Source organism: Cyprinus carpio, chromosome B3 (assembly GCF_018340385.1).
Source record: "Cyprinus carpio isolate SPL01 chromosome B3, ASM1834038v1, whole genome shotgun sequence".
NCBI lineage: Eukaryota > Metazoa > Chordata > Actinopteri > Cypriniformes > Cyprinidae > Cyprinus > Cyprinus carpio.
In genome coordinates, this window is record NC_056599.1 from 19195796 (window position 1) to 19339974 (window position 144179).

General features: G+C 37.3%; 5 protein-coding genes across 9 annotated transcripts; 2 read left to right on the plus strand and 3 right to left on the minus strand.

Annotated features, from left to right (window-relative positions):
- Positions 1 to 27583: 27583 nt before the first annotated feature.
- On the minus strand, positions 27584 to 33056 carry mrm2 (mitochondrial rRNA methyltransferase 2). Its single transcript, XM_042720106.1, has 2 exons — positions 32473 to 33056; positions 27584 to 31063 (listed from the first exon to the last, which is right to left on the minus strand). The coding sequence occupies exons 1-2, from the start codon at positions 32768 to 32770 to the stop codon at positions 30639 to 30641; spliced, it is 723 nt and encodes a 240-aa protein (XP_042576040.1). The 5' UTR covers positions 32771 to 33056; the 3' UTR covers positions 27584 to 30638.
- Positions 32459 to 35963, plus strand: nudt1 (nudix (nucleoside diphosphate linked moiety X)-type motif 1). Of its 3 annotated transcripts, none has more exons than XM_042720105.1 (4): positions 32459 to 32556; positions 33976 to 34131; positions 35155 to 35300; positions 35402 to 35963. In XM_042720105.1, exons 2-4 carry the CDS (start codon positions 33980 to 33982, stop codon positions 35572 to 35574), a joined length of 471 nt encoding a protein of 156 aa, XP_042576039.1. In that variant the 5' UTR covers positions 32459 to 32556; positions 33976 to 33979; the 3' UTR covers positions 35575 to 35963. The 3 variants fall into 3 exon arrangements, with proteins under 3 accessions (XP_042576039.1, XP_042576038.1, XP_042576037.1); XM_042720104.1 differs by lacking the exon at positions 32459 to 32556 and adding an exon at positions 33337 to 33575; XM_042720103.1 differs by lacking the exon at positions 32459 to 32556 and adding an exon at positions 33338 to 33617.
- Positions 35964 to 36187: 224 nt separating this feature from the next.
- Positions 36188 to 46352, minus strand: snx8a (sorting nexin 8a). Of its 2 annotated transcripts, XM_019079920.2 has the most exons (13): positions 46197 to 46352; positions 45159 to 45286; positions 44839 to 44968; positions 43688 to 43878; positions 42146 to 42266; positions 41681 to 41817; positions 41411 to 41491; positions 41122 to 41282; positions 40619 to 40748; positions 40473 to 40541; positions 38776 to 38925; positions 37468 to 37617; positions 36188 to 37347 (listed from the first exon to the last, which is right to left on the minus strand). In XM_019079920.2, exons 1-13 carry the CDS (start codon positions 46216 to 46218, stop codon positions 37258 to 37260), a joined length of 1560 nt encoding a protein of 519 aa, XP_018935465.2. In that variant the 5' UTR covers positions 46219 to 46352; the 3' UTR covers positions 36188 to 37257. The 2 variants fall into 2 exon arrangements, with proteins under 2 accessions (XP_018935465.2, XP_042576034.1); XM_042720100.1 differs by lacking the exon at positions 45159 to 45286 and having other exon boundaries at positions 46197 to 46290.
- Positions 46353 to 48604: 2252 nt separating this feature from the next.
- ttyh3a (tweety family member 3a) lies at positions 48605 to 103093 on the plus strand. Of its 2 annotated transcripts, XM_042720107.1 has the most exons (15): positions 48605 to 49511; positions 61283 to 61452; positions 74136 to 74247; positions 74404 to 74624; positions 77022 to 77117; positions 79750 to 79822; positions 81033 to 81108; positions 86543 to 86598; positions 89197 to 89289; positions 90776 to 90868; positions 91777 to 91913; positions 95287 to 95460; positions 96217 to 96292; positions 98057 to 98157; positions 100079 to 100187. In XM_042720107.1, the coding sequence occupies exons 1-14, from the start codon at positions 49386 to 49388 to the stop codon at positions 98135 to 98137; spliced, it is 1584 nt and encodes a 527-aa protein (XP_042576041.1). In that variant the 5' UTR covers positions 48605 to 49385; the 3' UTR covers positions 98138 to 98157; positions 100079 to 100187. The 2 variants fall into 2 exon arrangements, with proteins under 2 accessions (XP_042576041.1, XP_018935446.1); XM_019079901.2 differs by lacking the exon at positions 98057 to 98157 and having other exon boundaries at positions 48606 to 49511; positions 100079 to 103093.
- Positions 103094 to 111840: 8747 nt separating this feature from the next.
- lfng (LFNG O-fucosylpeptide 3-beta-N-acetylglucosaminyltransferase) lies at positions 111841 to 119900 on the minus strand. Its single transcript, XM_042720108.1, has 8 exons — positions 119340 to 119900; positions 114842 to 114890; positions 114489 to 114591; positions 114242 to 114392; positions 114032 to 114117; positions 113764 to 113929; positions 113593 to 113678; positions 111841 to 113491 (listed from the first exon to the last, which is right to left on the minus strand). The coding sequence occupies exons 1-8, from the start codon at positions 119757 to 119759 to the stop codon at positions 113425 to 113427; spliced, it is 1128 nt and encodes a 375-aa protein (XP_042576042.1). The 5' UTR covers positions 119760 to 119900; the 3' UTR covers positions 111841 to 113424.
- Between the last annotated feature and the right edge of the window lie 24279 nt (positions 119901 to 144179).

The window sequence follows — 144179 nt, forward strand, 5'->3', positions numbered from 1 at the left end:
TATGCCCTTAGGAGACATTAAACTGAAAGTGGATGGCACATATAATTTCTACAATCACTCAAAAACATTTGATGTCTTTTATGACCAACATGAACACCAATATGCAATTAACACCCAGACAGGCCTCACTCAGATAGAGCACATATTGGCAGAAGTTCATTGAATGTTTGTCTCATCACGTTATTTCCTTTTTTTTTTCTACTCCGTTTCGGCTTTCATCTAAATCCGAATGGAACCTAATAATGGGGTTTTACGGCAGGAATGTTAAATCAGCTGCCGTCAGGAGCTGCAGTCTGAAATATGATAACATTTAAGCGGTGAAATTGGTTGACTACTAAAGTAAACAAAAACCTATTTTTTTTTCTTTTGCCCTCTAATGTGAAAAGGGCAATTCAAGGGATGGAAATATATTCAAAACATCTCAAAATCTTCCCTGAAAACAAAACATTGTTATGAAAATGACAGCCTGCACTAATTGGCCGAAGCAGCGTCTCAGGAAAGAGCCAAAGGAAATAAACGAACACGACTCAAGGGCTCTGTCTGAAACCTGACACATGTGACCTTCGCAGCCAGTATGCAAGGCATCAAGGAGACTAGACAGCTCTGTCATTACCAGGACAGGACCTCCTCAACAGGACCTCCTTTTCCTTTACAAAGCTCAAGGGGCCACAAGGCTGGATATTTGGGCCATACTTCTAATACATATAAAAAATACTAATAAGGACAGTAGTGTGTCTGATAATGCATACTTACCTACTATAAAATTGGAATTCAGTATTTGGTAAAACAGTATTTCAAAAGAGTCACACATCTATGGCAATATGTAAAACTAGGATTACATTCATACCACACACTTTGATACTACATAGAACATTTATTTAACAGTCACAAAGCAACTACTTATTCAAAATAATAACTTACTCAAAGAGGATGCAATTTTTGTTGCAGATACGTGTAGTATGCAGAATGAGCAAAGTTTTTATTAAAAAAAAATTAAATGCTCAAGGGCAACCAGTTAACAGTGCAAATAATTATGAGTAGTTCAGCCATGAAACTCTATCAGCGCTCTAATTGGTTCATTCAAAATTACTTTCTCAGCCAATCAGCTTCTAATTACAATTACCGTGTGCCTATAAACCGGTCACATTTCATGCTCGCCACACCTGCGCGCAATGCGTATCCTCTTGCTAGCCCACCGCCTCCCCAGCACCACCTGCCTAGATCTGCTACAGGGGATCTTCTTCTCTCTCTAGCAGCAGCAGCAGCATGTTTCCTTTTATTTTATGATCTGTGCATTTAGCCAAAGCAAGTCTAATTGCTCCGCAGCAGCATAACAGATCTAGTCCGCCAAGGCCAAACCTATGCTTTTATAATTTTATCAATAAAGCTTTTTACAATCCTTTCCGAGAGTTGTCATAACTGAAATACATATAGGCTACATGTGTGCATTTCTTATCACTGTGTGGTGGTTAAACATCAACAAGAAAAAAAAAACAGACAAAAGAAGTGTATAGGCAATCAGGGGTGGTATACACAAGTTAAGTGTCTACAACACTAATAATACTTTTTCAAAGAATGAAAAACTTAATCCTCATCTGTTAAAGCATGCAATGTCATGTTGGAGCGCTCTCCTCCTCCACCTGCTCTCAGCATTAGTATGTAAATAGAAAGTGGATCCATGGATATGACAAGTAGGAACATCTCTTTAATTAACTCTAATCCGCTTTAGTCCGCTTGGCAATCTGTTCCCAGAGTCTGCTACAAGCCGCTTCATTCATAACTCAAAGACACCTGCATATTTCCATCGTGCTAGATTAATTCAAACAGAAAGATTTAAGTGGCATATGTGTGGAGTTCTGTCAAGATTTTATTATGAGTGTGTTTTCTTTCTTTTCATTGGGCAAAGACTGCCTCTGCAAATGTGAAACATTCTCTGAATGCTGCTTAATTAAGTGACATATCGACTGTGTTTACTGCATTTTATATATATATATATATATATATATATATATATATATATATATATATATATATATATATATATATATATATATATATATAACAATATGTACTAAGTCTTATGATTTAAACAAGAAAAAATATACAAATAAATAAAACAAGATACTGTATGTATAGATGTATAGATATATAGATTTACTCGAAAGCAAGACTTAAAAACATGATCAGATTTGCGACACATGATTAGGCTTAAAGTCTTTACTTCTTCTCCCACTCAATTATACATTTAAAAGTGACCCTAAGTTTAATCTTTGCTGTTGTTGATTTCTAAAAGCTCATTTAAAATTCTGAACCTCAAGTGAACATGCATAAACTGGGCTCTTGACTTCAAAGCAACAGGGATACAGCTTTTCCCTAATTAACACCTCATTTTAGAGCCAAAAGATATCAGACAGTTATGGGTTGACCACATTTTCACATCCAGGTTCTGTGGTTTTGCTATGCGTTTATATAATCACAGGGTTAAGTCAGAGGTGAGGCAATTCATAAATGCCTTTCTCTTAATTATATCCTTTGACAACTCATGGCACCTTGCTGACATTGGGTTATTTAACTGTGAGTAATAATTAGAATATAGCCGTTGCAATCAAGACCGCTGCTGAGGTCTGCCAATGTGCAATTTGCTAAGAGAATTCATAAATTGATTCCCAAGTCAAACATGAGATATAGCAGGCTATCTTTAGTGAGCAAAATTAGTCTAGACTCATATCATCAGCATAATGTGCTGTTTAAAAAATCACCAGCAAAACAAGCTACTTGCAAATTTAAAACCTCATCACATTAAGGCAAAAGGCTGTACAAACTGGCCAGCTAAAGTCACAGAATCAAACCAATTAAATCTAATGAGATTCAGAATAAAACATTTCGGTGACCCGAATTCCTGAAAGCATCCATGATAAGATGGATAAACAACACAGGCTAAAAGCACTTTATTTGTGGCATGAGTGTTGGGCACAATCAACTGAATAGATATCGACTTCGAACAAACATACCTTGATTGAGCTAAGAAAGTGAAAATGAAACACCATGGCTCATGCTCAATTTGATCAAATCAAACCTGAAGACAGATAAAGCTTTTCAATGTTCAGACACATCCTTCTTGGCATGGCTATAAATAGGGAAGTCGGTAGCTAGTATGTGACAGACAATAAAGCCTCAGTTGGAAATATTTTCAAGTTGTTATATCTCATAAACAGCTGTTAGGGTAAAGGTAGCTGATATTAACCCTGTGGAGCAACAACTACCCTACCAGTTGGCAGAAGTAAGACTAGACTAGAAAACTAATAGCTATGAGCTTCAACAGAACTTATTCTGAATTATGAGTTTCCAAGTCAGAAATTGGAGATGAATGGCCTCTAAAGTCATATTTACAACAGGGAAACTCTGAGATAATTTTGATAAACGAGTTTCTGAGTTGGGCGGGCCATACACTTGAAACATGGTGGTGAGGTGAAACATAGCTGTAGTATTGTAAAGTTTCTCCCACAAGTTTTATATTGCTTTGTCTTTCCATTACAGTCATGTATAATAACGTAAATATAAATAACCATCTGATGTATGAATGAGATGCTAGACCTACATTTTATTCAAAACCATGTTTGATATTGACTCAGTATCTTCTAAACCTTTTGGCTTCAATAAGATTTCTGAAAGAAATAGGCAAGAATGAGCTCATGAATGGGCTGTACTCCATGATTCCTGTTCTTTCCAATAACAAAGCACTTGAATGTGATAAACTCGTAATTACAACTTCCAAAGTGGGAAGTAGGAAATTTCTGATGGACCCTTTTCACAAGACTGTGATGACATGTTTGACGGTCATCAGCATCATAAATCCTCGAAAGTTTTTCATATTTGTAACGTTAAAAAATTTTTTTATGTACATTTATGACACTATTCTTTGTATTATATCACCTTTGCATCAAATTACAAAAAAAAAAAAAAAAAAAACTGTTAACGCTAATACGAGGGTGTTTCTAATGCAGCATCTGTGGGAGGGATGGTAAATTTGACATCGTTCTCTCATCTGACTGCCGTTATCAGTCTTTCTCAATTTTTTTCCTTTTAATTGAAAGTCATGAAAACTCTATCGTAAAGTTTTTCTTTTCTATTTGAGCAAATGGGAATGCAAATATATATATTTGTGGTACTCTCCTATTCACTGCTCTTCAAGTTAATCCAACTATGACAACTTCCGCTGCTGAGAAACCCGGAAATGTGAAAAGGGTCCATAGCATGTGAAGGTAGTCTTTACAATGGCACACACTGTAAAAAGGTCCTAAATGGCATAATTTTCGCAACTCACAACTTTTAAAACTGTTATGTTGCCTAGTTTCTATCTACCAAGTATTTTCATTAGCTGAACAATCGGTATGCTGTTAAGCAACAGTACTATCCATTGAACACCCTGTACTTCTATGCCTCACAGCCTCCTTTTCAAGTCAAAAATTAAATATGGTGCTGCCCTGTAAGGTCTATGGCCGTAAACAGACTAAGCTTTGAAACATAATTTTGAGAATCCTTCTGGGGAAAAAAATAGCTTCAGCTAAATAATATATCTCAAACTATATCAGGTCATTGTCTTTTTGACACAGTGTTTATCATGTTACTAGGCACTTTACAAAGAACGCTTTTAATACAGGAGACCATGAAATGGAAAAAGCAGGGTCTCATGACTCGTTTGTACTTCTTTTAACGTTACTTGTGAATGAAACGCTAAAAAAAAGCAACGAGGCAAAACAGTCAAGACATCCATTGGGTGCTTGTTTACATTAAGGAAAAAAATTCCAAAAGCTATTTCAAAAGCCATTGTGCCTGTGAATGGTTAACTGCACGCTTCAGGTGGAATGAACAAACCAACTATTACTGTAGCCTACTTACGTGCAATAATCTCATGTTGACAATGCCAGAGCTGCAGCGCTGAGACAACATAAGATTACAGTCTGGAAGGAACTCCATATGTACAGAAATAGATGGTAATGAATGACTTATTTATTTTCCCTGCTAATTTGCAAATTTATGTTACATCCAGGACAAAGCTTAAAATCAATTAACATATGCAAATGTATTCATTAATTGTTGGATGTAATAAATAAATAAGTCAGTTGCCAAAAAAAAAAAAAAAAAACAATTCTTAAACTAAAATCCAAATTAAAAATGAAAATATTACATATTAATAACAACAACAACATATTACTAAGTATAGTACCTCAATGATATAGCACAGGTCTTAAGAACAATGATGTGTCAAAATATTGGAATTGTGCATTCAGCATTGCAGTGTGATAAACCTTGCTGTTTGTGATTAATATTAATTAAATAATATTGACCAAAACAAAAACAAAAGTCCAGTCACTATTCTTAATGTATTGCTTTGTTCTGTAGTATTACCTACAGGTTATGAATTAATTACTTGGAAGAACAATAACAATGTTTACTTGATTAAGAAAAATTGCACTATTCTACATACAATTGTCTTAATTTAATGTGTATATTGAAATGAAAAATTACATTCAAAAACATTTTAGTTTTTTGTCATTGTATCAGTTTTTGTGACAGTGGCAACCCAGGGCTTTAGGAACTTACAGTATATTTTTCTATCTCATCCTTTTCTCTTGTAATTTGCTCGATGAGGAGAACTTTCTTGATGAGTTCCACTCTGCTGAGAATGCATAGTATAAAGCGATATTGCAGTTAGTGTAGCCGAGTTAATTTTTTTAATGATGTCTGTGTGTACCTGGCCCACAGTGATCACTACTGTGTCTGCTGACGTCTAAAAGTAAATTAGCTGCTATAATAAACACTTCTCTTGCTGACACCTTGAAACAAAGAAAGCTACATGTGCAGTCCAATAAAGCAAAACTGTTATGCCATGGTCACACAAGACTTTTCATTCCACTGATTTCCATTAATTTCAAAAACATTTTGCTGTGTTCCAAAGTTCAAGCTTGGTGAACTCTGGCCTGCGAATTCGCATCACGTGATACCATGTGACCAATGGCATATCGATACATCACAGCATTATATGCTGTGACGTATCGATATGCCATTGGTCACATGGTATCAGCATTATACCCAGCTGAGTTTACTAATCCAGTTCTGTCACAGGCTGTTCCATAGCCAGTTTAAGCTAGCTACAGCTAATGAGGAACAAAAACTGTAACACCTATACAGCTATAACATCTCAAAGTTAGTGTTTTTGAAGCAGCTGGCATCACTTTATCTTCCCACTTACAACAAGCTGTTGACCCCTCTCTTGTCAGTTTGTGTGTAGGTGTATAATATGTCCTCCTAGCTAGCTTGCTAAAGTCGTTTGAGAAGCAGCACTGTGCAAATAGGTTAGCAGTGCGATGTGCTTGTGTGGCAGTGAGGTTCTGCAACAGTAGGTGCATCATGTTCATTTTAGACATTATACTTTATTGCCATGGCAATGTGAAAAGTATCCAAAATAATGTTATACAACATGTCTCAGTCTAATGGCTGTCCATAGTAGGCTATTCTTATTATGGCTGCGTTCCGGTTCATTTTTTTTTTTATGCCCATCACATGCAAACTTGTTTACTCGGATGTACGTCATTGATTATGTTGCATGAGTGCCTACTACTGGCGGAGCCCTTGCAATGGGCTGATTTAGAACGTCCTAATAACTTCATCACTTAGAATCCGCTATGGAGTTGGTTTATTGTTCACATTTTTCCACTTATTAATTTGTTTGGTGCAGCATTATATATGTATATAGGTATGCTTGGGCTGTTATAAATGTTAAAAACAATCATCTATATATTACAGAGTTGTTTGGGGTGGGGATAAACGTGATCTGTGAAGATGTTACAATTGTGTTGCATTGTGGTCTGTGGAGTGGTCTGAAGTGTGCATATGAAGCATATGACTCGCTCCCTTTGTCAAAATCAAGTGGTTGAGGATCTGTCCATATAAACTTCCCTCGTCCACTTCACGAAGTGGAATGCACTTCAAAATGTCAGTGGGGATTCCCCCGAGGGGAAGTGATTAGGGAAGTTTGCGAGTGTGAGCCTAAATGTGGTGTGGAATACAGCCTATATCTAAAACGCTAATTTTAAATAGTTCACCCAAGATGCATTGTGGTACTGTTGTGAACGCGTGTCGAAGACTGACATGGAAGAGAAGAAATTGTAGAAGAAGTCTTCATTTTTGTTTTCTTTGTGCACAAAAAGTATTCTTGTAGCTTCATAAAACTAAGGTTGAATCACTGATGTCACATGGATTATTTTAAAAATGTCTTTATTACCTTTCTGGGCCTTGAACGTGTCAGATGCATTGCTGTCTATGCAGGGTCAGAAAGCTCTTAATTTGTGTTCTGAAGATGAACAAAGTTCTTACGAATTTGGAACAACACGAGGGTCAGTAATTAATGACAGAATTTTCATTTTTTGTTGAACTATCCCTTTAAGGGATAAAAAGTGTTGAGTTTGTTGTGTACTAATATGCACCCTTTATGGGTAAATAAGGTAGAAAGATGTACCTTTTAAAACCCGAGTGACAGCTTTTTTTTTTTTTTTTTTTCCTTCTAAAAGAATGTAACATAGAGACTGTTACATTTGTTTATTTTTTATCATTTGGACTTTACAAATTGTACATGGTGCATTAATTTTTAAAAACCTTCAAAAAGTAAGTATGCCCCACATGAATCTCAAACCCATGATGATTTCAAACAGCCTACAAACACCACTGTAATGTTTTATGTCCTCTGCTAACAGCAAGCACAGATGGTGCTTTCTAAGACACAATGAGAGACATGCAGTTCGAGTGATAGGACTAAATGACTTCTCCATCTTTAAATTTTCAATCACATCATGGTTGAGATAAGCCTCCAAAAACACAGCGAACATATTTGTGCAGCCTAGTTTCCACCAGAATCCTAATGATTTGCTCTTTATCAATTTTGCAGTGGGATTGCACATTCTGTGCTGTGATGTAAGCTGAGCTCATTTCAATTTTGTCACGGATAATGCTGCTTCATTTTCTGCTGTAAAATTCCAAACAAAACATCCATCAAACTCCCCCCTTCGATATTGTACTTGACAAGGCATTTAAAAACAAAAACACTTTACAATCTGAAGAGGGGGACCACTGGCACAGTGGTGGAGCTCTTGTGGCTGCGTTGGCCAACGGGCTGCAAAACCACTTTCTGCATGTGTTGTTCTCCATTTCTATCATAATCCAAGAACATGCTGATCACTGTTGACATTTAATTCCGTTTTCTAGATGACTATCAATTCGCAGTGTTGCAGCTGAAATAAGCAACCTTGCAAAGTACACAAACAATGAGCACCTATTTTTGGCATGCCCACCACATTACATGCCTAAGTCATAAGATAATATTTACTCAACAGCTTCTCTACCAGAGAGACTGTGATTTATATTATCCGTACAGCAACAAGCATTTCATATTGACATGCATGTGCTTGATGGGGGAGATTTTCAGAGAGATTTTATCAATGCATGTGCAAATGCAAAAGTTTGAGTGGATTGTCGGTACTCCAAGTTTGAATGAATTAGACCCAGTAATCCATTCACCACAGACTGGAGCGGTAATGGAATGGAAGGAGGGCACCGCTGAGCATGTTTTGTGAACTGACACTAATGGATTCTGTGCTTGCATTTAACGAACGCTGCTCGAAATATGAATTAACCCTATTCCAAACATTGCGCAGTATTAAACAAGACAAATAATTACAAGCTATGGTTTTCTAAAACACAATAACAGGTGTACAATTCTGATAAGGCATGCTAAGCAAGTCGACAACTTCAGCATATTGTCATGTTATTTGTCTTTAATTTGTTGACAAGCGGTGAAAAATGAATTTGTAAGTACACAGTGAGGCCTAATCTAGATAGACATGGATTGGCTGTGACTTCTCACAATGAGATAAAGCGTTCAATAGTTATCGTTGTAAGAAAGCTGTTAGCCGGTTTTGACTGAGCCCAGTTTTCTCGGCCTGGCAAATGAACTTCCTCTGGTTCTTGCTCTCCATCAATGATTGAAAATCACAAACTCTCTAAAACAGGCAATAACACTTTAGACAGATCTTAGGTCTAAAGCTTTCCACAGCAGTTGTTTAGGACTATCACAAAAACACAGTGAAAATCTCATCAGCTCCTAACCAACTAAAAAGAAGGGAGATTTTAATGTCAGATGCGTGCTGCAGCAAAAGAAACCTGTAGATTTGAAAACAAACAGTTTAAAACAAAGGTTCAATGGAATACATTTTCAAAAATGAAAATCAGTTGAAATTCATTCACCCTCAGGCCCTCAGGCCATCGTATTTGTTTCTTTATCGAAACATGATTTGGATAAATTTAGCATTACATCACTTTCTCACCAATGGATCGTCTGCAGTGAATGAGTGCCATGAGAATAAGAGTCCAAACAGCTGATAAAAAAGTAATCCTCATGACTCCAGTCCATCAATTAATGTCTCGTGAAACAAAAAACTATGTGTTTGTAAGAAACAAATTCATCAATCATCAATATATTTTTAGCTTCAAACTATGAAATACTAGTCCTCTATCCATAATATTGATTTTCTGAATCAGGAGAGAAATATGTACAGATCATGCACTGTTTACAAATGAAAAAAAATGGTCGAAAACAGTTCTAAACAAATATTTCTGTGGTTTTTGATGTGAGAAGACAACAGGAGATGGACTTTTTCACTGGACGAAGCATTATTATGGATTATGGTATTTTGGCCAGAAGTGGATACATCATACAAACATGCAGCTTTTCACTTCACAAGATGTTAATTGATGGACTGGAGTATTGTGGATTACTTGTGGATTATTGTGATGGTTTTATCAGCTGTTTGGACTCTCTTTCTGACGGCACCCATTCACTGCAGAGGAACGACTGGTGAGCAAGTGTTGTAATGCTGCATTTCTCCAAATCTGCTCTGATGAAGAAACAAACTCATCTACATCTTCGATGCCCTCAGGGTGAGTACATTTCCAACAAATTTTTGGCTGAACTATTCCTTTTAGGTCAAGGCATGGAAAGACATGTTAAACTTTGGACTTTATTTAAGTATTATTATTATGATATAGTTTTGTTTTAATATTTTTATTTCTTTAAAGTTCAAAGGCCAGTGTATTCACAACGGTGAAGTGACTCGCTGTAATTAAAAATATTCAGCTTATGATTTATGGCACATCAATAATATGGACGATGTGTCTGTGCCCTGTGATAAACTCACTTCATTTCACTCTGTTTCTCATGGGTTTACTCTCCAGGGTGGACTTAAAAATGAGGCTTTACTGTGGCATCACCAGACATTACAATCTGAAGAGTTTTATGCCTAATTTTTCTTGTTTGATGTTTTTTATTGGTGAACTGCTCCTTGGAGAATAACAACAATTGTGAAATATTAGAAATGCGTTTTCTTCTTCAAGAAAGAAAGGACCTTTTAAGTCCCATACAGTTTAAAAAAGTGTTTAGAGCTGATTGTTTAATCTGGTGGTTCTCTAGACTGCTGTACCCTGGTGGGTAACTAACAAAATGAGAGAAGAGAGCTAGCATCCCACTGAAGCTAGAGCATTCTTTAGAAACTGAACTCCAAATACAGTCTATTTCTGGACTCCAATCCTGACGCATCAAGGTTGTTACAAATGTCCTGGTATGAACCAGTGTAACAAAGCTGAAGACACAGTATTTATATCCAGATGATTATTTGGATGAAATGAGAAGGCAGGAGTAGGTACGCAGTCCAATCCAGTTAGATAAAATAAACCAGTGAAACAACAGCACTATGGACTAACAGACTATGAGAAATCCATAAAATATGAATATGAAAGCTCAGAATTGCAGACAGGGCTGAAAAGTGTGTGTGGATAAACCATAGCATACAATAAAAGGGGAAATGGAAACCAGGTGTATGCAATGAACAGTTCAGTGAATCTCATCAGTGACTAATTCTACTGAGAGCTCCTTGTGTTGGGCCGGTGGGTGGGCCGCAGGCTCATATGTTACAGTCAAGAGGTCACAGTTTGGCAGGTTAGCAAGCCCCTGTTAGTCCCTGGTGGTAGCTGCCATAGCTACACCATCTGGACACATTGATAGCCAGTCAAAAACATTTCCAAAATCAGCATAAATCAATAATATAATAGCTTATACTATTATAGTGAAGGTTGTGCCAGTACCAGATTCTGTTTTGAAGGGCTTTTAAAACATAAGACTTGTCTTTCTTAATATAAGGTCCCTTTTATTTTATGTTGACAGAAAATATGAATCAAAATATAACCGAGAGGCCATGGCTGAGAGGACTTTAAAATAATCTGATTATGTTTATTTTTTCTGTCTGTCTGTTTGTTTGTTTGTTTTTTGCTACTTACACCGTGTTCAAATGTTTGGAGTCTGTAACACTATTGTGAAATATTACTTCAGTTTAAAATAATTATTTTGTATTGTGATTTAATTCTGTGATGGAAAGCTGAATTTTCAGCAGTCGTTACTCTTGTCTTCAGTGTCACATGATCCTTCAGAAATCATTCAGATATGCTGATTATATTATATTATATTATATTATATTATATTATATTATATTATATTATATTATATTTTATTATATTATTTTGTTATTATCTTATTTTATTTTTTTTATATTTTATTTTTTTTATATTTTATTTTTTTTTTTTTGTATTATGTTATATTTTTTTATTTGTGGAAACAGTTCTACATTTTCAGGATTCCTTGATGAAATTATTAATTTCTTGAAAGTATAAATAAATGAATTAATTAATGAATAATCAACCAATCTTATTGAGCCCAAGCTTTTGAATTGTAGTGTATTTTTATATAAATGCATGTATTAACATTTCTTTATACATATAGGGTGTTTTAAATAAGGACATTAAGAACTGATTGCAAAAGAAGCATGTACATAAATTATGAATGGTTTACTCCCCGGAAAAAAAAGAAGAAATGTTCCTCTTGACAGAGTAGATTATTAATATTTCACTGCCCTGATAATGGCATGATGTCTTGAGCAAATCATTCATTATATCGAATATATTATACCATCTTTATATATATATATATATATATATTTAATATTTCATTTATATTTTTTTATATATTTTTAGTTATTTTTTTTTTTATATATATATATATACTCCAACAAAATATTTTTTTCCCCAAATCTGTTTGAGAAGAGAATTGGGGTGGGGGGTGGGGGTTAATCACAACACGTTTCCTATCAACAAAAACCAAAGACTAGGTTTGCTTTATGTCTTGTTTTAATGTTCTACAAAGAAATCCTATTTCCTTTTGTGGCCCCGAAATGAGTTACTGATGCATTGTATTCAGAGAGGGTTGCCCCTGTCGATAAAAGGTCAGGTCTTTTAACGCAAGATAGGCTAATTACTTCAAAACATTCTCATCGTTAACAGGCCTGCCTGAGACAAATGAGCGCCCACTTTATTGATTTCCTTCAGACAGCTGTTCATTTTGCAGTCTGAGCATGGAAAAGCAGAAAGCAGTGTCAATATTGTTTCATGCAGAATACTTTCTTACTTCTTTCTAAGTGTTTGCCCATTTCTTGTTTAACTTTATCACGTTTATTCCAGACACTGGCACTAATTATCTTTTACTTTCATGCTTCAACAGGGAGAGAGCCTTTGAATTTCTTGCTCAACTCTTGTCTGGCTTGGCCTATCAAGAGGCAACAGCATACATAATTCATTTGCACAGATTTCCCTGCGACGTCTCTGAGCCATCATCAACCGTTCCCCAGTAACTGCAAAAAAATTACAGACAGAACTGTGTGGCGGCTTCGAACACTGATCTAAAATACATCACAGTTGAAAATCCATAACCTAGATGATTATCCGCCACCGTCAGTGTCATCAACCTCTATATCAAAAGGGAAGTAATAATCTTTCCTGCTTTAATATATACAGATTAATTAGAAAATGAAAACTAGGTCCTTGAATGCATAAAAAGAATATTCAAGAAATCGTTCATGCTATAACAAAACAGAAATTCTATTCAGTTCTGTGGATCAATAACATGACCCTGCATTTAAGGGATAGTTTAACCAGAAATGAACATTTTGTCATCATTTATCCACCCTCATGTCTATCTTTCTTATGAGTTCCTTTCTTACATTGAACATAAAAAAGATTGTGAAGAATGCTGGTAATCAAATAGATGATGGTCCCCATTGAATTCAATAGAATTTCTTTCCCTACTATGGGGACCAACAACTGTTTGGTTCTTCAAAATGCTTCAAAATATCTTCTTTTGTGTTCAGCATAAGAAAGAAACTCATACAGGTTTGGAATGACATGAGGGTGAGCAAATGATGTCAAAATTTCCATTTTTTGGTGAACTATTACTTTAAGGCCCATTCACAGCAAGGATAATAACTATAATGACAACTACAAAGTTTTTATATTTATTGTAGTTCTATGAAAATAGCGAAGTCCACACCACAACTACAGCAATAGCGACACAGTAGAACAATGTTTTCCAGATGATGATCAATGCTAAAAACATAGACAGCCAATCAGAATCAACCTGACTTTAAAGCGCTTGAGAATTTTGCACATTTGCACAAAGAATTTGAGCCTGTGAGAGATAGAAGTACTGCGTATGGCATCAAACCAAATTCTTAATTGTAGCTTTCTGCGAACAATCCCAGCTTGCACTGGGAATGCCACTCCCAAGGACTGCTCTTTGAGAATAGGAAATAACTTAATTGATTTTTGTGGAGAAATAAAAAAAATAAAAAAAATAATTAATGTTAGTACTGTGTGTAAAAGTTACTCAGTATAAATAGTTTTATTGAACTGTTGGATAAAAGCAATCACGCTCTCATTCGTGATGTAGATTTGAATGTCAGTTTTAGAAACAACAGCACCCTTGTGGCCGTGATATTGCTTAATGAATCAATTTGTTAATTTATTTGTTTGTTTAAAATTAGAGTGTCTTGTGCTATTTTCAATAATGCATGGCAATTCCGAGGGTTTGTATCTTCTCAGGCTCTGCCTCTGCCTTGTTTGTGCAAAGTGTTGTTTTTCTATTATATATTTCTGGGTCTGGAAATCCAGAAATGAAACCATGTTGCTAAAACTTTTTAAATCAGTCAGGCCAAATAAAGATAACTCAGGTTGCTGAGATTTGATGTAACATCTGTACCAAAGGCTCTGTCCTATGAGGAATAATGAATTTCAGATGTATTTCCTTCTTATTTCTGCACTCAATTAAGGCTAATTACCAAACTGCATATTCATGAAGACATACACAGAATCACCAAGGGACAGCAATCTGGAGACCATCACAGATCTGTATGTAGTATCGGGAAGAACTCATTTTCCCGGATCAATGCATTGTTGAGGAAATAAGGCCATGATACCACTGGTGACTTGACTTAGATAATAGCTTGCCCAGACCAAATAAAATCTATGGTAATTGGATTTAATTATTTAGCTTATGTGAAACTGATTAACATAGCCTACTGGATGTACAAAACAAGACGTATGATTGGCTCACAATGTATTCTTAGTACCAGACTGTCTGTCTTTTGTGGTTTTGCTCAAGGTAATCACCTGTAGATTTCTAATGTTTTGTAACAAATACAACAGAATAGTAATTCTGAGGATGAGGTATCTATCAATTTTGGGACATCATCTCTTACATTTTGGAAAAGGAAATTGCATTTAGTTATCTACACCTTTCTTTCATTCTCTTATTGCACAAGGCACAAATCTCATTTTCAAATCACCAAACGCAGACACATTTAGAACAGACGTCAACACTAATATCTTTTTTCTCTTCATAGTAATAACATGTATTTGTCCATTTTACATTTTTCTTAAAATGTTTGTTACAATCTTCCTTCTCGGATATCCACGGGGAACTGCCTTTTCAGAAATATATAGTTTGATGCTTTACCTTTGCCTTTCTTTTAATAAATAGTTAGTTTCTTTTCTTAGCTTTGCATTTTAAATGTATGCGTTGGTTGGCAAATAATGTGTGGGAGAAAAGTTTGTTTATTATTAGTCACTATACACTTTAAATTCCTGGTTCAATTGCAACAAACTAAAAAAAAAAACAAAAAAACGTGTTGGTTCAGAAAGCAGCTGTCTTTGTGCTACAATTTCTCAAAGGTCTAATTGGTGTACTAAACCCAAACCTGCCTTGATCACTCATCCAGATATATTGTGCCAAACACGGTCTCTAAACAGTGTCAGTCAAGCTAGACCCTCACTTACTCAGAGGATCTCGTAAATTACATCCCTACCGGTGAATCTAAAGCTGCTTGGCAAGAGAATATAGATAGTAATTGTGCCCCCTGGGCTTCAAGAAACCCTGAATCTATATATAGCATACTGCACTGAATTATGAAAGGCTTCAAACACAGTATCACTCCCACAGAAAGACAGGAGCAAGGCTTGAGGATAGAAAATGAGTGCTTTATGTCATTGGACATAGATTATTGATATTGTAAATGAGACTATTTGTTTTTAAGCACAAATCTTAGACTTCCTATAAGGTTTCAGGTCATTTGTATTGACATATTGATGACACATGACATCTGACCTTTCCATCTTAACTAGCTGAAATGCCAGTATGCGGCCACATGGGCACGATTTGTCAATAACTACAGAAAACATCTCAGCACTAAATTCCCTGTACTCTGTTGCAGCACATTGATTGACAGGCTTTCAATATCAGAGTTAACAGCTGTTTTAGTGGGTTGCCTGCGGGGAAACACTGTAGGCCCCACATCCTAAAGTGTAGTGACTCCATCCAAGCACTCGTTCATTTCTATTCAACCAAGATAATACTTTTTGACTGCTGAATATGAAGCCCGACTCATGGGGGATTTCTGAAAGATTTAGGGTGACGATTTCATCCAAATCCGTTGCCCACACACAACAAAATGTGTTTCAGTTCTAGTTCCTAGGGTCTTAGTATGATAGATGACTGTATATGAAATATTATTCAGAAAGAAAGTAGGAATACTACTAAGTATGGAAATGAGCAAAGGTGCAAAAAATGTATTGAGAAATTGTAACACATACTATATAAAAAGTATACTTGATATAAGTGCTTATCCATTAAAATACTTGTCAAAGTATTTAATTGTAAATTACTATTTTTCAGTTGATTTTTGAAGAGAAGAGAGATTTTAGAGATTTTCTCATTTGAGTATTTTTGATACCAACAAACATTCTAAAGAATCCTGTTAAGAATGTATTTTTAAATGACTATTTTCTCATTGTTCTGTCTATAGCATGCACATATCAAATTGAAAGCTATGTCCTGAAATCGTTTACCTGAATATTTTCAGCTAAAATTAGCAGCAGATGATTTTACAGGGTTTTGACATCATAGTGATTTTCATAATGCAGTCATTTTTAGACTAATAATCAGAACTGATCATGAACTCAGGTTCATTCAGCTACTGTGATGGTTATTATGCAAATGCAAACAAGTGAATAGGAATAGAACATCAGTTTCACTTTGTTCAAAATATAAAGCCTTATTTGGCCTTGGTATATAAAGAATACATTTCATGACTTGTATGGACTACTGTTATGATGCTTTTTTTTAATGTAAGCATGATTGATTGGTTTGTTAGATGCATTAGAGTAAAGAAAAGTATGCTTTTTATTTTCAGATCATTTAGGAAAGATGACATATGGCATGTTTGTACTTTTAAGTGTTTATTAAAATCGAAATAAAGTAAAATGTTCAAGTATTTGGTTTTAACAGAACTCAAAGAAAGTATAGTAGTTAAGTATTGTTACTCAAATACTGGAACAAGAACTCCTAACCTATGCTTTGTGTAAATATAAAACCATAACACACTGTGCATTGCCTATGATTTTATACATACTGTGTCAGTTTATTTCTGAGCCTCATGCTTGCTGTCTGAGATAATCTGTGTCTGTTCTCCCAAAGACAGACATTCTCAGTACTGACATGTTCAATAGTTCAACCTAATCCTAATTGAAAAATGAACCATTATAGAAAACATATCTCAACTTGATAAATGTCAGGCAATCTGATGAAAAGCATGTCAGCAGTCTTCTCATGTTAGCCCATCTAGAGAGCATAGCAATAATCTTTCATTCATTTGATTTTTTCTTTCTTTTTGGCAGCTACCCAGAACCAAAGTAATAGAATGCCTTGTCTATTATACAAAATGTTTGATAACAGCAGATAACCACTGGTTAAGACTCCCATCAGCTTTTGAAATAAAATGATTGCTTTAAGCTCACAGGTATCAGAGTTCCACTGAATAAATGAATCATGATTCTAGAGTTATGGCGTTATTTTTTATATCTTAATTTAATGGCTGTTCCTGTTGGGCAAAAACCTTTCATCCTTGAAAAAAAGTAATGTTCCTATTTTGTAAATACAAGTTCATTACATGATCTGATAGATATTTGTATGTAGCTATATTAAATATTGAACAATAAAAAACCTTCTTTTTTTTTTTTCTTTTTTTTTAATTCCTGTGATGTCAAAGCTACATTTTCAGCATCACTGCTCCAGTCTTCAGTGTCAAATGATCCTTCAGAAATCATTCTAATATGCTGATTTGCTGCTTAAGAAACTTTTTTTATTATCAATTGTGAAAACAGTTGTGCTGCTAAATGTTTTTGTGAATTTTTTTTTTTTCAGGATTTTTTGAGGAATAGAATGTTCAAAAGAACATAATTTGTATGGAACAGAAATATTTTGTAATATTATAAATGTCTTTATTGTCACATTTGATCAATTTAATGTATATTTGCTGAAAAGAAGTATTAATTACTATAAAAAATAAATAAATAATCTTACTCACCCCAAACTTTCGAACGGTAGTGTAGATGAAGTATAAAATGTCTATTAAATATTGCATATATGGCAATACTGCATGCATATGGTAATCAGGCACCTGTGAAATTGTGTAAAACCTCAGATAAATTCATGGAATAATTTCTTTGGTTTTCAGATACTCCCACAGTGAAAGTCATTATCAGTTAGTGGTTTGTTCAAGTCAAAATATACACTGTGAAACAGCAACAATGTTATGACAAGAATCATACCAAGTCACTCTGATTAAGATGTCTTGGCGTTCAGGATCAGAGAATCCTGGGATTCCTCGATTATATTTCAAAAGCCACTGTGTCACGAAAGATAACTGATAAATATCCAATCGAAACGTTTCATGAATTTAAATCTAAACCTTTAACTGAAAGCAATGTTTCAGAAGCTAGATCAGTCGTGCTCCTTTTGTGTGTCTTTCCCGCTGTTATCCATCATGAAGGATGCGTTAGACACTTTGCCAAAAGTCTTGTCTTTGGCCTCCTGCTGGCAGCTGAACACTCACTCCTTAGGTGAGACTGCACTTGTCATGAGAATGGCAGCAGCCGAGAGATTACTTTCCCAGAGATGTTAGAAGGCCTGCCAGGCCCTGTGAATGGCAAGCAGGGGGTATCATGGCTTCAATGTGTGACAAACCCAGCTCTCCCCTCTCTAGGACCCCCGTGGACCTGACTACAGCGATGTGTCAAACCATGCCTTCAGCATCTTTAGAAAGATTAATGACCATGTGCTCTAAAAAGACTCCCCAGCCTCCATCTGGACTCCTTAAGCAACCCGGAGGGATATTCAGCCAGAACTAGAAATGCTAAGTGGATGTGCTGGACTCTGTGGGGTTTGAATTCATCATTTATTGAAATCAAAAGCCAGTGTGAAGGTGATGAACTCTGATCTGCTTTAGTGAGATGTTTAAGAAAAGCCTTAAAATTTAATAATAATTGTTCATCTTAACCTCTAGTCATCCAAGAATGACACACCACGCTGTGCTGCTGAGAGATGCAGCTGTTCTGCTTTGACTGAAACTATTTTCATTAGCGGAATAGAACAAAATCAGTCCAAACCGACAATGTTGTGTCACATGTGGAATATATTGTGCTAACATATTGTGCTAATATTCAGGAAAATAGCACTCTTCCTTATCTATATTATCTTAACACAAAAACAAGAACTAATAAAAGGGCAATCCATATTTTGAATTTTAGGGGCATTTTTTATATTTGAGGTGGCATTTCTGACATTGCATGATATTTTATGCCATAATGAAAATCTTACTAACCCAAACATTTGAATGTATACGTGCATCATATAACATACATAGCCTATATATACATGTACAGAAACAGAACTAGAATTTGTCATTGACATTACAATAATATTGCAAACATGATTTGAAACAAATGAAAGGTGCACAATTTAAACCATCCTTGTTTTTACAGAACTCTTTGACTTGTAGATTTGTAAAATCTACAGTAAATATAAGAATATTATATCAAAGTTTAAGAAGCAGAGCACATAAAAAAAAACAGTTGCAGATGTTGAAACATAAACAATTAAACTAAATCAGATCTCCCTTAAAAATAACATTTGCACTGTGGTGTAATCTGTGAAAACAACAGATAAACCATATAGGCAACTTTTTGATTGTTTGGTTACTAAAACATTTTGTTCTTGTCTTTACCAAGAGTCTACATGAATTCCTCTTGTTTGACAGGTTATAGGTTAAATAAAGACATCCCAGAATTACTTTGTGTACCATCTGTCAGTCTCCTGCTATTGTGTCCTCATTTCTAACTTCTAATTTAGCTGTTGTCCACCTAGAGACCATATTTGCTGATCCCATGCACCAATCCACACCTGTCCCCACACAGGTTAATTAAAGGATAGGAGTAATTGGTCCACTGTGGAGGATCCCAAATTTCGTGAACTGTCAAACAACCAACATATTAAAAGGGAGCATCTACTGAGCATCTGAAACTGAAGCTCATCTAATATCCAATATAATTAGGTCTGATGCTACAACTGGCCTAGAATGAGAAACATATATTGTGTTGATATGTCATGATAAAGTGTAATGATCTTGAAATGAATTATAATCAAGCTTTATATTTAATGGTGCTTAATTCAAGGAGGTCTATAATACCTTGAGCTATTCATCCTTATGGTATAGTTAGTTACAGCATCCCACCCGCAGGGACTAACTAGATCATGCTAACCAGTTAACCCCTCGTCCTTTAGTGCTATCAGGGTTAATGTGATTTACCCAAGGACATGTTACTGGATCAACATGCTTGTTGGCCTTAGAACAACATTCCTGTGAACTGATCAGATTATACAATAGGTTTAGGTTTAGATTTTGTCTGAGACATTCTTATAAACCACCCACTGATTTTAAAGGCGGGTTATGGAAAAAGGATAGAAATTATTTGTATTATATTCTCACTTCTCCCTTTTTCTCCTTTAAAAATGATTAGTTGTTTTTTTTTTTCATTGAGTATGTTGCATTTATATCTTTTGTTTTCTCCTCGTTTGTCCCTGCGATGAAGTTAACTGAAATTGATTGTACAACAAAAAACAACAACAACAACAACAATAATAATAATAATAAAGCATTTTGAAAAAAAAAATAGTACAGCAAACAAAGAAACAAAATGCATTTTGGAGTATTTTTGATCTGTCTAAATGTTAGAAGCCGTAGTTGTTTCTCAGATAAAAAGGATTGATGGATTGTTTCACATAGTATTAATTTTAGGTTTTTGCACAAGTTCACATAAAGCCACTAAACTGTGATAGAGTCTTTGGTATCACATATGTTCGGAAGGAAATTAGATCCAGACAAATATTTGATTATTTTGGACATGTGCAGCTGTAAGAATAAGCATTAATGCCTGCTGCGCATTTGCAATCTTGGTAGGCAGGAGCTTCATCAGAAAAACCTCTTCGCAATTTAGAGGCTCTTCACGGGCAGAAACCTATCAGAACGCAACTCTAGCAACCTAATGTCTGTGAAGCAATGAATATTCAGGCTCATGCTCGACTTCCCTTCCTTTCTGGCAGGGGAAGGCCTTATAGCTCTGAGATTGCAAAGCCACTCATTACTAGTGTTGTCTAGCCAGACTTATGGCCAAGCACTTAGACAGGAAGAGACCATCTATACAACATATAAAGCAAACAACTACAGTTTGTTTAGATTTTTTATGGAGCTCAGTGGGCAGCATGAAAGGGGGTGTCTAATGCTATTTCATGCATTCTGACTTATTTACACTGTTAAAAGAGTTGGATTCTCATGCAAAATATGACCAAAGTCTCAAAAAAAAGTTGGATGTATGACAGTGTTTCTTTGTCAAAGACACTCCTTCAGGGTTTGTATAAGTTTTGGAGTTTTTTTTTTTTTTTTTTCTCTCTCTCTCTCTCAAGCATGGCCTTCATGACATCATAAAGGGCAAAATTCTTGTATTGGGCACTTCTAACGGAAGTTCGTCTGGAAACACAGGCACACATCAACCAGAGTAAGAGCGAGAGCCCACCCATCAACGTGCTTCATTCGTTAATTCGTTAGCCATAGTTAATTTGAATCAATTAAGTTTTTGTTTATTTTAATTATGCCGATGTCACAGCTTGCAGACAATCGCAACACAAAAGCTTTGTGTGCTTGTGACTCTTTTATTTTGGCTCTTTCAAAAATCTAGTGAACGGCCTACACAGCATTTTTGGGCATAATAGGTACAATCCAGACACAAAAGATAAACTTTTATTTACTCTTTGGAAGGATGAAGGATGCAAGTTATGAAGTTATGAAGGATCCAATACTTCTCTATAGCTACTCAAGATTGCATGTGATTGATAGAAACCGTGTGTCCAATTATTATATTATTTTATTTTATTTTATTATATATTATATTATATTATTTATTATTATATTATATTATATTATATTATATTATATTATATTATTAATAATAGAAGAGCATTGTGGAATAGAGAAAAAAAAATTGATTTTGTTTTGATTATGAATATTTAAGAAGTGATTTTAATTACAAAAAACAAATCAAATATAATATAATATAATATAATATAATATAATATAATATAATATAATATAATATAATAGAATAGAATATAATATATTAATATTAAGTGAATGATTCAATGACTCCCTCATAAAGAAAAGGTCTCTTGTTTCATACCTGAATGATAGTGTTTTTGAAGAAATAATTCAATGACTCACTTATAAAGACAGTCCCTTGTCACCACCTACAAGAGTAACAATTTAACCTGTAGAAAGTGTCACAAAAAACAGTGACTAATACACAGAAAGCTTGTCTGATTTTAGTAAACACTGCTGATGAGAAGGTCAGCCGAGCCACCTGTTGACTGAAGAATAATAGTCTTTGTCTATTATTTTTGCCCAAGTAACTGAGTCACAGTGAACTCTATCATACATCCAAAACATCAATTTAAATTTGAAAACTTATCTACAGAGAGAGGGGGATGCATCAAAGCAAAGCGTAGAGTGACCGAGTGGCAGAGTGGAACCCCTCCGAAGAAAGCACTTAGCTCTAGTTCACAACAAAAAGGGATAAAATAGAAAGATCTCGCCTTGCATGCCACCATCTTTGAACATCAAGACAAAAGTGGTGCACACAGTGGCAACCTCTTGAAATCACAGCTGGTGAATCTGAAGTCTAATATGACTGTCCATAGATCTATGAATGCCTGTTGGGGTATCCAGATATAGATAAATGCAGTGAAACATCTTAATTAATTTCCTTCAGGCTTCAAGCATCAAATCAAACACATCTGAGTAAACAGCAAGCGCACAGTTACATGCTATGTGTCAAAATGTGCTTAACCCAACATTTACTGCAAATAGAGGATTTTAACCAGGCTTAAACATCATTAGCGCTTAAGCACTATTAGTATAATTTCTAATCCAATTAGAGAGAACATAACTCCAAAATAGATAAATATAAATGGAAAAATTATATCTATATTGTACATACTGCAGCCTAATTGCTCCTTGTTATGCTACTTGTACTCATTAGTTTGGGATTGGGTTTTAGGATCCAAAATATTTTTAATGGCTTTGAAAGAAGTATCTTATGCTCACCAAGACTGCATTTACTTAATAAAAAAATACAGTAAAAAAAAAAGAAGAAAGAAATAAAAAAGAAAAAAGGTAATTATTGTAAAATATATATATAGTGTCACATGGTCCTTCTTAAATCATTCTAATATGCTGATTTGCTGCTCAAGAAACATTTGTGCTGCTTAATATTTTTGTGGAAACCATCAAAAGAAATGTTCGAAAGAACAGCATTTATTTGTAATTGAAACATTTTGTCTTTACTGTCACATTTGATTAATTTAATGCAGCCTTGTTGAATAAAAGTACTTCAAAAAAATCATACTGACTGTTGTACTCTAGTGTATGTACTGTTGTATAAAAGCAATATCATGCTGTTGTACTTACTACTTAATATCAACACAGCTGTAACTACCTGCAGATAACCCATGCCGATATTCAGTATAACGATGCTCATGCCCATGAGATATTGCTTAATTGTGTCCCGAAAGCTCCCTCAGCCATTTGAAACTTGTCATTCAATCATTCCAAATCCTGTCAGAATAATCTCTGTTTGATTCATTTTCTCATTCAACAGGCCTTTATGACAGACCTGTGAGAAGAAAACTCTCTGAGAAAACATTCTAATCTCTTTCCTCCAGACCCACAGAAAACAGATTTGTGTTCATTCAGCACTGGAAGGTGCAAGTATCTGTTCATATCAGAGGGGTTCGTTGTCAGCCTCTGCAGCTTTAAACTCCATACAGAGCATTGCAGAGCTGCTCAAGATATCTAAGCCGGCACTCCATCAAATGTTTTTAAGCATATCTTTATTTGTATATCACCGAACAAATCAAGTTTTCAGCAAGTAACTTTATTTCTGCTGGGTTTCTTTGCATTCTTTACCAGAAGCCAGAAGATTAAAAAGCATGTCGTAGTCTCATAATTAAATTTTAGGAAGTATACATAGTCTCTGCATATAATTTATCATCCTTAATTGACTGATATTTACATACAAGCCACCAGCTGTCCTAACAAAAGTAAATTAACCTGACAGTGCACCATCCCCCTGGAACGCTCTTGGAACAGATTCATTTAATATCGAAGTGTGCAAATTCTCACCTGTGTGAAACAGCACAGCAACTGCCAGGGAATTGCCTGATTAAATACAAATATATTTTAGCTTCTATAGCCATGGGAGTAGTATCAAATGTGATCAAAACACTAAAGAAGGGAATTAGTGGAGGGAAAACAGCCTTTAACTCTGTTTATGGTTATTACAATCATCCCAACATGAGAGACAAGCTGTGTTGTATTGGGTCACTCTCAAATTTGCTTGAAACAACAATAGCCTGTTTCTCTAAGTTCATAAATGCATGCAAATACTGATATAAGGTTTACAAATTACATTGCATAGCTTAATCAGACTTCAACTCCCCCCACCCACTTTTTTAGGTCTAATCTGATCGCAACAAGGCTATTTACTATGTTAATTCAAAGGCCATTTATTCATACAAAATATGTTACCCGGGGCAATGCGTTAATTGAATAAAAATAGACGCATTAGGAATTTTTGTTACCATTAAGGAAGAGCAATGCACAGTTTCACAGTGAAGAAGGTACCTTGACGAATGCTGGTAATTAATGAGTTTTGCTTCCATTGGCTCCCATTGTACAACAAATTACAATGTAAGTCATTGGGTACTGAAACTGTTATCAAATTGTTATCTTGTTATTGTTATCTTGACTGTTCAGCAGAAGACAGAAAGTCTTACAGGTTTGGAACGACATAAAGGTTAGTAAATGATGACAGAATTTTCAGTTTTTTGGGTGGACTATCTCTTTAATAATCTAATTTCTGAGTGTGAATTTAAATTGTGGATATTGATGACAGGATAAGGAATTTACACAACAGCAATTCACTATATCACACAACAGAGGAACATCATTTATAAAGTTATCAATTTAAATAATGAATGCATATTTATCCTTTTATTCAGAGAATACATTTTTCTCAAATAATTAAACACGTTTCACTAAATTATATTCATTACTGTCAAAATAATTAAAATTGTCTTTTTTTTGTCCTCCAGCAACACCAAAATGCCCACCACATTATTTTAAAACATTTTACCAAAATAAACATTTATTTCCAAATTTTAATTTGTTGACTTCAGTATAACAAGCTTGAGAATTTAAAGTGTCAGACGAGCGTGCACTTAGAATAAACAAATGATATTGTCAGCTAATGTGTACGCTAAAATATGTATCTTTGTAGTTATCGTTCTTGGTGTAACGGGCCTTAAAGGATGTCATGGAAGTGTACATGATGTATACTGCAAAAACAAATATCAACTTAAAGGGTTAGTTCACCTAAAAATGAAAATTGTGTCATTTGTCGTTCCAAACCCGTAAGACCTTCGTTCATTTCAGAACACAAATTAAGATATTTTTGATGAAATCCAAGAGCTTTCTGACCCTGCATAGACAGCAACGCATCTGCAATGTTCCCAGGTCCAGAAACATCACAAGGAGGACATCGGTAAAACAGTCCATGTGACATCAGTGGCTCAACTTTAATTTAGCACAGGTACAAGAAACTTTCTGTGCACAAAGAAAACAAAAATAACAATTTATTCAACAATTCTTCTCCCAGAGTTACTGTCTACTGCCATTTTGGAGAGCGTCACGGGACATGTGATCAGTGTCGTTTACATTCAGGAGAAAATGTGCGCATGCTGAGCGTTAAACAATGCTGATTACGTTGATTGCATGGGAACATTACAGTTATCTTAATTTGTGTTCTGAAGATGAACAAAGGTCTTATAGGTTTGGAACAACATGAGTGTAAGCAATGTCAGAATTTTCATTTTGGGGTGAACTAACCCTTTTAAAAAAAAAGCCCACAAACATGTTTCTGTAACTCACTATACATATTTATTAAATCTACATCACACGTTTTTCAGATGCATAAGCATAAAACGGTGTGAATGTTGAATCTTAGCACCCATATTGGCTACAGTATCTCTGCAGGCCTCTTCTTCAAGAAGAATTACTTTGACAATAGGTTTGCACATCACAGATAGTGATGTTTGGTCATTCTTGACATTGAATGACCAGTGACATTGCCCTCTCTTCCCCCCTTTGTTTTTGTTTTTTTGAAGTCACAGTATCTGTTGACATTGAGCTAAACCTTCTATCCAACCATAATTCATAAAATGGTCCCTTAAAGTGACTCTCATCACATTTGAGACTCTTCTCTGCTCCCTGCTTTGCTCTTCCCTCCATCTATTCTGTGTTACACAACCACCTTCTTGTTTCTCCAGTGTACTCCCTTTGTTTTTTGCTCTGGGGTTTCACTTTTATGGACAGAAAAGGTATGATTGAACAATTTAGTAAATTGCATTTCCTGTGCTGTGTGTATTACAGCAGAAATCAATACAACCACATTTGACAACATGATGTGCACTTGAGAATATGGCTTTGCTTTAGTTTTCTGTGTTAACTTTTGGCCAGCATGAGCCTCGAGTTGAAAACTGATGTGTAGTGTGCCAAGAAAAGTCATTTGTAAAAAATGAATAATAATTTACTGCATGTTTAAGATAATTATGAACAGGTTAGATGACTGTTTTGATCTTATTTTGGAGAAGTATGTAAAATTGGTTGAGAAAAACCTGCTCTAATAAGCATTCTATCAAAAGTCCATAAATTTTTTAATTAATGTTTGAAGTTTTTTATACTGGTAAGCAATCCTAAATATCAGCTCTGGAATGTAAATGAGTAAGCTAAATTAATAACACATATGGAAAACCATATTTTGTATTCCAAGAAATTTATACTTTTCACTGAGAAAGGATGCATTAAATTGATCAAAAGTAAAATTTACAATGTTACAAAAAAAAATTATAATAATTGTTGTTCTTTTGAACTTTGAATTCATCTAAGGATCCTTAAAAAATGTGGTTTCCACAAAAGTATTAAGCAGAAGAACTGTTTTCAACATTAATAATAAGAAGAAATGATTCTTAACTGAGCACAAAATCACCGTAATTAGAATGATTTCTGAAGGATCAAGTTTATTGTAAATTGTAATTATATTGCAATCAATATTACATTTGATTAGCCTTGGTGAGCATAAAAACACATACATTTTATCAACCCCAAACTTTTAAACAGTTGTGTATATTAATATTTTAACTTACTTTCCTACAGAGAGTAACAGCACTGGGAACAGTTCATTTTTGATCGGGCAAAACATTTCAGGTTCCTTTATGTTCTTCAGTGCATTATTTGTAGTAGCCTACTCTTCAATTGAGACCTCAGGTTTTCAATTTTAGTGTTTAACTCCTGAGGCTCAAATGGGCATAGCTGAGATGATTTATTCTGGGAAATCAAGTGTTCTTCTACCATGCTCCATAAAATGAAAATCATTGGTTAAATATAATGAAATATAAATGGAAATTTCAGTTCCTGGAAGTACCACTTATGCAGTGCATTTAATAACATGTTTATGGGCAATTCATTTTCAACAAAAGTTACATGAATTCATTTGAATTTTATTTATTTAGAACTTTAATTGTACTTCTTTAAACTCAAATTTGAAGAACAAATGCTGCCTAAATACAAATTCAATTCAAAATCGACAAATGTAGAAGGCATGGATTCTTTATTGGGCACAACCTCAGAAATGCAAATAAAAAGTTTTGCCAAAGGTTTTTGCTATATCCAACTCTAAATTCAAGTCTGTTGAAATGTTAGACGGCACATTATTACAGTGCACTGGACAGCCTGAACTCTGACCTTTAAGAGAATTTGAGACGTTCCAGGGAACCAGAAGGACGTGAGTTACCAGCAATGAACCTTATAGAAAGAATAAAAATCAAGACGATAACTTCAGGGGCCAAAAAAGCTATTATAAATTTAGCACAACCCCTTGTACTATTTTCATATCACTCAGTGTGGCTGAACCCCTGCAGACACTAGTTTCCACTCTTACAACCGTTAACAGGCGTATAAAACTAAGCTCCCAAATAAATTCCTTAATCTTCCATAATGAATTCTCCAGGCTCTTTTGACATGTCACTGACGCAGGAGTGGATTGTCCCTCAAGTGCACGCGTTTGATACGTCAGAGCGATGATCAAAAACCACAGCATTCAAATTGACCGAAGCGGCATGCACATTAAACATGTTGCTGACACAGGCGCTCAGATTAAACAGTGAGGTTGCAAGAATTTCCATATTGTATGGAACACACTGCAGCTCAGTCGAATATGAAAGTGCCAGAGCTGCCGGCAGAATTCATTTAGGTATGTTTGAGTCTCTCAGTTGAAGATTCCCTGAGTTTGAGATTAGAGCAATCCAGAGCCAAACCTGACATTCTTTTTCTAATGCTTTCAAATCAAACCTACAGCATACACTTTGAGCTATTAAAGTTTGAGGAGTTCTCCTTGTAACTATAACCATAAAACTCCACGAGGCTTTAGTGATGAATAAACTCCGATCTAACCTCTATGAATCATTAAACCCCATTTTATTATCTCTAATGTTTCTGTTCTGCGTACTACCAATGGTTAGGTCTAAACTCTCCATGCAGCACAAGCTGGATGTCATTCACAGCTGGACTGTAGAAAGCCAGTGTCTGAGATAATATAATGTGTCAGGCTAATATCTGTGAGACTGCATTGCTACAGGGACAAAGGATTCTCATTAGTCATACTGTCTATAAGACACTTATCCATCCTCTCTGCAGCTCCTCGGCTTATAATGAGAGAATGATTGCATTTTCTACACGGCTGGAAAAACTGATTTTCGGTATTGCGCAAACAATTTAGCTTTCCGGTTAGGGAAACACAAAATTAAAGTGTTGTCAAATAAGCCACACTTCAGGAGTTTGCTAAAATGCAAATGACAATGCTGGATTTTTAACTCTTGAGCACTCGACTCTCAAACGGTCGGGAAAAACAGTGCTCCCAATAACAGCCGGTCCACGCCGGGGTGTGAGAGTCTGGGTACAAAAGTCAGTCTGCTGCTTTCACGTTGGCAACTCAAGAGCACCATCTTCTGGCAAGCTGAATGTCTTCCGGTCCAGTGTTTCTTACACTTTTTTTAGGTGGTGGAACAAAGAGTAAAAGCAAAATGACAGACCACCTAACATCCCAGTCTCATTAGGATAGTGAACCAGAGGGCCAAGGCCCATTAAGCAGCCTTAATGACTAAAAATAATTGAAAATAGGACAAATCAAGCTTTAAAATAAATTAGCTTATTTCTTACCTGCATGCACTTCTATTTTCTGCTGAACACAAGTGAAGGTATTTTGAAGAATGTTGATAACCAAACAGTTTCTGTTCCCAGTGACTTCCATTGTATTTTTTTTTTCTTTTTCAGTCAATAGGAACCAAAAACTGCTTGAGTACCAACGTTCTTCTAAATATGTTCTTTTGTGTTTTACAGAAGAAAGAAAGTCATGCAAGTTTGGATGAAATGACATGAGGATGAGTAAATTATGGCAGAACTATCCCTTTAATTTAATTCACCCCCAAACAGTTTAATTATTTTAATCTATTGTGTGGACACTTTCTGTAAATTAACTCCATAAATTTGGCAGACTGCCATTTTGCTGTTATTATCAACTATAACTAGACAGTTACTAATGAACATAAATATTTAGAATTTTTCTTCAAAGGAAGTCAGACCGAACACTTACATACATTATAAATGTACATACATTATTCACATAAATGTGACTATTTATAACAACAGAAACACTTTGCAAAGTCTTTAAGAAAACCGGCTTCCTCAAAACAATTGCTTTTATGTTAAGTTGTGTACAATATTCGTAGCCTAAGGATGAATCATGAAATAACTTTTGCTGATCCATAAACATGTTCTTTCATGTTCATTTAATTGGAATTAAATACATTGCTACTTTAAGCAAATGAGCATTAACTAGTAAAGCCTAAATGAGCCTCCTGTTTGTTAGGTAAGGGGTTGGATTGAACACAGTGCATGACTGTCACTGAAATGAAATTGTGAGGGACAGACTTACAGTTTTACTGCAAACTTAAACTTAACTTTAATGTAAATTATTAATATTACAATCTGTTCATTTATTGTCATGAGTTGGTGTTTTTTGTCAGTTATAATTATTTTAATTATCTATTTAGCTTATTATTTTTAATTAGTTAAAAAAAATCAATTCGAATCCTTCACAAACCACTGTTTGAGAACCACTGTTTTAATCCAGCAAATAAAATATAAGCAAATATTTCTCCTTTTTTAATATTCTCTCTGTGCTTTTGTTTTATGTGCTTAAGGAAACAAAAAAACAACAACAAAAAAACACTATAAATATGGAATCACTCACTAAAAAGCAGTTTAGATGCACGCCAATCATTTCTTTATAAAATTATTTGAAACTAACACTCCTAGGCCTCCCTAATAAACTGAAAATGCAAATCTGACTTAACATAATGTTATATTCAACACCTGAATCTAATTATTCTGCTGCACCATTTATATCCAGGATCTGTATTGAGTTTCTGGTTTTTATTGCACAGAATCTGGTTGCAGGCAAGTGTTTTTATATATATATAAGTAATAGGAACAAAACTATATATATATTTTTTTTTTACATTTACATTTACAATACATTTATTTAAACTGCATATATTAAAAATGTATTTGCATGAAAAAGGCTTCATCCTATCTTATTCTGAACATCCTCGCCAGAAAGAAAAGCTCTGGGGACTCCTTCCTGCTTGCTCTTGGTTTTACTGTTTTTACATCTTGAAACATTGAGGAAAGCCTCTGCTGGAGCTTATGGGCCAAAGCTCCATCCCAGTATTTACAAATCAAAGAGCCCCCGGGGCGCAAAACTTTGTCAGCTAAGACCAGCACTGATAGACACATGGTGACCAGTCTTTCATGATCCAGCTCCCTGAGCCCACTGGCATTGGGCGCCATGTCACTGAGGATGACATCTGCTCGAGCTTCAGGGAGGAGCCTCTCCAGCGCCATGTGAGTCGAGGGCTCAGTGATGTCATGATGGGACAGCAGCTGAGCTCCATCCAAGGGGGAAAAGCGTAATATATCTATTCCTATTACGCTTCCTTTAGGAAGATCCACACCTGGAATGAACAAAGGTATAGTGTTTATATCCTCATCAGCTAAAATAAATGACACAAAAACCAAAATGTGATAGTCTAATAGATTATAAATATGTTTATTTATATCTGTCTATCTCTCTATCTATCCAAAAACTCATCACCAACCACCAATGACTGGTTAATATGGGTACAGTCATTTTAGACACTTGCAAAACTGTTGTAACAGAGATGGAAATACAGTTTTTAAATACATGATTCATGTTTCCATCTTTGTTGCCACAGTTGTGGAAGTGCTTTCAATTCTAAAGAAGGGGGTGTCCCGACTCCCGATACTTTTGTCAACATAGTGTATGTACAAAATCATTGATGTTTGGAAATGAGTTTTTGGCTCAAGGTCTGCATTTAAAGTCACACCAGAGGTGTTGAGCTGGGATTAGGACTTGACTTTATGCAGACCAGTCAAGTTCTTCCAATCCACACTGACTGAATCAATCATTTCTTTTTGAACCTTGCCTTATACACAGGGGCATTGTCATGTTAGAATAGAAAAGGATCCTGTCCAAACTGTTGCTTTAAAATTAGAAGCACACAATTCCCTAGGATATCATTATATGCTTAAACATTAATATTTGTGCTCATGGAAATGACTAAAGTAGTCAAACCTATTCATCGGAAGGGGGTGTTCCAATAATTTTGGCAATATAGTGTTTGTTTAAAATTAGTTCTGTAGACATTTAAAAATTTTACTTATATATATATATATATATATATATATATATATATATATATATATATATACACACACACACACATTTATTTGTTTCATAATGCAATTCATGGTAATGAATTCACTATTATTCTAAATTAAAATTTGTAAATAATACAGACAGAATATAATGAAAAAGTAGGTGTATCCAAAAGTTTTGACTGGTAACGTGTCTAAACTATACCATTCAAAAGTTTGGGTTAGTAAGTTTTCTTTTTTTTATGTTTTGAAAGGAGTAAGTGCTTTATAAAACAAAATGCTGAAAAAGGCTGTATGTATTTGATCAAAAAATAGAATAAAAACAATAATATTGTGAAATATTATTACAATTTAAAATAATTGTTTTCAATTAGATTATATTCTTAAATGAAGTTTATTTATGTGAATTTTTTTGCATCATCACTCCAGTCTTAAGTGCACACGATTCTTCAATAATCATTCTAATATGATTATTTGCTGCTCAAGAAACATTTCTTCGTATTATTAATCTTGAAAACAATTGTGCTCCTTCATATTTTTGTGGAAACCGTGAAACGTGATTTTCAGGATTCTTTGATTAATAAAAACGTCCAAAAGAACAGCATTTATTTGTACAAATATACGTGATTTTGTATGATATATAGATATTATATGATGTTACATTGGTGATTCAGAATTCACTTACTTTCTCCTGCTGAGTTGACTCTCTGGACTGCAACCTGACTCCATGCACCAGGCGCAGCACCGCAATCTACGACACTCAAGCCAGGTTTGAGAAGTCTGTATTTGTCATCTATCTCGATCAGTTTGAAGGCACTTCTACAGCGGTAATTCTGCGCGTGAGCAGCTTTGACGAAAGGGTCATTGATCTGCCGCACCAGCCATCTCTGATCGGCAGCACTCTTCCCCTTCATATGCAGAGGCGTCTTCTTTAGAGAGACCGCTGACACGTGAATGAACGACCTGTGGATCCGTTTCCACATCGTTTACAAACAAGGGATCTGGAAAGATACTACTAGAACTTAAATTCATGAAAACAAGGAGACGCATGTGCGTCTATGGTGTCCTCATACTGTCAAAGATGCGCTCATTTTGCGCAGACTCCTAAAGTTAGGCGTTATCGTGCTTCATATGTCTCTAGGATATTATTAATTATTTAGATGAAATTCATTTATCAGTTAGTGATCATTTCACTGTTATACACGGTCATCTTTGAGTTTTTGTGTCTAATGATTGCTTTTTCGGTATCAGTCGAGAATATTTGACTGTTGCACACTCCGAGTCACGATTCGAGGACTCGTTCTTTTGAGTCGGATCTTTTCAGTGATTAGTTGTGGCGAAATGAGAAATAATAGCCTTTAGTAGTCGTTTAGCATAAATGTCACAATGTACTTGAAATATATTTACGGTTTGGCCAAAACATACAATTTTAGTCAATTTCTGTAACTGAAATCTAGGTTTAATTCGTTTAGTTCTGTTCGAAAGAACCGATTCACAGAAACGAGTCGCTTTTCCCATCGAGAACATTTCACTGTTGCACAAACCGTAGGTAGGTGGAGTCAACCATCGCTGGTGGGGTAATATGTTTTCGCAGATCTGTAAATCATGTTGCATTCAGATAAGTCACAATCTGAATAAGATGTCAATCACTACTTTAAATAAATTCACTGTTGTCAGTCTGAAGCCTCCATGTGATCCTCTGACCGCGAGCAACACGCGGGAACAAGACCGATTCATTCAACTGAGACGCACATATCTGCAGTTTGAGCGATCAGATTTTTATACTGTGTATGTGATTACATTTTTTCTCTGGTTATTACTTTGGACAAAGTAAGTAAATTATTTGGATAGAAGTATCTGTGAAGTGAACAGTTTAATCCTTGATTATCCGATCTCTTAATTGTATGTATCTGTGAAGTGAACAGTTTAATCCTTGATTATCCGATCTCTTAATGTGCATAGCTGTATGTTTTGAATGCTGATAGTGTAAATATAATATATATATATATATATATATATATATATATATATATATATATATATATATATATATATATATATATATATATATATATATATGTATATAAATTATACTCTCTGTAGTCTGTATAATGGAGATGAGCATAATTTTAAAGGAAGTGTAACGAATAGTGTACTATTCATTGAAGACACTGTATTTTATGTATAGGGAGATGTTGACTAATAAACTGCTGACCCTGGTGCTGGTGGTGCAGCCCGGCCGGGTGTTGTTGGGCATGAAGAAAAGAGGCTTTGGAGCTGGCAAATGGAATGGGTTTGGAGGGAAAGTCCAGCCAGGAGAGACTATAGAGCAGGCGGCCAGACGGTGAGCCTGAAACATGTCATGTTATTATAGCAATACCACACAAGGGTGTTACTGTTGCCCAAAAAATAAATAAAAGTGTTATTATTTTAGTTTCAGTTATAGTTTTGGTTAATATTTTGAATCAGATTTGAATTTAATTTGAGTTAATCATTTTATTGAGTGTTTTGTCACTTTGTTAGTTTATTAAATTATGTCTATAAGTTTTATTTAGTTTTAGTCATTTTAGTTCTTCAGTTAAAAATAAAAACGCGTTGAACTAGCTTTAATTTTGTAATATTTAATTTTAATTATTTTTTATTGTTTTTATTTTAGTTAACAATAATAAGCGGTTAATGTACAGAGGCCATTTCTGAAATGGGAAAAGGGGACATTTCTAATTTAGTGGTCAAAACACAATTTACATCTCACCTTTTTTTCTTTCTTTTTTTGTGAGCATATAATCAATAATTAATAATTATTAGGAAGTGTGCAGGTCAAACTGAGTGTAACTGGTTTTACTACAGTGTTACAACAGTAAAATAAATCTGATAAATGAGAACATCTGATAAATAAAACTGTGTTTAGTTATTTTATATTTGTGCTCTTGGAGGCTATGTTTTACGGGGTGTTTTGAACATGCTGTAAAACATTTCCAGGGACAAGAAAATTGGACATTGGACACCTTTTAGTTAATATAATTGTCTTCCAGTTCAAACGCTGAATCATAGCAGTTGTTTTCAGGTATAAAAGCTTCAAGAATGGTCTTCTTTCTGGTGCCAAGAGCCAAGATTTAGATTTAATATTTCTTACACATATTGACAGTGCTATGTTTCCCTTTAAAAAAGCATTTTCTTCCAGTGTCTTTTTCCACTTCCTTTCAGCTACAGATCAAAGTTAAACAGTTTGAACCTTGTAATGCTGAGGATGTTTTATATTATTTACTTGTCTGTAGAACTTAACAATGGTGTCAGCGTTTGGCCCTGTTCAATCTTCCCCGCTTTTATTGGTTTCCCAGCTAAAACAAAATGCCATTTTATTTGACAGGGAGCTGCTAGAGGAAAGTGGCCTCACCGTTGACACCCTCCACAAGATTGGAAATATCAAATTTGAGTTTATTGGGGAAACAGAACTGCTGGATGTCCACATTTTTAGAGCTGACACCTATAAAGGAGAGCCAACCGAATCAGACGGTAACACAGCGCCCCATCACTTAATGATCCAGTTTGTGAGACACATACTGAGACAGAAGGTCTAATAACGTGCCACTGAAGCGGTTTGTTTTCTCTTTCAGAGATGAGGCCACAGTGGTTTGACACAGATAAAATACCTTTCAGCCAGATGTGGGCAGATGATGTCCAGTGGTTCCCACTGATGCTTCAGAAAAAGAAGTTCTTGGGATATTTTAAATTCCACGGTCATGATGTGATAGTGGAGCATAAACTGGAGGAAGTGGAGGATGTGTGATTGGGGTTTGAGTACCACTGATGAACTTTGCCACTGTATCAGTGGAAATTATACAACTACATGCTCTCTTGGATACTGTTTGAAATCATGAGATATAAAAATGTTGTAGTTTGATGTTATAAATGTACAACATTTTGTAGAAGCACACTTTTTTTTGCATGGGAAAATAGCGTTATCAGTTAGTTGGGTGTTCCGTTTATATTTAGGTTAAATTCACACATCTTCTGTATTCTGATGTTTTGTTTTTACTACCTTCTATGTTCATCATTCCTACAACGGTTGTTCAGTAGAGTACACCAAAAATCATACGTTACTTACCAAGATCTTTACTGTTCATCTCCTAAATGAAACGATGGAAAGTGCAGAATAAAACAAAGTATCCATCCATCCATCTAATGTCTGTCTGTCTGTTATAGTGGAAATAAACAACTGCAAGTACACAGACTGAATGTAATACAGGTGAAACCTAGTTCTCAAACCATTTGCCCTCTGTGCCAGCAGGTGGCAGGATTGGATACATACTGGAGTACAACGACTCTTTCCATTTCTTTAATGCTTTACCCGGATTAAACATATCAAACATGTACAACTGATAATAATAAGCGCTGGTAAATTCAGTTCAATACAAGTTTATTTGCATAGCGCTTTTTCCTAAAGGGTTTTATAGGATGTTAAACAATTAAGACAATAATATGCATGATGCATGCGTTATCAATCAACAGCATCTATACAACTTCATGATAAATTGAAAGCAAATCTTTTTTTTATTATAATTATTCTTTCAGACAGTAGTATAGTTTACATAATAGCTTACTAGCAGTGAGAATTTTAGACCTTCGAGATTCAATGAATGAAAACAGGCCTTTAGCGGATAGAGCAGCTAATAAGAACTATTTCATGCTCATTGTAACTACTACTTAAGACTCTCTGAATCCAGGCTCAGGCTTAGCAACAACAAACAAAAAAACTTTCATGATTTACAGAACTGTTAAATTCATCGTGCTCATGCTGAATAGAAGTATTCATTGTTTCAAAAAATAAACTCTGACTAACTCCAGACTTACAAATAAAGATGAAATGTGAAAAATCTGCAAGCACAAGAAGTACAAGTCTTAAGAATCAAAAATAGACAACCAGACAGAAAAATCTGTCAGTTGAAACCACGAACAAGGAAGAATGTGAAGCCTTTGCAACTAATAACATCATTTCTGCACATTTCCTGTGTTTGCTAAGTATATTCATCTGACCACTGCTCTGGCTTGCCGGCTATTAGCTTCTCAGTTTAGTTCTCTATATTGCACTAAAATAGTAGGTATAGGTTATCTTTCATGAGTTACATGGTTTTGTACAATGTAAAAAGTCTCTTTCTGCTTAGCTTACATTTTAAAACAACAACATCAGCTTTGCATACATGTAGATTAAACATTAATACAGTGTTGTAGCATCTCGTTGTATTTCCTCAACTTATTCTCAACATCATTAGCCGTTTATTTTAGGCGTCAGTTTGTTCAAACTAGGAAATTAAGGGCTCTTTTCGACAGACAGATTTTAGGAACTGCCGCATAACACATTCACACATAAGTAGTTCCCCATAACTCCTGAATAGTAGTTCCTGAATGGATCCTGCTATTCAAAACAGGCTGGAGTTCATTTTCTTTCGATTCTGAAAGCACAGAAGGGAAGCTATTTTGGGCTGAGAGGCGGAGACTGTCCGTTACCGTCCCCAAAAAGACTTTTAAGCTTGGAATGAAGATCCTGCCACACCTCACCCATCTAGATCAGAGCAAAATAAGGCACAACAGCAAATATTAGAAGGCCTTGTTAGGATCAAAGTAGTAAAACTAACTTTGGCGCACATTAAAATTAATAGCTTTAACAAAAAGGTAAGCTTACCTCTTTATGTCCCTGCACCTGTGAGTTCACAAATGCCCCCAGGATGTGCGATGTAATGGGCAGGTATGTGAATATGAGCTGGCTCTCCTGGTGCAGGCAGAACAGGGAGAAGTAGTTGCGCAGCTCCATGGCCTGGATGGCATTTTCTTGCTGCCGTGAGTCAGAGATCATAGCGAGGTTACAGTGCGGTCACATCTTCCCGACCTAACCTTCATCATCATTATCATGATCACAATGAGCCACCCAGCAGTTAAAAACCACTGGATCATGACATGCTAGCTGAAATTGGACAGAAATTGTATGTGCCTCACATGATTTGGCATTGCATCAATATCACTTAAGAATGAGGGAGTGTTTCTCTTGTCCTCCAGCTGACCAGGGCCTTAACAAAATGAAACTGATAAATCAAATTTTTAAATGAGAAAATAAAATGAACATGCAAAATGGCTGCTCAACTGATCAATTAAATGATTGAATGAAAGTTTGGTCAGTGTATAAAGTTTATAGACTTAAAATGAAATGGGTTGCTAGGAATTTTTTTGGTGGCTTATAAAATATCCTCAGTGTGTGAGATGCAATGATTGTACATTAGTGGTATTAATTACTATTTTTCAATCTTTTTGAAAGACATCTCTTATACTCACCTAGGTTGAATCAAAAATGTAGTAAAAAAAAGTAATAATGTGGAATATTATTACATTTTAAAATAACAATGTTTTTAATCTAATTTCCTTCCTGTGATGGCAAAGCTGAATTTTCAGCAGTTATTACTCCAGTCGTCAGTGTCACATGATCCTTCCTTAATATTTTTGTGGGAAAGTTTAAAAGAACAGCCTTTATTTGAAATGGAAAGCTTTTTAACATTATAAATGTCTTTACTGTCACTTTTGATCAATGTACTGCATCCTTGCTGAATAAGACAAATTTACTAAACAGGGCAAATTAGCGTGAGAGCGCAATTCCATAAAAGCACTGATAAGAGGGAAAATTCTGCGGCTGATTTACTAATAATGTGCACATTAAAGAACACAGACACAACATCTCATTTCTATAATGACCAGTGCAATCTACCTAGAGCAACGCAGAATACCGTCTGCTTTAAGACATGCTTTTTAAAATAATGCTGCAAATACCAGTAAATTTGGTTTCAAGCCCTTCAGATCAATTTCACCAACTAAATTAAAAGGATGTATCAGCGCCCCTCAAGCAACTGGTCCCCACATTTCCCCTCTGGTAATGCTGCCAGACAATCTGCTGTAGCTCTTTGTGTGTGTTTGTGTGTGTGTGTGAGTGTGTGTGTGGGCTGACCTGGACGATGCGGGACTCCAGCTGTTCGACAGAAACCTGTTCTTTTGGCTGCACCGTGGCACTCAGCATTTGTCTTTTCATGACACCGTACTTCTGCAGCGCACGCTGGTGTTCGTGCAAGACCCCTTTCTCATGTCGTTCACACAAGTCCTGTATGACACCACACATACACACACATAAAAATGCCATGGCTTAGTGGTAACGTATATGTACTTTGAGCTTTGGTGCTCGTGTGGGTAACACAGGTTTGAATTAAGCTTGCAACACAAGTCTCTCTTGTCCTCTCTAGATAAACAGTGGATGAAAACAGCTAAATTACAACTTGTTTGCTATATTCCAAGACTTCTGAAGCAATGTCAAAATGATATAAAAAATACCAGTCAAAGAGTTCGTAGTAATTACTATTTTTTTTTTTTTTTATGTTTTTAAAATAAGTATCTCATGGTAATGTTTTTTAAAGTCTCTTATTAAGGCTGTATTTATTTGATCAAAAGTACAATAAAAACATAAATACTGTGGAATATTATTGCAAATTAAAATAACTGTTTTCTATTTGAATATCTGTTAAAATGTCATTTATTCCTGTAATAGTAAAGCTGATTTTTCAGCATCATTACTCCAGTCTTCAGTGTCACATGATTCTTCAGAAATCATTCTAATATGCTGATTTGCTTCTTAAAAACATTTATTATTATCAATAACAATTCTTTCGACTTGGAACTGTATTTACTGCATAATCTTTTAACAGCCCTCAAAGTCATATCTCAATTTATTTCCTCTAAATGGGCAAAAATACAAAGAATATTTTAGCTGTGGCCAAATGTTAAAGGGGTCATATGATGCTGCTAAAAAGAACATTATTTAGTTTATTTGGTGTAATGAAATGTGTTTGTGGTTTAAGGTTCAAAAAACACATTATTTTCCACATACTGACATTATTGTTTCTCCTCTATGCCCCGCCTTCTGAAACGCATCGATTTTCACAAAGCTCATCGTTCTGAAAAGCGAGGTGTGCTCTGATTGGCCAGCTATCCAGTGCGTTGTGATTGGCTGAATACCTCAAGCGTGTGACGGAAATGTTACGCCCTTTGCCGTACTGTGATGCCATGTGTCCCGGCGCGATGAGACAAAAACCATTATAAATGAGGCATTTGTTGCATCCAGTGGGGACATAATTACTGACTATAATGACTTTTACTGTGTTTTTACGCATTGCATATCATGCTGCGTAACCATAAAACCATGTCTGCATTTGTGATCGGAGAAATGACACAACAAGCGCTACTGTGCACTGCTCAAAATCTTTGTGTGAATCATCAGTGGCAAATCATTTAAACTGACTTACAGATTGTGAGTCAGAAATGCCAGACTGTACTTGCAAAGATGGAACTGCCCCACTTTATAGAAACAGACACCGGCATTGTAGGCTACTCTCACAGGAAACAGTCCTCCGCAAAATGTGCTGCACACATCTGAATATTTGGGTTGAACTGTTCTGGAACAGTGTTGAAACACAACTTAACCACTGATTTCTAGTTGTGTCCTCTTTTGGAAGGCCAAACTAAGTAGTTCTCTTTTAAGGAAACACACAGCGACTCCACAACATGGCAGCGGCGGCAACAGCGAGAATAAAAGTTTAATAAAAATAAAAGATGAAATTGCATCATATGACCCCTTTAAAGCACATAAATACTCACCCTGTATGACTGCAGCAAGTCCAGGAACAGATTCAGTTTTTCCACCACATCATCCTCCTCTCTTCTGCCCTGTATTAAATAAACTAATTAAATTCCTCTGTAGCAGTGCGCAGCCAGTTCACGTGGTATGTATGACAGCACAGTACCTGCTGGGCAGCTTTTTCAGACAGAAGTGAGAACTCAACAGAAAGCCCTTTGACCGAGCGTCTGAGAGCAGCCCAAGGACTCTTGCAGGATGCCAGGATAGGCACAGGTGACTCATCTGATCCCAAAGAACTGGAGCGGAGAGAGACCAAAGCTGAAATCTATGGCAAGTAGTCATAAACCACTGAAAAAATCTGGTATTTTCCACCTACTCAAACAGTGAATGTTACTGTACTGTACCATTGTTCATAAGAGATAATGTACAGTCAAATAGTCACCATCAAAAAATACTTTGAAGGTTTATTCATTTATATATTTTGCTGCAAGGGGTGATGTGGGTAGTTGAGGGGGGAGGGGGAATCAAAGGAGTATTGAAATAAATATGTATGTATAAATAATTAATGTAAATAATATCAATAAGTCACAGTGCTGGTGGTGGGTAGATAAAATTATGTGTTAAAAAAGTTAAAAAAAAAAAATAATAATAATTATATATATATGATACCTGAGCTCCTTCCCAAACATCAGCAGATCTGTGGCGTTCTCCTTCGAGCGCTCGGCCATCCTCTCTGCCCTGTCCCGTAACTTCTGAAGACTGCTATGGATATTTTTGATGAGCTCTCTGCTGGATGAAAACTGACTCTGGATATCTGCTGGGAGGTAATCCTGCATGAAAAATCACAATACAGACAAGCAATATTAATTACCAAATACTGCAATAAAAGAGAATATTAAGACATTCGAACATAAACATACATTTTAACATGTAAAGTAAATATAAAACTGAATCAAACCTTGGCGTGCGTTGCATATTTGCATGTCATGAACTCATCACCCAATTTTTTGCAAGCATCTCTAAGCTTAGTTTGGACATCCTGTGGGATATAAATATTGAAATCTGGAATGTCCATCAAGAATATAAAACAATTTATACATTTCTTTTTTTTAAGCCGGAACTGGCATATCGTAGCCTGCTTTTTCTTGCAGAATAAAAAAATCATAAAAATGCAATCCCATTTATCAAGAAATTCAAATCAAGTTCAGGGTTAGCATAAAATCCACACCGAGCCACTGAAGGTGAGGAATGTTTTCACAAGCTCATCCTCGGAAAAGACAGGGTGACGTGCCACAAGATTCAGAAACCTGTCCAGAGCTCTTCTCCGCCCTTCAATGAACTCTCGCTCTGACATGGAGGTCAGGACTGCAGCGGGGCCAAAGAACAGAGAAAAGATTAAACTTTTCCAGAAACAACAAAACACAGTCCTTCCGTTAATAAAACACAGTAAGGTACTTTCTGGTACTCAGTTACTATGGAAGTACAAGTTGCTGATGTCTGCACAAAAACAGAAGTAGTTTACTTTTTTTAACCTTGTCAGAGTTATGATTGCTTGTTTGGTGCATTCCCAGAAACATTGAATGTCACAGCACAGTCTAAGTGGGAAATGCACAAGACTATAATCTACAGGTTTGATTACAAATCTTTCACATGCTGAGATTTTACAGTGAATAAATGATAAATGATGCCTTACCTCCTTTCAGCGCCCTTTTGGGAGGAAGCGCCGGCACGACTCTGTAAGCGTATCTCTGAAGCAGGAGCTCATGGAAGACGTCAAAATCATTATATCGCCGATAAACTGATACTGCAAAACGCTGCAAAAGGGCACATAGTAGATAATATTATATATTATATAGATAATATTATATAATATTACAACTGTAACTGTTGCATGACTCAGCAGCAACTCGACAATGTCTTTTTGTCCAATTTTGCACTGAAGAGGTCTTTTTTTTTTTTAATTCATTAAATTTATATTTTTGTGCCAAATACAGTTTTTAACCCTCTAAACCTTTGCAAAGTCAAGCTATTTTAACCCAACTGATCAAGAAAACCGATTCCTCATAATATGAAACAGACTCACTGGTCCTTTTTTATCACACATTTATCATGGGCTGTCCACATGTGATTGGATCATTTGAGACTACAGCTAAAGTGAGCCATTTTTCAGCTACATATGGAGAGAAGCAATTTTTGTTTGTGCACCATGACACAGCAACAATGACTCAACTAATGGTTTAGGGTATAGTGGTTGGGGGGCAGCTGTGGCCTAATGGTTAGAGAGTTGGACTTGTAACCCAAAGGTCGCAGGTTCGAGTCTCGGTGCTGGCAGGAGTTGTAGGTGGGAGGGAGTGAATGAACAGTGCTCTCTTCCACCCTTGAGCAAGGCACTGAACCCCCAGTTGCTCCCTGGGTGCTGGATATATAGCTGCCCACTGCTCAGGGTGTGTGTTCACGGTGTGTTCACTTCTCACTGCTGTGTGTGTGCACTTGGATGGGTTAAATTCAGAGCACCAATTCAGAGTATGGGTTACCATACTTGGCAAATGTCACGACTTTCATAGAGTTGGAATATTTTTTTTTCTGACCAAAGACAGAAAAACTCTAAACTTGTAAACCAGGTCTTTTAAAAGAATAGTTTACTCAAAAATGAAAATTTACTAAAAAAGTACTCACCCCTCAGGCCATCCAAGGTGTAGTTGAGGTAGGTTCTTCATCAGAAAAGATTTGGAGAAATTTAACATTACATCACTTGCTCAGCAATGGATCCTCTGCAGTGAATGGGTGCCGTCAGAATTAAAGTTAAAGTCCACAAGCAATGACTCCAGTCCATCATTTAATGTCTTGTCAAGTGGACTGTTTTTGCTTGTGAAAGTGCATGATCTGTGCATATTTCTATCCTGATTCAAACAAGATGAGTTTTTCACTGGAAAAAGCAGTATTATGGATATGGGACTTATATTTTAGCCAGAAGCAGTAGTTTGAAGTTAAAAAGGTCTTGATGGATTACTTGTGGGTTATTGTCATGTCTTTATCAGCTGTTTGGACTCTCATTCTGATGGCATCCATTCACTGCAGAGGTCCCATTAGTGACCAAGTTATGAAATGCTAAATTTCTCCAAATATGTTCTGTGAAGAAACAAACTCATCTTCATCTTGAATAACTTGAGGGTGGGTGAATTAGCAAATTATTACTTTTGGGATGAAGTTTAATGCCACCTCTAAAGTCACTCACCTTAGTGGTGACCTGATACTCCACGTGTTTAAGAAACAGCCCCTTCTTCTCAGGAATGAGCTCAACTTTGATGGTGTCCTTCTTCAACAGCTCTCCCAGAGTCAAAGACAAGTTCAAAGGACTCTCCTGAACCGTCTGCATCTTCAGACTCTGAAGCTCCTTCGGCTCTCCCAGCTGCGGCTTCGGGAACTCTTAAAACATGACATATAACAGTGACTGTACTGTATTTAAAGAGGTGTGACAGCCAGATGTGACTGACTAAACATTAAATGTGGGTGATCACAGTATCATACTTAATCATTTTAAATTAGATAAAGAAGACGATTGCTTTTTTCTTTCCATCTGTGTTCCACAAGAGTCTCGTGACAGCAAATAAATAACACCGCATTACAGAGAAGTCACAAGGAATGACAAAGACCAAGAGAAAAACAATAAAATATGTTGAGCTGTGTGGCACACAACATTTTTTCTGTAAATTTCTGTGGTTGTGTTTCCAATTTAGAACTGAAAATGGGAAAAAACAACTTGACCCAGCAAAACATTGCCTCAGCAGATTCAACCCAGGACCTTTGCTTTTGTTTGGTGGAATGAAGAAGAAAAAAAATTCTTGGTCATTCCAAAGAGAGATATGCACTTGGCATGCAGTCTGCGGGAAACTTGGTCTTGCTTAGAGAAAAAAAAACAGGAAACGTCACATTTAAAGTACACAGTCAACAGTCATACTGGCAACACCTGAAATAACACAAGAGGCCTGTACTGAAGAAAAACTTTAACTCTTCAGAGCTTTTTTATGAATCATTTGTGATGAGAAACACTCAAACACACCATGTTTGGAATGTAAATAATACATGCATAACAGGGTGAGAACACTTTAGGATTCAAAAGTGCTAATTTTTCTCTTAGAAATGTTTAAAAAAAAATCTTCACATATTAAGTTCTGCTCTTGCACAAATCACTGCAAACAGATGGTGACACTGAAATGCAGCTGGAATGTAATTCACTTGTTGGGACAGCATGTAGAGGCAATTTAATATCACATGACGTGAACAAAAGACAGTTTTTATGGAGACTTAACTGGGGTTACTGACTTAAAATGACATTTGATCATGCTACACATTTACCACAGTCAGCTGAGGAACAGATATGCTTACCTTGTATGAAATTCTCCAGCAGTTTGGGACTAGGTGGTTTTCCTTGTTGAGCAAGGGCAATTAGAGCCAAGCCTTTATACAACGAGACTTTACTTATGAATCCATCACCACTGTTTACGTGTTCGGCTATCTAAAATGCAGATTAGATACCTTTCAGCCTATGCAGAATAAGTTCCACAAGAAAACCCAACAAAACCATAACATTTCCATTTGCAGCCATACATAATGTCATTAAACAAAGCTTGGAGATGTAATTCAGCTAACTATCAGCTACAGTCTTTCTAACCAATAATAACAGGTAATCTTAGTGCAAGTCTCACCTGGTTTTGAACGGTGATGGAGAGAGATGTTCTGCTGAGAACTCTCTGGAATACACTGATAGGCACTCGTTCATCAGTTCTGGAGCAGATGGCTTGATGTACTTCACGATAGTATGAAGGGACAGATCCTAAAAGACCATAACAAAGGAATTGACTTTGAATGGGTGAATGGGAGCATTTCAGTTTTGTTACAAGTGAACACACTGAAATCATCATTTTTTTCAAACAAGCTGATTGCTCCAGCACTGACAGAATATTGTAGTCGTACAATACAACTGTATTTTTTTATTGAAGAGTTCAGTAAGTTCTTGTTAGACACAAACAATGCAAGTCTAATACAAATGGAAACACATGAGAACTTCATAAAAATAACATTAAATACAAATCCCATCGCAAGCATATAGTACATTAAATTAATTTAATAGAAACACAGCTGAAATGTATTTTATTCAACATTTCCAGAGCTATTTGGAAATTAATTATGTTTTGAAATCCCATTCGAATCCAATGGCGTCGGACAAAATGGAAATATTCGCAGATAAAAATTATGTGAAAATGACAACATTCAGCCTATAAGGATTGGTGCAATTGACAGCATCCATAATCAATATAATTAACCATTCGGCTTTTCGCCAACTCCTTCACAAATCGTTAAAATGTGGTCAAAGATCTAAAATATGTAGGATATGTATAGGATATATATATTTTATGGACATATCAGCTTTCAATTATTAACCATCTTTGAGGTGTCAGTCTGGAAAACTTGAATTAACAGGTAATGTAGTCACTAAACAGGTGAAACCAGTGAAGCAACAAATATAAATAAACATTTACGCAAAAATGTAAAGCGCATAACTCGCGTAGCGACTCGTGTTGTCACTCGAGATTTTAAAACACCTTCAGAGACATTTTAAAAGTCAAGAAAAGAAATTCGCAGACAAACGTCAGTTCAAAAGTTACATAAATAAACCGCACGGCAAAACATAATCTAAAACTGTGAGATATTTCGCTTAAATGCCTGTAATCTCTATTCCTTACCTTCATTGATGTCAGCTGCCATAGTTTAGATGTCATGTGAGTGCGAGGGTACTTCCATGTGATTTCCTGCAGAAAAGAGCAGGAATGTCCCTCTCCTGAAAGTTGTAGTGATGTGGAAACACGTGTGACAGTGGGTGGAGCCTCAGGTTCAACAACAGGCTCTTTGAGGACAAGCACATCTTTATACGACACTGTAGACTGGTTTTATATGGTTAGAGTGTTTTCTAGAAGGTGATTCACTCAGAGATGTAATCTGTTAGCTAATTTAGTTTACAAGACATGGCAAAACAAAACAAATAACCACACTAAACTCACGTGTTGTATTGTAGCCTATAGATTTACCTTTCCAATAAATAAACCAGAAACAAAATAAGTAAATAGACATTGCATTGCCTTATACCTTTTGACACTTGTGTAGTTTATTGTTTATGATATGTTTTGCCTACTATATGAACTAATCCAGACAATAATGACTATGCATGAGGGGAAGAAAAATGTTACGCCATTGCAATGTGAAGGTCTGTGAAATCACTTTCCACTGTTCCTCTTTTAGCCAAAATATTTTTTCTGTTGAAGTCAAAACAAGATACCCTGGACTAAATCCAAATTAAGTTTGGGGAACTGAAAACAATAGTCATGAAGTGTTTATTAGTTATAAATTATTGAGATTAAATTATATGTACTTTTTTTTCTGACCAAGAAAAGTTTTAAGATATTTGAATGCATCAGTGAATACATGATAAAAATAATAATAATAATTAATTAATTATAATATAAATAATATATATATATATATATATATTATATATATATATTTATATATTATATATATATATTTCCAGTAAGGTGTGACTGCTCAGCATTTTGTTGACTAATTACCATATTGGCTCTGTGAAGCTTAAATGCCAAAGATCAAAATGACTTGCACATCTTAGCTCATGCAAATGCATTAATGCCAGTGCCAGTGGAATGAAACTGAAAAGGCATGCTGTTTATTACCAAATCTACTAATCTAGACAGGTACCAGTTTTTGGTTATGGCACTAAAATGATGCTAATGTGTAAGTTCTTTCACAAAGTAAGTTAAGCAGTCTATTTATCTTGACAGATTTAAGAGATGTATATAAAAGAGTTTATATATTCTCAATCTGTACATTCTAAGTTTGATATATATCTAGAATCACTGGATGCTGTTTGTGTTTGTGTGTGTGTGTGTGTGTGTTTGTGTGTGTGTGTGTGTGAGAGAGAGAGAGAGTATATCTGAAGGGCCAAACATTAATCATTACTTTGATGATGATGTACATTGCCATTAACCATCTAAAATTTAACCCACTCCAATTGGACTTTTGTTTCTCCATTCTGGCATATATCTTTATGTATTTTTTATTCTTTGGTGTATAAAAAATGCATGTTCTATTCAGCATAATAGCAGAAACCATCACCCAGTTTTAGGTTTCATTTAGACTTGTTTTGAGAGTGTGTTGACTATCTTGCAGGCGTAAAGACAGAATTCAGATATTTATAGTGCTGGGTAACAAACCAGCAAACCCAAACTTGCTTAGGTTTGAATTCCTTAAGCTTTTGATCAAAGTTCATTTTTGTGGTAGTTTCTACCTGACCACATGCATTGAGGGGGTCAGGTTCAATCTGATAAAAGTACACTATATCAGGTCTTTCTTTCAGACAGTTGCAGTTTTGTGAAAAATTTTGGCTTGGCTGAAAAAAAAAGTGCATTCATTTTTAATTCCCCAAAATGCTTTCAACATAATGTTGTATCAGCATAATATTTTCCATCAGCTTAATTTGTTGTAGCCTAGTAAATTGTGTTTTTAAAGTCTCAATTCAATCTTCTTCATTAGAAATTAAATTCAAAGTCCTTAAAAAAGTGTAAGGAACTTTTTTAATAAAAATAAATTAAAAAAAGTGTAGTTACAGTGTAGTTTTTTCACTGTGAAAAAAACCGGTACATTTAATTTGATTTTGTTTTTTAATACATTTTATAAATGGATTTTTGTTACCCCAAAAAAATTGTCTATGAAAAACCATCACATTTTTGCCTATAAAATTAATACAACTCATTTGATTGCATTTTTATTCAATTTTATAAATAATTTAATTCTTATACATTACATGTATATTTTATTAAATGATACATTTTCCAGTAATCCGCATTCATTTTATATTTTTTATCATGTTACCTTTAATAAAACTCAAAGGAATATGTGTAAAAAAAAAAATCAACCAGCTGGTAAGCGATATAAAAGTATAACCAGCCTCCCTTTTCAAAAAGACAATTTTTCAAAATGAAAAAAAAAAATATTTAATAGGTGTGAAGTATGTGTAGTATTGTGTCTGAGCACTAGATGTCAGCATTCTCAACAGTTGTCTCGTGCCCTGATAAGACTTCACAATCTCAACGTGAGTTTGTTTCGCTGGCATCGGGCTCGTTGCTTGATTGCTGTTCACTCACTCACATTGGATTAGAGTTCATCTCACCGAGTTTTGTCGACGGGGAGGAGTCGCGTGGCGCCCAATAACCCACACACGGACATCTCGACTTCACAAACACCTTCCCCGGTCATTTAGGACTAATAAGGACAAAAGGACGGAGGAGTTTCACCGTGGGAATGACGGAGCCGCAGACAAACGCTTGGCACTAATCTCGGCCAATGACTGACACATAAAGCAATCTTATAACTGGCTGGCGTTGAGAGCAGCCCGAGGACCGAGGCTTGCGTCTCGAAAGGATTCAGCTCTGAATGCTTGCATATCTCAGGGTATATTGTGTGCATGCGTGTAGTTTTAATGTAACGTTAGCTATCCAAACAATAGGCAGTTTGAAGAGGGGAAGTAGAAGCTTGTAATACACGCTTATCTTGTAGGCATAGGAAAGCTGAACTCCTGTTTTATACAGCTGGACGATTCTGAAGCGTTTTAAATAATTAGCTCTTTACCGAGCCACCTTGAATGATTAAACCCCTCGTTTTACTTAACAAGTAGCTTTCGGTTTCTCTCCAGGGACTGCAGGCGCTTGTTAGTCGTTTTTAGCTCCATATCTCTACGGATTTTCCCGGGAAGAGCAGCTTTCTGTGTGACTTTTTAGTCTAATGATATTGTTTAAGCACTGGCAGAAGTTTTAAAGCTCCTGCTTTAGTTTCTCTCGGCTCGGAGTGTTATTGTCATAAAGATTATGGCAGCCGTTGTGAATTACTCTCCTCCGTGGTGGGTTAACCTTCTCCACAGACTGCCTCACTTTAATCTGCAATTTGAACAAACCAGCAGTGATTTTCGACCGGAGGACTCGTCATACCAGCAGGTAAGCCCATGCATTACAGTAACACTGCTACTGTTTGATACAGCAACATGTGTAGATGAAATGCTGTTGTGTAATATGAAATGGTTAGTGTTGAAAACCATTCTAGGCAATATCACACACAGTGCTGTTATTCTGCATATAGGCACAGCTGTAGGCTGGTAGTAGCAGTCATGCTGATATTCAGTATATAACAAGACTAAGGTTTGTTTGAATTAAGTGATTTATTTTGTTTAACCTTTGTTTGAGACATATATTGACCCAGTTAGATCACGTATTTCTTCTCAGCCAACTAAATTAGTTACAAAAGTAGCCAAAGCATCAAGGGTTGCTTGTCAGTTGTCGCCTTGCAAAGCTGGACTGGAGTAGCCTATATGACTGGAACAAAGCAATATTCCTCCTTTTGGTCAAAGAGTTCTATAATCATTCCAGATTTTCCATTTTATTTCCAGAACAGTAGTGAACATTGCGTTCAAGTCATGTTGAAAAAGTTGTATTTATGGGGACATTCTAAAATGCTTATTGTGGCTTAAAGGGATAGTTCACCCAAAAATGAAAATTCTGTCATTAATTACATTAGCTTCATGTTGTTCCAAAACGCAAGACCTGCATCCATCTTCAGAACACAAATTAAGAAATTTTTGACTAAATCCAAGCGCTTGCTGACCCATTCATAGACAGCAACATAACTTCTACAGTCAAGGCCCAGAAAGGTAGTATGGACATCAAGCTACGAGAATACTTCTTGTGCGCAAAGAAAACAATAATAATGACTTTATACAACAATTTCTTCTCTTACATGTCAGTCTTCAATGCGTGTTCATAAAAGTACCACAATGTGCAAAAACTAGTCCTGTAGCTTCATAAAATTGCTGTTGAACTACTGTCACAGAGTTCCAAATACTATACTGTCGGTATATCGCGACACCCCTAATCAGTATACATACATTAGTAATAAAGCATACTCTGTGCAACGTACAAGCATCCATTTGTAAATACGAACTGCCCTGGAGGACTGAAACACACTAATAAACACATACATACCTCTTTGTCTAATGAGTTAGAGCACTAGAACAAACTGTTAATTTTAGTTCAATAGTTAGTAAGAGCATATCTCTTAAAGGGGTCATATGATGCAATTTCCATTTTTTCCTTTCTCTTTGGAGGGTTACAAGCTCTTGGTGCATAAAGAAGATCTGTAAAGTTGCAAAGACTAAAGTCTCAAATCCAAAGAGATATTCTTTATAAAAGTTGAGACTCGTCCACGCCCTCCTGAAACGGCTCGTTTAAACATGCCCCCACATGTCTACGTCACAATGTGGGAAGATTTGCATCGCCCAAATTTTCACGCAAAGAAAGAAGGTGTAACTTTTATTCTCGCTGTAGTATTGTTGTTGCCACCATTTCGTGGAGACGCTGTGTTTCGTTGTGAAAGTGAAACTACTTTGTTTGGCCTCCCAAAAGAGGATGATATCTTCTTCGTCATGCCTAGAGCTGATCTGTGCTGGTCGCTGAGGAAGTCTGGTGCTTCTGACTTACAGCCTGTAAGTACATTTTTTTATATTTAAAGAATTTGCCACTGATGATTCAAACGCGAGTTTTGAGCAGTGTGTAGAGTAGCGCTTTTTTGTTGTTACTCCGATCATAAATGCAGACATGGTTTTATGTTTACGCAGCGCGATACACAACACATAAAAATACAGTATAAGTCATTATAATCAGTAACTATGTCCCCACTGGATGCAACAAATCCCTCGTCGTACCGGGACACATGGAAATACAGTATGGTAAGGGGTGTAACATTTCCGTCACACGCTTGAGGTATTCAGGCAATCACAACGCACTGGATAGCTGGTCAATCAGCGTATATCTCGCTTTTCAGAACGATGAGCTTTGTAAAAAACGACGCGTTTCAGGAGGCGGGGCATAGAGGAGCAACAATAATGTACAGTATGTGGAAAATGTTTTTTTGACCCTAAAATCAAATAAACACATTGCATTGCACCAAATTCACACCAAATATGACCCCTTTAAAGAGATTATGCAGATCATTTTTTTTCTTTTTTTTTTTTTATGTGCACATTTGTGTGTGCCATTAAATGGCAATAACTATAATTCAATCATTACTATGAATTCATTATTGTTATTAAGCCTTGCATCTCTCTAATGCTGAACCCACCCAGGCGTGGCTGGTAAAGGTAAAGTAGGCTTCTGAGCACCCTTTCAACTACTTGGCTGTAGCCTTTCATCATAGAGACAACAGATGGCCTAAAGACAAGCCAGGAGTGCCATAAGCCTGGTGACAATACCTCTAATCAAAGCTCCTCAAATCAAGTTCGGCCTTCACTGTTGTTCGCTTTATGGAGTGTTGGGTGAAACCAGCTGGTAATTTGGAATTCACACGTAAAGAACTCGTAATTGTGCTTGACCATCACCATAAACCCGAGAAAATGGCAAGTTTTAAATGACAAATTTGGTAATTTTAATAAAATTGAGAAGTCCGATGGTACAGGATGGTTCCAGAACTGTAGGAACATAATCATAATGATTTGTTGCACCTATAGGGTTATTCAAGGTTGTCTGTGCACATATAATGATTTGATTGTCTTGTAGATGGTCCGTGTATTGGATCAAGGTGCTTCCTTAGACAGTTTTACCTTTGTGCATCCACTAAATATCACCTCACCACTATTTAATGAATTGCAACAAAATGTAAGTCTAAATGTTTTTAGCTGCTGTATATGTTCACATGATGATGAGAATCACTTCTCTTTCAGCAAGAAGTGTAGAGGAAATAGTTCAAGGCAAGAATGAGTGGATTAATTTACAAACAGCAGTTGCAACCTGGCAGCCTTATAGTTGCTGGAAATCATGCAAGCACATGCTCGAGATGTAAAAGAGATGTAGAAGTTGCTCGAGAAAGCAGCTGAGATGGAGAGCAGAGGTGAAGGCAGAGAATTCAGTGCTTCTGGGTCATAAAGCCCAGGATAGACTGTCAGCTGTTTGAAAAACGTTTTTCTGGGGATTTTTCGAAGCATCAGCAATGGAAGAATGTCTTAAAACAGCGTGGCAGAAACAAGCTAAAGCACATGAGAAAGCAATTTTCTGTTTTTACAGTTGTGTTTAGGGATCTAACCTCTTCTTGTCAGATGCCATTGACATCAGGTGCATATAGAATTACAGACAGCTGTACTTAATGTCTAGAAGCTCCTCTGCATGGCTGAAGAGGAAGGCCTAAGTCCTAAACAACAGTTTTTACTATATCATTTTTAAAGTAAAGAGTACACTTTCCAGCATCAAGTAGTCACGAATTCTTTAGTAAATAATTAAATAATGAATTAGTAAATAATTAAAATGTGACATTTTTGTATTTTTAATATAGAGGAAAATCAAAATTATTAGTTAAAGAACATTATCAGATTTCTCAGATATAGTACCGACACTGATTATATTACAGTTTATGGCTAAAATTTTGAAGAAAAAAATATTTTGATTTTCTACATTTATCATACAAAAATAAAATAAAATGCACAGGATGCTTGAGCAGATTGTATTAGCAGCCTGATCTGTGTAGCATTTGTCTTTGAGTCAAAGTGCACATATAGTGAATGATAACAGACTGCACAGCTGAGGATGGGGGGTGGGGGGTAAGAGAGAAAGAGGGGGAGAGAGGACACCTGCTGTCCATTGAATGGCGCTTGTTCACAGGATTGGAATTAACTAGAGATGTCATCTCACTTGGCCACTAGTTAGAGGTTAAGCTCACTCCTGATGTCTCAGCTGGGGTTTTCTTGATGCGCTTATCTGTGAACTTTGTCCTACTTTTAATTTTAGCTTAATATTTTAATTTTGATGGTCTGTTTCCATAAAAAAAAAGAACAAAGGCAGCCTTGCTTTAGCACAGAATCATTATTTATTGATGCCGCTGCCTAAATATTCAGTTGTTGGGGACTGCTTGTAGCGTGGAGTGAGATGACAGGTTATTAATGTTGCTCAGCACAGTAGAAATGTGCAGTCAAGAAATGTGAAGTTGCCCAGCTAATGCATGTACTAAAGAAAGTTTTTGGGTAATGAGTTTACCTTTAGCACAGGAGTTACTGCCCTTAAAGTGGTGTGTGTCAGTGAAATTTCATTGTTTATAATATTTTAACCAAACATATTTGTTTATCCTACAGATAAGGAATGATACCATTCAGAAGTTTATGGTCTGTAAGATGATTATTATTATTATTATTATTATTTATTAAATGTGAAGGGTCACCAATGCAGCTTCTGTTTGAATAAAACTATCTACAGCAAAAACAGTAATATAATGAAATATTATTACAATTTAAAATAATTATCTATATTTTAATTTAATTTAAATTATAATTTACTCCTGTGATAATAAAACTGATTTTTTTTAGCATCATCAAGGGGGTGGGGGGGGGGGATTCCTTGATAAATAATGTTCAAAAGAATAGAAATAGATTTTTTCTTATTGACCCTAAATTTTGATTGGTGTTGTACATCAAATTATTTTAAAACTCCATAATATTTAGAGATTAAAACAATCAATAACATTGATGATAGAAGTGATTTTAAGCATCACAACATTAATGTGTACAGTATGAAAAATGGATATTAGTTCTGAGATTTGCTAAAGATTGCATTTGACAGTGTTATTAAAGTAGAAGAATTAATTAAGCTAAATTTATAGTATTGATAAAATGGCTAAATAGGCATTATAGGCACAATTAAATATCCAGCATATCAAATAATAATGATAAATTAAAAATATCTTTCATATTTGCTGATAACTCATAGGGCCAGCATTCCATCTGTGAACTCAAGTGGATTGTACCAATGTCTAATATTGAACTTCACCCTTTCCCATCCCTAAACACTTCTCATTGGCTATCACTGAGTATTGCATTGAGAAAAGCATGTCTCATGTGTAAAAAAGGCCAGGACTGTGGGAATTTGGGCAGTGCTTCTCACGAATCGCCGTGGATGAAAGCCAAGCTGTGAAGGGGAGGTCCAGTCAACAGGATGATGGATGAGACTGGAGCTCTGAGTTTGTTTGGGTGAGGACAGACCTGCCAGCGGATGAGGAAGGCACACAAGACTAACCTGAGCGTGTCACCACTGGGTTGTCTACCATGAGTTGATTAACCTGAATGATGTTGTTTGGGAAATCTCTTATAGTTTTATTAGGAATGGATATGAAATTTGCAAACCTTACTTGGAGTAATTTGATACTGACTTCTGAAAAGAGGTGGTATTTTCATATTTAGTCTTTATCAAACCATGCTAAACCATGTGTTTCCTTTAGCTTTCTAAGCGGATTTTGCTGAAGTATATTTGAATTGAAAATGACGATAAATGGCATTTGAAACCCTTTAAATACATAAACAATGCTTTTTTTGGACATTTTTACTTGCAGCCCTGTTTGTAGGACCGATTATTAGTGAGTAGTTCATGGTTCTATTCAGGGATTCTACTGGAAATTTGTTCCATAATTTGTTACACTCTGATATACATCACAATATTAAAGAGAAAATCTGTCGACTTCAAATTCCAGCTTTCCATGTCTAAATAGTTTGACTTCACAACCAATTGTTGAATGGGAATGGAGATAAAGTACAAGTGTTAGCACAGCTGAAGACACAATAGCAAAGCATAATTTGGCACTTGCAAATGCTAATCAGAGGGAGGTTCATTTTGAAGGTTGAAAATTTGAAAAACAAAACCCCTACATGTTTTCCCACTCCCCAGGCTGGCTGTGGGGGAGGTTGGAGAAATTTGTGACTGGCCTCTTCATGTCATGGGGGAAACGCTAGAACATTTCCATTTTTGCTAATTGTAGCGCTGGTTTTTGAGTCGTTTTAGTGTGTCATTCTCAGGGATGTCGTTGGGCGCACAGGAAGTGGGAGCAGGGATACTGATGATCTGTTTTGTCAGCATGTTTGCATGGTGCGATACAGACTGACGAGGCCGTCCTGTCGTCAGGCCAGGCAGGAAACACAAGCTGTTTCTCATAGTGGCACATTGCCAATACATTCATCACGTGGTCAGCTGGTTATGAAGGATTTGTGAAGAAGCCATTCATGGAGCGGTGTAAACACAACCCTGTTTGAAATATTAATGTCTCTGCTTTCATTTGACTCCAAATCTGTTTCTTTTGCAGTTTACATTTACAGTTAGGTGTTAACTACTGACTTCCTGTGCATGTGTGTGGGAAGGTTTATTGCTACCAAGTCTGCCTTCAAAGGCTGAAATGCTTTTGACATTCTCTCTGAAAGTGTTGCTAACTCCTCCCCAGATTACTGTTGGTTTCCCAAAGAAATCTCTGACCCAGATTTGGCCCCTTGCTGCTCCAACTGCAAATGAAAAGAGTCTCAGCTCTTTTCCATGACAATGTGGAGTCTATTTGGCTCCCTGAGGAAAATTAAATGGAAAGCGATGCTTTGGTATATCAACATGTACATTTCAAACTATAAGCTATATATCTCTGTCTTTGAGATGCTTGTTTGTCATATTTTTTTCCTATAAAGGCAGCAATATAATTTTATGTGTAAAGACTTATTTATATGGTCTGAGTGTGATATTGTAAAACAATAAAAAAGTATATAAAAGTAATAATAGGGCTGTCAATAGATCACAAGTCATTATTTTTCACATTCTCTTGCAAAACATTCTGAGAGTGTTTGTCTTGTTCACATGTGGCTGCATGAACTGAATCAGGAATGAAAACCTGCACCTTTTCATGGTTTCTGTTACCCACCACTATACCACCCCACCCACATGATGCTTTTTTTGGAAACTAAATGGTCTAGATTTCAAACCTGTAGGTTGAATTTCTATTTTGGATGCAAAAAAATGTGTTATTTCCTGTGGCAGGTGTGACATTTTTTCGTGTCATTTCCTGAAGCAGCAACATTCGCTCAAAAGCTTCAGGCTGATCTATTCTAGACTCCAATCGTAGGGTATTTAGATGGTCTTGTGCTTCAGTCTCTGCCAGACTGAATGAAGCCACTTGTGTGTTTGACTGCTGTGGCACATTCATTCAAAGAACCACAGCCACAGTCTCCTATCGGAGAATCAAGCCCTTTCATAGATGCATGGCTCTAAAATGAAAATTAGGCCGACAAACAATTCATTCACTTGATAAAGCTGAATTACATCTCAACGGTTGATTGTTTTTGTACAGAAGTTGTAAATAGCACATTTCTTTAAAATATTTTTCACTCTGAAAAGTTAATCCTACATCTTTTTTCTAGTGTAGTTTCCTGTAGATAAGGGAATTTAAATAAATATTAAATAAAATGTAAAAATCAGTCCCTTAATGTGACATAGCATATTTGTCCTTGCTAAGTAGAGCACAGTGAGATTCCATATTTTGTGAAAACTTCCTTTCTCTGAAACATGAAAGGATAAAGGGTGGTGCATATTTTGCGGATATCATTGGGATGGCCTACAGCCAGCAGCACTTCAGCACAGTGATCTTGTTTGAAATGCTGCTGTTGTTTTTGGGCAGTGCTATCGCTCAAAGGGGTCTCTCGCTACACCGCGTCCTGAATCAGCATATGGAAAGAGTAGATCCATTGAGATAATCTGCAGAAGATTACCGTCTGTTTAGAAGAGCTGAGTCTGGGTCTTTTCCTGTTAGCAGCAAAAGGAGAAACGTGGCAGGATTGAAATTTCGGTAATTGCGGTGACCTCCTTGGCACAAGTTCTCAAAGGAAAACACAAGCACTCTGAGTTGGCAAAGGCCAGCTGTGTTTCATATCTTTAACTGGTGGGAAGTCGGTTGAAAACTTGTAGATTGTGTTAGATTTAAATTGACTTTAACGTATTATCAGGCGCTTTTATCGAAAGCGACTTGCATTGTATTTAAAGTACATATTTTGTCAATTCATGCATTCCCTGAGAGTCAAAACTATGACCTTGGCGTTGCAAGCACTCTGAGCTACAGGAAATAAATACAACGTTTAAAGCTGTTTGGCAGTAACACCCCTACGCTGGCTAATGTGATGTTTCTTCTTATTTGTAACTTGTTTTTCTTGTATGAAACCAATTAAGTAGACGGATTTAGCAGACATGCAAACCTCGTTTCTTCTGCCATTTTCTACTAGGGCTGATTATTCAGTTGCGTTGTGTATTTATATAAAGACACAGCTTTCTGCCAGTACGCTGAGATGATTACATGGACGCAAAGGCTGTTAATCACGTTCTCCAAACACATTATCAGAGGTTGCCAGCTATGCAGTTCTGGCAAGATCTGCCATTCTTTGTAAATGAGGGTATTTAAGCACTGATTAATCATATCAAAAGTGCTTACTGGCCATTCTCCCAGATGGTGCTGGCACCAAGTAACAAATTTCCTCATCCTGAGACGTCATATCAACCATCATCATCATCATCATTCACACTTCATTTGTCTCAGATGAGATCCTGCCTCACGTTTCCCATTGTTGTGTTGAACGGTTTTGGGTTTGAGTTGGACTTGCCCGAATGTGATGACAGTGATTCGCCTAGTTATGACTGATTCATTTAAGGTGATGATTCATTGTAAAACAGCTATTTCTGTGACTCCGGTAAGTGTTAAGATCACAAGTTTTTGTGATCGTATTTACATATGTGACCCTGGAGCACAAAAGCAGTCATAAGTCGCGCAGGTATATTTGTAGCAGTAGCAAACAATACATTGTATGGGTCAAAATTATCTTTTTTTTTTTATGACACACATCAAGATATTAAGTAAAAATCATGTTCCATGAAGATATTTCCTACCATAAATATATCAAAACTTAATTTTTTATTAGCAATATGCATTGCTAAGGACTTAATTTAGACAACTTCAAAAAAAATCTCAATTTCAAAAAAACCTTATGACTGGTTTTGTTGTCCAGGGTCACATATTAGCAATGGGTCACGATGGCTGTCTAATCAACCGACAACTGTTAAGTCTGTTAGTGACGTTGACTTGGAAAGAGGTTCATGGTTCATCATCTGCTACTTAAAGTGGATAGTCATCAGTGAAGTTGTCTTGGTTTATTCGTCTATCGTCAATATGTGTGTGTGTTTGATTATTCACTTGTAAGTCAGATTTAAAAGATTCATAAACGTCCACGGGTCTGTTACAAGTCGGCACAACCCTCAATGTGTCACTGTCACAGAGCGAAAGATTCAGAAGACCTCACAAAAGATTCATTTTTCTTGAAGTGCCACTGTGAATAGTGGACATTGTAGTTTGTGGACAAGTGGTTTCCACAGTCTATACAGCACAAAGCTTAATCATGCTTCTAAAATTAGATCGGTTTAGCATTTCCCCGCAGGGACTGGGTTGTCTTGATATTTGGAAATGATTTCCCATGTTTCGACATCACACAGAAATGTAAAGCAGCAGTGAAGTAATGGATATGTTCTCCAGATTTAACATAGAGGTCTTGAATTCGAGCATTTTGAAACGGTTACTAGTAGGGATGTGCAAAACACAGGGTTCTTGATATTTTCATTTTGCTATGCAATGGCCAAAGATCCATCAGCTGGTCGACTGTTATGGGCAATCTCTGGTTTTAAGGGGAGACTAACTGCTCAAAAGGGTGTGTTAACTAAGGTGATCTAATTACCGAGGCTTATGTCTAGTAAACAAGAGCTGTGAAGGTTGTTCTATTGCATGATTGCCCTGTTATTAACCTATAGCCTATTACCCTAACCTAGATTTCACCTTTGAATTGTTAGAATTGATGTAATGATAAAATTGGAATAATTTAGCAAATGATAAGGCAAACTTTTGTTACCATATCCTGACTGTGTCCATTTAGATTGGAAATGGCAGAGTGACTGACATAAATGACCAAAAATTTGATCAAAATACAGCAAAAACAGCACTATTGTGAAATACAATTTAAATTAAGTTTTCTATCTGAATGTTAAAAATATAATTTATTCCTGTGAAAGCAAAGCTGAATTTTTAGCAGCCATTCCTTCAATTTTCAGAGTCACACGATCCTTCAGAAATCGACCACTTCACAATAATGAAGTATCATATTAATTGATATCTTGTTTATTTGTAAACAGTTGCATCAGACAAACTTCTAAACTCACTGTTTGTCAGAGTTCTTCTTTAGACAGTGTCCGTAGATCACAAGTGGTGTTATTAGTGTAAACACAACTTTGTTTCCAGGTGGTCTGATAAACCTCGCACCTGAACATTCGCTGGAATCTTCTGAGCCCAATAAGCCCAAAGAATTATTTTGAGTCGAACAATCAGGCTTTGTTTTTTAAAGTAAATGCGCTAAGCAATGATGCCCTTTTAGCATTACAGTCTATGCTTTTAAGACCTGCTTGCTTTTCCAGTCTGACTCGCTGGGCCCTTTTGAACCAGCACAATGGTTTTCCTGGCTCTCCTGTGATCACACACTGTGAGCTTGACGGACAGCTTGGCACAGGTTGAAAGCCGTATGGAAACTATGTGATTTGGGAGATTTGAAATGCTTGCATGTGAAGAGGGGTTCAGTGAGTCCATGCAGATTAACTGATTGGATACCAGGCCAAACCCATCATGGGTGTCTTCATTTGACCGATTCCCCCACTAATCGGGCGGGACAAGAATTGGGTCGGTTTTTGAGGAATGTGAGTGCAGACGAACGTAAAGTGCTTAATCCTTGTGTGGTTGTCACAACAAGATTGCTTGAGTGAAGTGTGTGTCTTAACTGAGAATAGCTCTGACCTCATTGTACATAAAAAAACTTCCCCTGCAGGTTACTTGTCAAGTGAGTTACAGTGGGGAAACTCTGTTTAGGGCGACCCACGCACCATTTTCAATTTTAATAAAAGGGTGTGTTATGAGGTGCCTTTGATTTGTCTTAGTCATATTTAGAATTAAAAGGAGTCTTTGTCGGGAAAATGAAACAAAAATGAACAGCAAATTAGGTCATTTATATGAAGCAGCATGTTGTTGTTGTTTTCTTTATGACAGGTAATATCAAGGTAGAACATATTTATTTATAACAAAATTACAAGTAGAATTATTTCTTTCAGTTTAACCCTTGTGCTGTGCTTAAAATCCTTTACCTAATTTGGCGTTCCTGGTCAAAAATTAACGGTCTTTTTAAAATTGCTTGCAAATCTCTCATGCTATTATCACCAAATTGTGGATTCAGTCTTTTTATCAACTTGCTTGCTTTCAGTTAGTACAGGTTTTGTATTTCTTTTGGGACTAATTGATAGTAGGCCTCATTGATCTGAACTTATGCACTTCAGTTTTGGGGTAAAAAAACAAATAAACAATCAATTAATAAAAATAAAAAACATTATTTGAGGATTATTTTGGAAATATTCATTCAATACATAAGTTCAGATAAAAAAAAAAATACAAACTCTGTGCTAACTGAAAGAATACAAGTTGATAAAGATTGAATCCTATATTTAGTTATAATTTGGAAGTTAGTGTTGTCAATAGAGTCGAATTGCAGTCTTCAAATGAAACATCAAAATGAAACAAAAACAGTTAACATGTTTACTTTGGCTAAAGCCTTTCAAAGTATACTCTATTTGTTAGCATACCCAAACACCGGTTCTCGACATGAGCACTAGAAAGTTTCATCTTTGTCCAGACCTTGGCTATTGCTCTCCAGAAGTTATAAGTGAAAAATATCTTGATTCTCATTTAAACTGGAGTTGCAGGCATCTCTTAATATTCAGAAGCAGAGAAAGCCATAATGATAATGTCACTTAAATAACTGATTGTTTGGGTGGCTCATGTTTTCTTCTCATCTCTTGCGCAGTCTATCCTGCTGCTGGGCAGTGTAGCTGTGGCATGCTTGGCCTTGGACCTCCTCTTCCTCCTCATCTACTCCTGCTGGCTGTGCTGCCGTCGTAAGAAGAGCGACGAGCAGCCAAACGCAGACTGCTGCTGCACCGCCTGGTGCGTCATCATTGCCACCCTCGTCTGCAGGTGAGTCTGAATGCATTCTTCCTCATATCAGCGGCTCGTTCAGGCAGATGATGACAACTGTAGTCAGAGTCTCCAGAGAGATGCTTGTATCAATAGTCCCAGCTGGAAAAACTTCATTCTGTCTGTTAGAGTGTAAAGAAAGGTGTGTATTATCTAAAGGGCTGCAGGGTTTAATTTCTGGAAGGGAAGTCATTTCTGTACTAATCTCTGTAGTTCATTTGGAGCTCTCTCTGGGGTTCGATATCGGTGTATTAACACCTCTGATTCCTCTAGCTGCAGGCGTGGGGTTATTTCTACCTGTAGCCCCAAAACTCCTCAGTGGCAAGGGCTAACGTAAGGATTATCCAAATGAAAATGAACACTGTATGAATATGAAAGTTCATCAGGCCAGAAACAAATTTTATGGCAGTACTGAAATGCTTAGCCATTACTGTCCTGTTTTTAGTGTGTTACTTTGGCGGCAGTTTCAAACTTTTGCACTCATTGGCACTCAAGATATTTTGAGAAATGCTGGTAGCCAAACAGTTTGTTACAATAGACAATGAGACATTTCTCAAAACATCTTCTATGTTTCACACAAGCAAGGAATTTATACAGGTTTGGAATGACTTGATTATGAATAAATGATAACTGATTTTTTTTTTTTTTCATTTTTACATAAACTAAACTTTTAAGGTGTTATCAGTGCCCAGATTTTGTTGATCAGTCCATCCGGTAAAGAAGTTAGTAAGTGGTAAGAAGGTTGATAAGATGAGTGCTTTTAATGAAGAACTAATCAATGGAATTGCCAGAGTTTGCCAGATAAATGGTGTCAGAGTTTGAGTAGGAAGTGAACTAGATATCCATGAGACATTCAGTTTCTTATTCGGGCAGCTGAACTTGAACCAAATTGCTTAGCGGGATTCTCTTCAGACTGTTGCTCTGCCATGATGGAACCACAGATAAACCATGAGTTAATTTGAGTTTTGGGCAAATTACGTCAAGTTACCTTTATTTATATAGTGCTTTTAACAATACAGATTGTCAAAGCAACTGTACAGCATTAATTAGGAAAATAGTGTGTCAATAATGCAAAATGACAATAGTGAACACTCATTTTTCAGTTAAAGGCAGTTCGTGATTGAATTCAGTGATGTCATCATGCATCTCAGTTCAGTTTAAATAGTATCTGTACGGTCAAGTCAGCGATATCACTGGAAAAGTGTCCCCAGCTAAGCAAGCCAGAGGTGACAGCGGCAAGGAACCAAAACTCTATCGGTGACAGAATGGTGAAAAAGCCTTGAGAGAAACCAGGCTCAGTCGGGGGGCCAGTTCTCCTCTGGCCAGACGAAACCAGCAGTTCAATTCCAGGCTGCAGCAAAGTCACATTGTGCAGAGGACTCAACTGGTTACTATAGTCTTGTCCCGGTGGCAGTCTGAGACAAGGTTTTTACAGGGAATTAGGGGCTCATCTAGATGTTCTGGTCTCCGCTGACTGTAGAGGTTCTCTCTAGGTGCTGATCCACCATCTGGGCTGGATACGTACTGGATCCGGGTGACTGCAGTGACCCTCTGATCTGGATACAGACTGGATCTGGTGGCTACGGTGACCTCGGAAAAAGAGAGAAACAGACTAATATTAGCGTAGATGCCATTCTTCCAACAATGTAGCAAGTACATCAGGTGTTATGGGAAGTGTTCCCGGTTCCGGTTGACCTAAATAATGCAGCCTAAAAATCCTTTAACGAATTTGAATATTAGAAATGTGTTAGTGTGTTATGTGTAAGCCAAGTTAAAGAGATGGGTCTTTCATCTAGATTTAAACTGACAGAGTGCTGAACAATTTTAGGTAGGTTATTCCAGAGTTTGGGCGCTAAATAGGGGAAAAAAAATGACAGGATTTTGATACGGATGTACGACAGTTAGCAGAAGCCAGAGATTGCGGTTTCTAAAGTTTTAAATATGAATATTTTTCTTACGCAAACACTTCACTTGGCTTCAGAAGGCCTTTATTAACGCCACTGAGCCAGGTGGAGCACTTTTTATGATGGATGAATACACTTTATTGGACTTCAAAACCTCGACCACCATTCACTGCCATTATAATGCTTGTAAGAGCCAGGACAATTTTTTTTAAATATAACTCTGATTGTATTCGCCTGAAAGAAGAAAGTCATATACACCAAGCATGGCTTAAAGGTGAGTAAATCATGGGATAATTTTAATTTTTGGGTGAACTATCCTTTAAATGTGTTTTTTTTTTTTTTTTTTTTTTTTTAAGCTTTTGAATGTCTACTCTTCATGATCATGTCAAGGTCACTTGGATTTCGTAGTGAAATGTGTAGCAGTTTGAAAAGCAGGTTAAAAAGAATTGAACATTCAATGCAAATTGATAAATGCACATTTGACTACTTGAGAATCAACTCTTGGTCCTTTTACACACAAGTCTTGGATTGCTTGAATTAATCACAGGATGACTATTGATTGGTTTGTGAAATTTGCTGAGGTGAATCATTGAACGTTTCATTCCTGGTGTGTTATAATGTCGATGATGACAAAGTGCTGAGCTGCAGAATAAAGTGGGCTTGTGCATGAGAAAGTCATTACTTCAGACACAACCTTCTGTCTGGTGCTGTTGCTATAATGCATGAAACCACAAAGAGTGTTTCTGCTGTCCTTCACTTTAGTTTTCTTTCATTGTCTTCAGAATAAAGTGCATTAAAATTCAAGATGTCAAGATGTTTCTCTGAGTGAATGCAAACCAGTGGAAGGATTCATAAATAAACAGAATAAGTAAAGCAGGCTTTTGTTATGATGATGTTTGACGCACAATGTGTATGAAAAGAATTTGGTGGGAACGTTGAGGCTCTTCTATTGTCCGGTTTGACATCCTGTCTCAAATAAACACTGTTGCTATGGCAGTGTCTTTCCCGGCAGTTATGGTTTTTGGCATTACAGCCATCATCAAGGACTCACAAAAAAAAGACCACCACCTTTTTTCCACCACCACCCCCCACATCTCATGACCAGTCCTTCTGTTTTTTCCATGTTAACGTGCGCTCGCTCTTCAGGGAGTCCGCCTGTGATAGTGTGAGCATGAGAGAGGGCCTGCTGTGTGGTTTTGTAAGTCTCTGTTCTTCAGTGTATGTTGATGACAGGTGTGAACTTTATGGTCACTATGAGTTACACACCAAGTAATAAAACCTGTCTTCAGTACGGTCCATCTTTTTTCCCCAGCTCGGAAGTTGTAAAGAGCTCAAAGACGAGGCAAAAAACTCTTGAGTCTTGCTGTCTCTTCTTATCTTCTCTAAAGCCACCATGGAAGCAAACGTGACCCTAATAGTTACTTAATACAAATGCTGGTCTTATTTAGAGTATATATCAGTGCACATTTAAAAAATATATAATATAATACAAAATGAATCTGAATGGAAAAAAAAAGTTTACAGAAAGTAAATTGCATCTGTTTTAGACCAACACAGATGATGATGTTTGTTTATTTATTTTTGGTTTACTACTTTTTAGTTTGGTTTGATTTGGTATTAGTTTGCGTTGCTTTGCTTTGTTTTGGTTTTGTTTGTTTTTTGTGGTTTTAGTTTCTTTAGTTTAGTTTTTGTTTGATTTTAGTTTTTTTTTTTGTTTAGTGATTCCATGTGGACCTACTTGTTTAATCCATGAAGAGAGAGTCTCACACATCCTCACTCTCTCTGTCAGTCTCGCACTCAGTTCACTCTTTTGCGAAATCAGTTACTAAAACTCCTCTCTCTGTTTTTCTCTGTCTCATGATTTCTGTTTTTAGTTTTCACATTGAGCAAGCATCTTCCCTTCTGTGAAAGTTTATCAGTGCACATCTGGTCCTGTGTGGAAGTGGAAGTATGGAGAACACGTTCTTTGTCATGTTCACAGGCTCCCTGCTGATTCCTCCCGATGGGGGAGGAAGATGAGCCCATTTTCAACACAAACACCATTAATAATCATCACACCCGAGAGGGACATGACTCAGGATTTCTTATGATGTGATATTAATATTCTCATAATGCATGCCTGCAGCCAGTAATGCTTGAGGCGGGCTTCATTCTCACTTTTAAGTGGTAAGTCTAGGCTGAAATTGTACTTTTTAAAGTGATAATTATTATGAATGATTGTGATGGTCATCTTGTTGTTCAGCTGATGATGAGTTATTCTGGATTTTTCTTTTTCGTTTTTTTCCATCTATATATATATATATATATATATATGTGTGTGTGTGTGTGTGTGTGTGTGTGTGTGTGTGTGTGTGTGTGTGTGTGTGTGTGTGTGTGTGTGTGTGTGTGTGTGTTTTGTGTATATATTATTAATATTATAATTATAATATTATGTAGTTTTACACATCCCTAGTAACTGTGAACTGAGACAGAGTTGCTATTAATACAGTAAGACTAATCATAGTCCCGAGTAATAAAAAAAGGACAAGTTGATACGTTATTGATCATTTAGCAGATTTGCCCATTGTTCAGCTTCTGTGTACACTGACAATATAAATTGGCCACTTTAAAGCAGCAAACACCCAACATTATCTTATTTCACATCAGCACGCCTGCATGGTAACTGCACAGAATTCCACTGAAAGTTCTGCGGATTTCCACGTAATTCTTTTGTACGTCACCCATCTCTTGCGTTTGAGTTTCAAGCAAAATTTACCATATTTAAGTTTATTCTGCAAAGCTCTGCAGATATCCCACACCAGTCAGCACAGAAAATGTGCAAAAGTGCATACTGCATGGACTTCTCATCACTTACGCATGAGGAGGAAACAAGCTCATGCCGTCCATACAGTGGACAGTCTTCCTGTAGACTCTGTGTGTAGAGACTGTTTAAGAAGCCCTTGTAATGTGTACCATCTAAAGGTTATCTTATTCTTATCAGATTTGGTATTAAATATATCAGATATTTCTGTTTCTATTGAAATAGAAATCTAGAGTTGTGCAATTTTTGGTCTTTCTTGGAAGCAAATTGTATGGCGAAACTTCCTGAGAATTGCTGATGAAGGCACATATTTTGAGAGCTTTACAAGAAATCTCAGTGGACGCATTTGAAGGAACACATGAGCGCTCAAATAGAAACCAGAAAGTACAAGAATGTTTTACAAAATGTGGTTGAGACATGCAATCCCCTGTCCTGAATCAATGATTCATGAGGATGCAGAGGAATGATCGTAAACGGCAGAATCTAAGTCTCTCCATATTGAACCCCCTCCCTTTTGTCCTCATCCTGTTTCTTGGGATGTTTTTGAACCCATTTCCTTACAATCACTCAAATACATCATTGCTAATATTAAACCATCTGTTTGTCTTTATGACATTATACATCCTAAATTTTAAAAAGTAATTGTTGACTCTGTCATGCCAGGTTTGGTATCTTTTTTCAATAAGTGCCTTTTAACTGGTTCTGTTCCTGCTACTGTCACTCCGCTTCTCAAGAAGCCTTCACTAGATCCTTCTATTCTGAACTGAATAACTTCCGTCCCATTTCTGTTTTACCATTTATTTCAAAGGATTTAGAAAAAAATGTTTGACCAACTGCAGTTGTTTCTAAATCTTAATAGTCTTACAAAAAATTTTCAGTCTGGTTTTAAATCTGCTCATAGTACTGAAACAGCCCTTCTCAGAGTGTTAAACGATATCCTTTTAGCTACCGACTCTGTGGTCCTGGTTCTCTTAGATTTATCAGCAGCATTTGACACTGTGGACCACTCTATTTTGATAACTAGATTAGAGTCATTCGTGGGCCTGAAAGGTATGGTCCTTAAGTGGTTTCAGTCATTTTTATCCGACAGAATTTTTTTTGTCAAACTAGGTGACTTCCCTTCCTCTGCTCCTCTCACCTGTGGCCTCCCTCAAGGCTCGATATTGGCGCGCTCTCTTTTTTTCCCTGTACATGCTTCCTCTGGGTTCCATTCTAAGAAGGCATGGGGTGTCTTTTCATTTCATTTCTATGCTGATGATACCCAGATTTATTTACCTATTAAGAGAAGTGATCCTTCAGCACTTAGTACCTTACTAAGGTGCTTAGAAGAGGTCAAACACTGGCTAACTCAAAAAAAAAAATTTACGTTAAATGAAGATAAAACAGAGGTGATTGTTTTCAGTTATACTGATCATTCTCAGGCTACCAGCCTAGATCTGGGCAGCTTATTGCCCTTTAGATCTTCTCGTGTGTGAAATATGGGTGTCCTTCTTGATGAGTCATTAAAACTGGACAAACATATCTCTTCTCTAATTGGTTCCAGTTTAAGAAGTCAAACACTTTTTTTAAATGCTACGACATTTAGAGATGACTGTCCACGTTTTTATTACTTCACGATTAGATTACTGCAACTCACTGTTGCGTGATTTCAAAGTCACAAACTACTCACCTACAATTGGTCCAAAATGCTGCTGCTAGATTTCTTCAAAATAGTTGCAAATGTGAGCAGATCACCCCCATACTGAGGGCCCTCCATTGGCTGCCTGTTCAATTTAGAATCGATTTTAAAGTTCTCTTACTGGTGTGTAAATCTTTACATAACCAAGCCCCTAGTTATCTCTCAGAGCTGCTGCATTTTTATACTCCCACTAGAAGTCTAAGATCAAGTGACCAGAATCTCCTTTTAGTTCCTCAGTCCAGACTAAAATGTAGTGGATCAAGCTTTTTCTGTGGTGGGCCACGGTTAAGGAACAATCTGCCGCTTGAGATTAGAGTGGCACCTGCCCTATCAATTTTTAAGTCTCTTTTAAAAACACACTTGTTGGATCTGGCCTATTAATATCCCATTCTTATTACATTGTATTATGGTATTGTTTATTTGTCATTCCTTGGGTTTTAAATTCATATGTTTTATTCTTTGTTTTATGTGTTTATGGTTTGATTTTAATGTTCAGCACTTTGGTCAGTCTTGTGGCTGTTTTTAAATGTGCTTTATAAATAAATGAACTTGAACTAAGTCATGTTACTGTAGATTCCTTCACTGTCCAATCAGTCGTGTTGGTTAACACCTACTCTAAGTGTTTCCTGTTTATTGTGAGTAACATTTAGGGTTTGTGTTGTTTTTTGCTCTTTCAACAGTGTTTCTTTAATGTCTCGTTTGAGTTCTGTTGCACCACGTTCATTATTTAGTCCAGATGAAATCCCTTCAAATGCACACTGTTCAGTCAGAATTGATATAGTTGGTGGCATGCAAGTCAAGACGCATGAATTTGTTCTGTTTTCACCTCTGTCAGATAGTTTAATTGTAGTTGGTGTGAAACAGCCTGGAGGACTCAATCCAGATACACAAGCACCTAAGTTTCACGCTTGGACTTCTGATGTCTGCAGCTTCAGGCACATTTTAGCTGTAGCGCTGCATAACTAAAGATTATGCAAATCCAGAGCAAGACTCTGAAACCTTTACAGCGTTTATGCTAATCAGCTCATGACTTGACATTAAAGCCCCTTCAACGGCTCTGATAGCATCACAGCAGCTAGTGTGCAGGTCATTTGGGAACTGAGACGGGAATATATAAGCTTGTGTCCATCCAACATTTTTGCACCAGAAATATGATGATGAATATGATCTGTCCAATTGTACGTCAATGTATAATATACAAATTATTTATTCATGGCAGATTTCCTGATTTGATTCTGATTCACAAGCTCTTGATTCCAGTTTTGATTCAATTAAATTCATTTTGGTATATTACAGTTATAATGTGAGTATTTCTTTCATATGAAAGATATTCTGTCTTTGCTAATGCTGTGAATTATTAGACAGAAGAGCTGGGCGATATAATTAATATTATCGCAGTATCTTTGCTGACAATATAACATTGGGTAATGTGACCCTGTGAAAAATAAATATACTAAAATGTATTTGAAATACATTTCTTTCATGCTAAGTATACTACAGATACATTTATATATTTATGCACTTAATAAAAATACCCTGCAATTTCGTGTACTAAACTGGGATACTTAAAGTCTGTTAAATTGGAAAACTAATTTTGTACTTTTAAAATGTAATTGTGTGAAAGTAGTGCTGAAGTCCGACTAATTGTTTGTGTTAAATGGAACTATTGCAAGTATACTTCAGGTACACTTTAATTATCTTGCATTTAAAGAAAGATACCACTCAAAGATCATATAATCCTCATCAGTAGTGACATTAAAAAAACATTTTAGGCTTAGTATTAAGAAATGTGCATTGTGCACAAATAGTAGCCTACTCCAAAATAAAGTTTAATTAATTTTTATATGAGTAAGGCTTGATCGATATGTCAGTAAATGTTAATAACTATTCTTTGTATGAAATGGATGTATTTTAAAAAAGTAAAAGTATATTACTTTTTTACTAGGGGAATATTGTGATAATGTCAGCAGTCTTCTTTATAGATAAAACTATGAGATGAAAAAGTATAAGATTTCACTACCATTTTTGTCTCACTAGAATAAGCTCTTTTAACCAATAACAGACATTCATTAAATGATTTATAGATATATATTTTTGTAGATTGCACTTTTTGTATAACTCTCTATGTATTTATATGTATATGTGTGTGTCATTTATTTTCATTGGTAACTGTAGCTGTTGTATACAGATACACAACACCAAAGGCCGCTCACTCTTTGGGTACAGTAACCAAACTAGTCTTGTCTTAGCTGTGTGACACTCCACTTATCCAAATCCCCACTGATTCGGGACGCTGTGCTTTAGGGGGAAGGGCGCACCAGGACGAGCATGAGTAATGAGATTGCTCAGCGTGATCTGTCCAGTCAGTGGAGTGTTATTCTCTAAGGAGCATTTAACCCCATTCACATTGATCAACAATCACAGGTCATTACTTATTATATATTATGCAACTCAAGTCTGCTTCTTAGCATTAGGGAATGCTGGGATAGATTTTGGTGAGTCATGTGGCTTATTTTTGTTATTTATTTGTTTGCAGTATGTCTGTATGGACCCATGAGAGCTGTGGCCCAGAATAGAGACTGTCTTGACAGACTGAGCTTTCTTTAATACAGGACAGCAGTGATATGGGACCACCAAAGGCCACAGCTGGGGGAACATTGATTGATCTGTCCTCGGGTCATATCTTGCCTTAGAGCCCACATTCACTTTCCCTTCCCTCGGTAGAACTATTATCTGAGATTTCTCTTGTATGGTTTGATGTAACTGACCCTATAAACCTCACAGCTGCCCTTTTTTTTTTTTTTTTTTAAGCTGACAGTTTTATAGCTGACAGGCTTGTTTGGCCTACCCATACCTTGTTTGATAGTACAATGGTAATACCATAGTGTTCTTAGAAGTAAGTCACACTGGCAAAGTCATACTGTTAAGTAAAAACATTTAAAGGGGTCATATGACGTTGCTAAAAAGAACATTATTTTGTGTATTTGGTGTAATGAAATGTGTTTATGTGGTTTAAGGTTAAAAAAAACACATTATTGTCCACATACTGTACATTATTGTTTCTCCTCTATCCCCCGCCTTTCTGAAACGCATTGATTTTTAAAAAGCTCATCGGTCTGAAAGATGAGGTGTGCTCTGATTGGTCAGCTATCCAGTGCGTTGTGATTTGCCGAATGCCTCAAGCGTGTGACTGAAATGTTACGCCCCTTAACACTGTGATGCCGTGTGTGCCTGACAGGTAGGATAAAATGTCAGGACACCGACGCGACGAGACAAAACCAATCAAATCCATTACAAACGAGGCATTTGTTGCAGCCAGTGGGGACATAGTTACTGATTATAATGACTTATACTGTCTTTTTATGCATTGCGTTGCGTATTGCACTGCATAAACCTAAAAGCATGTCTGCATTTGTGATTGAAGAAACAACAAACAACAAGCTCTAACAGTTACTCTACACTGCACAAAACCGTTTGAATCATCAGTGGCAAATCCTTTACATATGAAAATGTACTTACAGGCTGTGAGTCAGAAGCACCGCACTGTGCTTGCAAAGTTGGAATTGCCCCACTTTATGACAACGGCATAGTAGGCTACTCTCTCACAGGAAACAGTCCTCCGCAAAATGTGCTGCACACATCTGAATATTTGGGTTGAACTGTTCTGGAACAGTGTTGTAAATACAACTTAACCACTGATTTCTAGTTTTGTCCTCTTTTGGAAGGCCAAACAAAGTAGTTTCGCTTTCACAACGAAACACACAGTGTCTCCACAACATGGCGGCAGCGGCAAAAGCTCTTAACTTTGACTCTTAACTTTTATAAAGAATATCTCTTTGGATTCAAGACTTTAGTCTTTGCAACTTTACAGATTTTCTTTATGCACCAAGAGCTTGTAACACTCCAAAGAGAAAGGAATGGAAATGGAAATCGCATCATATGACCCCTTCAACAAAAGTATGCTTTTTTTTTTATTGTTGTTGTTTTAGAAATTAACATACAGCATCCAAAAATTTTTGGGCTTCCATGGGAATTTACACACACACACACACACACACACACACACACACACACACATACACATATATATATATATATATATCCTGAAGTCCTGAAGTGTTAATTTATTTCTGCCTTCTTGGGAAATACAGTATTAACCTCTGCTTCTTACAGACAGATCATTTCTTAGTGAAGTCATTGCATAGTTTTGTAGTAGTGTAAACACAAGTAGCATTATAATTTGTTTTAATACAAACAACATGAAAAAAGAAATGGCCCTCATATCACTCTCAAACCATTCATGTTGTGTGTGTGTTATGAGAGATTAGACTGTGTTTTTGTGTATTTAGTTAACTTTGCTCATGCAGATTATCCACCAGATTTACAGTGTAGCAGGAATGCTGGGAACTCCACTGAGACCTCTCTAATGCGTCACATGACCGTGGCTTCGGGGGGACGGCGAGGTGACATCTGCTTCCTGATTTGCACATTCGTGCCTCAACACGCCCCGTCTGAACAGCACAGCTCATGGAGAATAAAACCAACACACCACGTCGGCTTAGCACAACTAACTGCATGTTTACAAAATATAGAGCTAGCTTGAGAGACTCACTCAAGTGACTTCCTGCATAGTGCTTCAGTGACAATGGGTCCTTTACACTCAGAGGTTATTGTGAAATCTTGATACTTAGACTTTGGCCCATTCGCGAAGCAAATGATAAGACTGGCAAACACACTGAATGTGTCTTAAATGTACTCTAGCTGAGAGCTGTGGGGCTTGTCCTGCGGTGAATAGCTCTTTGTTTAGTCGCAGAACCCCCTTAAGCGGGTTGGCTGCTGATTGTAGCTGCCATTGAATGCTTTACAATGGAGTTGGGTGAAATTCTTGAGCGAGAGAGGGTGGGGAATAGGAATGAGTGGGATTGAAAGCCCCGTTGGCAGGTTGTGCTTTTCTGCCACCTGGTGGTGAGGCAACAAGTTCAAGTCGGATGTGTTGGTGGTCATATCTCTGGTGCAGATGGTGCAAGTGGTCTTTACATTGCTGTGAACGGCCTCAGTGGGTTTGTGGGACAGCTGATTATTTGTGACCTGATTCTCTGGTTGGTCAAAGCTGTTAGCGCAATCGATTCGTTCTCATCTGTCTTCTCCCAGCGCTGTTGTTGTACCCCAACAGTCTGAGTCAATGTTGTGTTGAGTTTCACAGAGTGCTATCGATCATTTGACCACTAGTTTCTCTTATGGTTCTCACATGTGCACAGACGCTTGGACTAAATGGACTAAAAGCATTTTGTTAGTTGCAAATTGTGCAAATATATAAAGTGAGTAGTCATTACGTTAACATTTAGGGATCTTGTTGCATTCCCTTGGAGCAAAGGGCTATTTGTTTTATTGCATTTATAAGGCTTGAACCAGCATCCTTCTGGTTATGAGCCATATGTAATGCAATAATGTTCAGAATTCATTTCTCTCAGACAATACTAAACTCTTTCCTAATTACAACCCATCAAATGTCCATATAAAGCAGATTTTAAATATTTTAAAGCTGTATGGGTGAGACTTGTTTATGCTATATTTGTTTACATACACTACTGTTAAAAGTTTGGCGTCTATAAGATTTTTTTTGTTTTGTTTTGAATGTCTGTGTTTTTGAAAGGCTGCATTTATTTGATCAAAATTACAGTAAAATCTGTAATTTTGTGAAAAATTATTACAATTAAATTTTTGTGTGTTAATATATTAGTCATTACTCCATTCTTTAGCATTTTTATCAATGTTAAAAGCAGTTAATACTTAATATTTTTGTCTAAACCAGGATTTCTTTTTATTCAGGATTATTTGATGAATAGAAAGTTCAAAAGAACAGCATTTATTGTATAATTGTCTGTAATTTGATCAATTGTATGGGTCTTTACTGAGTAAAAGTCAAACAAAAAATCTTTAAAACAAATCTTAGCCAAATTAATTTTAACAGTAGTGCATATGGCTATTACAAAAATACACACAAGATGAATTGTTTATTTTTAGTATTTTATTATAGTTAGGTTCAAATCTTTACATGTACCCCTGACACATTCCTGTTTAGAAATGAACGATCTTTGAGAATTCACTCTTATTAAATAAGTCATTCATGTGTGTTCAGTTGTGTAATGAGGACAGTAGAGTCTGAATTAGATGCTTGTCTGTGTCTTCTGCCGGCTGTGTGTAGGGGTTTTGGGATACTACTGACCTATTCCTCAGGGATACCATGGCTCTGCTGAAGGCCTCTATTTCTCTTCATGCCTCTCTCTTTGTCTCCTTACAGCGCTGGCATTGCTGTTGGTTTCTACGGGAATGGCGAAACCTGTGATGGTGTGAATCGGTTTACTTACGCCCTCCGACATGCTAATCGCACCGTGTCAGGAGTGGACAGACTGGTGAGGCACTGATGCACACTGGGTTATGTTCACATAGTGCTCCATCTCCCCAAAAACACACCAGAGCTTGACAATCTCCGTGACATACTCAGATGTTATACTCTGACCTGTAGCTCATGAGAAAATAACTTACAAAGCAAATGTGTGTGTCTGTAGGTGTCAGAAAGTACATCAGCTCAGAGCCAGACTGTGGACGAGAACATTCGGCTACTAAGGGACCAGTATGCAAAGCACACAGACTACCGGTCCATCATACAGAAACTCCAGGATCAGCGGCATGAGCTGGTTCGTCAGATGACTGCCATTCCCTTTTCGAGCAATCTCAGCATCTCCCTGGAGGATCTGGCAACCCAGATTGAACTGTATGACTGGTACAGGTATGTACTTTGATTTCTTTCACAGGAATGGCAATGTCACTGAAAGAAATATGTAGGGATGTCAAACATTCTAGTTCAGTACCAAATTAATTCTAAAATTTAAAAGAGAATACAGATTTCAGTACTCAAGTTCAAGTATGTGAACATTTTTAATAAAGGAAAATTTATTTATATATATAAATAAATTTATATATATATAAATAAAAATATAAAATTATAATTATAAAAAATTAAAAAAAAAGAGAGAGAGAAATACCTGCAAGGCATGTGACCATTAAGTGACATCAGAGAGCTGTGAATTTGTGAGGGTGTTATTAAAATTTTAACTTAAGATATAAGGGTTGCTTTAATAAGTAAACATATTTGGTAACTAAAATTTTAGTGTTGCGACAACCCTAGAAATGTTTCTGACCGACATTTTGAAATGTACTTCAGTTTGTTTGAAGGTGTTGTAAAACCTTTCTAACATCCAAAAAAGTCTCAGGCGAAAAAGAAAAAGTGCTCAAAGGATTTCTCTGTATCACATAAGTTGTGAACAGTGCTCTCTTAGAGAGAATATAAATTAGTATTCTGTGCACTCGCTGCCTCTTTCTCATCAGCCATTTACATTTCTCTCTGAATGAAATTGCCTTGGGGTCTGTTTGTTTGCCTAACAAGCCAAATAAGTTTCATTTCAGGCTTCCAAAACAGGATAAAGCCAGAAAACCAAATAATTATGGCTTTGATTGTCAAAAATTATGTTTTCTGAAAATGTAAATAGATCACTGAAGCTTACGGAAGACAAGTAAACAGTTAGCAATTAAATAACAATAAGAAACTAATTACAAGCAAAAGGACGACAAAAAAAAAAAAATAACTACAGTAGAACACATAAAAAAATGCTACATGCATTGTATAAAGTTAGCACGTGTATAAAAAAACTGCATATTCTTCACTGTCTAAATTAAATATATATTTCTTCTTATTAAAGTTACAAAAGTGATTTAGTCGAGCAGTGAGAGATTTTCTCTCTTTTGTTATTTGATTAACATGAATGACAGAAAGCAGGAATATTAAGGGCCGTACACACCGGGACGAATATCGGCGCGCGTTATTCGCCAGCGTTTTTCAACGCGTTTTTTGTGTTCACACCCAAGCGATTTTCGCTGACGATGAGCCGAGTGAACATGCAAATTCATTCCCTGACATTAGATGGCGCTTAATGTAAAACAGAAATACTAGAAATATTAGTTCTCTTTTATCAAGATTTTTGTAATCGCTGTCGCGTTTGTCATATAGTTCTTTGTGTTCCGACACCAACGAGACCAGCAACTCTACATTAATCTTGCCTTGCATCTTCTTCGTCTTATTTCTTCCCGGCAGTGTAGACACTACTTGGCGTATATCTTCTTCGCCGTTACGTATGTGTGCTCAGCAAGACAGTTTTGTGTTTGAGTGCCCCCAAGTTGTGTTTTACTGTAACTTCAGAAGCTCCAGACACGTGTGCAAAAGCGCCATTCTCATTGGTCGTATAGTTTTTGACGCGGTGCGTCAAACCAAAAAAACGAACCCGAGGCGTTTTTTTAAAAAATGACGCTTTTACGCGTGGCGTTTTTTCGCGTCGGTGTGCACACTCACATTGGCGCCCTTTGTTTAGTCACGAGGCGTTAAACGTCGGCGAATATCGCGCGCGAAATTCGTCCCGGTGTGAACAGGCCTTTAGACTGCTGTCACTTTAAGAGCGACCCGGATCCAATATACTGTTACACATGTGTCTTCTTTCTCAGCTGTTTGCTTTCACTTAGGACTTAAATTACTGTTTTCTTTTGCTGCTGATTGAGTTTCCATGGCTCAAAATCTCTTGTTTTTTTATTAATTGAAATGCTTGAAAATGCGCGGTAACGAGATGTTTTCATGACCACGTAGCACAGCAATGTTACGCGAGCATGTAACCGCGATAGAGACGATAGTTGAAATCTCTACCAGTCAACAAATTACTACTGGTATATCGCCCACCCCTACTTACCAAGGCTGCACTTTTCTGATCAAAAATACAGTAAAAACAGCAATACTGTGAAACACTATTATAATATGATTATTATTATTGTTTGTTACCTTATGAATTATCAATTTTCTGTATCCTTCGTTAGGAAAAATATAAATTTCTTTATATAAGAAAAACATACTGACCCCTTTTTCATATATTTATATTTCATTATTTAAATATACAAGAGACAACTGATCTGTGAAGCATCTTATACTATTTGTTAACGACTTATCGTTTCTTAATAGTGTTACCATGTTAAAATGTTTCTTAAAGTGTTACCATTTTTGAGTTTGCAATACATTGTCATAGAGTGTTCGTTACATTGACTGGGTTTTGCTGTGTTTGTAATGTTAATGTGTTGTTGTCTTTAGGTGGCTGGGCTACCTGGGTCTACTGCTGTTTGATGTGCTCATTTGCCTGCTGGTGCTCTTCGGCCTTATCCGCAACTCCAAAGGAATTCTGATTGGGTAAGGCTCGGATGTGTCTTTGGGTCATGTGTGGTACACCAGGGAAAATAGAGCTTACAGAAACAAGCAAATGACCACCAATATTTGATCTGCTCTTGTCACTGACCCACAAATGTCTTTCAGTTGTCAGGGAGCCATCCACTCCATGAGGCTGTGATGAATGATTTCTGACTCTCTGTAAAAGCAGTTACACCAGATTGATTTATGGAGTGTTAGTTATGCTCTACTGTTTTAGCTCCAACAGAGAAATTATAAAGTCTCTTTCTCTCTTATTCCCCCCCTCTGGGAAGTTTTAAATCAAAGGTGGCACAGAAAAACAGAAGAACAACAGTGTGACAAGCTCTCCACTGTGTCTGAACAACACAGCTCGAAAAACAGACACATTATCACTGTTCCAAAACCGCTCTATATAGAAAGTAACTTCCTGCCACACTTCCTCATTTAAAGTGCTAAGAGACTCCCCAATAAGAGTATCCCAATCGGTGTACTTATGCACTCTTCTATTCTCTTTTGTAGTGTTGACACTGAAAATTCCAAAAAGAAAAAATGCACATTATGCTGGATGACAAAAATAACCATTTCAAATTCATACACGAGACAGTATAGGGCAAACTGGATACTATTTAATTTGATGGCGCAACTAGAGATGTCACAAAGCTAACAATGCAACGGTGTCCACCCATCTTTTCAGCAGCCTTGGTTCCAGTAGTATTTTTCCTATTCATTTTTTTTCCATAAGTATTTAAAAAAAGTATTTAAGCATTAGAAGCCATGAACCAAACCAACCATCTAAGAGGTAAATCACATTAAAAATTTTGCCTTTTTGTCTGCCCAACTCTGTATGTTTTCCAAGACCTCCTTTCCATTAAACATATTTTAATTAGGCTGTCCAGGTCTTAGAATTTTTATCCTGTATAAATGTAAAAGGTCTTGTGTAATCTTGACCGCTATATTTTTTTTATTTTGTTTGGTTTTTAATTTTACTGTATTTATGTAAACTTTTCTTTTTTGTAACTCAACGCAATTTTAGCAGTTTTTGAGATATATACTGTATATAGGTTGATAAATATATGTATTTGTCGTGAGATTTCACTGGAGCGATGTCCACCAACTTTTTCTTCCAAATTCGTTCTAGGCTGCCTTCTCATTGAAGCATACAGTACATGCGGTGTTGCCTTAGCTGTCTTGTGTGGTGTGCCTATCCTTTGAAACAGCCTTTGTGTTGGAAGTGTGTAGCTTAAAATGCTGTCTGGGTAGGTAGGCGGCACACTAGATTTTGGAACAGTGCTATTGTGTGGAAGTAAGCGAGATATTCTCTGGAAGGTCTCTTCAGTTGTTTCTTGGTTTCTTATTTGTGCTGGAGTACCTCAGGGACATGGTGTGGGGCCAGTCATGTTCAGTCATTTAGTAGATGCACAACTCCTTCCACCAGACCTGACAAAAACACAGTGTTATGGATAGAGCCATTGTATCTCTAAGGCTCTCGTTTAAACTGCTGTGTCTTATAGGAGGAAGCAGTGCATCGTTTCCCCCCGGGCTAGAGCTCACATTAAAGCCTGCCGTGTCTATCCTAAAGCTGGCTTACCGATTTCCTCTAGCTTGTCTTATTCACTATACGTTAAGACATTTAACATTTCGCTTTCACATTATATTGCGAAAAAGCCGGTTTGACTTTAGGCCGTGTCAGAAGGTAAATGTCAGGATATTGATTTGCTCTGCAATAAAAGTTGCTACTCGCTAAAAGCGTGAAATCTTTAGGTTGCCATACTTCAATCCTGACTCAAGGAATTTCATGATACTACTTGACCTGGCATTTATTTAAAGGTACAGATGGAAGCATAATTCTTATTAATGTACACATCGCAAAAAAAAAAATCCCTTCAGTGTCTGACACTTTAATCTGAAACATGTTGATTTTATAGTTGTTATGCTGCAAACTGTTTTTTTTTCTTTAAGAATTCAGATTATTTTTTTCCCCAGTAAAATAAAATATGCATCCTTGAATAAATTTATGTAAAGAAATTATATTTATATATAAAATATTGCAGATTAGCAGACTGTAAAAAATAAATAAAAAATATTTTTAATTTGTGTATATATATATGCTAATTAAAATAATAAATAAATAAATATTGTATTTGATTTTATATTCACACACACATAGAGAGAGAGATAAAGGAATTATGTTTAAAACAAAGAAATAACCCTTTTAATTAAATTTAAGATAGCAGATTAGCAGACTGTAAAAAATAAATAAAATAATGTATATATTTTTAATTTGCGTATATATGCTAAATAAAAATAAATAATCTAAGTAAACATTTATTGTATTTTATTTCATATATTCATATGTTTTATTTCATATATGTTTACAGTATGCTAATCTACAATATGTTAAATATGTTATGCTCAAACGTGGGCATCAGATATTAAATGTGAAGGTGAGCAGATATTTTAGTTGAAGTTTGTTTTACACAAATGTGAGGCTCGAAATATAACAATGTGCAGTAGAGATGATAGCAGTCCATCTAAAGAAAAACCCAGTGAGGAGATTCCAACCTTTTAGAAGATGATAATATGTGTACATTGTATATAATGATAGCATAAATGCTGATTATCTGTGTTCTCTCAGGGTGTGTTTTCTGGGTGTGTTGGCGCTGGTAATCAGCTGGGGCTCACTGGGTCTGGAACTGGCTGTCTCCTCGGTGAGTGTCTCCATGGCAACGCTTCTCCACACAGAGGCAGGACAGTATTGTAGTGATGCTTCTTCGTCTCGAGATCTCACTGCATATGCCCAGATTATAACTGTGGAATTACATAAAGCAGCCAGTAATAGTTCATCTGTGTGATTAGCAGCCTCTTTAGCATAGTTATATTATACAACCGCTTTAAAGGGGTGATGTCATGCCATTTTTTGTAAACATACTCTAACACTCAGAATCTACACACTTACAGGTTTTAGTCAAACATGATCAAGGTCATCTTAATATTAGCAATGTACAAACCTGCAGATCAAAATAAAAAGCTAGTCAAAATGGACTAATCAGTGGGTTGCCAACTACTAGTTGGCAAATAATTTGTATGAAAGTCCCTGTATGACTAGGTTAGTTTCAGATTCACCAGGGCTTGATTGCATGCACTTCTTAGGGGAAATTTAGATAAGATGTTTTCTTGCTACTGCAAAATGCAGAGGGATTTCAAGGTGCATTTTTTTAAAGTTAGACTATTTTTAACTTGACAAGCCTTCTTAAAAACACAACACTTGTCAACCAGTTAAAGCACAGCAAGCTGCCAGGATGCTAATTAAACACTGTCACTAAAAAACACAGCTTAAAATATAAACACTATCCTTCAAAAGTTTGGAGTTGGTAAGATGTTTTTGAAAGAAGCCTCTTACCAGTCACCGAGACTGCATTTATTTCATCAAAAGTAAAGAGTAAAGCGAGTAATATTGTGATATATGTTAAAATATAATTTATTCTGTGATGTTTAATTAGAATTTTCAGCATCATTACTCCAGTCTTCAGTGTCTCATTATCCTTCAGAAATCATTCTAAAGTGCTGATTTTTATATTATCCATGTTGAAAACTGTTGTGTTGCTTAATATTTTTGTGAAAGCCATGAAATCTCTTTTTTTCTTCAGAATTCTTATAGAAAGTTGAATAGAAAGGAAAAATGAAATAAATAGGAAGTTCAACATGCAGTACCAGCATTTATTGCATTACAGCATTAATTGGAAATCTTTGGTAACATTTTAAATGTATTTACTGTGAATTTTGATCAATTTAATGGATAAGCTGTTTGTAGAGAAGTTGAATAACACATTTTTTAACTGCAGGGGAAAATAGTATGCTATATAAAGTGTAGAATATACTCCTTTAATATTCATTGTTTGCTTCTCTTTCTCATTTTAGGGCTTCAGTGATTTCTGTGCAGCACCTGACATGTACATGACTGAGGTGTCAGAGCAGTATTTGCTTATCAAGAAAGGTTTGTTTCATTTCCATCCAATCCAGAGTTTTCTTTCAAATCTCACAGATATTACATATCTTTTTTTTTTTTCTTCCACCTCCTTCTGATTTGTAAGATGCTTTATCCAGCAGGTGTTATGTTGAATCACTTGCAAGCAGTGCTGCACGATTAATTGAAATTAAATTGCAAAGGCGATAAATCGCGATTAGGCAGAAGCTGCGATTGTCATGAATATCTTTCAGCGAAGCACGGTTCTGAGATCAGCAGTAAATCTCCATCTGAAGGCCAGAGGGCACTCTCGCACGGAAACTCCAAATACGCCTCGCAGAAGAAACCCAGGAAATGCCTATAGCGGTTGCTGAATAAACAGAAAATTTTACTTCTTTCATTAATTCAACATGATTAATAAACACACAAATACAACTATATATGGTTTATCTGAGTTTGTCTTATCATTTTTATTATAATAAAGTATATAATAATGTAATGCTAATTGACATACCCTTTAGCACTGCTTAGAATACAATGAAATATGTTGCGTGCCTTATTCTGTGTAAGAAGCCACATCATCTCACAGAAGGATTTATTTTAAACACTCAGCTGACGTTATGAAGTAAGTTTGGAGTAAAAACATGTTATTAAATGTGGTATTTTCACGTGCTTTCAGATAGAGCAGCTTTTACTACACAGAGCCATAGTTTACGGAGAAGCTATGCGAACAGCTTACATAATCGCAGAACGATTTCTTTGATTTCATAATCGCGCAATTAATGCATATGCAATTATGAACGCGATTTTGCATAGCTTGTCAGTGAACTACGGCTCTGTGTAGTAAATGCTGCTCCATCTGAAAGCACATGATGGAGATTTACTACTAATCACAGAACCAGCTTTACTGACAATATGCACACGACAATCGCATTTGATTAATTGTGCACCCCTGCTTGCGAGTCTGTCTTAATTTAGTCTGTCCTACATCTCCTGACAGAGGAGCGTGTTATGTGAGGGATGAGCGGGCACGCAGGCTTTCATTTCCTGTTGGCTCAGAGAGGAAGCATTCCATCTGACTTTCTGTTCCTCACTTTATCAGCATTACTCAATACAGCAGTTCCTCTTCAAAGTGACCTTATTATCCTCAGGAGGCTGGATGCTCTCAGTAAATCAGTGTGGGAGACAACCGTGTGGGTGTTTTTCTCTCAGTCTGTGTTTGTTTTGCGTGTCCAAGTGTTCCTGTTTGGGTGGCTGGAGCAAGATGTTGATGATGGAAAGTTATGCTCACATATTCAGGTTAAGCCTAATCTAGGTGGACTCTGGGTACGGCCCATTGGAAATTGCTCTTCCTATGACTTAATCCTTGGAAAGGAAGCATTTGCACTGGCCTGAACGTGTGTGAATCCTGTTAAATGTGTTTAAATTGTTTCATTATGTTGGACCTGTGGTTAGACATTGAAATGCAGAGGTTATATTGGGACTCAATGAATGTCCACTAGAATTGGTGCTATGCAGGAAGCAGAAGTGTGTTTGTATGCATGTGGATCTCTATATGCTTTCATGTAGTAAAAGCAGGTTTGATATGTCAACTTTGGCGTCTGTTATGATTAATCACTTTGTTGGTTAGCTGAGAAGAGCTACAGCAAGAACTTCTGGAGAACAGAGGAGAGAGATAAGAGGAAAGGAAAAGAGAAAACCGCTGAAGGATGTGGATGATAAACCTTGTGACTATCAGCTTCACACACGCATGTAATTGTGTGTCTTCTGGGCTCTATTCTTATCTTTGTTCTTTCTATCTGCAGTCTTCCTCTCATTTGCTCTAAATAAGTCCTTAAAGGGATAGTTCACCCAAAAGTGATCATTCTGCCAATATATATTCTTCTTGCTGTTTTTCCAGGCTTGTAACTCAGAAAGAGAATTATGAAATTTCACCCAGGCTTTTTCAGTCTAACACAGTATTGTTGTGACCATGAGCAAGTGCTCCATGTGACTTCTGGAGCAGTGGTCTTATCTAAATGGTTATTAACTAAAACCATTAAAATGTTTTTATTTATTTAAAAATATATCTAAAATAAAATATACTCCACTCAGTGATTCATTATTTGATTTAACAGCTCAATGCAGGGGAGGATTTTCATTGAAAAAAAAAAAAAAAAAAAAAAATCAATACAAAATTTAGTCTGTTCCTCACACAAAACTATATGACTTAAGAATTTTTTTTTTTTTTCTTTTTTTTTTGGGAGTGTCAGTCATGGTAACCGTGTATTGCTATCTGGAAAAGAGAAGCAAAATGAATAGTTTGGATAAAATATTGGTGAAGCATGATTGCTTCATGAGGAAAAAAAATTATTTTCTAGTGGGTTTTCAGAATTTGTCTCACCATTCTAGAATAAAATAAGTCTTTGGAACATCATCAAAATATGCCCATCAGATTTTAGCTTACACCTTTCCACTAATTACATCTCTTTAGTCCAGAATTATATTTGGCGCAGTAATTCAGCAGGAAGCATTAATGGCTGTAGATGGAGACCACAAAGAATGCTCTGAGTGTGTTCCTTCTGGCTATCACTGTCCTAGACTGACTCATCCTACTGCATTTCCCTAGAATAGAACAAAGACATTTCTGTACTAACAATCAGCACACATGCCTATGCCATCCATCGTGTCTCTACTGTGAGGAAAGCCTCAGTATGTATCCCAGCATGTATTCTGTGCTGTGCTGTTTAATACTGAATCTAGTTGTTTAAAGAGGCCATATGGACCCATTATACAGACTGTGATGGATTTTTGGAATTATTAAAATCATAAATCTAGGGAACTTTTTATTTTCTTTTTCATTTCCAACAGTACACTTTTGTTTTATATTAGCCTGGCTTTACAAAAAAAAAAAAGTGTATTTATTTTATTTATCTTACTAATTTTTATACCAAAAACATCTAATGTTTTTAGGCCGAATGCTTTTGCTACTTCATGTAAATAAGCTCTGTTATGATAGGCTAACCTACTAATTTTGTTTTGTTTTGTTTGTTTGTTTTAAATGACATCACAAAGTCTATCCATATCAAGTCTACTTGATATTCACTCGATATTAATTTCAAACCCAGAAGATGACAATAGTCCAAACATGTATCTAAATTAAACACTTTCCTCTTAAAAAGTGAACAGTAATGCATGCTATAATTGTCCTCCATTATGAATGCAGTTTACTCATCTGATAACGTAGCAGAAGGATGTTAAATTTTACAATCATCATTGAAGAAAATCTGTGAAACACTTCATAAATAAGATCTGTCAGTGCGCTGGCGTGTTCCCTGCTTCACGTGAATCAGGATCTTTTATAGCCTGCAGTCATCCTGGCGTGGGTGGGATTTAAAGCTCTGCCTGCTCTCAGATCGTTTTTGGAAGCCACTCCATTGTCTTTGTTAGGTTTCATATGGGCATCACCAGTCACCCAATATTACATCCTATTACTGAAGGTCATTTACACATGACATATGAGGCTATGGGGCTCTGGCCCTCTCACTGAATACTATTACAACCTATAAATCCAACACTGAACTCCACTACTACACTATAAATGAATGCTGCTCAGTTTCGCCTTTTGTATACAGCCATCCATGGATATAATTGAGAGGCCAGTTTATTCCCCTCATCATTGCCATAATTATGCCACTTATAGTGCAATCAAGGAGGCCGGTTGTATGGGATGGGGGAATTGGCTTCTTCATAAGCAGGTTTTACTTTTCCCTGTGACCACTGCCGTGTGTGTCCACGTGTGTAATGATAGTGATGAAAGCATCACACTCCTCCTCAACAAACCCACCGCTCTGACGCATGTCTGTTTTTGATTCGCGTCCACGCAACCCGCTGCAAGCTGCGCATGAAGATGGCCCAAGACTCCATCTGCGTTGGCGTGTGGAGGTTTGTGAGAGGACTGTGTGAATTAGTATCATTTCCTGTGCAGAAATAGGCAGTATTTTTAACACTGCAGTCTAGATCTTCATTTTCATTCATCTTTACATTCACAAATTAGATTAATTGCATGGTAATTTTAATCAGCTTCACAATTTAAAAAGTGTGGGACCCCAAATTTGTGTGTGTGTGTGTGTGTGTTTATTGTTTATTTTAAACTTGTAAATTAATGGGAATCAAACCCATGACATTGGTGTTGCTAACATCAAGCTGCACTGTTTGAGATACTAACCTACTATTTACGAAGTCTTCAGCTCTCATCTTTCTTTTCAGTCCCAGTAAAAATCCTCAGTGACCTGGTAGCACTCTTCAGATGTGTGATTGTGTTTTCCATTCACGTTTACTAAAAAAAAAAAAAAAATGAAACTTACAACTTCCTGCACCAGGCAAGAGTTATCCATGAACACCCCTAAGAGTCTTATTCATTTATTAAATATTTTGGCTAATTTATGATGCGCTCAGCTACCAATAAGAGTGCCCTTAAAGACATAGCTCACCCAGAAATGAAAATTCTGTCATTAATTACTCACCCTCATGTTTTTCCAAATCCATACGAGCTTCATTTATTTTCAGAACACAATCTGAGATATTTTTGATGAAATCCGAGAGCTTTCTGACCCTTCATAGACAGCAAAGCAACTGACACGTTTAAGGTAGTAAAACAGTAAAGACATCTTTAAAATAATCCATGTGACATCAGTAGTTCAACCTTAATGTTATGAAGCTACGAGAATACATTGTGTGCACAAAGAAAACAAAAATAATGACTTCATTCAACAGTTTCTTCTTCAACATGTCTTCAACGTGTGTTCATGAGAGTACCACAACGCATTTCTTTGCGCACAAAATTATTCTCGTAGCTTCATAAAATTAAGGTTGAACCACTGATGTCACATGGACTATTTTAACAATGTACTTACTACTTTTCTGGGCCTGTGTATGCAGGATCAGAAAGCCCTTGGATTTCATAAAAAATATCTTAATCATCCCTTTACCGAAACACATTTTAGCATGTTTGAATTCGTCCTACAGATTTTCCTTCAATATTGATGCAAAAAGATCTGCATATTTGGTCTGGGATTAGTTATTGACTCGTGCATTGACTGGGAAATTCTCCTCTGCAGGAGAGAAATTAGATGCTATGCTTAGCTTTGGTGAGCAAGGCATCTGTGGACGGAATCTAGAGTTGCTGGTGGTTGGAAATATAGCTGTTCAGATACCTGACATGGCTGCTGTGGGTTCTCTGAGCTCAGTAAATGTCAGTGTGTGGATTCATCTGCTTTGGGCAGATGTGAAAACGAAAAGAGAACAGAAACGGTTTGTAGAATGTAGCAGGTTTGTAATGACTTGTAATGACCAGTGCATAAATTGTATTATATGCTTATAGATGCAAGGAAACGGTCATACCTGACTGGGTCTTCATCTAGATAATAAATGCTGATTTCTTTCATGTCATTGCTCTTGACCTACTGCCTCTCTCTCTTTACAGATATCCTGCAGTATTACCTCACATGTAACGTGGGTCAGGTCAACCCCTTCCAACAGGTAATCATGCACCATTATACATACCTAATTTGGTAAAAATATAATACAGCATTAGATGTGCGCATCATGGAAATGATAATCCCAGAATTCATTGCTATTAGGTAATTTTAAAAAGTTAGCAACATGCTAACAGGTGTTATTTTACTATTATTTAAATTCTATTATAGTATTTATTAATATTTGGTTCTAGTTTAAATTCTAGTTTGAATTTTGGCATTCTTTTGTCATTGTTAAAATATAAAAAAAAAAAAATTACAAGTTATTTATACAATTTTTGAAATTTATATAAATAAGTAAAGTTCTAATATTTGATTTGATTTCAGCTTTCAGTTAACAAAAATATGTTTAGTAGTTAGTTTAATTTACTGATTCTAACATCAGACTCTGGGAGAGTTAGTTTAGTCCTGTGCACTTAGGTGTGAGGGACCATTAATGTTGTCACTCCTGTAAATAGTTAATAGACAGCAAGGTATCTCACTGGAGGTTGGAAGACAGCCAGTCTCCTCCCTCCTCACACTCCACTACAGGGGACATGCCGCCCCCTGTTTAGTTTGCCACTGTTCATTAGCATTCTCATTGCGAGCTGCTCAGTGGAAATGTGTGTTCCTTTGGCTTCCTGCCTTTCCCCTTAGTTAACGGAGTCAGACTCAGCGTCTTTATTTGAGTAATGTATGTGCATGATTCAGACAAATCACAGCTCTTAACTGATCATGATTGATGGGTTATCTCAATGACTGCTCCATTATCTTGATGCCATTTCATTTAAATAAAGGGTAATGCCCATATGGAGATTGAATGCTCTACTTTGTCAGCTGATGTCTCTGAATGGAGTTCCTCTAGTTCTCATGCAGCATACTGATGAACTGAGCCTGAATCACATCTGAGACAGCAATGTATTGAAATGGATATTGATTTCAGACTTAAAATGTCACCAATGAATATTTTAAGAACATTTAAAGAGAAATGTTGAAGATTCTGCAATGCTTTATGCTTTAAAAATCAGCTGTCTACAATGCACATAAGCAGTTACCTTCACAAGACATGTTCTTGCATTCAAAACAACTAGAGGTATTTTATCTGTGAAGGATTCAGTGTCACATGATCCTCCAGAGATCAATCTAATATGCTGATTTGATGCTCAAGAAATGTTTTTTTTTTTATCAACACTGAAAAAGTGCTGTTTAATTTTTTTTTTTTTTTTTTGTGGAAACTTGATACGTTATTCAAGATTCGTTGAATTAGAAAATTCAAAAGAGCAGCATTTATTTAAAAATATAAACCTTTTGTAACATTGTCTTGATTTAATGTGTCCTTGCTAAATAAAAGTAGTAATTTGTATTGAAAAAAAATATTTTTAACCTCAAACTTTTGAATGGTAGTGTATATAATGCTGCTTTATAATTTGACCAAAAGAATGTATCTTCTAAGGCAGCATAATTTTGGAACAAACTTGGAGTTGCGTTTGTGTTTTTCACACTTCTTGTTAGCAGCACTGAACCTTGCTTATGCTGCCTGTTGTGTTTAGTTAGTTTCAAGTACTGTTACCTGGCATTAACACGGTAAGCAGAAGTCTTCTGTGAGCTCTTTAAAGAAGGACATGTTGTACTTTCACTGCCTCTTTCTCACTGAATGTCAGCAAATTTCCCAGCCTATTATTGTGGATCTGTTGGCAGACAAAGCTAACATGGTGGCCATTTGGCATCTCAAATATTCATGTTTTCAAGACCTGTGCTCTTGAAATGCTCCGCGACACACCTAAATGGCCGGATGCAAGAGCCTGTACTGACTTTTGCTGCTGGGTGTAAATGCACTGTTGCATTATGCAAGCAGCTCTCTCTGCTGCTGCAGCACTAACAGTGGAGTGAGCGTGGGTGTGTGCAGTGGTGAATGAACACTGAGGAAATACTTCTGCACTGGCCAGGAAGTGGAAGTTGTGCAACCCAGTTTTTATTACCTGTCGAGCTCTTAATATTGCATTTGTGTGCCTTCCAGAAAATAACCAGAATCAAATAATTACACGCCTTATTAATAACGATATAGTTTTATGAATTATACTAAGAAATTCATACTTTAGCTAAGATGCATTTAAATGATCAAAAGTGACAGTAAAGACATTTATAATATTGTAAAAGATTTCTATTTAAAAAAAATAGGGCTCTTTTAAAAATTCTATTCATTAAAGAATACTGAAAAAAATGATCACAATGTCTATTACAAAAATAAGCAGCACAACTATAGTATTTTCAACAAGAAGAAATGTTCTTTGAGCACTAAATCAGCATATTAGTATGAATTCTGAAAGATCATGTGACACTGACAACTGGTGAAATGATGCTGAAAAATCAGCTTTATCTTCACAGAAATAAATTAAATTTTCATTTGGGTCACTTAAGTTTTACAAAAATGTGTTTAGATCTATAGGTTTTTGTGCTAGTTTTAGTTTATTATACTAACCAGATTCCAAGTAAACCTAAAAAACCTGTAAATGTTGAAAAATACAATACATTTTTTTTTCTATGTGCTTTAGAAGTATAAACTTGTAAATGAGATGAATTTTGCACACCGCATGTAACAGGTTTTGTTTTTGTCTTGTTGTAGAAGCTGTCAGGAAGTCACAAAGCACTGGTGGAAATGCAGGATGATGTGTCAGAACTACTGCGCTCTGCAGTCCGGGAATACCCCGATACAAAGGTGAGCATGTTTTGTAGATATCTGCGTGACTGTGTGTGTGTTTATTGAGAGCATGCATGTAGTATGTATGGCCCATTTCTCTTAGTCCCTGATGCACAAAAGCTTGCAGGTCCTTTTGTAGTGTCTGTGTGGAAATGTTTGTGTGTGTGTGTGTGTTCACTATCCCTGGGCCTCTGTCACTGTGCAGCATCTGTGTGTGTTCTGGGACAAAGTGATGGCTGATATCCTGTACATGTGAGAAAGAAAGCTGTCCTCTTGCTCAAACACAAGCGTTGAGAGAAACCACTGAATCAATGGAAATATTTCACCCTTATAACCGGCCAAAATCTGGTTACCACTGCAGCTTCATACAACTTAGACCTCACACAACTCTGAGCCTTTAAAAGAAAGAAAACAAGCCTCTCTTCTTTGACATTCTCCTGTGTGAATGTTTTGGTTTGTCATGTGTGCGCCATTGTGTGCTGGACTCATAAAGACTAAATAAAAATTAGGATATTGATTATACTTCCTAATGTATGCTCTGCATTTACATTTAAATGTAGTCATTTAGCGGACGCTTTTATCCAAAGTGACTTACAGAAGAGGACAATAGAAGCAATCAAAACCAACAAAAGAGCAATAATACGCAAGCACGGTGACAAGTCTCTTTTGTTTTTTTAAATAATAAATAAAAAGAAAACAAGCAGGTAGAATAGAAGAAAAGAGAATGCTAGTGTTAGAGGGTCATTTTTTCAATTAAATATACAGAAAAGTTGAAAGAATAGAAAAAGAATAGAGAATGCTGATGTTAGAGGATAATTTTTTGTAATAAAAGGAAAAAAGTAGATTGAATAGAAAGAATAGAGAACGCTAGTGTTAGTGTTCTTTTTTTAAATAGAAAACAGGTAGTAGAATAGAAATTGATTGTTTTTTTTTTTAATAAGATAGTATGAAGCAAAGACAATAAAATAGAACAATACTGTTCAAAAGTTTGGGTTCAGTAAGAAATTAATATTTCTATTTAGCAAGGACGCATTAAATTGATCAAAAGTGACAGTAAAGACATTTGTTTCGTTACAAAAATTTATATTTCAAATAAATTCTGTACTTTTGAACTTTCTTTTCATCAAATAATCCTGAAACAAACAAAAATATTTCCACAAAAATATTAAGTACCACAAATGTTTTTAGCAATGAAAATAATAACAAGAAATGTTTATTGAGCAGCAAACCAGCATGCTAGAATGATTTCTGAAGGATCATGTGACACTGAAGACTGAGTAATGACGCTGAAAATTCAGCTTTACCACCACAGGAATAAACTACACATTAAAATATATTCAAATAGAAAATGCTTATTTAAAATTGTAATAATAGTTGGCAATATTGTTGTTTTAATGTATTTTAGATCAAGTAACTTTTCAACGTCTATGTAAATGAGAATATCTATTTAGACATTGCATTTAGAGTAACCATTTTATTTCAAACTTGTCTTCCTGTTTTTTAGGGGAACCTTGAGCAAATTCAGGGGGGGTTGAACACCACTGAAGTTGGACTGCACCAGCTCACTGCTCTTGTGGACTGCCGCAGTTTGCACATGGTAAGAAAGTGTTTCAGAGTACATGACCACTTTGCACATTAGGTTCCTCTCTGACTCTAAGCACATCTTGCCGCCATTTTCACTGTAACCTCAACCTGTGGGCTTCTGTGACATGAAAACCAGGGTTTTGCAGCCCACCTGCAGTGCGCTGACAAACAAACACACACACACACATATGTGTGTTTCTATCTTCTATCTGCACTCTGGAGCCTGTCCTTTTCTCTAGAGTTCCTCCTCAGGGCTGAGAGACAGAGGCCTGCTGTGTGGGTGGTCCTAAAAGTGCATCTCCTTCCCATGAGAAGAGAAAGTAACAGATAAAATATGGACTTTTGGAAACGCATTATACATTATTAATGGTGTTTTCATTCTGCAAAAGCAATAACATACTTTACGGTCCAAACCATCTGCATCTGGGCCGTATGTGGGAGAGTTTGTGCTGGAGATGCAGAACAGTAATTACAAATGGAGCAATTTTGCAGTTAATAATGACAGTAATTTGGAGGAAGGAAGACGCTTCCATGTTTCTTTAAAAGCAGCATGTGTAGGGCTGGTCACGCTTCGGTCAACATATATTATTAAAAGCCCTGTTTCTCTCTGCAGCATATGGTGACGTCTCCTGCTGGAAGTTCTCAGTTAGAGAGTCTAGCACTGGATAGTATCATACTGTTTTCATTTCTTTTGTATTTATTATCCACATACCCAGCAGAGACTGGTTTCTATGTTGTTGCATGCAAGGCATTTAAAGTGACAGTTGACCCAAAAATGAACATTATGATGAAAAAATGAACCTGAATCCTAATTTTGTGCCTCTGCTGATGAAAGCGAGTCAATGATGGCAGTGAGTGAATGATGACAGAATTTGCAGTGTTTGCGTGCAGTGCTGTGATTGTCTTTCTGTTTGTGTGCAGGATTATGTGCAGGCATTGACTGGAGTGTGTTATGATGGACTGGAGGGTGTGATCTACCTGGTGCTCTTCTCATTCATCACAGCTCTCATGTTCACCTCTGTCATCTGCAGTGTGCCACACACATGGCATGGCAAAAGGTAAGATCTAAAGAGAAAAAAAAAAATCCAAATGTTATTTTATGGTTTTATGTAATAATAGTAATTGTAGAGGGGGTTATTAAAGGTAAGTTAAAAAGTAAGGCAATATTTCTTTTTAATTTAGCTTAACTTGATAATACTAAAAAACTAAAACTAAAAAAAGAACCAGTTGTTGAGGGGGTGAATAGAAGAGAAATTTTTAATACACACACACACACACACACACACACACACATATATATAAATATATGTATATATGTATATATATGTGTGTATGTGTGTGTGTGTGTGTGTGTGTGTGGTGTGTGTGTGTGTGTGTGTGTTTGTGTGTGTGTGTGTGTGTGTGTGTGTGTATGTATGTATATGTGTGTGTGTGTGTGTGTGTGTGTGTGTGTGTGTGTATATTACTAATAGTACGCATCTGATAGTGACCTTATACTATATATTCCTAGCACTATATCACTACTTTACAGCATGAAATGTGTATTATCTGGCTAATAGTGTATTAAGGAGAAAGGGGTTTTGTTATGATCATAAAACACATTGTTCTTTTCCCACGCCAAGTTAGTGTTAGCAGTATGATGCAGTCTTTCAGTGGAACATCCTCATTTTTGTAGTCAAATGCACTCAGGAGGATTAAACCAGAGATAAAACAACAGTTAGTGGTGTGCTTGTGTGTCCATGGGCATTGTTACAAAGACTATGTTTGGACAACTCGTGCTCCCATCACGCTCTTTGGTCAGAATCTAAATGGAAACAGCTGCCTTGCTCCATCTCTTTCCTCTTGTTCCTTCCTTCCAAGCGCTCTGTGTGGGAATCGCTCACATCTTCCTCCCATAATTACATAAACTGCAATAATTTCCCGGTCCAGGCTCATGCGGCTTCTCTCCCAGGATAGGCCTGCATCAAGCAAACAGGATTACACTGGGAGATATGGAAAGGACAAAGACGCCAGCTTAAGCATATTATGTAATTATCACACTCATAAGTGTGTGTCTCATGGTACACAGCTATTCACACTACCTCTTCATTATAGATAATTAGCAGTTTCTGAATATGAGTTTAGGCAGGCTATGGCAGGCCATGCAGTGTGGAGGTAGACACTGATTATGTTAACTGTGTGAAGTTGGGGAATATTTTGAGATATTTAAAGTTAGTGCATGCATTTTTATATGCAAAAAAAAATTGTTGGCGTTTAAGGTGCACACAGGCTTTTTTTAGAATCTTTCAAAATGTAATATTTTTTTTTTTTAATAATAAAAAAGCTTAATGATGTCACATTAAGTGACCAGCCCTAAACCAGTGGTGCCATAGACCAGCACAACATTTAAAAATAAAGAAATTTTTGTAAAAATTTTAGTCAAAGTGACCTGCAAACATCAAAATCCAAATAGAAATTTTGTACACGCATTTTTGCCAGATATTAGAGTGTCAAAACCTTGTTCATGACCCTAAATGAAAGTGTTACAATTTCAAGACAATCATCATAGGTTAACCAGTATTTCCAATAAATCAAAAAATCGAAATGTGCTGCAACTGAAAAGGGCACAAAAGTTTTTAATTATTTTTGTCATGAAACCTACTGAAAAAAAAAAAAAAAAAGTTGTTTACTGGATCACCCCTGAGTTTACTTTTGTGGACAATAATGCAACCACACTTTATGCCAGTGATAACTTAAAGTGTTCTACTGAAGCTATACTGAATAGTTATACTGAAGCTATACTGAATAGTTATAGTGAGTTCCTCAAGCTAGCATGTCCAGCAGGGGGCGGCCCAGATCAGTATATTTATAGCGCCACAGCCCTGCTGATAGTGTTGATTTTTCTCCCTCTGGTCATCGTCAGCTTTTTCATTCATGTTCATTAAGCTAACACAGTGCAGATACAGCTCGTTCTGTTCCTGGCCGCATGTAATCTAATCAGTAGATACAGGAGAACAGACTGTTAGTGGTCTGTTAAGAGTCACAGGATCACTGATGCAGGTTTTTCTGTGGTTCAAGGCTTTCGCTCAAACTATGTCATCCCTCTTGGCCAAATGCATGCTGCTCTCTTTGTTCCCTGTGACTGATAGCAAGCAGAGCACATGCCTCTATGTGGACTTGATGTGCACTTCCTGTTTGTCGTTAGTAACACAGCGGAGAGTGCCCTCTGCTGTTCATACCACAGTGTGACACATTGATAGTGAAGATCAGATGGAATTTATTAATGTACAGTTGGGCAACCCACAGTGGTGCCCCACCCCCCATTTTGATATATTTATGGTAGGAAATTTACAAAATATCTTCATGGAACGTGATCTTTATATCCTAATATCCTAAGGATTTTTGGCATAAAAGAAAAATTGATCATTTTGACCCATACAATGTATTTTTGGCTATTGCTACAAATATAACTATGCTACTTATAACTGCTTTTGTGCTCCAGGGTCACATATGTTTAGTGACATGTTAACACTACAGACTTTTTTCTTATAATGTTTTTTTTTTTTTTTTTTTTTTTTTTTTAAGTCTCGTATGTGCATCCAGGCTGTAATTATTTGATTATATATACAGTAAAACCAGTGATATTGTAAAATATTATTACAGTTTAAAATAATAGTTTTCTATTTTTAGAAATAGTACATTTTCTATATTTTAAAATGTAATTTATTCCTGTGATGGTAAAACTGAATTTTCAGCATCATTACTCCAGTCTTCAGTGTCACATGATCTTTCAGAAATCATTTTAATATGCTGATTTGCTGCTCAATGTTGAAAATAGTTGTGCTGCTCAATATTTTTATAGAAACTGCGATGCATTTTAATATTCACAATTAAATGTGTCCCTTACCGACCCCAAACATTTTAATAGAAATGTATTTGTTTGTTTATTAATATTTTGTCCCATATTCATTCATTGATTATGCATTGCTTTTTTAGCATCAAAAAACTCAATTCAATAAAATGACATGATTTTTACCTGACAGCTTATCAACAGCGGGTATTTTGCTTCTGCCAAGTGTTGGGTACAGATGAAAACTCTCTGATCTCTTGAGGGGTCCCGTCTGAGTTTGACACTGCTGGTCAGCTATCTGCAGTGTCTAACACTGCTAACTGGCAGTTTTACTCAAATTCACACTTCCACATCGATCATGGCTTGCGCTTTCACTGAAGCCACTACACAACAATTCAAAAGTCACATGACATTGGGCTGTGTTGACAGATTAAAGATATAAAACTACAGCTGATGTCCTCTGAAATCAGTGAAGCATCACCACTGAGCTCAAGCCAGTTTGAGCTGATGGACCTGTCTCTGTAATACATCGCATTGAATAAAAGCGGTTAATTGATTCCAGCTAACAGGAATGTGCATGTTGTGTGTGTTTGTGCATACAGGCCTGATGAGGACAGTGAGGAGGAGTCCATGGCTCAAGGAGGCAGACAGAATCATGATAACCTGTACCGGGTGCACATGCCCAGTCTCTACAGCTGCGGCAGCAGCTACGGCAGCGAGACCAGCATCCCAGCAGGAGCACACACTGTCAGCAACGCTCCTGTTACTGAGTACATGTGAGTTAAACACACAAGTATGACGTCAGCAACCAATACATATGACACATACTGGTCACCTTTTCCCTTCTGTGAGGGATCCATGGAGTTTTTTGTAGAAATAGCCTGATATTCAGTTTGACCGATACTTCTTACTGATCTCTTTTTGTTTCTTCCATGTGCCACCATTCATTTATAAATGATAGACTCATAGTCATTTAAGTGAAATTTGTATTTGTTACCTAAAACAACTAGGCCTATGGAAATACACCACTATTTATTTTGTATAATATTAATAAGATCTTTTTTTAATACGACTACTTTTACTATTAGAAGTTGAATCATAAAACAATTCTATTACTCCAAAAATCCTGACAAAAAAAAAAAAAAAAGTATCATGGTTTCCACAAAGATATTAAGCAGCACTGTTTCAACATTGATGATGATAATAATAAGAAATGTTTCTTAAGCGGTAAATCAGCATATTAGAATTTCTGAAAGATCATGTGACACTGAAGACTGGAGAAATGATGCTGGAAATTCAGCTTTACTATCACAGGAATACATTTTAAAATATATACAAATATAAAACAGTAGTGTTAAATTGTAATAATTTTTCACAATATTGGTGTTTTTACTGCATTTAAAAAAATCTTCCCAGCCCCAAACTTTTAAATGGTAGTGTAAATGAACAAGTACAATAAATTTGAAATGGATTAGTAACATTAATGCAGGAGGATTTTGGATCTTTGTAAAGAGTGTGTGTCTCATTTCCAGGACCCAGAATGCAAACTTCCAGAACCCTCGCTGTGAGAACACTCCTCTGATCGGGAGAGAATCTCCTCCTCCATCTGTAAGTACCTGCACTCGTCCTCAGTGAATGACGACACACACAAACACACTAACACACAAACCACAGAGTCATTTTGACAGCCTGAATGCTTAAATATTAAAATAGCACGTTCTTGTAGTTTGCTTGTGTAAATCAATGATCTCCCCCACTGTAGTTTCACTGTACACAGCAAGTCATTACAAAGAGCCCTGAACTCCGACCTTTCAAGCCAACTGCTGTTGGACAACTTCTGCTGTTGGGAACTTCTTGCTTGCCCAATCTTACAGAACAGTTTAAGTGGAGTGGTGATTTATAGCCATAGATCGATGTTGCATTGATTTGTTTGTGTGTGAGGAAAAGGAAAACAGAGATTTGGAGCCAGCTGCCCACTTACTGACTAGAAACACTTTGATAACTGAAGCCAGAGTTCCTCACGGTCACCTGTAATTGCTGAAATCGCGTTGTTAAACTCAGTGCTCTGTCATGGAAGAGGGTTGATTGATTAGCTGAGGGCCTCTGACATTTCACATAGACTTTTAATGTATCATAACAACTCTTTTTGGAAGCCAATCAATATGAAGCTCACAAAATAAGAGAGCACAATGGACAACAGTCTTGCTGTAGGCTACTCTTTGCAATGAACATTTTCTGAGGAAAAAAACATTTAAAAGAATGATGTGGCTAAGAGTTCAGACAGTGTGGCGTGTCAGTTTCATTCTTGTTTCATTTAAATGTTGGCATTACAACTGTGAACATTAGGTGGCGCTGTGGGTACATGATGTTGAGGAGAAATTACGTGCTTTCAGACACATTATTTAGGTTTTCGAGGTTTTCTTGACATTTACCTTTGTTAGGCAAATTTTCCTAATGTGAAGCCGAATGATATATGCAGATTTCACAATGGGTTCAAGTTCAACAGGAAGCTGCTTGGTTTGAACGTGACTTCTGTCTGAGCTGTGCTTCAGTATTTATCGCTACGCTATTGACGTTAAACAATGGAATTTTTTTTTTTTTTTTGGAGACATTTCCTTATTTGGTGTATTTGCATCTTGTTAGAGTCATGCATCCCACCAGATGAGAATCCAATTTTATGATCTTTTAAGTAACTGGATTGATTAAGATTGCTTGTGAGATTAGTGTATATTATTAAAATACATTTTTATATAGCTTCTGGTGAGCGCTAGTGTCTTGTTGACTTTTGCAATTACATTCAATGCATTATTTCACATTAATTTTGGAATTATGGAATTAAATTTCACATACATATACTCATCTTTTTTATTTATTTTTAAGATTTATTTTTGGGATTTTTTGCCTTTTTTATGATAGGATAGCAGCTAGACAGTAAGTAAGCTTGGGATCGGGAAAGGTCAACGAGCCAGGACTCAAACTCGAGAGCGCAGTGGCAGTCTGCTACTGGCGCAGACACTTGCAATTTCATTTTTGACAAATCCGTTACATGACCACATAATTTACTCTGTTTTTAAGAGACATTATCACTGGACAAACTTTAAATGAAGTTAAAAATCGGTGTTAAAATTGGTTAGTTGGCTGGTAGTTTAGGTGAGATACAGATTGTCAGGACTTGCTGATGTAAGGTAACCCCACTCACACTGTGCACTTGTGTCCCCTCACACCTTCGTGTCTGGTCTTGTGTCCTCTAGACGCTGCGTGTGTGTGTTTGGGAGTGCATGTGTACGTGTTTCTTGTGAGCTGGAGATGCAGTCCGAGATGTCTATCTGCTCTACAGTTTCTTGTCGTTTTCTTTTCTGCAAACCCACACAGTTGTATTTGACATCCATGGACAGTAACAGCCATCACAGCTGGCAGTTAAAGCCATCGGAGAGTTCCCGCTCGTTTTGGTAGCAGCCTCGCTATTCCAACAGGTACTCAAATGCCCCACTCCCACTTATTGGCCCACCTTCCTCCCTATAAAAACAAAAAACACAACAGCGTGATTCCTTCCCAAACCAGCCTCACTCTGACCAAGCAAGCTGCCCTGGCCCCTGGTGTTTTTGTTGTGTGGATCCCTGGTCTGGCATGTTAATTACCTCTGCACGTATCTGACAGAGAATCCAATTTCCAAGAACACAGAGAGGAATAAATGCATTAAGCCTGACATTAAGGAAGAGAACTGCTATATAATTCAGTTTGGCTAATGATTAGCATCCTAAAGGTGCATTCACACTGACAGTCATCAAATTGATGGAGGGCACTGAGCCACTGTACTATTAGTTTCTAGTTTCTAGGTTGACCGTTGAATCAGACAGTTGATCAGCTGTCTGCGCTCCCATTGGCAGTTGACACATCGCATCACTGCTCATTTGAGTAAAGAATGCTCACTGTCACTACCAGCAATTCTCTGTCAGGTTTTATTTGAATGTTTCCGTGTTACAGTGCAGTTAGACTAAAAAGCACTGAGTAATATTAATAAGCAATCACTGTCAGTGTGAACAAAAGTTCTGTAATGTCCTGTAGTCGTGTTTTGTGTAATATTAGTAGACCTAATCTTTAAAAAGTAAATATTATTAGGTAGTCCTATTAGGGATCCATAATTACTGGTATAATATCAGCTTGATGTGTTGAAATTAGAGTTTTGACTAAGATCTGTCAGTTCTAATCACTACAGATAGAAAATCAGCCAGTTATATTCATGCCACACTTAAAGACCTCATTAAGAGTAAAATAAGCTTAAGGGAATCAAAAGAGGATTTACGTTAATATTAGGGTAAATTTAGGTCTAGAGGTATAAAGATAGGTCTACTTATTTTCGTATATCAAATCGCGTTAGTGGTTACGTTACAATTAAGGAAAATAGAAAAGTAGTTTTTATACTTGTGTTTATCTGTTCACACTATCAAAACAGCAAGCAGTCAAAGTTAAAATGTGCAGTTTTTGCCATTTAATCACCAATAAATAAATAACACTAATTGCACTAGTTCAGTCTCTACAAGCATATTAATATTGCGTATACAAGGCTGTCTAAATGATTCTGGGTGTGCTGTGACAGACTTTATTTATTATTATTATTATTATTATTATTATTATTATTATTTTGTTAATTTTATTATATTATACATTTATTTTTATGATACATTTGTTACTACTTTACACCTGTTATTAATGTCCACTGTGGGTGGATAAGTATGTGTGTGTATATATACTTATCCATATATAAGAAATGCACAGTTAATATATATAATAGAATATATATAATTTGCTTGTTTTTTGTTGTTGTTGTTGTTGTTGTTTTTTTGTCATTTTTATTAGTTTTTTTTCCCAAATATGTCTACATAGTTTTTATTCAATTTTAGTTTTATTTTAGTTTTATTTTTTGTTATTATTTTAATATTTTAACTTAACTAACACACTCATTTTGCCAAAACTAGGGTATCAGATATTTTAAGGTACAGCTTTGAAAGAAAATTACAGTCTAATCAAAACATTTGTAAAGCATGCATTATGCATTAGGGATGCACAATTTACAATATCCATAGCATTTTTCTTATTAGCCGATATTTTTTATAATTGTTGGCATCATACTTTGTTACTTAGTTGTGCATGCTACTGTCTTTTTTACATATGGATTACTACCTAATCTTTAAATTAAGTATATTATACTTAAGTATGTTTTTATAATTTATAATAATTTAATTTTGAAAATAATTCACAGTGCCACCGTGATAGGCATGTCCACACTTAGTTGTGCTGTCTATAGCATGTTCTTTTGTGTGGAAACTAAGTCTAAAATCTAAATGATTTTGTTTTTTTGTTTTTTTTAATTTCTCAATGTTTGTCTCTCTCCAGTACACATCCAGCATGAGGGCCAAGTACCTGGCCAACGCCCGGCCCGACCCCAGCAGCAGCACCTCAGCAAACTAGAGGAACACCGTCTTCTTTCCCTCCAGTCTAAAGCTCCCACTCACCCACATGTTGTTCCCACAGCCCAGACCGGTTTCACCCCAGGCCCACCCATCCAGTCATGTTGATCTTTGATGCGTGCTCTCCAACCCAGCTGATAAAAAAAACCGTCCTTGCATCATGTAAATACTGCTGTCAGAGCAATGTTCAGGAGGCCTCTTGTGCTGTTTCCAGATGGCCGGTTCAGTTCAGGCAGCTAGTAGGGTTACTCTCAGCCCTGAGTGCTTATTTGTGAGCATCTGCAATGAGTATGAACTTCATTACCTACATTGTAGGTTTACATTGTTGATCCGTGCTGCCCTTGCTCATTTGTGGTGCTCTTGCCAGAGGTTCAGAAATGGTCCAAAACTGAAGAACTGGACTGGGTTTAACGCCCATAACCCTACATTCTTGCTTAGCCTCTGTCCTCTGATCATTTGAAGTAATGTGACCTTATCCATTTGCAGGACCTACTGCCACATCCCAACTCTACCGTTTACATCAGTGGCATCTACTGTAATATTACTGAACCGATCTAATCCGAGAGCAATGAGAATTTTCCCAGAATTCAGTAATTGGGTTCCACTTGTTTAGGCTAGCCATTGAGTATCAGTATCAGTTGCAGTGAATTATGGAAGTGAGTGTACTTATGTTCACTATAGTTTCAGACACCAAATAGTGCACTATATTTCAGACACAGCCCAAGTTTCTCTTCAAAAAGTTGCTTTTTCTTGACTCCAATTGACCTTAAAGATAAAAATTTGACTGTGGAAGTTTATTGGACATGCTTGCTTTAGCCAACATGTTGCGTTACGGATTCCAATGTAATGCATGAAATCAAGCAAGAGTTAGCATAGCTAGCTTTTGCATTTCTGTACTTGTGTATAGTATGCTTCAGGCCTAAATCTGTAGCATACGCTGGTTTGAGGAGAAGATATTTTTGCATTTTTCATCTCATTTATAGGCTTGAGTTTTCAGTGAGAAATTATGGTTTGTAGATGTTTACCTATTGAAATTCTTGTTGGGTTCTTCTCAGTACACATGGACTGAATTAAACCGACTGCTCATTTAACTGTGCTGTATCCACTGCCATTACTGGAAAACCTGGACAAGCAGAGCTGGACAAACCAGCCTAACAAAGAGGAAGTTGAGGAAACCTCATCAGATTGTTGACCAAACGCTGATGATCTGGACAACCTCAAACTGCTTTTATATCCAAGTACTTTCAGTCTGAATTCAGCAGAACTCTAAAGTTGCTTAGTCTGATGCTGGGATCACATCTGAACATTACATTTGTCCTAATACTGTACAAACATGGAGACACTGGGACCAGCTTGGACAGTTTGTCATCGCTTATCTGTTCTAGGAAAGAAGCTGGGAGAAGTTCATTGTAGTGTACACAATGTAAACCTTAATTTTGCTTATCAGTTTAGTCCTCAGGAAAGGGGACACCAATAGCAGGAAGCAAAGAAATGGAAAGGAGCCGCAAGCCTCAGTTAATATTGCTGTAATTCAGTGTGACTTTCAAAGCCCGCAATTTCCTGGGCTTGTTGCTTCTGTACCACAAATTGCTTTTATTCCCAGAGTTGAGGGGAAACTTGCCATCCCTGAAGAGGACATAAAAGTGATGTGCTGTCATCCAGAATATTTTCCCCTTGATGAGAGCACAGACACACAGGAGGCTGGCATCTGATCAGGGTGAACTCCCTTCCTCCTCAAAAGACCTCTCTCTGATGTTACAGACCGAGTCTAGTATGAACACGTCTCCCCTCTGAACCTTATAAAGTGGTGCCAATGTTCTCATATCTTGGGCATCTTTGGTCCCACACACCTCAGGACTGACTGCCCTCATTCTGCCAACATCACAATTTCAGCACACCACGTCCAGGTCATATCCTTACCATTTCAGGGCTCAACAAAATGCATTCAAAAATGGTGAATTTTTTTTATCCACATGCTCTGAATTCATAACGATAAAGGTTCATAATTCATGAAGAATAGATAAAAGCATTGGTCTGGTGGTTCATTCTTATTGTTGAGCCCTGATTTCCATCTCATAGAGATCTGTGTGTGGGCTCTGCATGCATGCATGCTGTTCAAATGCAGACTGATAACAAATGCTAATGTGACAGCATTGCTCCTGAGGTCCCAGACTTTTGTGAAAACAAGCAAGGACTTCATGGGCAAGGGGTGTATTATGCGAACAAGAGCCTCGGATTGTGTTCTTCAACTATTATTGGACCATGTGAGTTCTTTTGCTTCTCAAAGGCATGGTCGTCCTAGAAACATGGAGGAGAACCATGTTGTGTGCTACTGACGCTTGCATTGGTTTCTCGATTGATGCTTTTGTGATCAATGATGAGGTCCGTACGTCCTCAACTGTGCCAATAATGACAGCTTTCCTGTATTTCTAAATGTTACGCATATTTGAAGTGGACTCTCGTGAGCTCTGTGTGGCCTGTGCAGCCAGATGAGACACCTGTGAACATGAGCCTGACGTTGTGGGAATATTTTTCTTTTTCTCTGTAAATGACCATGTTAGTGATGATGCAATCTCTGTTTTTATGCCGCCTTTTACTCCTTTGGTAATGTCATACTGCAAAAATAATGTATTTACAGTATATTGAACAAATGTTTGCAAGAAAATGCCCCATTAAGGACATTGTGATGATATAGTACAAACATGAATTTTTTTTTTTCTTTTCTTTTTTCCATAGTCCTCGTGGCATATTTTTAGACACATTAGGAAGCACAAAATATTTCTCTTTCATGCGATTTAATGATTTTGTTCTTATCAAGATGTTTTTATATGACTTGACTGTAGGAAGAACTTTTTTCAGTTACTAAAATATTGTAAATGTAAAACCTGTGGTTTTATTGAGCTTGAACTGTGTTTTCAGATTAAACCTTACATTAACTGATGAACGTGTCTTTTATATTCAACTGCATGTTTTTTTTTTTTTTTATGTCTACAGCAGTGCACTATGGTGAGTATATTTAGATAACATTATTATCATGGTGACCTTTCTGATTAATCCAAAATCATCATAAGGTTTATTGGGTTGAATTATGTGTAACCAAGATCACTTTACTCTTGATGTTTAGCTTTCTTGTCATTAGCCTTTTTTAATACTATTATAGTATTTATAGCTATAGGGCTTATTCAAGGATTTTGTCTTTATAAAAATCTGGCATTTTATATAATTTCTGAATGTATTTAGTTAAGATTGCACACGTATTATTTGTACTAATTGACTCCCCTTGACTCATGGGTAATACCGATTCAGTTACAGCATATAAACACAAGAGGGCAGTATTGTGTCATTCCATAGAAAGTACATTCCCTGCTACTCAAAACAAAACTGGAGGTATTACTTCGTATTAAACTTTGATACTGATGAATTTAATGTATTCTGTTCTGGATTTTATTACATTAATAATTATTCATTTAATAATTAGCTACTATATATATTCATGTATTTTAGTTGTCTAAAATAAAAAAAATGCATATATATGTAACATTATTACATGTTATTTAGCATAATATGCAATTGATGGCAGTAAATGGTTAATTATGTATTGATTCGCCCTAATTATTATTATTATTTATTTATTTATTTTCACTGCTTTTATACACTCAGAAAGCTTTTCAGTTTTATATGGAACCGCACAGACCAGGCACTAGTCCGGTGAATATAATTACACAGAAAATGGAGAAATCGCACCATTATTTTAATTTGCCATTTTTATAATTTAATTAATTATTAGCTTTTCATCGTCTCACAAACCTTGTGCCGTTCTTTCAGGAACCTTAGTTCAGGAAACCTTGGCATAATGTGATGTTTACTGCAATTCATTATGTTGACAACAAAGAGTGGAATATATATATATTTTTAAGGGTTAAGTCAAAAGTAATCTATAAGCCATCAGAATGTGTAACCTACTATATGTAATCCAATAGATTATGTTACTAACTACAAGCATTATGGTGATCATATATTGCTGTTTAAGGATGAGTATTGGGATTTGGTCATCTAGGCTGCTAGCTACATGGCTGTGAATCACACTGAATTTGATGTGCCTTTGTTGTTTTGATCTGTTAATGGGATGGTTTGACATGACATTTAACCAGAAATTCTTAGAAAATCCCTGATGTTTACTTCCCTGATTGTGGGATTGGTTGAAGTTTGAAGATTGTTTTATGGTTTAAAACCAAAAGATAGTAAATGCAAAGGCATTAAATGCTGTCTGGGGCCTGACAGGAAAATAGAAATCACAGTGTTGTGTTTATGACCTCACTGCCATGTCATCAGTCGTGGGGGTCAGTGTCACAAACAGGACAGACACCCGCTATAGTGGCTTTCCTGTCAGCCGCCAGGCAGCTGCCGCTTCAATGGGCTTGTGTGCGTGTGGAGGGGAAGAGGGTGGACCTCTGGGAAAACAAAGTGCAAACTAGAGGGATCTTTACACTGAGCACACCCTGCTTGTCTCCTTTCATTGTCAGTGGAAATGTAAAGCGTTTATTTTTTGAGAGCCAAACAATGTCACAGACTCAAAATGTGAACAGGCATCAAAGAAACGAACTATCTTAGCGATCCACAAATGAAAAGCCTGTGTACGTGTTACAGGAACCGTTTCCCTCTAATAGAACGTGGCACAGGTTTATTCCATAACAGGGATCGCAAATGGATTTCTGCTCAGCCTAATTATGTTGGAAATTGAGTTAGGCTTCTATTGTTGGGCCACAGGAATGCGTTGCGAATGCAGTGGAGTGGTTAAGTGAATGGAAATGGGGGTGATGCCAGGCTCCTGTGAAAGCCCCCAGCAGATTTGCTTTTATTAGACAGGGCTCCATGCCAGCACTTTTAGAGTAGCTTCCTCTTTCTTCTCAGTTGGGCCTTTTCTGTTGACGTGGATATATCACTGTTTCTGATCATAGGTGGGATTTCTTTAGAAGTATTTTTTTGGCAATCATCTGCTTGAAAATGATTTCTGTTACTCAGGAAACTTTTGGGGGCTTTCTAAGCAGATGTTAACTCTGTTGTGCTGTCAGTATGGGAAACTCAACAGGCAGATTCCACTCTTACTCAAAAGTAAGGACAGAAACAGTAATCACATGACACACATACAAAAAGTATTATTTTTTTTTGTTTTTTTTTAGTAATAGTATTATTATTATTTTTTAGAAAGAATGTGTATATTTTTCTCTTTTTATTTTTAATGTGTATTTTTTTTTTTTTTATTCAACGTGCCACTTGCAGTTGTCTGTAATTGTGATATTTGCTAACAATTTCTGATTGAAAATTATTTTTACACATATTCTCTCTCTCCGTCTCTCTCCTCACTGCAGGGTACCTAAAATGTACCTTCTGCCGCAACTCAGCTGTCTGGGGGGAAGTCGTGGCCTAGTGGTTAGAGAGTTTGCACTGAAGGCCCTGAAGCAAGGCACTGAACCCCCAACTGCTCCCCGGGCGCCGCAGCTTAGCATGATGAAGGACACATAAATGTTGTGTTCACGGTGTGTGTGTGTGTGTGTGTGTGTGTGTGTGTTCACTGTGTGCACTTTGGATGGGTTAAATGCAGAGAATGAATTCTGAGTATGGGTCACCATGCTTGGCTTCCACTTTCACTTATAACTAAAACTATTAAAAATCATTTTTCAGTAATTGAAATGAATCCAAAATAAAACTATATATATATATATATATATATATATATATATATATATTTCACACACACACACACACACACACACACACACACACACACACACACACAAGACTTAAATGAAAATTAGAAAAGTAACCTTGGCAAATAAATAAGTTTAAGGTGAAAGACTAAAATTATTAACATTTAAATGTTAAATAAAAATAAACGAAAGCAACAGAAGTATTTTAAATGACTAAAACTAAAATTAAACTGAAGGTATGAAAATGAAAGCTAATAAAGCTAATTTCAAATATAAACAAATAGTTTTGTTTTTTTTTATATTTAAATAACTAATACAGAAATAATGCTTGTCACACTGATGTAAGTTTGTTAACCAACGATAAAACTGATAGGTTTTTGTAAATAAAATTGACCCTTTGCAAAAATAAATAAAGATTATAAAAATAACTTTACTGACCTGATTCTGATCCTACCTTACTAACTGCCTACTATTGTCATCCATTGTTTTCCCTCCCTCTTCTTTTTAATGTCAGTTTATGAGTGATCTGTGCATTTAAATAGTTTCGAACACTAAATTGTACATTAATATGGTAACGGTAATGTTCCCTGGGTCTTTTACAAGGTGGTACCAAGTAAAAAAATAATTAAAAATCGGTCCCTGCAAGTTTAATAACGTTACTACATAATTTAACAATTTAAAGAAAAACATCAGATAGAAATGTATGACACTTTATTTTGTTACACTAGTAATAACAGTAAATCATGCAAAATGACATGCGACTAACCCTAACTAACTCAAACCCATACTAAGTACATGTTGTTAATTAATATTACTCAGTACTTAAATGTATAATTACACTGTTACAAGGACACCTTGAAATTAAGTGTAACCAAAAAAAAATTCCAATGTTACAACTCATGTTCAAGAATATAGAATACAATTTTAGCACTTTTACTGAAAATGACACTGTTGACAGAAATCTCAGGTCATTTCTGTGGGCTGTTGTGTAAAGCTTGAGCTAGCAACCGTAACCAATGAGGGTGGAAGGTCAGTCAGGTTCTTTCCACACCATCAAAACACCTCCTGTCCGTCAAATGCTCTGTCAGAGCTGTTTCTAGTGTGTAAATTCCCCTTATACTCCATCTTCATGGACAAGATTTTGAGTCATGGTAACAAGACAGGTTCCTCAGATCCATACAGAGGGGCAGCTGTATCCAGGGGGTCAGCAAACCCATTCCTCACACCCCACTGCCTCTTTTTAACATTGTCCTCCACCAGCAGCAGGAAGGAGCAAGCCACTCTGAATAGCCCTGTCCTTTGTTTAAGAGCAGTGTTGAGAAGCAGTCATTCCTCCAGTGCTGGCTTTGATTGTCAGTTAACCTCAAAGTCCTCCCATTGCTCTTCTCTAATACCCACACCATTCAGAAACATCTAAGACCATTTATTCTCAACCATGCGCCCTATTCTTACCCATTTTGTCAGCTTTATTCCCCCTCACTGTTGCGATTTATATACCTCAGTGTTCTTGCACCACAGCACAGGGACAAGAGAAAGTTAACAAGGTATAGCCCACATTAGTGCACCACGCTGCTCCTGAATACCCCAAAATACCTCAACTGCAGGAAGACCGGCTCTACACCGAAACAGTATTGTGCCAAAAGACAGGAGAGTTGAGCTGTGTAGTCAAAGCTAACATGAGTAATTTCTTTTAAAAGAGGTTTGGTCTGTTGTGTCCGTTACGAAATGCGAAAACTGAAACCTTGAGGAGAGCAGCAGTTGAGTTTTTACTCATAACAGTTGGTTGTTATCATCGATTACTGTCCTGTCAAGAACTTTTGCAGGACGATAAACAAACTGAAGGTGTTAGATGCATTTATCAGTTAAAAGCACCATCCTGTCCTGGCCTGGGAGAAATCTGTAAGTTTAACTGAGTTTCTGCTTATTTGCATCTTGCTTTGCATAAAAAAAAATCACCAACAGATCACTTTCACCTAAAAGAGTTTCTGATTCTAATTCCCTTTGCAGTCAAAGCTCAAAATAGGGTAACGGTGTGTATATTATTTATATATAATTATATTTGTTTTTATAAAATAATAATTGTTATTATCATTTAAGCATTATTTCAATTAATAAAAATCATTTTAATATTTTTCATTCAGTTAACTTACAAACTGGTTCAAAAAATAATGAACTAATACTTATAAAAAGATTCTTTTATTTATTTCTTTTCTTTCAGGTTCACTTTCTGTTTAGGTTCCCCATTAACACTGTAACTGTGCTGGGGAGAAACTTTTAAAAACTTTTTAGCTATCGTTTGATGTAACTAATTACGATTTCAAGCTCTTTGATTGTTGCTGAGCTATTTGCAATTTTAAGTAAATGTGTAAAAGAAGCTTAAGTATTGGTGGAAATGATCTTAGTACATGACGTGCACGAAACTTTCTGTTTCAATTGGAAATAGTCAGGTGTTAATTTATGCCAGAGACTGAAGAAAGGAGGCTAAAAAGTCCCAAAGAAAGATCATATTTTCCAGAATGAGCCGTCGGAAAGATCTGCTTGTAACTAGCAACATGCAGACGGAGGGAAGTAGAGAATGAGATCACACATAACACTTACCCTCACCACTGGCAGAACATCATCTCCTGGAGTTTTATTTTAAATGTGTGCTGGTTTATGAAATGAGGAACTAAACTTTTGAAATTACCAGACTGTTTCTTGTCACCAGGTGAGAGTTCATCAAGGCAGCTTTGCCAAAGAAGCCCAAGTTACAGACAAATGAACTGCTGAATGAATGAGTGTTGAGCACATGGGACACCCAGGAGACGTCTCTCAGCATGCTCGATAACCCTCCGTGAGAATCCATGAAACAGACATTTTTGCTCTGTGAGGTAAAGCCTCTTTGGTGGAGGATATCTGATAGCTGGATTAGGAGATAGTTGCTCAGTTCCTTTGAGCACATGTTCATGGGGATTTCAGCTCTGGCCAGTGGCTGGGAGGCCTGGAGAACTTGTGGAGCTGGCACTTGCTTGCTGACTGCTATAATTACAGCCTCTAAAAAAGAGCTGAGAGAAGACCAGAGTGTTAGCCACTGCTGTCACGCTAATCTCAAATGTTTACTTTCAAATTTAACAAGCGCAACTTTGCTGTTGTTTCCTGTTCATTGAATACCCCGCCTTTTATCTGATTAATAAGAAAGTGCAGCATAAAAATGTTTCTAAGCTATGATTAGAACACGAATAGCAACATAACATCATGCTAGAAATGACCAGAACACCTTAATAACTGCATAGCAATGACTTTGCATTGTGGCTGTGAATTTCACACAGGCAAAACACCACTTTTTTTATTTAGAAAACATCAAAATCAGATTTAAATAATGCTAAAGTGAAAGTAACATCTTTATGAGAGGAATTATTATTGTAGCATTAGCAGGAAGGCAGTCTGATCAATATCTAACAGAAGTTTTCACTATGAATTTGCAAGCACTTTCACTTCAGTGAATTCGGAGAGTTCGAAAAGTTTGAAGTATAAAGATATGTGGACAGCAGGGCCCTATTACTCATAATAGAAGTGCTGCCATCTTCCTTCCAAGAAACTGTGCAACGGTTGCTTTGCTCAAGCAGCTATTTATTTGTCTGGCAAACCACTATGTGGTTTGTGGCCTAATGTTTTCACATTCAGTGTTTTTGTTGGGCTCTCTGAGGTGAGACTGGCATTGCAAGATACATCAACTTCAAGTGTCAAAGGAAGGGATCGTTGTGTTTTGATCCAAGACTTCATTAGAGATCTTCGGAGTGATTTTTGTTTTAGACTGAAGCATCATTTTCCAGTCTCTTTCTGACCCAGACATTGTGTGGTCCAACTGTATTTCACGCATCAGCGCAGAAGCAGTCAAAACAGACCTCAAGGCTTTAATTACAAATGAGAATTTGGCACGAGGATGAGAACGGAAATGGATTCTGTTTCTAAACGTTGCTTCTGCAATGTTTGTCATACCAGCCAGCTAAGTGGTTAGCAGGAGTCATTAATAAACCCTTCAAGTTGATGAATGTCATAGATGTTGGGTGTCACTTACACATATATATATATATATATATATATATATATATATATATATATATATATATATATACACACACACCCATATATATATATATATATATATATATATATATATATATATATATATATAGATCACTATGGTCAGAAGCAAGTAGTTTTGGTTATGGTAGCAAAGCAACTTTGTTGACAGCTTTGCTTATATGCCACACTGAAGACGTAATGTTTTGTGTACGGATGGGTTCAAGGCACCAGTTTTATTTGAACTGATAACTATCTGAGTAATATTTAGGCAGTTATCTTTCCTCCAGGCAGATTACCTTTCTGGCTGACTGCTCTGCTTAAATGCTTTGCATAATTCAGTCTCGCTCTCCACCTTGAATGTAAATGTAGTATTTCACCAAAACAAAAAGATGTTGGGCTTCCTGGAACCCAGACTTCAAGAGGAACACCCATAATCATAGCTTTGGTTTATTACAGTACAGTGGGAGCAAACACAAACCCATATGTGTCTGATGCTCCGGCTCTTGCAGACATAGTTTCTGACATCTGCAGCCACATATGAACTGTTTGAAGTCTTTGAAGAGGGTTTTTGGGGGGGAAGAAATATGATTCAGGATCACTGGAGGAAGTCTTTTTGCTGTGGTGGTTGATTTTGGGGTGATCCGTGTCTCAGACTTACCCTGGAGAATGCAGAAATCCCTTCTCTGCCCTCAGACTCATGGCAAAACAGGCAGCCGTAGCTTAAGAATATAAACTCTCACACCATTAAAACGGGCACAGATGTGACTTAATCAAAACATGATTATATTTGTTATAAGATCTTTGTGATCTGACTGGAATGTAAAAAAAAATGTGGTTTTAAAAATATATTGAATGGTGTCATTGGGGTGTGGAATTAGTGTTTGTGGTTGAGCCTGTTATTAATGTTGAAGGAATAAAAGGATTTGTATCATCTTGCAATAACATTTACAACATTTCTGTTGTTGACCTCCCGTTTAAGTGAAGGAATTCTTTTATCTGAAGCAATACAAGTCTTCATAATGTATTTAGTCATCCAAAGAAAGAAATCAAGGTTCATTTCTAGGCTTTTCCCATTTTTGCTGCACGTATTGCTGATTCCGACTATAAAGAGCATGCACATTATACTCTTCCTCTGTTAACTTTTTCAATGAGACCAGACCAGGCCAAAAAAATAAGAAGTATGGCAGACTATTCCCATATAAATAGCACTTGCCACTCTATATCCCCAAATGTGTCGTATAAAATGTGTAATGCAGTTATGATCGACAATTGACAATTTACCTTGCTTTCCACTATATTTTCCAGGCCTCAAATGACATGACTATATAGTGTGTTGAAAGGCCCGGTAGTAAGGAAATGTCCTTTCCCATGGCAATTCTTGTAGAATAATAAATTATGTGTGTGTGAGACTAAACTTTCAAGTGTGTTTCATTAATACAACAAGCAACACAGAACGGGTCAGTGCCAGCCCTGGAAACCCACGAGAGGCCGAGTTTGTTTTGCTTGCATGCTTCAGTAACAGTTCACAACAGTTTTGACAGAGTAAGAGACACTGGCCTCTGAACCTCCGCGGTCTGGCAATGATTTTACTCCAAATGATTGATGCAAGTCGCCTGTGTTGCACTATAGTAATGAGTGTGTCCTTTTTCGCTGTTTGTCTTAGATGTTGTTGAAAGGGATAGTTAAAAAAAAAAAAAAAGAAAATTATGTCATTGATTACTCAATGGAAGAAAATGTTTTACATCAGTCCCCGATCACCATACCTTCATTGTGGCTTGTGGTCTATATTAATGATATGATACATTTGTGTTAGAAATGGGCTAAAATTTAAGTTTTGTATGTGTTGTAGGTTTTAGTTGTTGAAATATGTATGTAGTATGTCAGCTGAAAGAAAACAAACAACAGTGCAGGAAAGTTTCTTAGCGAATATGCTGCTTTATTCAAAAGCTGAATGGTGAATTACCAAGGTGGCGCATGGTAACAATATCAGGATTGTGATCCCTGAGAGGACAACATTTGAACAAAGAATCCAGATACTGGAATATAAATTACAGCCATTAGCAAAATACAGAGCATTACAAAAACTTTTTAGAGGAATCATCAGAACAAGGCCTGATCCATAGGTGACCAAATGCATATAATATCTAAACAATTATGTACAAATACAATTGTTTTGAAACGGCACAGTACATAAATACTGCTTTAAAATAAACTATACAGGCTCACCCAATATGGGTCATTCTCATAGAGAAACTGCAACTCTGTTAGGATCACTGTTGATGCTCATGTAAAGCTCTCACTTAACATGTTTTGTATAGTTGGCATAGTGATGTCCAACTGTCAGCCGTGAAGGAATGGGGAAAACTGTGGCTCTAAGCCAGACCAGTCTGTGCAAAAGAGATCAGAGAAGTCAGATCTGTGCTATAAACACATCTTAAACTTTAGCTGCCATCTGTTTTAACAATGTACATTGTGTTGACAGTGGCCCTGGTGCCAATTCAAAAGAGTAAACGGCATTAAGAGATTGCTAGGAGATGCTTTACTTGAGCAACCAACATGTATTTTAAACCAAGCTGTGCAACTCCCACTTCAGTACATCTTTGAGCAAAGCTAAAAAAATTATAATAATAAATCATGCCAAAAAATCTCATATCTATCTGCCAAGATTGTGTGAATGCATTGGCGTTAAATAATATAAAGATCTAAAAATTTGGGCACTTGAAACATTTTTACACAGCTTAAGATATAACAGCTCAATCGGCATAAAATGCCCAGAGGATTTAGGGAGAAAAGTGCTCAGTCCTCATACACCACAGATTAAAATTACCTGATGGCATATTTGGAAAAATTTGCCTATTGCCAGCACTAAATGTCATAAAAAACTCATAACAATAATAATTATAATAACACTGACATAAAAGAAATCAATTTGCAAAAAAGTGAACCTTCATCTCATTAATTTTGTCCGGAGTCCTTTAGAACTAGATAATAAAGCACCCATGTTACTGATTTCCTCTGAATATTTTAAAGAACTCAATCATTAAATCAAACCTGAGGGAAGGAACATCCTGAACGGCATTTGGAGAGAATAAAATATAAAGTATGCGCTAATTTGCTAATTAGAATTTAAAACTAAGCATATAAAGCTGGCAAAAGGCTTGGGTATACTAGAAAGTTACATTCTATGAGAATTGCAAATGGGATACAAGCAACAGTAATCACATAAAGCACAGTTGATTGCCTGCAAAGCTTGGCGCTAAAAGTGTCCTTCTGAAAGCCAGGCCCTTCATAATGTCTGAGTTGGACAGGAAGGTCAGGCACCAGGCAGGAAGGAACTGTTTAAAGGCGGGCCGCACAGCAGCCCAGTATAACCACGGAAGGCCATGCGCCACTGCAGAGTAAACGCAGCAGCCACATGGCCCAATACCACACTGGTCCCTCATGCCTTTCAGATACCGAGGCAGTGAGGGACGAGGATACAACAGAGGAGCCGGTCACCTTAATAGGCAACCTGAGGAGGGCACCACGGAGTGTCTGGGTACAGCAGACAGTGCACTGACTTAAACCTGAGAGAGAATAAAAAATAGATGTTAGATTTGTACATGCACGCAAATGTAGGTAAGAGCAAAATCCAAATGGGATCTAGAGTGTGTAGAACTTGTTTTACCTGGATGGGTCCTCCTCAACAGAGAAAGCCCCTTTCATGTTGATGATATTCCTCTTGTTTTCAAACATTCCATAACTCAGTGTAATCTAAATGAAATGATTCGAAACACTGCATTAGTACAACTATACTGCATTTTACAGAACTAAAAAGTGCCTGTATCAAGTTCCTCACCTGTTTGTGTACTTCTGATTTGGACACCTGTTGCAGGTTCTCCAAGTGTGAGTGGAACAAGCTGCTTCGGGTCAAAGGGACCCCAAGAACTGACTCGATGATGTAGCCTATGGTGCAGTCATCAGGAAGACGGATCTTCTCGGCAGTGTTCATGAAATGGCCACCACTGCCATAAAAATAGTAAAGTAAGTCAACATGAAGCATCTTAAAACATTGAATATGCTCTTATTGAATATGCTGCATTAGGATAGTTGAGAGTTTTTTGCACCTTGCCCAGGGGCTCATCTTCAAAGCTAGCCCACGGCTGATACAGAAGCCTGCACCTCCCGTAGCAAACCAGAAATTCACAGGTCTCTGCAATGGAGAAACAAAAGCATCAGTTTCTATTCCTAATGCTCCTTTTAATGTTTACAACCAGTGTATGTGTATATATATATATATATATATATATAAAGTGAGGATATTTTGGACCACCTACCATCTTGTCCCCAAGTCTTTCCGTGGCCTCAATCGGCCTGTCCAAGCTGGGTTTCCCAATGTACATGTCCTGAGTGTGAGGGTAGTTGGACAGCAACTTCACCAGTGTCTTCACGTTCACATAGTTGTCATCATCCACATGACAGAACCACCTAAACCAGACAGCGATATCATTAGAACATCCTATATGGTTTGGTTTGACACTAAAACAAGTATTTACAACATGACCGTAATCATGCAATGCTTACTTTTTTCCAGACTCTATGAACTTGTCATACTCAACAGCCATCTTGCAGGACAGAGCCTGGCGGCTGTGGGCAGCAGAGCAGTTGGTGTTGATGGCGTTGCTTCCTGTGTGGACAAGAGGACAGATACTTGGTCAATGCTCACATAATACTCCACTTATGTTTATCACTTGAGAAATCCCCATTATCTAAGAGATCAGGTGACTCTGCACGCGCCCTAATACCATCTTCCCCCAAGAGCCCAGCTTCCTTTAGCTAACCACATGTTTTTAAGAGGATTAGAAGGCTGAGTCCAAACTATGTGCATATCAAAGTGGGAATGTCTTGTGACTGCCGCTTGAGGAAGCTGCACTCACCGATTTTCTTCTTCAGTTCTTCATCTTCGCCATCCGTGAAGATATATGTCTGCAAAAACAAGACAAAACCCGGTTAGCTCTATCAATGAAGTCACACAAGTCCATCAATGAATCACTGCACTAGAGCAAAGACGAAACAGGAATTGGCGCAATCCAAACTGGAATCATGTGTCTATTTATTCCAAGCGGACTGATTAGTAACCATTGTCTGGGTTTTACGCCATGGAAAACTCAGCAAGTTAAACAAGCCAAACTCTACCCCCCAAAATAAAGGCCTCTTGTTCTTGTTGTCAATCTCTCCATGGCAACTGCTCCACACCCCAAAGCATCCCAGGCCCAGAACAAAGCAGGGAGCAGACCACCCCACTTACCCCCACCGCCCCCAACACTCCACCCCCATTCCATTGCCCCTGACCACCTCCCAAGTCTTTCCATTCCTCATCCCTCTATCCACTTCAGACATGTCCCAAGAAGGAATGGTCAAGTCATCTGTAAGAATAGAAAGAAGCACCAGGTCCCATTCTCCAATTGATGAATATACATTCACACTTATTGTGCATTCACTGACGTCTAACCCCTCAGGGTTTTGTTAACGTTAAAATAGAAGGGGTGGGATTAGGAGCTCATTGTGGAAGATAAGACAGAGCAGGTGCGAGGCGGCAGCCCCGGCTCAAAGGAGCCCTTGAGAAGACGCCGCCACACGCCTCAGACAGACTGATGAAAAGGCGGCGTGCCCCTGGCCATGCACTACTGTTATCCTGTTTGCTTTCCACCTCAGGTGAGACAGCACCTGCCACCCGCCGCCTTATCACAGCCACGTGTCTGAACAGGTCAACCTGTCCACGCCCAACTGGCCTTGAACATGTACACCTACGCTACAAAACTCTTCTCTTATGAGCTTCAGCTGTTTTGTGATCTTTATCTCAACAGTGAATTCGTTTTTTTGTTTCCTTTCAAATACCAGCACGCACACACGTGGACTCATACCCCCTTTTCACAGTCACATTTTTTTGAATGTTCAAACATTGCCAGATAATGTTTGATTGGTTTGCAGAACAAACTCTGAGCAGATGTTTAGCGCAGCACTCTGGGGCCGGGGCCGAGGCCCAAGGCCGATGTTTGTTCAGGGAGGGCTGGCGGTTGGACCGGGTAAAGGATCAGAGGTTGGCGCTGTTTGCGCAGAGTTCCGCTGAAAGGACAGACTAATCACACAGGCAGCTGCCAAGGCAGACTGGGCACTGACAGAGAGAGAAACCTCAGACCTGATTAGTGCATTACAATGTGTGTGTGTGGCCACTCACCCCCATCCCTGCTCCCACTGTCCCTGTGCACAGAGACAATGAGGAGTGGGTAAAGCTGTCACTGGGTAAATCCCAAATATGTTTGCCTGGATTTGCATACAGCTGCAGTGGTTAACTAAGAGAGGCCTCTCGTGGCACATGGCTTTGTTTCTCAGTTTCCCTTTTATTGAAGATAATGTGAGCCAAAGTGACCCTTTTGTGGTTTCTTTCATAAATGTCAAGTCTTTTCTTCAAAATGCAGTTTTCCCAGCACACAAGAAAGGATGAGGGTTTGGTTGTTTGAGCAGGCAGAGATTGGTAGGGCTTCCTACCCCGCCAAAGGAAGGTCTGGCATAGAGCAGGCTGAGCGTGGAGCCTGGCTGTCTGTCTCCTTCTACCCGGGAAGGAAGTAGAGAGATGTTACTCCCTCTATTAAACACCAAACAGCCCTGCTCCCTCTACCTGTGCCAATCAGAGACCAGAAACTTGCACAGACTCGTGCCACAACAGACCTGCTCTGCTTTCACTGTCTTGTCTTCAACCCAGAGAAACTACTGCCACAAACAGAGAGCAGTTATGCAGTTAAGTATTTCAGATAGAGATAATGAGGTTGGTCATGGCACTTCATTTGCGTTGAGCAAGTGTGCATTTGATCTGAATGGCATTCTGTGTAACTGGACACCGGATACCGCAGCCGCAGCACAGGCTATTCTCTCATTGTTGTGAATTTCTCTCGCTGGGGAAGCTGCATTGTTCCAGGGGGGAAATTTAGAGAAACAGCGGAAGCCAGAAGCTGCAGCATAAACAATTCAAAATGGAGCAGATCTGACTGAAAAGAATAACACTATTCAAGAGTCCTGACTCATCAAGTCAAGACAATTACAAAGCATGCTTTTAATAATCAGAAAGCAACAGAGCTCTATAGGGTTTCATTCTCTTAGAAAAATACTGATAATTCCAGTGTATTAACTAAGCTAGGGGAGCTTCTTGCTGACCGTGACTAACTCTAAACAAAGACAAGACAGTTTCCCACCAAGAAGAGCCACAGGCTGCCATGAGTGTCAACAGCAGACACAGATTGGATCTGCTCTCAGTGTTTACATGTAAACAGCCCAAGACAGCGAGCTGTTCATCACCCGTCAAGGCAGCACCTGAAGTAGGTAAGCGAGATGGAAAGATCCTTCCTACACAAGTTTCTAACCCCTATGAACAAGTTCACAGTGTCGGTCATGCATCATCTCACTTGACATATGTGACAAAGTTCCCATGCTGTGGGTCTAACAATGCCTGGCCCGCTGAAACACTTGTCTGGTGCCAGCCATTGTGGCAAGTGGCCAAACAGTACACCGGAGTCCTTGGGATAATCCCCGGCCGTTCAGGTGACAATAACTGGGATTTAACGTACTCAGGTGTTGCACGGATGAATGTAGAAATTATTTTGAGTGCGGCTCTCTGTGTGCACATGTTAAGAATGTGAGGACTCATATAGCTGGCATTACAGCCATCTTTTGTTCTTTGAGACCCAGCCACCTGGCACTCATTCTCCAAGAACTCCCCCTTGTATTCTGGGCTGCGCTGGTCTTTTATGTCTGCGCTGCTCCCCACCAGCTGCTGCTATTAATCCCTGCTGTTAACTCTCTCTTCTGTGGGTTAACTTCCATCAACTCCTGTACTGAGCAAACCTAGTCTTAGTTTTCAGTCTCGCCTATAGCCTGTAGTGGTCATATCAGTTTAGCTGGATAGCGAAAGACAAATCTGAGCTGACTGAATGAGTACAGAGGCTAAAGTGGTCTGATTTAAATTTCCACTTTCCACATGCTTTGATATTCACAGAAACGTCACAAACATAATGTTCTTTGTACTGAGACGCTGCGGGCATCTAAAAGTGTTGCTATGGCTGTATCATATTCAAATGATAATAATAAAACCCCTCTTGTCTAAGGTGTGAGGGAAACAGATTGTGACAGAGCCCCGAGGCAAATTAAACAGACTTTTGCAAAATGTATGAGCAACTACTCTAGGTGGTGGATAAAATCACTTTGACTGCTCTGCGCTCACTGCTGTCGATGTGCCGAGAGTGCTTTTGTGCTGGCTGCAAAAGAGGCCTGTTTCTCAGAGCTGTATTTTCATACTGTGAGCCACTCGGCATGCTGCTGAAAAGCCTTCCCTTGCCTATAGATGCTGTCCCTTTGTGCCCCCAGCATCTCCATAACGAAGACTCTCTTTTCCCACCGCTTGGGTAGCTTGACCCAGCCTCTGCTCTAGATCCCCAGTTCCCATGGAGAGTGGGAGACAAGGGGCTGGCAAAGCTTTTCTTTCCCCCTTCAGAAAGATGCTTTGTTAGTGCTGAGAAGGGGACAGCTCTGAAGCCGCTGCTGTGATGCATCCTTAGCCCTGGCGTATTCACGGGGACACCACAAACAATGGAGCAGGAGGTGAGAGAGGGGGGAACTTACAGCCACCCATCTCTCTTTGAGCAGCACAGCGTTTGCTACAGACAGCACTGTGAATCTGAGTTTAATAATGTGCTTTTCAATATGCCAGGCAGATATAAATGGATTTTTGGTCCCTTAATAACAATGTACAACATTTGAATTTGTTTTTTTTCCACACATTAATTTACTTAATCGGTTCTTTAATAACATGTATACTAATAAATGCAATCATTCAGAGGATCTCTAAAGAGGAATACCATTATACCACTGTGTTGAACAGGAGACAACAATGTTTACAGGTACACAAGTGGCTTAATGTAAGAGGACAATAAACTTGCAACCATTTAGACTGAAACAAATGCATATGTGAAATTGCATTAATGAATAATAAAATAGTTAAGCTACATTTAAATGTATCCATTTGTTATCGCCAATTAAACAAACATTATGTATTGGTTGTGAAAAGCAATACTGATCCATCTCCAATTAATACTATTTAAATGAACTATATTATAATTTAATAGACAGTAATGCAAACTGTAACTGGATTTCAAACACTCGGAAGAATATTAATATGAACTAAAATCATAGTAAAAAAGTGTCAAAGTTTATTTATAAAGTAGGGCAAGGTGGTTTGAAGCGGAAAGACACTGCCCACTTGTTATCATTAATATCACGAAAAAACATCCCCTTTGTTTCCGGCTGGTAAAATATGTAACCAAAGTGTGCAACAAGTTATGCAAAGTTGTTGCAAACAGTTTGTAACAGTGCAAACAGACATACCTGCTGCATGTTTCTGGATATCCAGGTGTCCAGCAGTAGATCCAGTCTGGACCGGTGAAACTTCTTAGTGGTCTTCACTGCGATGAAGATGTCATCCGCGCTGATGTCCTCAGCAGGCGGCGCGTCTGTCGTCGCTCCGGACGCCTCGGTGGGCTTAACCGCTTCCCTCCTGCTGCGGGTCAGCTTGGAAAAATAGGCAGAGAATCCTTTCTTTCCATTCTGCTCAGGCTGAGCTCCATCATCAGCCTCGGATTCCCCCAGACTCTGGAGCGAGCGCAAGCCGACCTCACTCTCGTTCTGCATCCCGTCCATCTGAGTCCGCTGATGCTGAGACAGAAATAACAGCAGCCCCAGACAGGTGACGGTTGCCCCCGCGAGGGAGAACACAGATTTTCTGCCGTACGCTTTCGACATGTTCATTAAACTCTAAGAGAAGGACGCTCTCTTTGTGATATACACAGCATTAACCTAAACCTCCCTCCGATAGCCTACTCTAAAAAACAAGCGTGTCATCCGACTGCAACATAGTAGCGCTGAGAGAGTCTCCTCATTGTAACTCGGAGGGGGTTCTATAAACTGCCCACCGCGTTGGTCACGCCCAGGGGGCGGGGCATTGATGGCTAGTGTGCTGTGGGAACCGCAGAGAGTGGGAGGACGCGTTAAAGGACAGCAGGCGAGGGACAAAGAGGGGGGAGGGTGAAGTGCACAAACAGGCGTAAACATTTTCAAAGTGCATGCTCTTATTAAACAAACTATGTATGCATGTGCTATAATCATTCTTAATTGCATGTTTTGCATTATCAGGAGCAGGGCTGAAAATAATTGTACAAAATTGTCTAGGCCTAAATTTGTGTATCAGTTTTTGATGGAAACAACATTTATTTATTTATTTATTTATTTATTTATTTATTTATTTATTTAAAGTCTTATGTTTAACATGTAATTATTTTAAGTTGCAACCTTTTTGTTTATTTTTTATTTGTTTATTATTATTATTTGTAAAAAAAAAAAAAAAAAAAAGTGTAGCACAGATTTAATTAATTTTAAAATGTTTCTGTAAGCATATAGGCCTATACAGTATACATTAATGGGGTTATATTTCCCACTAAAAATCTTTGTGTGTGTGCGTGCATGCGTGTGAATGTGTGAGAGAAAGAGGGAGAGAGAAAGTGTAGTACAGATTTTAACATTTCTCTGGCCTTTTTTGCATGAGGAAAATGAAGATGTAAATTAAAAGGCTAAGAACTGAAGAGAAAGTTTATTGCTGTCTTATAGTCAATTACAGCTTAAGATGAGTTTATTGCACTTTTTGAATGACTTTAAATGTTATTATTTATGACTAACTTCTCATTAAAAAGTAAACATGACAATAATTATAGTTAAATAGATGAAATATGTATTTTTAAACATAATGATTTGAACACTTTTTACCAGAACCTGACTGTCACAATGCAAAAATTGTTCCACAAACAGAAATCAGTTTGTTAATGTATTTATTATTATTATTATTGTTGTTGTTGTTGTTGTTGTTGCCTTAGATTTAACTCTGAAAATAAGACTATTGACATAGGACGCCGCCTTTAGACTCAATGTCAACATTCAAATCAAGCTCACAATGATGGTGCGCTCCAGTCAATCTATGGCAGCTGACCTCGTGAGGCCTTCAAACAACCGCATGTTCCTTATGCTTGTCTTAAAATGGTGCCTCTTCTGTGGTGAAGAGCCTGTAGAGCTGGGAGCACGACCCTGGCCATGACTTCCAGCTGACAGCTCGCCAACTGCTGGTGACAGACTTAAATGCTTCACATCCTACTTCTAGCCCTCTCAACAGCTTGCTTTCAAAACAAGCAGCAGTCAGACACTACATTTAAGTCCTCACTTCCGAGACAGGTTGAACAGCTGAGATGTTTTTTTTTTTGTTTTTTTTTGATAACAGAGATAATTATTAAGAGGTCCAAGACAAAGCGCAAAGCTTCTAACTTTGCATTGCTGCTAACAGACATACAGCATCTTTTGTTAATCTTTTGAAGCAGCTAACAAAAAAAATGTGTTAAAACGTGTATAAGAAACCAGGCAGAGGGGTCAACCTCCCCTTTTTTTACTCTGGAATGGAGAAACACTCTGGCAGGCCCCTTGTCGGACTCCTCAGACAATCTGTGCAATAAAAAGCAGGACTAAACCACACACAATGCGAAAGTTCCGCTTGTATCCCAGATTCATTCCAGTCACCCCATTCCCCCTCCTCCACCTCTGACGGATAACAAAAAAGGGGAGAAAAAAAGTTTCTTTTCTTCCAACCCCTCTTTTATTCTCAAAAATAGGCTCCCCCTTCTGCCCTCCATACCACAGCCCGGATCCTTCCCCATCTAAAGATGTTACCGCTGAATTCCAATTAAATGAAATCTCCCATCCAAGCTCAACCCACTTCCCCACAAGAATGCCCAGTGATCCTGCTAATAAACGCAACCCCATTCCCGCTGCCCCGCCGTGGCATCTGGAGCAGGATGATGGAGAATCTCAGAGAAATGGATATGATTACTGCTATGCTATTTATAGAATGACTTTAATGTGTGTAGCACAAAGGCGAGGTACAACATTTCAATGAGTGTGGCTGGCATCCTTGTTAAATGAGACTGGACGTGCCCTGTCTGAACATCCCCTTTTCCCGCCTGCCAAAACTCAAGCTCAAGGCTCGGCGCAACTGTTTGTTTTGGGATTTGAATGTTTGCATAGGGTAAACAAAGCAATTTCAGCATGTTAGCTGTATTTGAGGACAGAGTTGTCTTATCTGACCGTTCAGTTTAAACAGTTCCCTTAATGCAAACTGACTCGCTTTGATCTTTATACCCACAACTACAAACACAGATACTCTGGGTAATGAGAGCGGTCTGTTCGGAGTGGTACAACGCCATCATGTTGATAAAGGCACATCCTTCCTTCATCCGTTCCATATTTATTTTTTATTCATTTCTGTCTTTTCCTTACCCTCCAACTATTGGACAGATTCTTTGAAGATGGAGGTTAAATTCACAACAGCTGTATGAGAGGATGACGGCTATGAGGTACAATGGGCATACAAGGATATAGTGGGATAGTTAGCGGTTGTCTGTCAGCATACAGTCTCCTGTTTATTATTCTGATCCACATAATGGAACATTTATCTGTATTACAATCATCTGGAGTTACAGTATGTGTCCTGTAGTACGTCTTTTGGTGGTCTATTTGATTTTTTTGGGATAATTTCTTCCTTTTGGCCAGCTTCGAAACAGAACTTTCAAATATCGAATACAATACATGACATATAGTCATCTCTTTCCTCAACTAAAAGGGAAAAAATGGCTCTTTGAGAAGCGGTCATGGTCGTTTGACATATTTAATGGGGATCTGTGAAATGTTCAATTGAGTTATGCAAGCACCAAGTCCTTCCAAGTTCGAATCTGTCCTTGGAGCTTTAATGTCTTACTGTCTTGTTTCATTCTTTCTTGTTTTCCAGGTCTCTGTTTTATCTTTCTCCAAAGCTCTTGGATGAAATGAGATTCCAGACAGTGATGGCCCTGGATGATATTCCTATGGTTGTAAGTGCACAGTGATAATGAAAATATATTCGTCCCATCTGGGTAAAATCTATTTCAGTTGATGGAAAAAGTATCTATGTGCTCTAGCTAGATGAAGGGAAAACATTCCTTATTTATTTGTCTTTTTTGGGCTATAAATCCTGCAGCGCATATCCTCTACGGTTGCATCCCAGGCAGGGAAATATAATGCAGCTTCTGAAGGGCCGTGGAGTCCCCTGGCTCTCACTTCTGGTGTGACCTGTAATCCTATCAATGCTAGCACAGCCATGCTGGGAGAATAAACAGAGCTGTTGGCTTCTGCCACTGCCCTTTTTATACACTATGTCCTTCTCTCACACAGCGCATTTCAGCTTTGGAATAAATATTCGTGAACAAGAAAATGCACTTGGATGACTTGGGTTTGCGCATCTTTTTTTTTTTCTTTTCCAACTTTAACAAATAAACATTGTCTGTTTTCTCAGGGCTCATCCAAGCCTCTGATTCGCTCGTCATTCTCTCCAGATCCTACAATCCTTCAGAAGAGACTTAATTTTGTTATTCTGAGAATTGCAGATGTTGGAAGCCAGGGTCTGTGTCACAATGCCAGCTGTTGTTGCTGTAACTTGTGCTTTGTTTCCACCATGTCAAATGGATTATGGGAAATTTAGCAATGGATTAAATGGCCTTTCTGTAGCAGTGGGGGGTCAGATTGCACCCCTGGCTAGTCCGGGCTTGTCCTCAACCACAAATGCTCAATGTATGTAATGTAGTGATAAGTGATGTTAAATATGCCCCTGACACAAAACACCAAGCAATCACAAAGAAAAGTTTAATTAACTACTCATTCTTCTACATAATTTACTGCATAACTACTTAGAACTACAGTTTTGAGCAGCATTTGAACCATATGTGAGATTTACATACAAGAAGCAGACGCAAATCATCTCCCCAACCTGTCAGCAGTAACATTTTGTAGCTGATTACAGTTTGAGGAAGAAGTGGGAGGTGTAACGATGGGAAAGGAACCGCTTGGCCCTCTTTGTATAGTGCTGGAACAGTGGTGCTGGGACAAGGACGCTGCTGTTTGTGGGTGAATCAGGCTCTGGATCAGCCTCTTTGAAAGAGTTCTCTTCAACCTATACCCTTCCCCTTTGTGGCCTGCCACTACCTTGCTGAGCGGGACAATGAGCCAACCATTGAAAACTGAGGCATGTTTCTGTGCTGCCCGGAGCCCATTAAGCTCTAAAGCACTACTGTAGGTCTCTCTCATCAGGCCTCTATTCTCATTCTAATGGCTTGCTGCATGCCAATAGGCCTGTTGCTAGAAGCTCCCATCGCATTCCAGCCACAAATACGAGTGGGCTTAAAGTTGTCGGGTTTCCCCACCTTTTGGTTTTGAGAACACTGCCAGTTGTTATGATGTAACCACATGTCCTATTGTAATTGGGTTCACTGATCTCATTCCTCTCCCATGTTTCATCTGATCTGGTCTATGCAATGATGCTGTTGTGACCACATTTGCATCTCTATACATATTGATTATTCCTTAAATGCTTGGAATTCTATACTTTTGCATTGTAGCAAGTAGCTTAAAATGGCCTTACATTGGGTACTGAGATGCTGAACAGTTTCCTTTGTTTTCATTGAAAACAATGGGATATTGCAGCTATGGGTTTTGGGTGGGGTGACTGCTGTTGAGGTGAATTACCTTTTCTCCAGCCCATTTTGGGTATTTGAATGCTAAATGGCATTTGGGAATGCTGAGATGGCTCCTCTGGGAGAATATCAAGAGATCTCATTATGTGGATCTCATGGAGCTTTCAAAGGTAATTAATGGAGAGATAAGCTACTGTTGATATTTAAATTTTGACCTGGATGAATAGTGCTCAGGGGAACTGTGGTGTATTTGTGTTGTTTAACACAGCCTCATTAATTGTGCTTACATGCACTTTGAAATGTCAGATTTCAGTCAGACTGAAATAGTAATTCTTTCTTCACTTAATGTCACATAAACACTTGGAAACACTTGAAAACACTTGGTTGGAAAACACTACATGACTTTTAATATTTGACCAGAGTTTCAAACACTAGTCATTATACACTTGCTGAATTTGTAAATGGTTACAAAGAAAACCTGGGCTTCATATACTAAAAGACTGAGTCATTCCGAACACAACAAACTCATGCAAAAACATGCGCATTGTTTGCTAAAAGATAATGACAAATGTAAACAATGTTTTGTTTAGAGCCTAAAATGTCTCAAAATATGGTTGATCTCCTCTGACTAGAAGGATTTATAATCTGAAACCTTAAAAAAAAATCAAAGTTTGTGCCCATCATCTTTGTGATTTTCTGTGAAATCTGTCAAGTCTGACTGCCCATAATATGTCAACTCGTTCTAAGTTTTGGCAACTAGTGTCGACTCCTCCATACAGTAAATGCAGAGAAAAATCTGGGCAAAAGTTGTGAATTGGATTCCGGCCTATAGTCATATCAGTCAATTGCAGTATTTTTTACAAATCAGAATAACAGACCAAGATCATGCGATTGTAGCTTGACCTTGTTCGGCATGTATACAATTTTTTTTTGTCTATGTTGGCCTTGGCATTGTGTTCTAGCTCTAAAAGACAGAAATGATGTGTGACGAATATTTAATCCGTAATGTATTTGGTTACAAACTGTGTCTTGTATACTTGAACAGACACAGGAAGACTGCAGCTTGACTTAAACCCTGCTGTAGCTCGATTATGAGTGTTGAACGTGGTGTCAATCCTACAGTTTGGTGTGAAAGCTCAGCACAGGTTTTGGGATGGGAAGGCCTCAAACTAAACTGGTGTGTGGCACAGAAGTGTGGTAGTTAAACACCATTTCAGGTTGATGATGAAGGCCACACGAGTCATACCTACAAGTGCGAAAGTAATTGTCCAAAGCGTCAAAAGCCTCAGCGCTGGTAAGTGAGCGACAACTTCAAACACAAAACCCCTGTAGACTCTCATTAACTGCAACAAGCTCCAAAATGAATTCTTGATCTGTTTGTTTTCATGTCTATTTGTCCCCCTAACAAGAACCACATGTTGCCCAGTCATGCTATAGTTTCCAAAACCGCAGACCCCAAGAGGGAAACAGTCTCTGTGTTTTTGGGGCATCTGTTTTATTGCTTAGTTCGTAAAACAGTATAACATCAAACAGCCCAGAATAACTGAGACTGGTCTATTGTGCTAATTGGTGTCTGTACTGCCCTGTTATCTGAACTGGCTCATTTGCATAACTGCTGAAGCCCCCAAACCTGTCCTACTTCCACCCCTCCACCACTTCCACTCTCTTCCTATAACTCCCTCTTTGACCCAGGCCTATTATCCTGAGTACCTGCTAATGAGTGACTGCCTTTACAGCCAACCCTGTGAGACAGAGGAGATCTGTCTGTATATTAAATGGGGTTGTAGTTTCTGAGAGGACATGGGGGTGGATCTGCAACAGCATTGAGAACAGCGTCCCGGGACAGTACCAATTAACAGAGTCGAGACTGCTTGATTTTGTTTGTTTGTTGTGTTCTTTTTGGCTCATGTCTTCTCGTTTTTCTCTCAAGTCAGCTACTTTGAGTTTCGGATGGGCTTTGTGATTTGAAGTATCTGTGTGGTCACAGGGGACGCCATCCACCAATGTGGCACAAGGGGAAGAATGAAGCCACTGGGAAGCGATACTGTAGGCAAACATAAAAGAGAAAGAGAAAGAGAGCGAGAGTGGCTGTGGAGGGGTAGGATGACAGAGAGCACTGCTGTGTGAGAATCTCACGGGGACCTCTCACAAAGTGCTGAGCAGGAGAGAGTGAGTGTGCTGGGAAAACGCTGATACTCTCATTGTATGTGTGTGTGTGATGCTAATCGCAGTTTACCCATCGAGGGAGAGGCGTGAGACGTGGGAAAAATAGCACTGACTGATACGACTGGCTGATGAGCTCACTTGTCCTAAATTTTTCAGTCTCATCGGACTTAGCAAAGCAGTGGATGTTTTCAATGTTAGATAATGTGTGGTTTGCCAGCTTCCGCAGTAATCCCTGATTCACCGGTGCTTTGCAAAAATAATATCACAGACATCAGAGGAAATAGTCAATGACTCATCAGTCTTCGGGGTAATGCATTATGTAATATAATATTGCATTTTTTTTCGTGTAAAGAGTGAAGTAACTATTATCTGTTAAATTTATATGATAACCATACACCATTTAATTTCATTTATAAATTTTTAATTTTTCCATGCTGGAAGAAATTTACCAAAATATATACATTACATATTTCCCATTCAACAGTTAGGGGTCAGTATTTTTATTATTATTATTATTATTTATTATTATATGTTTTTAACTATTATTAAAATGATCAAAATTGACAGTGAAGATTTCAAATGTTACAGCTATTTCTATTTTAAATAAATGATGGTGTTTTGAACTTTATATTTAAAACTTTCTATTGTCAAAGAATCCTGAAAAAAAAAAAAAATCCACAAAAATATTAAGCAGCATAATGTTTTCGACATTCACCAAATCAACATATTAGACTGAATTCTGAAGGATCATGTCACACTGAAGACTGGAGTAGTGATGCTAAAGCTTATTGAAACTGAAAACGGTTATTTTACATTTTTATAATAATTCCCAATGTTATCATTTGACTGTGTTTTTGATCAAGCAAATGCAGCCCTGGTGAGCATAAGAGGCTTCTTTCAAAAACATAAAAAACTTACTGACTCCACATTTTTGAATGGTAGTGTGTATTTTAAAAATGCTGTTGTTAAATAAAAATAAAACTTCAATTGTTCTTTTTCAGCTGTAGAAGACCAAATAAAAGTAGCTCATTGCTAAATTAATTGTGATTGGAATTTGTGTTTTGGTTTGCGTGTGACATGCCACATTACCAAGTTGTTGTTTTTTTATGTTTTTTTTTTTTTTAAATCCATTGTAAGAGTGTGAACATTAAAATACCTCAGAAATGTATTTATTGCTCTTTTCTCACTCAGTAAGACTGGAAATTACATGTTTTTACTCAAAATAACATGTAAGTTGTGGGAACAGTTACCTCAAGGTCAGTGGCCTTCTCAGACGGCTGCTTTTTTACTTTCAGATAAAGATGGTAAGTTGATGTCGCATGTTTGGTGGACCTCTTTGACAATATTTTTCTCAGAAGAAAGACTCATTTATACAATCCTAACCTCTCCAGTGTTTGTATTGTTAGTTTCTAGCTGCTGTAGCACTTTGAAGTATCTGTTATTGCTTAAATAAAATAAAAAAAGAAGAAAAACTATAAAAAAGAAATGCTATATGTGATAACACGACAATCTTTGTTATTATAGCAAATACCCAAGACCCAAAGCATATGAGAAAAATGGGGCCATTCTTCATATTAGTGTTTTAAATATTATCACAAAGTCACCTCATAGGAAATATTACACACATTAAGAGGGACAGGATCCTTTTTCATAGTCATGTTTTGTTTTATCCAAGCTCCCACTTTGTGATACATCACATTTATTGTGAGCTTTGTTTCTTCCCATGCTTTGGTTTGTGTCTTTTGGTGCTCTCTGCAGGTAGAGCTGGTCTCAGGCGCCTCAATGTCATTATTATGAGCTCATAAAGGTCCTGGGCCTCGCACCAGCCCGATACCTGATCTGCTTCCCAGGGAACCCCCTGACTTCCCTTCCCTCAAGGGCTCGGGACGGACCAGCGGCCCCATGGAGTCAATCTGTCTCTGCTACAGTAACCGCTAGAGCTTTTGAAGCCCTGTTTGACTAATTTTCCCCATCAAGAGAGGCCCAAACATTTGAGTATAATGCCTGGACCCTCAGCCCTGCTGCTGTTCCAGCACTGCGTGCACAGGAAGAGAAACCATGACAGATGGAACAGCCTTTCAATGTCAGTAATCAAGCCAATCTGTAATAATACACTTCTCTTATAATCCATTTTGGATTTCACAGTTTTGGCTGCTTTTATTGCGGCTCAGGTTTCAGTCCCTTGTGGTGTCTTTGTCCCCATTTTGACGTTTGATTTACTGAAGTTTGACTGTTATGGGTTCAACTCACTGAAGAAAAGAATAAAGAAAAACACATTAATGAAACAAGACACATGGTTTCGGCAGATAATCTTTAGTCTGTGTCTTGTAAAGAAGATTGTCAGCGCAAAGAAAAGCCTTCGTATGACCCATGTACAGTTGCAATAGAGTAGGGTGGTTTTTATGTGGTGGTCCACGGGGGGCCAGAGGAATTGCATCCTTTCAATGTGAAGCAGATGTGACTGTGAAGTTGTTAAATGACTTTACAGCCATGTGAGACAGATGCTGGGTCCACAACACAAAGGGAAGCAGGCCACAATAATCACCAAAGACAAACTGCCTTAACATGGGTTTCTATTCCTTCACTCGTCTGCCTAAATTCTTATGTCACGGGAACGTAATTCGATGACTCATATTTTGAGGCTTTTTTGGGTAATTTGCTTTGTGAGGCTGTAAATTTGTAATGTCAGCACTCTTTCAGTCATCAGACATAAATCTGGTTATAATTCAGTTCAGGCTTATTTCATTTCGTTCATCTTGATCCAGATTCATTTAATGCTGCACAGTTGAATCATTTTTCTTTCTTGAATCCAACTGATTATAAAAGATTTTTTGTGTGTGTGTGAATATATTTAATGGACTGTTCTCAAATCATTTGAAAGGAAAATCAATAAATTAAATAAATAAATACCACCCAGGCACTAACAATTACTGCCATTACTGTTAAGAAGTTTGGGGTCAGAAAGATTTCTTACAATTTTTTTTTACATTTGAAAGAAGTCTCTAATGCTTTCCAAAGCTGCATTTATTTGATCAAAAATCCTTTAAAAGCAGCAATATTGTGAAATATTATTAGAATTAAAAAGAACTGTTTTCTATTTAAATATATTTTAAAATGTAACACATTCCTGTGATGCGAAGCAGAATTTTCAGCATCATTACTCCAGTCTTCAGTGTCACATGATCCTCCAGAAATCATTTGAATATGCTAATTTGCTGCTCAAGAAACATTTATTACTATTATCAATGCTGAAAACAGTTGTACTGCTTAAAATGTATTTTTTTTTTCATTATTATTATTATTATAATTATTATTTAGGATTCTTTAATGAATAGTAAGCTCAACAGAACAGCATTTATTTGACATTGTTCCAAAAAGAAAATAAGTTATTTACTTTAAAAAGTCTTTAATGTCACTTTTGTTCAATTTTAAATCATTCTTGTTTAATAAAAGTATTAATTTCTTTCAAAAGAACTAATCTTACTGTCCTCAAGCTTTTGAACCTTAGTGTAGCCTATGTATTTTATATATAAGAGCTATAGGATTTAGGAGCTATAAAATGAAAACATTATACCTCAGATAATTTGGTCTGGGTTTATATTAAAATTTCTGACTTTTGAAGACTATAATGGCAAGTCTGTGCAGAGTATTAGACATCAAGAGTTTGTCTAAATTTCAGATTGCTGTGGGGCGTTTTGTTAGTTTCTATATAATCTTGTGCCTGCCAGGGAGAAACAATAGAGATACTAAAGAGATGGATAGAATCTTTCCTGAATTACTTATTCTGCCTGCAGTAGCTCTGTGTGCATGGGTAGGGTCAAAAACGCCACACGATACCCAGACCACCACCTGTTAAACACAGATTTAGTCTGTCTGCCGTCAGCTGCCCCCCTCTCATTACATACACAAACACATGCACAGACCCTGGCCCCCCCGCTCTCTCTAGACGTGCTGCCCTGGTCAGCTGACTGAATCTTCTGCTCTACTTGTCTCTCTATAAGACTGGCTCATTCCCAGGGTCAGTAGTAAACATGCCAGCCCATGTATCCACCTACCGGGGTCACAGACCTGCTCTCTTCTAGTGGGTGGACACCGGCAACCATCCCAGCATTCAGTCTGCTCAATACGACCTGACAGCCTTCAGTAAGGACCTTCAAAAGGCTTTTAAAGGCAGAGCAGGCACGGCCCGACCCTTTAGTTAAACAGGACCCCCCTTGTTTAGGTTTTGTCCACTTAACATTATCGCACCACATCTCTCCAGGACAGTATCAGATGAAAAACTACCCAGAGTCTCAGTGAATGCTCTCAATCTTTTCTTAGAAACATTACAGGAAGATTTCATGGGTTCAGGTCAAGTTAAACTCAATCGACAGCATTTTTTGGCATGATGTTAATCAAAGTGTATTTCCACTTGTCTTTCCTTTTCTATAAAAAGATCTCGGTCAGTGAGGCACTTTCAAAGGCCAGTCCTTAAACAATAAAATGGTACAGCCACAAAACATGAGCAATTTTAGTTTAAAAATTGCTTTTCTGTGTAAAGGCACATCCAGTTTTATAGCTTTGTTGGCATAATAATATAAGGCCTAAAACCAACTGAATGTTATGTGTGTGTGTGTGTGTGTGTGTGTGTATATATATATATATATATATATATATATATATATATGTATATATATATTGTGTGTGTGTGTATATATATATATAATATATATATATATATGTACATATATATATATATATATAAAATTTATTTTTTATATAAAATAAGTCACATCTCTGCTTTTCAATCCTCCTCAAATAAGCCCCATTTACTTTCATTGTTTGTGCTGCTCTCTAACCACATTTTTTGTGGTAATCACCATTATGCCATTTGTACTAAACCTTCAATATTCATTTGTGTACTATTCAAACGTTTTTAAAAATAAGTCACCAAGGCTGCATTGATCTGACCAATAATACAGTAAAAACTGTAATAATTACCATGTTAAAATAACTGTGATCTATTGCAAGATATTTTTTAAATGAAATTTATTTCTGTGATGGCAAAGCTGAATTTTCAGCATCATTTCTCCAGTTTGTAGTGTCACATGATCCTTCAAAAATCATTCTGATGTGCGATTTGCTTCTTATTTCCTATTATTATCAATGTAAAAACAGTTTGTATTTGTGTGGACACTGTGATACATTTTCTCAGGATTCTTTGATGAATAAAAAAGTTCAAAAGAACAGCATTTATTTTAAATATAAATATTTTTCATAATATTATAAATGTATTTACTGCCAGTTTTGAACAATTTAAAGCATCCTTGCTAAATATAAGTAAATAAATAAATAAATAACCCGACCCCTGAACAGTAGTGTATAATGGGCACAGTCTCGTGGTATGATTAGATTTAGGTGGAAGTCTTTCTGAGCCAGAGGAGGCTGGTCAGCTCTTAGTGTATATGAGTTTGCTAAACTCATACACTGAGCGTGGGAACAGACTCCATTTGCACAGGTTACAGGGATCCTGATTTCCCACGAGAGAAATCACAGAGGAGCAGGTTAACTCTCCACATTTGGATTCATTTAAGCGACTGCTGTAAGCATCTGGGGCTATTAAATGAAGGAACCAAGCGACTCAAACGAGCTGTAAAAAGGGTTGTGATATGACATAGACAAACTCCTTTGAGTCTAACCATTAAGTCTTTGCTCATTTAGGCAAAATTGATCCTTTAATTTATATTTTCCCCCATGACAGATGTGTACTTCTCATAATGTTTCACTCATAGTGCTTTTCTTGTTTTCCCTCTGTTTCAGCTTGCTAAATATGCATCTGTAGTTCAGCTGGTGTGCTTTTAATGTTTAGTTCAGCCATAAAAACTTATTTTACCACAAATATTTTTGTGGTAAAACATCAGGACTGAGCATCTGATTGGAGGGAGGAAACAGCAGGGGGTCTTGGCTGTCCTGTAAAAGATCAGCATGTGTTCTGTTTTAGATGCCAGTCTCCAGTATTAGATATACAAACAGGTTAGTCATCCAGCTTCTTCAGAAATCTGGTTGACTATTCACCAGTTAAGCTTCTCTGTGCTCTTCCACCATCACCAGACCAGCATAAACCAGGTGTTTTTCATAATACTGGTGTTTTCATTAGGGTAAACACACAACTCGAGCTCAATATGAAACTCTATGGTAAGGATAAACGCAAACCTGTTAAGGCTCCAGTTAGTCTAATTTGCATCTATGAATAGAGAGATTCTACACAGAATGAACATCCATAGCTGATAACTGTGTCATCTGATCTGTCCATGTTTCATTTTGTGGTCACTTGTGATTTTTCAGAACGCTTGTGGCAGAGTAAACATTCCTCAATCACATGAGGCTTCCAGAAAGACGCTCTTGTTCCTGAGTAAACCGTATTTGTCTACATTTAAAATGTGTAAATGGTAATAATGACAATAACATTTTTCTTCTTTGAAAATGAAGTTGCTTGATTATTTTTAGGTAACAATTATTTATTTAAAAAAAGGTTAACTTTACAGTATAGTATTAGTAGTAGTAGTGGCTATTTTTATATTTGAAAATCTAGATGATTAGTTAAGGTAAACAATAATTGATATAAAAATTTTTTTAATTCATTTTACAGTGAGATTCTATACTATTCTATCATGATGATAATAACAATAAACAATATTTTTACTACTTTACCCCCACCCCCCAAAAAAACCCTGCCTCTGGTGTGCATGCTGAGAAAAAATACAAGAGACTCCTAAAGAGTGTGGTTAGGCTGACAGAAGTTATGGAATGAGGCCAAACACATGTCCTTTTAGCCACAAGAACAAGTTTGAAGCTTGTACAAGTGCCACCTGTTATCCTCAACATGCACCCTCATTCCACACTGTCTTTGAGCTCTTGAAACCACTTGATCTGAGGTATGAGGCTTATGTAAGATCTCCCAACTCTGAGGAAATCCCTCAAACACCTCCTGTCCCGTCCAAATTAACTGGGGTAACCTCATGTCCCGGTCATCATGGAACCGACTAGCATATTAAGCCCACTATTAATAACCTCTGATTGTGTTCAGTCCGGTCGGCAGCAGCCATAGACAAGGCCACACTTGCTCCACGTCTCTTTCCCACAACCCCCAGGCACCTCTGAGGAAGTCATCCATGCCTAAATGTGCCTCCTTAATCAAAGGCTGAATGTAGAAGTTGTCCTGGAGGTTGGCTGTGGTGATTGCAGCATTAGCGAAGCACATGCTCGCCTTTCAGGGCCCAACAATGAGGCCCGTTGTGTTGCTCCAGATCTGTCCGTTCTGATTTAGGATGGAGCTCCAACAGAGACAAAACAGGGGAGATGGCATGGGCGCTGAAGGGACAACATGTCCTAATGGACAAACAGGAAGAGAGGACGGTAGTGTGGATGTGTTTGTGAGCAGCACAACTGTTTTCAACGCTGATAATAATAAGAAATGTTTCTCGTGCAGCAAATCAGCATATTAGTGATTATATGACACTGAAGACTGGAGTAATGATGCTGAAAATTCAGCTTTATTAACATTAACAATAGTTAACAGTAACAATATTAAAAAAAATTTACTGTAGGCTATATTTTATCTAATAAATGCAGCCTTGGTGACCCCAATTTTTTAAACAACATGTTTTAAACAACATGTAAACAGTAATATAATTCTATTTTATACTACGGGGCCATTGAATGCTTGAATCTGATTGGCTGACAAACGTTCTGAGGTGTGCAATTATTTTCTGGGAAACGCACGGCTAACGTAGGCTATGCTGCGTTCCAGGCAACCCGTAACCCGTGTTTTTACAGCCTTCTACCATGAAAGTATACCGGAACGGCAGTCAAACCGGTGACTTCCCACCCGTGAACTCGTACTAGATCGATGTACTCCCAGTTCCGAGCTCTGACCTCACATAGCCCACAAAACAACAATGGAAGCCCCTACGGATAATATTGCCTACGGATGCGGTGTTTATCCAAGTGGTACATGGTGAGAAATAGACTTTAGGACAATATAACTATGCAAAAAATTTAATAATCTAACTACAATTCCTTGCGCTCAGGCAGTTTAGTGTGACTTGCCTGGAACTCTACAAAGTCGTGAATCGTGGTTTGAAGTCGTGATTTTAGGGCTCAAAAACCTGCCTGGAATGCAGTAGTAGTTCCAGGCAGTTCTCTTGACCGCATTACAGTTCCATATCACTTCGCATAGTAAAACTGTAATAACGGAAATTACAGGACTGAAAAAAAAACAACAACATGACAGATGATTTTCCGAAAGTAAATACACATGACATTTCTCACTAGCGAGGTGATAACAGCGCTGTTTAGAGACGCTGCTGCAGAACACTGTTGAGGGACGCACAGAGGTAGCATAATTCAAACAAGCTCTCTCTCTCTCTCTCTCTCTCTCTCTCTCTCTCTCTTTCTTTCTCTTTCTTTGTGTGTCTCTGTCTGTCTCACTCTCTTTCTAATAACTTCATTAATAACTGCATTAGAATGCTATCAACGGCTCAAGCCTCCATTACCAGCTTTAAAATTACGTTTTGGAACCAGCAAAAGAGGCGTTGGATGAGATGAAGAAATAATCCTACTCACAATAGCGATTTAAGTAAAGAAACTGGACGAATCCCTTTAAATATATCATCTGATTGATGTCTTGAGGTGTGGTGACTGGAGTATAAGCGTAATAATTGACGACAGGCCGTTGAATTATTAGAAAAATAATGCACACCCGAGATGTAATGGCCAGGACGCGAATCACCACCTCGGGTGTGCATTATTTTTCTATTATACTACGGGGCCATTGAATGCTTGAATCTGATTGGTTGATGAACGTTCTGAGGTGTGCAATTATTTTCTGGAAAATGCATGGTGAACGTAGTTCCAGGCAGCTCTCTTGACCACATTACAGTTCCATATCACTTCGCATATAGTAAAGCTATAATAACGGTCACGCAATTTGCACAAAAAGGTGTTATCAGCACTGCCCTGATGATTTTATCAGTTAGCCTATAAAGTGTAGCAACTTAAAGGCTACACATGACATTTCTCACTAGCGATGTAATAACAGCGCTGTTTAGAGACGCTGCAGCAGAAGTGTTTAGAGACGCACAGAGGTATGTTAGCTTAATTCACACAATCTCTCTCTCTGTGTGTGTGTCTCTGTTGCTCTCGCTCTCTTTCTAATAACTTCATTAATAACTGCATTAGAATGCTATCAATGTCTCAAGCCTCCGTTACCAGTTTAAAACAGCGTTTTGGTACTAGCAAAAGAGGCATTGGCTGAGATGTGGAAGAAATAGTCCTACTCACAATAGCGATTTAAGTACAAAAACCAGACGAATCCCTTTAAATAAATCATCGGATCGATGTCTTGAGGTGTGGTAACCGTAGTATAAGCAGAATAATTGACTCCGGGCCGTTGAATTATTAGAAAAATAATGCACACCCGAGGTGTAACGGCCACTCCGCTTCGGCTGTGCATTATTTTTCTAATAATTAAACGGCCCGTCGTCAATTATTCCTTACTTAATTCAATGCCCCATCATCAATAATTCCTTACATATGGGTGCTGTACAGGTATGAAAGGGAATTGAACCCACAATCTTGGAGTTGCTGTTGCAATGGTGTACTGTTCAAACTACTGCCGAATGTGTTGACAAGTGTGGCCAGTGTTACCCAATAAAATGTGGCTATTTTGAATGAGAACTTTGTCTTTTTGATCATTTCTGACATGCAGTGTTTGTTATGCAATGCTATTAAGTTCCACCAGGACTTTGTTCTTTTGAACTGTATGTTCTCCACATGTTCATTCCTCTAATGCTAAATATATGAAAATATGATTTCCAGGTTTCAAATGATGGGGTCATCTGAGGAGGTCTGATTCCCTTAATCATGACATGAACCCAAAAGGGAGTCAAAATAAAGGTTGAGACAAGGGGGCTATAAAACTGTATATCAGCAGTGTTTTCAAATGTTTGAGTAATCGCAAAAGTTAATTACAAGAGTGTGTTTTTATTATCTGATGAACCATTTAGAAAACATAAATGGTGTATTTACATATAACAAATACATAACAAACTGCTCAACTGTTTTGTTTAAGATAAATAGACATTTCGCTAACTACTAGGGGTGCCAAAGGGAAAATTTGGATAGCGTGAGATGAACCTCAAAAGATTGTGCCTAGAAAATTTCCTATAAAATTTTTTTTTTTTTTTTTTTAAAGGAGCAGACCTCCCTGAAAGTCACTGTATAGTTTACACTCTGGCTCAGGTCATGTGCTGTATATGAGATATGACAAATGACAAATGAGGCATGTTGCCCTGCGCTGGAACTCGCTTCACCAATGAAAAACACACCTCTCACAGCAAAAACTTTCCATGTAGAGTGTTTTTCTTTATCCTAAGACTGATTGTTTTTGAAATGAGCATGACTCCAGTATGGCATAAGCTGATATTATTGACTTTGAGAAAACGTGATTCACTTATCACCATTTGTAATCCTACTCTGTTTTCCTCATGCTGTCAAAAAGTGGTTAGTATAATCATGTTATTTTGACAGGCAGAGCCCAGTCGTATTTGCTCGGATCTTTGGTCTGATAAATGTTAACCGCTCACTGACCTCACATTTCAATTCATCTTAATTGTTGAATCAGGAAGCAAAACAGGCATCCTGTAGCCTACTGTTGAGCATTAGCTCATTAAAATTGTATGGATGTAGATGCTTGAAAAATGATCTTGAAAAATAGTTTTCCCTGAACAAACTCCATTTGCTGCTTATTAATAGTTAGTAAGGTAGTTGTTAAGTTAAAGGTGGGATTAAGGAAACTGAAATATTGTCATGCATAATAAGGCATTAATATGTGGTTTATAAGGACTTATAAACAGCCAATATGCTAGTAATATGCATGTTAATAAGCAACTAGTTAATAGTGAGAATTAGTCCTTAAAATAAAGTTACTAAAACATCTTGACCCACACACAACCACAGATAAGATTCTCTCTATATGCAGCCTCATCACATTCTCCCACAGCAAGTGAAATTATGAAGATGTAACTACAAACAAGACTGAAGAAAAATATAGTTACGTTTTGACTTTGAAATAAACAGTATGTTAGACCTTGGAAACATGCGAAGCATGTGTCTGATATAAATCAGATGTATGATAAGGACTATTTCAAGACTTTCATAATCACAGCCTATCCAGTTTTTTTGTTTTCCTTGGTCGTTCTCCCTTTGGAATAACTTCATGACATTAGGTATGGTCTTGATCCTGTATCCGTGATTCAAGCTGGCACTTTCAAAAAACGCAGCCTTTGATTCCCAGCTGTCTTACATCATCATTCCTATTTATGCATTGAGTCTAAGCAAACTAGGACTGTGCTGCCAGGCCTTGTTATCTTGTGTTATGTTTAAATAAGCTCTCTATGTGAGCCAAAACTGCCTAAATACATCCCAGATTCATTGCATGTGGACAACATAAAGGTGTTTATAACATGGACAGGGTTTCGCCGTTTTTATTGTGGCTGTTTACAGTGTGTCATGGCAGACATGTTAAAGCAGAGGATCTGTGCTCTAAGAAGGCGTACAAAGGCTCAGGCCGGGACACAAGCGCTTTTCTTTCTCTCTGTATGTGATTAGGCTCAGTATCAGGCTGTTTAAGAGAACTCTTTCTTCTTGGAGAGAATGCGGCTTTTAGGGGCTTTATGCAGGGGTGCGCTGGAGTGGTGCTTCTCCTTTCTCTCTTTCGACGAGGAGGCTATTTTGATTTAAATGAAGGCTATCTATCAGAGGGTGGGAAGGTTCTTTCAGGTCTGAAGAAAGGAGATGCTGTCAACAGACCTGTTTGCGAGCTGTACAGACGTGCACACAGCAGATGTGTTAAAGAAAGCACAGCCTGACGATACAAACTCTGAATAAGCTCTCTTGGTTTTCTTCAGAACAGCTTTATGCTAATTTTCAAGCAGACGGTTAGAGGACTTGGATTCTCCTGGCTTTTGGGCCTGTGGTGAGCACAGTCATGACACAATTTAACCACGGTGACTAACTTTTCCCTTCTTGTTTTATTGCAAACTGGCACCAAGAGCATGATGTGCCAATAAAGTCTGAAGGGGAATAGACGCCTCACATCTCCACAGCTCCTCGATGCTGCCTCTTCACTCATGTGGTTTTACCATACCCTCAGCTGAAGTAGTGCAATATAACGTAAGCAGATCCATCGTGTTCATTAAAACTGATGGAGGCATATGCTTCCTCAGAATTTTGAGGTTTTTAAACTGCAAGTAAAACAATTGGAATCAAAAACACATAAAATGATAGTAATTTGACTATAATTATGTGGAATAAGAACTAATGCTGCATTCCATTTACTGGGAATCGTTTAGCTGGGAATTATGTCACAGCATGGACCATAATGGACATGTCCACTGTTAGCAATACCAGTTAATTTAAAACACATAAAAAGTGGTATTTAGAACAGATTTTGCCCCTTTCACACTGCCAGTGATTTCCCAGAATATGTGCATGCGTTCACACACAACCCGTAAAGGTCCCATAATGTACGAGTTGAAAACGCTAGGCACGTTAACTTTCACTTAAGATCACAAACGATCTCAGCTTCAGCGTGGATAGTGAGGAGCTAACTGATCTCTGCTTCATTACAGTCTGCCTTCAAACACCTGGTTAAAAGAGTCGCATGATAACATGCATCATCACTATGACACACCCTTTAGTGAAAGTGAAAGTGAAAGTGACGTGACATTCAGCCAAGTATGGTGACCCATACTCAGAATTTGTGCTCTGCATTTAACCCATCCGAAGTGCACACACACAGAGCAGTGAACACACACACACACACTGTGAACACACACCCGGAGCAGTGGGCAGCCATATGCTGCGGCGCCCGGGGAGCAGTTGGGGGTTCAGTGCCTTGCTCAAGGGCACCTAAGTCATGGTATTGAGGGTGGAGAGAGCGCTGTACATTCACTCCCCCCACCCACAATTCCTGCCGGCCCGAGACTCGAACTCACAACCCTTCGATTGGGAGTCCGACTCTCTAACCATTAGGCCACGGCAATGGTTCTGGCTTTTGTTCACACAGAGCTTGTTCCGGGACTGAACCCAGCAATTTTACTAGGTCCCCAACCCGGGATCGATCCCGGAATCAATCCCGGGATGTGTTTGGGTTCACACAGAAGGCGATCCGGGAATTTTCCGGGACCAACATGCAGTATGAAAGGGGCTTAGTAGTCTTCTTGGGAAGGCCGGTGAGGAGACCATTAGTCCACCCTGCTGGTGATAAAGGCATGAACAAGTTTCTCCAAGTCTTGACTGGAAACAAAACATCTAATTCTTGCAATGTTTTTGAGATGATCATATTCTGATTTAGTTACTGCTTTGAGATGACTACTGAAACTAAGGTACATCTATATATTCATATATATATAGAGAGAGAGAGAGAGAGAGTATGAGATTTTTTTTTTTCTTTTTGCTTGGTCACTGTCATCAGGGACAGTACCACTGGACTAACATATTTTGCTTTTATGTATTACTACTAAGTTGTTTTTGTTTTGACGTTTTATGTTGCCAGAAGCACCAAGTAATACCTGATGCCCCTTCAACAAAACAGGTGCACGACAAAGTCAATAAGTGACTGTACATTGCCATTGTATGAGTTCAGAATGGGAAGATCTCCCTTTAATGTCACCATTCCACATTTAAGTGTCCGTAAAAGGACTTGAGTATTTGTCATTAATGGGGGTTGTGTATTTTTCTTGCCTGAGATGGACAACCATTTTATTCTCAGTGAATTAATGGAAAGCACTAGTGGCTCTCTGCCATCTCTGCTCTCTACCAATCAGTCTTCATTTGCTCACCACTGTAGGCAGCACCTACAAATTCAGAAGAGCCTCTGCTTGTTCTGTGACGATGTATCCCAGGATAAGATCTATTGCTCATCTCCCAGTATGGTGCTCGGAGTGACAGAAAAAGAGTGAAAAGGATGACTGAAATAGTGTGTGCATCAAGCCCAGGGGTAAACAAAAGAGGCTTGGCTTGGAGAGCCCGAGGCGAGCCATCTGCCAGAGTCAGTGAGAGCTACTATTGTCCATGCTAGAGGAATGTTCAGACAGATTGAAGAGGGTTTGCATGGGTCATTCCTACAGGGACATCAGCATGAGCAACAGGGGTCGGACTCTTTCCACACAGCAGATGCGGCCTGCATTTTCAGCAACATGTACCAAGCACATGTATGCTTTGATGACCTCCAAAGCCAAGAAAAACTTAGAAATATATGCTCTTTGGTGGCATGAAGAACCTTTCCATTTGACAAAAAAGATGTACAGTGGAAAAAGTTTCTTTAGATTTTAAAAATGTTCTTTATACTAAACTGGGTCTTTGGAGAACCAAAAATGGATCTTCTAAAATTGTCTTTAAAAAATAATCATTCTTTGTTGGCATCTTTGGTTCCATGAAGAACCTTTAACATCCTAGGAAGCTTTCCATTCCATAAAAGGTCCTCTATAGTGGAAAAATGTTCTGCAGATTGTAGAAATATTCTTCACACTAAGAAAAAAGAATGTTTCACCCAAAATGGAACCAAAAATTGTTCTTCCATGACATCACTGTGAAAACCCCGTATTGAAGAGTGTAGCCCATTTTGTGATCTGAATTAGAGCATCGCACACGTGTGCAAGATCAACCATTAACGTCGGGAGTGTTTCGTAGTTTAGTTTGAAATAGCCCACCAATGTCGTAGATCAAAGCAGCTTAAAATGTAATCCTCTTACAGTCATCGTTCATTTCAGAGACTTTACTTTTGAACAATTTGTGCTGTTTTCAGTACTTTGGTGTTTAGTTTGAATATCCTGAAAACGAGAGCACAAACTGCATGCTGCGTAATGCGGTCGCCTGGGCTGTTGTCCATAACTGGCAGTGCCTTTGATATTCAGACGAGTGAGAAACCGTCTGAACGAGCCACTGAAACCTAGTTTTGAATTATTAGTTGGTGAATTTGCCATGCGCAGTGGAAATTTCTCCTCAGATGGAGGGACAAAGCCAAGCTGCGGGGTCATGATTGGACGGAGGCAGCCTGAAGTCAACCAAAGAGGCAGTAATGTGTGCGTGCTTGGAGGACGACCTCTGACCCTCTCAGCAGGTGTGAGTGACCGAGCTTTCATGGGAGAGGCGCGCAGAGCATGTGGGGCGGGGACTTGAGAGGGACAGATGTTGTATGGGGAATGCCCCAGGGGAAAGTGTGGCGCTTTAGAGGGACAATCGTACAATAGAGATCTCACAACCAAATCTCACAACCAGGCCTGTCTCCATGGAGACCAGTTGCCATGACAGCGACAGTGAATGCTCTTGGAGCTGAATGCTATTGGTCCATCCAACTCTACATACTTTCATATACTCCAGTCAAAACTAAAAGCCTCCAGGCTGTCAAAACTAAAATCTATTATGTGTTGGGTGTTTTAAGTACTTGGCTGATGAACACTTATTAATTCCCAGTCAGATGGTGCCAAGATTGCCTTTAAATATTAAATATTTCCCTCCATATATATATATATATATAGAGAGAGAGAGAGAGAGAGAGAAGATATAATATTTAAGAAATATACATTTTACTTTCTTTTTCTTTCTTATTTTGTCAATGACTTTTAACACCTTTGCATTGATGCAAATGCACTGATATCCATGTGCTTTTAAGGGATAGTTCACCCGAAAATTTTAATTTTGTCTCATTTACTCACCCTCATGTCATTTAAAACCTGTATGGGTTTCTTTCTTATTTTCTAATAAATGTTCAACCATAAATGATTTTTTAAAAGTGAAACAATATTCATTTCTAAGTGGATTTGTGCCAGTATTGCTGTTAAAAGTAAATTGCTTAGTAATCTGCCCACTAATTTGGTCTAAGCATCAGAACAACTCATTTCCATGTGTCCTGTTTAACATATTTAGGAGCTAAAGAGTCGGGGTGGGTTAATGGCACTTGTGGCAGACGGCAGGGCAGTCTGGGAGGAGACGGGGCTCCGCTGGAGGCCTGCAGCAGTGAACTCACTCTATGAAGTCACTGGCACTGCTTTACACAAGGAACTGTGGAATTCAGTGGCCACAGACAATCCCATCACTGGACTGCAGCAGCTCCAAAACCATGGGGAGCCGCAGACACAAGATCAGGATAAAAGCTGCTTGTTCTAAGAACTTTAAAGTACTTGCCAGAAATTTCCTTAGTTGTAGCTTATTAGTGTCAATCAATAAGTTAAGATCCACAAAGACGGCAAACTAGAAGAGAACAATGTGTTCAGTCACAGCTTGAGTTTGTACAGAAGACTTTAAGACACACCATCTGATGTGATTAAAACAATCAGATTTCCCACAGGAACATGCAAATTCCATAACTCATTGCCAAATAAGTCATAATTCAGAAGTAACAAACAAACATGAAATACCAAATTTAACATTCAAAGCACTTTTTGGCAGAAAGCACTGACACAAATCACAGGAGAGAGCTATTTGAGTCTGGATAAGTTCAGAATGTTTTATTATAAGGCTTGAAACAACATTTCAGAATGAAAAATGGGGTGAGGGATGAATTTAATTAGTTTATTAATCATTGTAGAAATTGAAAATAGTAATGCACAGGGAGATGAAGAGTTCAAAATACAGTGCTGCTGAACTGGAACAAAACCAAAGCATACAAGTGCTTTCTAATAACAAAATCAATACAAAATGTATTGTGAAAGGTGAAACTTACACTTGCATGGCTTAAAGTGACTAAACAGCTGTTGGTTCCTATTGACTTCTATAGTATGTATACAGGTTTGGAACAACTTGAGGGCCATTAAATGATGACAGAATTTTACATTTTTGTGTAAACTACCCCTTTAAGTGTGTATTTCTGGCCTCCGTGTAATATGACTACATTAAGAAATGCGTTGAATGCACACAACATCTTTACTTATAGCTAGATGCGACAGCTAAACTTTGTAGCTTGTATTTTTTTTTAAAATGGGAGAAAACCTGATAGAGACCCTTTCTAATGTAGAAAATGCAAAAATTCCCCTAAGAAAAAAGAAATAAAAAAAGGACAGGGTCATGAAATACTCAGGAAAGCTGTAAATTATGAACAGGAAAAAAAAGGCTGCATTTTTTTGTTGTTTTCGTGACTTTGCTCAACAAATGCTATTGTTTGGTTCATCCAGGTCTCCTCGGCTGGTGCATGCAGTTCCTGACAGCCAAGAGCGACCATTTATACGGCATCTGTTGGTCTGCTAATGCATGACATTAGCTGAGCCTTGGGTCAGAGAGTGCAGAGAGTTTAGGAAAGCATTGGTCTGGCTACTGAATAGAATGGGGCAGAGGCCTGAACTTTAGCCACTGAGTGAAAAGCCCAGGTCAAGTCAAAAAGTTTTAGCCCTGAATGAATATCCAGCTTTAGTCATGTTCATCTGGA

Bases quoted from the DNA above. Each gene is read 5' to 3' on its own strand.
- mrm2 (XM_042720106.1), bottom strand. From the start codon at position 32,770: ATGTGGAAACGGATCCACAGGTCGTTCATTCACGTGTCAGCGGTCTCT. The intron at 31,064-32,472 runs GTAAGTGAATTC...TGTTCATTCCAG, and splicing joins AGTCAACTCAGCAGGAGAAA to GTGTGGATCTTCCTAAAGGA.
- nudt1 (XM_042720103.1), top strand. From the start codon at position 33,370: ATGTTTTCGCAGATCTGTAAATCATGTTGCATTCAGATAAGTCACAAT. The intron at 34,132-35,154 runs GTGAGCCTGAAA...TTTATTTGACAG, and splicing joins ATAGAGCAGGCGGCCAGACG to GGAGCTGCTAGAGGAAAGTG. The intron at 35,301-35,401 runs GTAACACAGCGC...TTTCTCTTTCAG, and splicing joins AGAGCCAACCGAATCAGACG to AGATGAGGCCACAGTGGTTT.
- snx8a (XM_019079920.2), bottom strand. From the start codon at position 46,218: ATGGCAGCTGACATCAATGAAG. The intron at 40,749-41,121 runs GTATCATATATA...TCTCCGCTCCAG, and splicing joins ATGTTTGGGAAGGAGCTCAG to TTCTTTGGGATCAGATGAGT. The intron at 38,926-40,472 runs GTGAGTATTTAT...GGTGTCATACAG, and splicing joins ACTTGCTGCAGTCATACAGG to GACTTGTGTGAACGACATGA.
- ttyh3a (XM_042720107.1), top strand. From the start codon at position 49,386: ATGGCAGCCGTTGTGAATTACTCTCCTCCGTGGTGGGTTAACCTTCTC. The intron at 91,914-95,286 runs GTAAGATCTAAA...TTGTGCATACAG, and splicing joins CACACATGGCATGGCAAAAG to GCCTGATGAGGACAGTGAGG. The intron at 96,293-98,056 runs GTAAGTACCTGC...AAACCCACACAG, and splicing joins GAGAATCTCCTCCTCCATCT to TTGTATTTGACATCCATGGA.
- lfng (XM_042720108.1), bottom strand. From the start codon at position 119,759: ATGAACATGTCGAAAGCGTACGGCAGAAAATCTGTGTTCTCCCTCGCG. The intron at 114,393-114,488 runs GTAAGCATTGCA...TGTCTGGTTTAG, and splicing joins TTCATAGAGTCTGGAAAAAA to GTGGTTCTGTCATGTGGATG. The intron at 113,679-113,763 runs GTGAGGAACTTG...CATTTCATTTAG, and splicing joins AATCAGAAGTACACAAACAG to ATTACACTGAGTTATGGAAT.